Source organism: Macaca fascicularis, chromosome 16 (genome assembly GCF_037993035.2).
Source record: "Macaca fascicularis isolate 582-1 chromosome 16, T2T-MFA8v1.1".
Lineage (NCBI taxonomy): Eukaryota > Metazoa > Chordata > Mammalia > Primates > Cercopithecidae > Macaca > Macaca fascicularis.
In genome coordinates this window covers 15,095,179-15,239,357 of record NC_088390.1, presented here as the reverse complement: position 1 = coordinate 15,239,357, position 144,179 = coordinate 15,095,179, and the positions used below count along the sequence as shown (strand labels likewise).

The following is a 144,179-nucleotide window of genomic DNA, read 5'->3' as shown; positions in this document are numbered from 1 at the left end:
ATAAAAGTCCCCAAGACCCTAGCAGACATGCACATAAGCAGCTGGATGTCAAGAGGAATGCACCAATAGGCACCAGCCCACTGGCAGGCCACCGACTGGCAGAAGCAGAATGATGCGGAGTTTGGCTGGGGCAGTTGGAGGAGAGCCCAGGCCACTGAGCAGTCCAACTCCAGGGGAAAACCTTCCCACTCTATCCTTCTCCTGCCTTCCCCCATCTGCTGAGAGCTACTTCCACTCAATAAAACTCTGTACTCATTCTCCAAGCCCGGGTGTGATCCAGTTCTCCCAGTACACCAAGGCAAGAACCCAGGATACAGAAAGTTCTCTGTCCTTGCAACAAGGTAGAGGGTCTAATTGAGCTGGTTAACACAAGCCACCTACAGATGGCAAAACTAAAAGAGCACATGGTAGTACATGCCCACTGAGGCTTCAGGAGCTGTAAACATCCACTCTTCGACACTGCCATGGGGTCAAAACCCCACAACTTTCCCATATGTATGCTCCCCTAGAGGTTTGAGCAGCGGGGCACTGAAGAAGCAAGCCACTCCTGCTGTCACACACCCTGCGAGGGGGATAAGGGAACTTTTCCCATTTCAGAGGCAGGTGGATTCCCTGAACCCAGGAGTTCGAGACCAGCCTGGTCTCGAACATGTCTCTACAAAAAATAAAAATAAATAAAGAAATAAAAATAACGAAAAATGTGTATCCACATTAGTACGTGACCTCACACTAGACACTCTGAGTTGCATGTGTTCAATATACAACATTAGGAGAACGTTTAAACTAATATATATTTCCTGTGTGAAAAAGAATAGCTCATTTAAGAAATAGTTGCCTTTCTGATCTAAAGCATCCTTTGATATCTTTTAATTTAGATCAGAAAGGGATAATAGAGAGGGTGGGTATTGGGCCCTGTGGCCATGGAGGGATGGGCTGGGGTGCACATGCTACCTACACCTCTAGGAAAAGCATCTCATGTTGGAGGTCACACAGTGGGAAGTGCTCTGTGATGCATACTCCCAGGGTGGTCCTGGCTGGCATAAAGCAGGAGAGCTGCCACAGATGTGCCCCAATAAAGAGGCATGGCAGTGAGCCATCAGCTCACTGGCTACATATCTTCCAATTGCTACAACAAATATGAAAGAGGAGTTCTGTGAAGAAAGGACTAAGCTCCCTTATTCTTCCTGCTGCTGGGTCTTGAATCTGACAAAGTGATGCTAGAGTAAATTTAAGCCTTTATGTTCTCAGAATGATAAAATATTAAGATGGCAACTATGCAATGTCTGAGAAAAATCTCTCTCTACTCCAAATACTAGATCAACCCCCTTTGAAAGTTGGGAAAAAAACATGTAAATCATAGCCATTGGAAAAGCTATAGCTTCAAGAAAATAACCAATATGAGGATAAAACAGTGCTCTGTCTTTCAATTGGTATTTTTATGAGACTCAAGGTGACATTGCAGCTATAAAATGTGCATTATGAAGAGAAAACAATGTGAGATTGCATGAGGATGAAACCACCATCAAATTTCAAAAACGGAGGCAGTAAACAATGTTTTGATTTGTGCTGAACGTCATCAAAATTAGAACACATAAAAATGATGAGAAAATAGATAAATGTTACGATGAACTGATCTAGGAAAGTTTATCTATATATTTTTTCCAAAGTAAGGAATTATCCAATTCAGAAGGCTTGGTACAATACAAATTTTATATGTAGGCTTCTTGAGCAGATAAGCGGGCCTGGCTGATAATGGAAAACTAGGAGCTGTCTCGGGCTTGGATGGAATATTAAATAATTCTATGAATGACATAGAGGAAACTTTGAAGCACTCTTGGACCAGAAGTGGCTGGACTCTAATTCATCAGTATCAGCCAACCCTGATGGCCAGACTGAATTCTGAGATGCAGGCTTGGATTTCAGATACCCCACTGACCAAGTGAGAACCTAGTTGTCATATTTCCTCAGGGCACTAGATCAATGGGTACTAGCTAATTTCCCAGAGCTGATCCATAGCAAAAGTTTCACCCACGCAATAAACTCCTTTGGCTTCACATTAGCGTCCAGGGCCCTGGGCTACACTGGGTCATAGGTGTGATGCAACCAACTGGGACATATCGTTAGCCCCATTTCTGCGGCCTTTACCATCAGAACCATTCCTGCAGTCATCTGATTTCTTCCCAGCCCATAGGTAAAAAGATTCAAAAAGAAGTTACGTTTTTCTTCCTGAGATATCTCTGTTAACTCAGAATATTCTAAATTAAGTAAAATGATACTACGAATTTTGTTTTTTTCTTAATGTGAAATCGGATTTTCACATTTTAACTGGATTAAAACAAAAATGAAGTATCAAAATACATTGCAATGTGACATATAGACTCTAAATGGAAAGATTTGTATCAGGAAAACAATTGTGTATGGTACAGTACCATTAAATAACATTAAGTAACATTTTGAGTTGTGTTAGTAATTTTCAAATAGATCTTCCTCTTCCTCCTTCCTCCCTTTTTAGATGTCAATGCAAAGTTGTTGTCTGTCCTTTTTGGGAGGCTGTCATATATTCTGAAATTATATTCTTGTTACTCGTAAGTTTCTCTTTTTAACAAAGTAATAGTGATGGTAGAAGATCATCTTCAAAAAGTTCTATCTTGGCAAAATAAGGCAACTGTGGCAACAATTGTTTCTAGTAGATTCAGTACCACTTCTCTGCCTCTTCTGTTTACCTTCTTATTAAGTATCTGGCAGTCTTTGAAGGACCATGGCCAAGGTGCTTTTCCGTAGGTTCTGGATAACCAGGATTTTTTTTTTTTTTTGGGATGGAGTCTTGCTCTGCAGCCCAGGCTGGAATGCAGTGGCGTGATCTTGGATCACTGCAACTTCCACCTCCTGGATTCGAGTGATTCTTCTGCCTCAGCCTCCCAAGTAGCTGGGACTACAGGCACATGCCACCACACCTGGCTAATTTTTGTATTTTTAGTAGAGAGGGGTTTCACCATCTTGGCCAGGCTGGTCTCGAACTTCTGACCTTGTGATCTGCCTGCCTCAGCCTCCCAAAGTGCTGGGATTACAGGCATGAGCCACCGTGCCCAGCTAATCAGGGCTTTTAATCTGGATGAAAGAAAACATTTTCCTTGTGGGAGCTGCTGTTCTTTTTCCTTTCTTATTTCAGACTCCCATGTATGCGTCTGAATTCTTGTATATGTATTTATATAATTATTTCTAATATCATATTTTTTAAATTCTAGAACCTTCATGTTGACCTTTTATTATTGTCGTTTCTTTTTTTACTGAAATGATGATTGCTTCGTTCATCGTGAGTATATTTTTATTTATTTCCTATAGCATAATTATAATGATGGTTTAATATCTTAATTCAAACTCTCCATTATTTTATTTCTTGAGAATGGGTCACATTTTCATTTTTACGAATTTGTCATGTAATTTTGAAATGTAGCCTGGACATTATAAACGTATTCTGGAAACTCTGGACTCGGACTCCTTTATATGCTTCTTAAGAGGATTGATTTCTGTTTGTTTTAGTGGGCAATTGATTTGATTAGACTAAAACTGAAAATTATGTTTCTTGGGCAGCAGCTTGAATTTCAGTTCAGTTATTTTACTCTTCTCTAAGCTGCTTGGGGTCTGTCCCACACATGTATAGGGAGGGGATTAGCCAGAAATTTGATCTAAGTATATATATAGGATTTGGGACTCCTTCTATGGCTCTGTCCTTTCTAAGTCTCCCTCCTCACTGTCCAGGGCTTGTGGTCACCTCAAACTCTTTCTAATAGTTCTTTGTACCAGAAAAATCGGCAAGTTTTTCATTAAAGCTTCAGCCAACCCCATATGGTAAAGATTAGGGCCTGCCCTCAGCCTAAAAGTTGTGAAAATGTGAAACACCCAGTGCTGTTCCCATTTATCAAGTGTCAGGGCCCTTCTGGTACATGCCTACTTTTGGTTTCTCTCCAATGCCTTTAAGCAGTTGGACGAATTTAAAAAAAAAGTTTTAAATATCAAATTTTAAAAATTTGTTCAGAGTTTTTAGTTGTCATTTGCAGGAGGGCTAGTCCAATAGGAACTAACTCAGCCATATCAGAAATGGAAACCATTCCTACAATTACATCATGTGCAGAATCAGTGTTTTCAGTTTCAAACAACAAAGCTCGTTTTAGCAAATTCAAGCAGGATATAAATATATTGAACAATATCAATGTATGAGCTTGCTAGAGCTGCCATAATAAAATACCACAGAATGAGTGACTCAAACACGACGTTTATTTTCTCACAATGACGGAGGTCAGAAGTACAGGATCAAGGTGTCAGCAGATTCAGTGTTTTCTCTGGCATCTCTTCTTGGCTTGCAGAAGGCTACCTTCTTGCTTTATTCTCACATCGCCTTTTCTCTGTGTGGGCATCCCTGGTGTTTCTTTCCCTTTTTACAAGGACAACAGTTAGGTTGGAGTAGGTCCCTACCCTAACAGCCTCATTTTACCTTAATAGCTTCTTTAAAGGCCTTGTCACCAAATACAATCACATTCTGAGATACTGGGGGTTAGGGCTTCAACATGAATTTTGGGAGGTACACAATTAGCCCATAACAATCAGGTACCCCACCCATTCTCCAAGAGGGCAAGAAAATAAGGCTATGGAGACAGTTACAATGACCAGTTTAAGCCATCTGAGAGTTTCCATGGAGACGGGGTTACTACCACAACTAAGCATAGAGACCTCAACGTGATACTTAAATCTGGGCATTGGATACAACCTTTAAAACCAATGTAGCCTCTGAAAGTTAGATGTTGTGTTCACTACCTGCACCAGAAATTGCTCTCAATTGGTGCCTGTGACTTTGCATCATGAAGTCTCAAAGTCTCTTGGAAATAAATCTTACTGGTGATGCTTAAGTCACATATCTATGCCCTACCCATGTGGGAATCTGGGAGAGTGAATTTCTGACTTTTACCTAGGGGAGTGAGACTAAAACAACACAGTTGTCCCCAGATTTAAGAAAGTAGCACCTAGTTTCTGGGTGGCCAAGTATAACAAAAAAATATTATGCCTCATGGATCAATTGCATAAGAACAAAACCAGTTTTCATTTTTATTTACTCACAAAGTTTTTGGGTGTTATGAAAGTTTTATTATTCGGATAGTTCTTCTGAATGGATAAAAACAGTAAAAGAGAATTCTGCAAATAGTTTCATGCTAAAAAATAAAAAGCTTTTAAGGAAATGGGTGATTTTTAAAGGAACTATTAGTTACTATACTTGACTGAGGAAGAAGAAACCTAAAAAAAAAAAAAAAAAAAAAAAACCGTGAGAAAAATTTTAAACATTTGTCAAAGAACCATCTTATTCCTAAAATACTAGGCTAAGAGGGCATTAGAGATCAGTTCTTTGACCTTCAAGGAATAGAAAATTCTTGCAATATTTAATGTGCTCCAGAGCATAGATAAAAATAGCAAGCTTTCCAGCTCATTTTGTTAAGTCAGCTTAACCACGTGTGTCAGTCAGCTTCCCAGCAGGCAACAAATGTCACGCTCACGTTAGGCAATAAAGGCATGGGAAGGGTGTGGAAATGTCAGCTGGGTAGTGCAGTCGTATTGCCAACCCAAGGCTTGAAGGAGTAGGGGAAAGTTTCCTTCAGAACCTGGAAGGAAGGCCTGACAGCAGCTGTGATATTTGCTCTTGGAACTCAGGCAGCTTTTGTTGACCTTGCAGAGAAGGGGCTGGGAGAATAAATGCTCCAGTTTCATTCTCCTTCCACCCTGAAATTTTCTTCCCGAGTTTCTCATTGGTCAAACCCAACCAGAAGCCATAGGTCAATGGAATCACTGACGAGGTTACCAAGCAAAAGAGCTCACTGCCTTGTGCACTAGAAGCCAGCGCTATGACACTGGGGTTTAGAGACAAGAAAACCTTTTTATTGTAGGAAGACCAACAAGGAGACAGCAGTCCAGCTCAAATCTGTCTCCCAGTTCTGGCTTTATGGCAGTACTTTTATTAGCCAAGGTTTAATAGGTGGATTCTGGGGTTAGCAGGTGATTGGTGGAAGGGAAGGGGAGGTCTGGAATGTCCTCAGGTATACACTGTTATCCCTTCATGCCTCCTCATGGATCACATGTGCAAATTTAGGGGGCATTAATATGAAACATGCAGTAGAAATTTAGGCTGTGAGGTCAGCAAGCTTGTTCTGCACAGAATCCAGTCAGCCATATTGGTTCCAGCCAATTTCAGCCAGTTTTGTCATCTCATAAGCAAGGAAGTTTCAGCATTTCAGCAAGTTTTGTTTTTGTTCTTGTTTTTTCTTATCTGCTGTCCTGCAACTGAAGAATTTCTGTTCGTCTTTTGTGTCTTTAACTCTTTGGGACACTAGTTTCAATGTAGTTCATGGCAGTCAGCCTCCTAGGGCAGAAAGGGGATTAAGAAAGGTAGGGGATAGAGCTCTGCAGGAGTAAACCAAAGTCATATGGCATTCCATGAAACCACAACACCTGAATAAAACTGGAAAAGAATACCACAAAGTACATACATGGAGAGCAATCAAAGCTGTGAATATAGATCCAAAATTATTGAAACAAAATATTAGCAAACAGAATTCAGAATTTTATTATAATACTATTAGTAAGTAATTTTGTATTAAATGGGATGTGTTTCCAATTCCATTTAATTGTTTTTAAAAACTAATTATTACAGGTACATAATAGTTATGTATATTTATGGGGTACGTATGATACAGGCATACAATAAGTAACGATCACATCAAGGAAATTGGGGTATCCATCACCTCAAGCCTTTATCTTGGGTTAGGATCATTCCAATTCCACTCTTTATTTTAAAATATACAATAAATCATTGATAACTATAGTAATCCTGTTGTGCTACCAAATACTAGATTTTATTCATTGCGTCTGTGTTGTTGTACCCATTAACCATCCCCACTTTATCCCCTGCTCCCTGCTACCCTTCCCAACCTCTGCTAACAATCTCTGTTTGGTTTTTCTTAGGACCCTTGTTTTACGTTCTTCATGTTTTAAGTAACATTCCCACTCTTTCCTGTCCTCCTCACTCTCTGCTCCCTGGTGACATGCTTAATTGGTAAGTGTCAAAGAGGATGCTAGGCCTGCTGGATCTCTTTTGGAACCGGCCTCTCCTCAGGGTGTAAGTTTCCTTTGCTTCTCCATGGAGCATTGCACCTGGGAAGGCCCATAGGCTTCAGGCTGGACCTGTGACCAGACGAGAAAATGCTTGATTCCCAGGGCACAGAATTAGCAAGTCCATGTGGCTGTACATCTAGGCTGTGTCATTCAATCCCCCTTTTATCAATAATCAAGCTAATATTGATTTGGCACTTATGTCTTTTTTTTTTTTTTCATTTTGAATTTGGGAGGAGAAGAATGAACAGTGTTAATTTCTTGGCTTTCACCAATAGATACCAATTCCGCTTACCTCTAATCCCTCTTTCTCTAATATATAAGAAAAACAAATTACTCAACAATACCTGTTAAAGCACAGCAAGGAAGGCTTTATTCAGGAACATTGCAATAGAAATAGGGACCACTACAGTGGAATTTTGCAGTGGCAGAGAGAGAGTGGGCTCAACTCCAAATACAGCATGGGCAAGGGGGATTTATAACCAGGAAGCAGAGTCAGTAGGTGGAAAGTTACTAAGAGGAACATTACAGGGAAGAGGGATTCTGGATAAACTGACGTAAGAGCATTTTTCCTCGACACAAACCAAGGTGACCAGATATCACCTGGGTGTTAGTGGAGGAGGAGGAATCTGATAAGATATTGAGGGTGATCAGGTATTGAGGATGAGCGCTTCTTGTTAAACTGACTTAGCAGAGTTCTTTGCCATGACTGAATTTTACGTGGAAGTACACAGATGGCCCTAGAAAAAGGTTCAGGAGCCTGACTAAAGTTTGGCCAAGCCAAAAATCTTGGTCACCAGCTACTGCCACTATCGTTACCCCTAAACAGCCACATAGCCATTGGGAGGCTCTAGAAATATTGCCCCGGCTAGAGAAAAATCAGCGAGAACAAAAACTTGCTTCATTGATTTTTGAGCTCTGAAGCAGAGCTTTATAAATCTATAACCAAAATATTAAAAGGCATGGCTGTTCTGCAAGAGATAAAAAAGCTTGGATAGTTCAGAAACTTGGCTTTAAGTGGAGGAATCAGATATGAAGTTTATACCATCTACCAGAGCACAGGAAGAATTTGGGATGAAAGAAGAATCTTTGATGAAGTAAGAAGGATATAAAATTTCTGTTATAAGATAAATATGTTCTGGAAATCTGACTAACAGCATGACAACAATAGCCAAGAATTTCAAGTATTATAGACTTCAAATTTACAAAGAGAGTTATCTTAAGTTTTTTGTTTTTTTTTTAGGCGGAGTCTCACTCTGTCACCCAGGCTGTAGTGCAATGGCATGTTCTCGGCTCACTGCAAGCTCCGCCTCCCGGGTTCACGACATTCTCCTGCCTCAGCCTCCCGAGTAGCTGGGACTACAGGTGCCCACCATCACACCTGGCTAATATTTTTGTATTTTTAGTAGAGAAAGGGTTTCACCGTGTTAGCCAGGATGGTCTCGATCTTCTGACCTCGTGATCCACCTGCCTCAGCCTCCCAAAGTGCTGGGATTACAGGCATGAACCACCTCGCTTGGCCTATTTTAAGTGTTTTTAACACACATGCACACACACAGAGTAACTATGTGAGGCTATGGTTGTGTAAATTACCTTGATTGTGGTAGTCATTTTACAATGTTTATGTATTTCATCATGTACCACACCATAAATATATACAATTTCTATTTGTCAGTTATATGTCAATAATATTGGGAGGAAAAGATTCTTTCCCTTGTCCAGAACAAGGGAAGATATCAACTCTAGGTAAAAAAGGAAGAATGAGAGTCTACTTGAGGTTGGAGGTGATGTTAGGAGAATGGAAATTCTTACAGAATCTTCAGAGAATCTGCAGGAGGGTCTGGAGCAGATAGAGTCATTTTCTGGCTTCCTAGGGTATGGCCTTGGAAAGTACAAGCCTCAAGGAGAAGGTGAAAGCCCCAAAGCCAAACCAAACCAAAACAAAACTTGCGGATGTTCAGTTCTGTTACTGAACTGAACTGGGGTCCACTCACCTGGCACAGTGAAGCAGAACATTCACACCAAGGTTCTCTGTAGCAGGAGGAAGACTCTGATTTGTGACTGGTTGAGGAAGTGAAGCTTTGTCTAAAAACCTGGGATTAGCAGGGAGGAATGTTAAGGTCTGGCCTGGGAATGTGACTTGCTCCAGGACCCTGAGGAAGGAATTTAGAACAAAGAATGGTCATCAGAGTTCAGTCCTCAGTTCTTTCTCTCAGGTCCACGTGCCAGCGGAACCTTTGGTAGGGGTAAGGGCTTCTGGAAAACAATTCACGGGTATATGTTTAGATGTTATATTTAGTTTCTGTAGGGAATCAAACATACCCTAATTCATGGCTCTCACTTACTTGGCTATTGTTTTAGGCCACTGTCACCTTCTTGCTTATCAAGTTGTTCATTTACTTCTTAGGGCTAGTTAGTTACCTACAATTTCTTTTGAGGGAACTCAAGAATTTCCTTTATCATTATGCTTAGGGGACCCTGTAGTCCCCTCGGAGGGGTCCCTGCTCCATCTTGGAAACTCCAAGCCTCAAACAGAAGGTCTGAATCCAAAAACCAAACAAAAACAAAACTCGTGGCTGTTCAGTGGCTCTGGCTGTGTCTGGTGAGTAGTACGTGGGTGTGAGGGTGGCCTTTCAGATTCTTGGGCTTGTTGGAGGAAAGCTGCCCAGAATTTTCAGCTCCACCCTCCCTCAATGGTAGAATGCCAACAGTCTGGAAGAATGAGTGTTCTGTGGAAGACTTTAGGATTTGCTGCTGTGCTTGGTTCCTGGATCTCATGGAAGGAGCTTGAGTTTGTGCAAAGGGGCACACCTGGCTATCTGTATGCCTATGAATGTCAGCCGGGCAGGGTCTGATCAACAGTCTAGACATATTCTCCTCTTCTTGCACTGCTTCCTTTGTGGGGTTTGGGTGGGTTGCATGGACATCTGCTACCCGCTAGAGCTTCTTGTTTTCCGTTATAACCTGTCTATATTTCTCAGAGGGCTGTGCAGTCTCAGGGTGCTTCACAGTGCTGTGATGCAAGAAATACACGTCCTCGGCAGATCCTAAAGAGCCTGAAACAACCAGATGAAGATAGCAAAGGGATGGAAAACAAGAATAGGGACACACAAAATACTAAGGCTTTCAAAGCGTGTTCTCACAGTGGCACAGAATTGGACTTATTTAGAGATGAGAAAAGTGGCATTACCGAGAGATTAAAAACGTACCAGGAAGAAAACCAAGCTGTGAAGTGGCAGAAAGAGTATTTAAACCCAGGTTTTATGCTTCTAAGCTGGCCCCATCCTCCCTCCATCTCTCTGGGCTGCAGTGATGGCTCCAGTCATGATGAATGTCAATGAACTTTTAATGAGGTCTTAATCAAGTGCTTCATTACTTGGACTCTCGGGGAGCAGAGCAATGGCCCTCGGGAGACAAAAGCCAGCATTCAAGCCAAAAGGGCTTGGGAGAGCTTACAGGTTCTGCTCCCTTTCAAGGACGTGGCTGTCCGCCTTTTCACCCCTTTACTCTCACTGCCCTGAAGACCTCGATGCAAACAAAGGGAAACCGTCAGATCTACTTTGCATTAGCTCTGGACTGCCCTTGGCTTCAGTGCTAATGAAGTAACTTAACAAATTCCCTCTGAAAAGTTGCATTTCATTTGCATATGTTTAGTTGCTTGCAATAGCAATATCCCTACTTCCTAAGGCTGATGTGACCCTCATAAAACCACAGGAAGCCACGTTTTTCTTCTCTTTCTTCCTTCCCTCTCCTTCCCATACCAGCTAGCTTGTCTTGCTTGCTTAGGCCAATCTAACAACAAAGTTTAGCCCCTGGCAGATTTTCCACACAACTGAAAGGCAAAGATTCATATGCCTTCATTTAGAGCCGATCACTGAGCTTGAAAATCCCAGCTTGACCTCATTTTTTTTTTTTTTTTTTTTTTTTTACTGTATTTTCTCCCTCAAAGACCAAAATGTGGATATGCTCACAAATTGATAATGCAGCTGCTAGATTAAGAGACGTTCTCAATCAGCTCTTGGTTTTCAATTGGTTTACTCAAATAATGTGGACCTGTCATAAGCATTAAGTCTGTATACGGAGATCATACTCGAGGAAAATTATTATAGAAGTTAGGAGAATTATGCAGTCATTCTTATCAGATGCCTGGAACACAGGACTCTGAAAACAGCAAGCTCTAAAAATTCAAATATTGATTCTGAGTTCATAATGCTCAAACTGAATGAACTAGGCATCCTGCTATTACACTCCTTGAGGATTTTGCTAGGAATAATGTGCTAAAAACATGATGTCTGTAAGAGAACGGCCATTGTAGGTAGCATGAGTGGAATTAAGAATATTATCCTTACCCAGAGGGTAGTGAGAAACAGTTTGTAGTTTTAAAAAAGGGCTCCGATGCATTCCCTTTCCTGTTTCATCTCTAGTCACATGAGACACACAGTTCAGCGTCAGCAAGGAAATGACAGAGAGAGATTACAGCCTTATAAGCCCACTCTAGGTGTATAGATTACAGCCTTGTGAGCCCACTCTAGGTGTATAGATTACAGCCTTATGAGCCTACTCTAGGTGTATAGATTACAACTTTACAAGCCCACTCCAGGTGTATAGATTATAGCCTTGCGAGCCCACTCCAGGTGTATAGATTACAGCTTTGCGAGCCCACTCTAGGTGCATAGATTACAGCCTTGTGAGCCCACTCTAGGTGTATAGATTTACAGCCTTGCGAGCCCACTCCAGGTGTATAGATTACAGCCTTGCGAGCCCACTCCAGGTGTATAGATTACAGCCTTGCGAGCCCACTCCAGGTGTATAGATTTACAGCCTTGCGAGCCCACTCCAGGTGTATAGATTATAGCCTTGCGAGCCCACTCCAGGTGTATAGATTACAGCCTTGCGAGCCCACTCCAGGTGTATAGATTACAACCTCGTGAGCCGACTCCAGGTGTATAGATTACAACCTTACAAGCCCACTCTAGGTGTATAGATTACAGCCTTTGCAATACCACTCTAGGCATATAGATTACAATCTTGTGAGCTCATTCCAGGTGTATAGATTACAACCTTACAAGCCCACTCTAGGTATACAGATTACAGCCTTGTGAGCCCACTCTAGGTGTATAGATTACAGTCCTACAAGCCCACTCTAGGTGTATAGATTACAGTTTTACATGCCCATTCTAGGTGTATAGATTACAGCCTTGCGAGCCCACTCCAGGTGCATAGATTACAGCCTTGTGAGCCCACTCTAGGTGTATTTGTCTCCTCTGTACATCCTCTCTTCTGCCTTCTTCTCCAGCTTGCTTAGCTTCTGCCTCAAACCCAGGAGGAGAGGAAGCAAAGGAAAAGTAGAGTGCAGTACATAGCTGCATGGAACTATATGTTAATAAACACTAAGTAGTTGTTTTTTTGGTTTATTTGTTTGGAGATAGGGTCTCACTCTGTCACCCAGGCTTGATCCTCTCAGCTTAGCCTCCAAAATGACTGGGACTACAGGCTCATGCCACCACACCTGGCTAATTTTTTGTATTTTTGATAGAGACAGAGTTTTGCCATGTTTCCCAGGCTGGTTTCGAACTCCTGAACTCAACCGATTGACCCATCTCAGCTTCCCGAAGTGCTGGGATTACAGGCGAGAGCCACCACACCTGGCCACACTAGGTGTTTTGTTTCTGTCTCGCCTTTCTGTCTCTTGGTTCTTCTCAGCCACAGGATTGTGAATGGAAGAGTTTCAGAGCAGTTCTAGAAATGGGAAGAAGTTAGACACTGAGTGAAGAGAAAGATCTGACAAAAATACATTGTTTAAATTATATGGCGTAGGGGAGGAAAATCTCTTTTCTTTCTACCATGCTAAGCTCATTAGCTCAGGCCCTTATAACAAAAGAGTTTGCTAAGAGAAAAGCATACACATTATTTAATATAAATTTTATATCACTCAGGTGCCTTCAGAAGTAACTGAAAACTCGAAGAAACAGTTGAACCTGAGTATTTTTTATAGTAGGTTTGGTGAAGAGTGGAAAGTTGTGGACAAAGGGGAGTGAGCTAAGTGTAATAAACTGGCAGGAACTTACCAAGACCAGCTTGTGTAGATTCTTCTCTCTGTTTTCGTGTCTTCAGAGAGAAGGACACTCCTGTCCTCTAGTTAGAGGGAGGGCACCTCTCACATGAGGGTCTTTTGACCTGCTTCTGGGGAAAGTCAGAAGATCCTTTGGAGGTTTTATGACCTGCTTCAGGGGAGAAAGACAGCGTGAGGGTGACAGTGACCTTCCTACTTGTGCGGTTTTCTCGAGTTTCTTTATCTGAAAATATTCAAGATGTCAAGGTGCCATATTTTGCGGGTAGTGTGTCCTGAATTCCCCAAATTAAGAAGATGTAAAATGTATATCAATAAACTTACCTTGTTTTTTGATTGAAAGTTAAGATTCATTGGTATGAACATGTGTTGCACTATGCAAATAACTGTTGTAACTTTCAACCCGGGCACCAGAACACTGCTGCACTGGATCCACTTGGTTCAAGAGAGCCAATTGCATGCATCTCTTCCCAACTCTGACTTCTGTGTCTACATGTTGGTAATCTGAAATCTGCCATGACGTGGGGAGTATTTACACCAAGGACATCAGTAAATACAAGGCTTCCCCCACTCCCGCAAAAGGGCTGAGTTGCTGTTTTTGACAGGCATTATTATCCTTGCTTCTGCCACCAAACCAGTTGTACCAGTCTCCCCATTTTTATTTCTTTTACTCCTTTTCTGTGTTCGGGGAGAAGCACAGTGATTTTTCATTTACTGAGTGTCCACTCTGTGCAGAACTGTGCCGGATCCTACGGAGAATTCCAGAAGACATGGACAGTGCTATCAACCACTGCCAGTCAGTTAACTGTAGTCTGAGGCAGAATTAAATGAGTCTCATAGAGAACTGCCTGTCAAATACTGTGAAGGGTTGATCCCCAAGAAAGAGGTGGCATATGAGTTGTTCTTTGAAGAACAAAGTTGGATTTCAATTAGCAGACGAACTGGAGGATGATAGGCAGAGGGAGGAAGGGTATCTGAACAGGGGAGCAGCAAGAACAAATGGGTGAGTTTATGAAATGAAAGTGCTGGAGTGTTCGTGGAAGGATGCAGAGTCATCTGTGGCTAAAATAAACAGCTTGTAATTCATAAAGGGCAGTGGTGAGGGTAGATTTTTCAGAATTTTAGTAGTTTTCACTTTTTATGGTGATTACCACTTTCTCATCTATATAGCTGTTTCTTTTTTCTTTTTCTTCTTCTGTGTTTTTTTTTTTTTTTTTTTTTTTGACATGGAGTCTTGCTCTTGTCATCCAGGCTGGAGTGCAATGGCACAATCTTGGCTCACTGCAACCTCTGCCTCCTGGGTTCAAGAGATTCTCCTGCCTCAGCCTCCTGAGAAGCTGAGACTACAGGCACATGCCACCATGCCGGGCTAATTTTTTTTTTTTTTTTTGGTATTTTTAGTAGAGACGGGGTTTCACCATGTTGATTAGGCTGGTCTTGAACTCCTGACCTCAGGTGATCTACACACCTCGGACTCCCAATATATAGCTATCTCTTAAGTAAGAAAGTGTTAATTTTATGATGAACCATTGTGCCAGTTACCAAGTTTTCCAGCACAGAACACTCCCACAATTTGGTTTAATTTTATGAAACTCATTAGCTCAACATAAGCTACAAAAAAGCAAATCATTAAGCCTTTTATTGCTTACAACAAGAAGAATCTTTTGTATATTTTATATTTGATGGTATTCAAAAACCATATCCATAAGGACTATTTCTACCAGTAAGATTCTGGACCAAAGGGAATGTGCATTTTAAACACAGATTGAAACAACTGCATTTCCCTCTGGAACTTGTGCAGGTATACGTGTAAGAGTACTTCTTTTATCACAATCTAATTCACATGGGGTATTAGCAAAATTTTAAAACGCCAATGTGAATGCTGAAAATTGTATGTAGTTGTATTTTCAACTCACTAATTAGGAATGAGTTAGATCAATTTAAGATCATTATTGGCCACTGTATTTCTTCTTTTCTGTAAGCTCCTGCGTCCCATGCTCATTATTCCATTTGCTTGTTCACCTTGTTATATTGATTTGTATAAATGCTTTGCAAATGAAGGGAATTGCCATCTGGCTCTCCTGTGTATTGCTCTTGTTTTTGTTCAGTGTGTTGTGTGCCTTCGATTTTGTTTAGAATGTCATTTTTCTGATAAGAGGAATATTTAAAGACTTTTCTGTCCTCAGTTTTATTCATCTTTTTCTTCCTGGGTCTGCACTTTGTGATCTGCTAGAAATAACTTGAAAATTATAATTTCTTTCCTGATTTGTTATAGAAAACTGATGGCTTCATTACCTTAAAAACTATTTGAATGTCCTTTTAAAAAATTTATAATAGATATTCGTTTCCACAGCAAGTTTGTGACAGGTTCCTTCATTTAATTTGCATGTATTTTAAAACTTAGCTATAGAAACAGAGAGATGGAGAAAACATATCCTAGTCCTCAAAGAGCTCTCATTCTTGTGAGGAGGCATATAGCTAATTGTAACTACATATATTGTATAATTATACATTTTCCAGTTATATATAACTACATTATATAATTCATTTATGAGAAAACTAGGGAGATCCCTCTATGTTAATACATTATACATTACACACACACACACACACACACACACACACACGATAGAATTCATTCATTAAAAACACACACACACGATAGAATTCATTCATCATAAAAAAAAGAAACAATCAAAACTAGGGAGCCCTTTCATGCGGGAGTGTGGCGGAGAAATGGATGAAAATCTGTTTTAAAAGAAACATTCTGTCTAAGGCGTTTTTAAGTAGTTTAGGGCCCGGGAAGAAGTCCAGGGGCTGAAGTCGCTTCAGGAGCAGATGGGCTGCAGGCCTGTGGGGACTTGGGGGTAGGGGCTGAGCTGCCAATTAGGCGATTCCCTGGGGGTCTGGGCTGCCCCTTTTCATGTTCAGGTGAATTTGAAAACCTCATTTCTTTTTCACAGAAGAAACTGCTCATTGAGGTAGCGAGGATGCTGACAAGTGTGAGGCAAGCAACCTCCTAGAATTATAAAGAGTCCCAGGAGAGTTATCCTTAAGAGGAGACAAAGCTAAGAGATTTTTGAACCCAGAAGCACTAGCCAAAAGCTCCAGAGCTGTAGACAAACAGATAAGCTTTTCCTCGGTCTGGAAAACTGTAGTATTTCTCAAAGCAGGGGCTACAACGTCCAACAACCCCGCAACCTGCATACCCGTAACGGCTTCATTCACTGTGTACGCATAACCGAGTAGGGGCTGAGGGATCTCACTAGGTGAATGTCCATGGCCCCATTTTAAAGAAGAAACTGAGAGTCAGAGAAATTAAATAACCTACGCAACGTAAAATCTCAGTGAAACCAAGACAACAATCGGCAATTTATGAGCTTAGTGATTCCCAGCATCTGGATTTCTGGTATTTTGCTGTGGATGAGTATCCAGTTTAAATATGAAATTCACATACTCTCAGCTCTGTTTCCTTCCCTTGGTTCCGGGCTGACGTTTTTGGCTTCAGCGCTGTGGGCTTAGAACTGAACTCTTCTTTCTATGAAACCTTCCCTGTTGATGGTGGAGTTGGTTCTGCCGATGGCTAAGATTTTAACATTTCTGTTTTGGAAAGCTCCTTCTCAGATCTCCCTGTCTCCAGCTATGCACTCTTCTGGTCTGATGGCTCCAGGCTGCTCCTTCCCATCCCTCTCTGGTCCAGTCCCCCAGGTGCAAAATTATCTGGAGGTCATCTTAAAAGGATCTTGTTCAGACCCCAGAATCTTGAATTCTTTTATTTCTCTTTAAGTAATGAAAAGCTATGGCTTGATCTGAACAATTTCAGTGGGCTGCAAGCTTAAGCGAAGGTATGCTTTGGGCAAAAGGCCTTCTTACTCTTGCTGCTAAAATCATTCCTTGTCAGTGCTTACAGCCATTCTTGAAGCTCAACCTCATGTGTTCCTTGTATGCTATCTGTGGTTGAAGGGGCGTTGGGTACAACAAGTGAGCGCTTGTTCCCTCAGATCCCAAGGGAAAAGAGGTGTTGGCTGCTGCTAGGAGGTTGCCTGTTTGGGGGAACTATTGGAACAGAAGACAGCGTGCCCTGTCTCAGGCCAAGGAGGGGCGATGGGAAGAGACAGAGGGACTCCTGGCTGCCCACCTGGCCTTTTAGTACTCTACATGAGGCCACTCCCCATCCATCTTACTCCTCATCGCTCCATCACAACCTGTCATTACCTATGCCCTGGGTATCTCTCCTTCCCGGACATAAGTTCTGTGAGGGTAGAAACCATGCCTACCTGATTTACTGTTGTATCCTCAGCATCTAGCAATGTGTCTGGCTCCTAGTAGACATAATATATATTTGCTGGCTGAATGAATGCAGTGAAGCCATGTGTGTGTGTATATGTGCATGTATATGCATATATGTGTATATGTATACCTATATGTGTGTACTGTGTATGTCTGTGCATATGTGTATATGTATGTGTGTGTGTATGTATGTATATGTATGTGTGTGTCTGGGTATGTATGTGTATGGGTGTATATGTATATGTATGTACATGTATGTGCATATGTGGGTATATGTATGTGTGTATGCATGTGTGTATGTGTGTAAGTGTATATGTATGTGTATATATGTTCATATATGCACTGTGTATGTGTATGTGTGTATACGTATGTGTGTGTGTAGAGAGAGAAAAGTATTCCATGCAATAGGGAGTAAGATGATACTTACAGGGAAAGGGTTCAAATTGCAATACTGATCACTTGAGAATAAAAAGAAAAGAGACAATCTGTAACTATTTGGTTGGGCTACATAAAGGTAACACTTATTGCTAGTGTAATTAGTGGTCTACCAAACAGTCATTTAACAACCCACCCCCCCATTCATAGGCAGGACCCACCTCCTACAACAGGGATACCTGTGGAGTACTTTTCCAACTTCCCTTGCAGCTAAGACGGAGCATGTGACCAATTCTGGCCAATGGGAACTCAGGATGAGTCTGCTGGAGGCTTTTGGGAAAGGTATTCTCTTCTAATAAGAGAGACACAGAGGTGCAAATGTCCCTCTTTTCAGCAGGGCCTTGCTGTGTCTACAAGTGACCGTGAGTGTCAAGTTAATATGCTGAGTATGGGGGCTGGAGTAGAAAAAGAAAAAGAGCTTGGGTTCTTAATGACAGTGTTGAGCTAACTTTGAAAACATCCTGCTTCTGGAGCTCTTGTTGTTTGAAATAACAAATGGTCTTACTTTTTAAGCCACTCTTGATTCTTTTGGAAGAAGCCGTCCTCACTGATGAGTTCTTGTACCCATTCACATGAACCATAGACCATTCCTAATGAGCATTGTGTATGTTAGTAAATGTAGATGAACTGGTGTGATTTGGGGGAGACTTTAAAATCTATTCATAGATGCTCTATGACATATACTCATATATTGTAATAATCAGTTCACAACTTGAAAGGGGGTGACATTCATGTAAGGTATGTTTTCATCTATCTTTCTACAATATCTATAAATTAAATTTCGTGAAATTCTGAATGATACCAGAGCCACTAAAAACAATCATATAGGCCTGTGTATATCACTGTGTTACCTCTGAGACTATAAACCAATATGGGTTTTTTTTTTTTTTAAAGCCTTTTTGTTCTGTTTTTAATCCAACTGAGAATCAGGATTCTGGTTGTATGATAAAAATCTGGCTCTGGGAAATGGGGAAATGTGTATGAAGGTCATGGGGTCTGGGGAGATTCCACATGTGGAGCTTAGAGACAGGGGTAGGGATGTAGAGATTCCAAAGCAGTTTCTAAAGAGCATGATTTATAATGAGCAGGTTCTTAGGATGGTTCTCAATGGCCTTTTATGATCCTCATGAAATAAGAGTCATGAATTTTAGGGGGATTTCCCTCTTCCACTTCCTCTGCAATCTCCTTATAATGATAATACTCAAGTTAGGCCGATATGGCTCCATTCATGGACATAGAAAAAAACGTGGGTCAAAATCCACTTGCATAAATATCTTCAAGCCAGTCACAGCCTGCTGCTTGCTGGGGGCTGTTTCATGCCATGCATGCAGTACCAAGCTGCCGCCACAGGGTGGTGGAAATGGCCACAAAATGTGAGCTACTGGCTTGGCCTGGTCCGGACTGAGTGGAAACAGATTTATAGGAAATGTAATTGCTTTGCTTTGCACAGCTCACAATCAATCTGATGTCTTATAAATGTGCAATTTCCTACATTCTTGAGCAAGCTTAGTTCTGCTTATTAACATAGAAAAGAGACAGACTATGAAGTGGCCTTAAGAGATGAGAGATTGAGCCTCGAAATGAAAGGCAGGGTGTGGAAACAGGAGACACGCCAAGGAGGCCAGGAGCCTGGGTTCTACTTGTCCCTCTGGTGTCATCATCTAAGTCACTTTACAGCTCTGGGCTTTGTGGTTTTCTCAGAAGAGGTGAGGAGAAGGGGTGTGATATTGATCGGCTATCAAATTCCCCTCCTATCTGAAGTCCTCTGATTTATGGTAAGGTTATTTACACAGCCTTAATGTGAGGCAAAGATCTGAACCAATATCGTGGTGGTAGGAAAGGAAAAGAAAATTGTAAAAGGTTATTGCTTCAGGATACTTGAAGATAAATAAGTGTCAAAAGTCAAAAAGTCAAATCAAACCAGACCTCCAGGACTCAAGGCCCTTGAGGAGGACAAAGCTTGCAGGAGGCTTACTCTTTTGTGGAATTTACTGTTTTACTCCTGAGAAAACCAGTCAGAGTTAATTTCTCAATTGTGGCATCTAACCAGAGCACATGTTCGTTTAATTGTCCTGTAGTAGTGAGAAGCAAGGAAAAAAAAAACCACACAGATCATGTTTAGTGAGTGAATGTTGTTGAGTCACAGAACACTGGGGAGAGCTTTTGGCATTATTCATTTCAAAAATACTGTAATGAGAGGTGAGCAGGAGCTGCATTTCATTCACGCCTTCATTCATTCACTTAGTTTTTGAGACAAAGTTTCGTTCTTATTGCCCAGGCTGGAGCGCGATGGCGCGATCTCAGCTGGGTTCAATTGCTTGAATCTCTGCCTCCCGTGTTCAAGCAATTCTCCTGTCTCAGCCTCTTGAATAGGTGGGATTACAGGCACCTGTCATGACGCCTGGCTGATTTTTGGCATTTTTAGAAGAGACGGGGGTTTCACCATGTTGGCCAGGCTGGTCTCGAACTCCTGACCTCAGGTGATCTACCCACCTCGGCCTCCCAGAGTGTTGGGACTACAGGTGTGAGCCACCGCGCCCAGCCTCATTTAGCTTTTATTGAGTGAGAGAAAAGCATCCCTTGTGGTTACAAATCTCCTTATGGACTTTATGGTCAAGTAGGGGAGGCAGAGAGTTGAACTAATGAGCAGGCAGATAAATAAATACGGGATTGCATAGGATGTGGTGAGTGTTCTTCGGGCTGCTACAGAAGCCAGTAAGAGGGTGGTCACTTACCATTGTATCATTGAAATATTACATTGTATCATTTCAATGTATCATTGAAACTGAAGTTTCCTGAAGCTTTTCTGCTTCCTCATCCACATGGTCTTTGTCTTGTTTTGTTAAATGAGTCATGTATGGTTTCCATAAATATATCTTAGATCGCTTCTATGTCTTAGGCAGACTGCTAGGTCCTGGGGCTATAAAGATGATTAAGACTGTGAAGTCGACTACCAGCATTGAGTTGTAGTCAGTGCTTATGCTCTGAAGCCTACTGCTTACCACCCACTAGCCAGCGACTTTGGGCAAATGAATGTATTTCTTTAAAGCTCAGCGTATGCATCTATATAATGGGAATAACGATAGAATCTAAATATAGACTACTGTAAGAATTTATATATAAATATTTTAAGTTGAATGCATGCAGAGTTACATCAAGAATGCAAATATTAGCAATCATCAATATTGTAATAAGTGTAAGAAACATCAAGGGCTTAGCATAGTGGTTAGTGCAATAGAAAGCACTGAATGTGGCCCCTGGTTGCCACTGTTAGTCTTTCAAGAGCTCATGGTCTATTGTGGGGGACAAATGTGCTGGTACAAATAGATAAATAGTAACAAAAGGATAGAACACCTAGGGATAGATTCCGGACTGCCTTGGACAGGAAATGACTCTTGAATCGAGTTTAGGAATTTACCAGACTTCCCAGTGGAAAAAGAGAGAGAGAGAGAAAGAAAAAAAGGAAGTAGTGAGTCAGGGGGAGGAACATTCATTCTTTAGAGAGAAAAAAGCCAGGGCAAGGCCAGGGGTGCTATGGGAAGACCAGCGAGTCTCATCTGCATTTTCAGGCATTAAGATAACTCAGCACCAGGGCAGCAAATTGAACAAATGCTTTCCATTGACATAGAAGCCAGAGGTGGACACAGCTGGAGTGTGTGTGTGTAAGTGGACAAACACGGCCCCCTCTGGCTCTAAGGAAAATGAGTTTACTTCTGTGTCAACATGAAGCCACGCAGCTGGTTTGACTGAATTTTTCACTGCGTTAATGATGTTTGGATATCAGAAAGAAACAACCTAAACGAGATGAATGGGCAGTCCCTTTCTCCTGCGTTATCTCAGGAGCTATCTCTGCAGCAGGCGGCTTGGATGGAAGTGGTGTCTCGGAGAGTTCCTGGGTTGAGACTGGGAAGCTCCGTACATTATGCGTAAAGAGAAGCAAGAGGGACACAGTGGCTAAACTGTAAATAAAGCCAACCGTGGGTATCTGGGTCAGATTAAATCACAAGGTGAGGAAATCTGCTCTCACTACCTCTTTGAAAAATCTGTTATTTCACTTCGGCATTGAGTGACGGATACCATTTGATCAACATCACAGTACAGCTGTAGTAAAATAATGAGTCAGCACCTTTCCAAAATTGTTGACTTTTTCTTCCAAATTTCTGCAAAATGAGTTAATTAGAGGTGCTGGAGCACCTTGCTGGCTGGTGACCACGCTCAATGGAGCTGGGGAGACCCTTCTTCTCCAGAGGACTGCGCGCAATGCTTGTAAAACATTCAACCCTTGCCTCCCATCCCTTTTTAATTTCCTGTTGGATACCATCAGTGGATAGGAGAGAAAAGGCACGGTTGAACCTTTCTAGACAAACCTTCAACACCCTGCTATAGATGCGAGTTTCTGAGACAATGAACACAATCCATGTCCTCATTTAATGTGCATGTTCTTTGGCCTTCAGTTGCATTGAAGCTTTTTTAAGTATCACTGACATTCACGAACCTCAGCTCTTACTTTGAAGAGCTCAGCATCGTTAACAAGTCATTAATTAATTAACTTCTAATTGCAAAAATATCACATGTGAAGGATGGAAAGAGTGTAATGTAGGAAAACTCAAAAGAGGAAATAAAAATCCCAGCTCTTCTGTCTTCCAGAAGTAACCTCTGTTAACCTTTTATTATATTTCTTTCCAGCTCATTTGAGTACATGTGTTTATGGCTATTGGAGATTATTCCATACAGATGACTTCCAAAACTCACTGTTCATTTAATTTATCACTACGTTTCATCTTGTCATTAGGTATTTTAGTCCAACAGTGTTTTGTATTTTAAAGCACTCGTTCAGTTAGATTATAAAACTAATCTACAATATTCATTGTAATATGCTGGAACAATACTGAGACTCAAAGGCTATTAGTTCTTTTAGAAACCGTTTTTATACCATTTAGGCATTGAAAAGCATGGAAAATATGGAAAACTTTGCAATTTATTCTACGAGGTTAGCAGGGCATAGCTAAGAAAGCTTGACAAATGTATCCCATAAAAACAGAAAGCCACAGACAAAAGTCATTTTTAAATATATACCAAGGCCGAACCCTAAGACAAACGTTGGCAATAGAATCAGCATGATAAAAGAATACTCTTGAAGAGGTAGGGTTTTTGTTTTTTGGTTTTTTTCAGAAACCAAGAAATGGTTCAGTCTTAAAAATAGATTAATAGTAATGAATGCATTAACAGTTTGGAAAAAAAAAGACCATAAAGGTATTCCTCACATACACTGAAATATTTTTGAATGGTTGCTAGAAAAAAATTGATAATTAGCAACCACAATATACTTCCTGACCAAGAAAACGACATCTTTCTGAAATAAACCACAAACATCAAGGCCGGACGTAGTGGCTCACCCTTGTAATCCCAGCACTTTGGAAGGCTGAGGCGGGTGGATCACGAAGTCGGGAGATCAAGACCATCCTGGCCAATGTGGTGAAACTTCATCTCTACTAAAATACAAAAAACAAACAAATAAACAAAAAAATTAGCCAGGCATGGTGGCACACGCCTGTAGTCCCAGCTATTTGGGAGGTTGAGGCAGGGGAATTGCTTGAACCTGGGAAGCAGAGGTTGCAGTGAACCAAGATCATGCCATTGTACTCCAGCCTGGTGACAGAGTGACACTCCATCTAAATAAATAAATAACCACAAACATCATATTCAAAGGCAAGACACTAAAGGCATCAATGCCAATTACAAAACTGGTATGTCAGGTTCCCTCTAGAGAGCTAGTCTTCTAGAAATGCATTGAATTCAATCCTTTTACTGTATACCAGCAACAACCAGTTGGAAGTTAAAATGAAAAAGTTATAATGAACAACATCAACCAAATATATTAAATATCTATAACTACGTGAAGAAAACTACAAAAGGTATCCGAGATACACTAAATAGGGCTTTACATAGATAAGTTTAATTCCTGCTCATTATCCTATACAGGAAGACTTAATATTGTAAAGATGTCAACTTTTCCCTAAGTTGATCTATTAATATAAAATCCCATTTTTTAATCATGAAAATAGCTTTTGTTTTTTATCATAAAAGAACATGTTTATTGTTCAGAGCTTCAAACAATATGTACAATGATAAAGAAGAAATTGTAATTAATAAAAAAATGCATGAAACTAAAGGCTACTTCTGAAAATATTTGTGAAAAATTCTTTTGAAATTTATGTATACATAATTTGGCAGGATAATGAGGTAAGAAAATTTGCACTTAATTCTTGCTCCATGGCCTTTAGCTCAGTTCCAAGAGCTGGGAGGTTCCTTTGAAAACTTAGTAATCCCAGGGATCAAAGGGATCCTTCCAGTCTCGTTTTCCAAAGGCTAGACTCTGGGAGGGGAGAAAGCTCTGTGCTCTGGGGTAGGGCAAGGGACGTTGCGCTACAGAGGGGAGCCCCCCACTTTGGGATGGAGACAGAGATCCAGATTTACTGCCATTGGAGGGACTCGACTTTTGCCCATCTCCATAAAACTCAATGAGGTGAGTTCTCTCTTTTCTGCACTCTGGAATTGTTTGCATATGCACATCATCTATTTCCTAAAGATATAGTGAACTGAGCTGTAAAATCATTTGAAGCTGGTTCTTTTTTTTTTCAGCAGTTGCTCAATGATGACCTCTCCATTGTATTCTCTGGTACAAGTTCTGTTCCAGTTTTTTCACTCTTCTTGGGTTCATCTCGCAATATTTTATTTTAGTAGGAAAATGTATTTTCTGTAGCTCTTCAGTGTTGTTGCAGATTGTCCGCTGTCATCTATTTCTTAATAAATTCTTCAAAGTGGAATTATCGTGTCAGTTTCAGTGTTAAATGTGGTCACATGGCACAGCAGAAATTCTGTGCCCATTTTTAATCCCACCAACAAAGGAAGCATCTTTTTTTTTTTTTTTTGAGATAAGATCTCACTAAGTTGTCCAGGCTTAAACTTCTGGGTTCAAGAGATCCTCTCACCTCAGCCTCCCCAGTCTCTGCGACTGCAGGGGCAGGTTTGTGCCACTGCACCCCACTGGGACCATCCTTTTGACCACAATATTTGTATCTTTCCTGACATAATAAGCAAAGAAACTAGAATACCTTGCTTTTCTTTGTATTTCTTTGATTACCAACGAATTAAATTAGAATTCTGGGTTGAATAGAATCTTTTTCCAAACAGCAAATCATGTTTTAAAATAGCATTTCTGAAACATGTGTTCTTTCTATGCAGAGCTGAAAATTTTCATGTATCACTTACTCAATTTTTTGATCTTGTGCCATTCTGGATTTTCTATTCTCATTCTTTTTTTTTTTTTTGAGACAGAGTCTGCTCTGTCGCCCAGGCTGGAGTTCAGTGGCCGGATCTCAGCTCACTGCAAGCTCTGCCTCCCGGGTTCACGCCATTCTCCTGCCTCAGCCTCCCGAGTAGCTGGGACTACAGGCGCCCACCACCACGCCCGGCTAGCTTTTTTGTATTTTTTAGTAGAGACGGGGTTTCTCCGTGTTAGCCAGGATGGTCTCATTCTTTACCTGTCTGTGCAATCCTGTACTGAGGTTACATTGATTTTAATTATTTTAAGTACATGTGGCTTTCTGGTGGAATATGTTCCTTTTGCTATTATTCTTTATATATTTTTTAAAGTTCTCATCTATTTCTCCTATGTATTTCTTCTTCTGGTGAATTTAAGAATTTTAGTGATGACCCTTGCCTTCTCCCACTCTCTTGAAAAAACTCTCTGACGATAACAACAAAAAACCTCTTGGATTTTAATCAGTAGTGGATTAACTTTTGCAAGTTATTTAAAAATGGAAATATTTGCATAATTACCTTCATATAGATAGTTACGGTATGCTTATGCATATTTTGATTTTTTTTTTTTTTTTTTTTGAGATGGAGTCTCGCTTCTTCACCCAAGGTGGAGTACAATGGCACAGTCTTGGCTCACTGCCACCTTTGCTTCTTGGGTTCAAGCGATTCTTTTGCCTCAGCCTCCCAAGTAGCTGGGATTACAGGCTTGTGCCAGCATGCCCGGATAATTTTTGTAGTTTTAGTAGAGACAGAGTTTCACCATGTTGGCCAGGCTGGTCTCGAACTCCTGACCTCAAGGGATCCACCCACCTCGGCCTCCCAAAATGCTGTGATTATAGGTGTGAGCCACCATGCCCAGCCGCATATTTTGATTTTATGTTACTTAACCAAATGTTGTGCTACAAGCTTTTATAATCCTGCCATATTGGAAACCAGGCAGGTTACCTAGTTTTCATATTTTATGCTTTTTACTAGATTTTTGTCTCAGAGTCATGCTAACTTCCTAAAATGGGATTTCCCCCACCCTCCTCCACCACAATTTATATAGTAGAGATGTAATCTGTTTTTCAAAGTTTGTTAAAATTCCACCACAATCTATCTGATCCAGGATATTTTAAGAGTTGTATTGAACAATTTTTTTCAGATACTTGCAAATATATTTGTTTATTCAGGTTTTCTACCACTGAAAAGAATGAAGCTGTATGTTTCAACTTTTATAGTAATCAGGTTTTCAAGTAGTGTATATGTGTACTTAATATTTTGTGTATGTGTACACATACATGCATATACTATACTCATAAACTTATTCTTCTTCCTATATTGTTATATCTCCTTTATTTTTCTAAATGTTATCTGTTTGTCTTTTCTTCCTTTCCTTATTTTTTTTAGCTTTTATTTTAGGTTCAGGGGTACATGTGAATGTTTATTATATAGGTAAATTTGTGTCATGGGAGTTTGTTGTACAGACTATTTCATCACCCAGGTACAAAGCGTAGCAGCCAATAGTTATTTTTTCTGCTCCTCTCCCTCTTCCCACCTTCGACCCTCAAGTAGACCCTAGTGTCTGTTGTTCCCTTCTATGCATTCATGAATTCTCATCATTTAGCTCCCACTTATAAGTGAGAACATGTGGTATTTATTTCTCTATAACATGTGGTGTTAGTTTGCTAAGGATAATTGTCTCCAGCTCCATCCATCTTCCTGCAAAAGACATGATCTCATTCTTTTTAATGGCTACATAATATTCCACGGTGTATGTACCAAATTTTCCTTATCCAGTCTGTCACTGATGGGTGTTCAGGTTGATTTTATGTCTTTGCTATTGTGAATAGTGCTTCAGTGAACATTTACGTGCATGTGTCTTTATGGTAGAACGATTTCTATTCCTCTGGGCATATACGCAATAATGGGATTGTTGGGTTGAATGGTAGTTCTGTTTTTAGCTCTTTGAGGGATTGCCATACTGCTGTCCACAATGCTTGAGCTAATTTACACACCTACCAATAGTATATAAGTGTTCCCTTCTCTCCACAACCTCACCAGCATCTGTTATGTTTTTATTTTTGAATAGTAGCCATTTTGACTGATGTGGGATGGTGTCTCACTGTGGTTTTGATTTGTGTTTCTTTAATGATCAGTGATATTGAGCCTTTTTTCATACGTTTGTTGGCTGCATGCATGTCTTCATTTGAAAGGTGTCTGTTCATGCCCTTTGTCCACTTTTCAATGTTTTTTTTCTTGTAAATTTGTTTAAATTCCTTATATATGCTGGTTATTAGACCTTTGTTATATATTTATCTTTTCTTTCTCTATTTTATTCTATTTGGTAATTTTTTTCTACTTAGTATTATTAAAGAACTATTGTTGGAAAATCATGTGGGCCAATAGATATAGATCTGGCTCTTTCTTTTTAATGCCTGAATAGTATTCCCCAATACAATTGAATCATGCTTGATTTAAGCAGTCCCCTAATTAATGACACTCAGGTTGTTTCCAAGATGTATGTTAAAAAATGATGCTGTAAGTAATGACACTGTAACTCTAATCTCACTGGTGCTTTTATTTTTATAGATTAGATCTCTCAGTGTGAGATTGTGGGGACAAACATCTATATATTCTGATGTTCAGTGGATATTGCCAGAACATTTTGCAAGGATGTTGTACTAATTTATACTCATACCAACAATGTACAAGAGTGCCCATTCAAACTTTCTGCAGCACTGGATCTCATAGCTTATTTAATTTGTGCCAGTTTTGAGGGGGAAAAATGGGAACATCTTGTTGCTTTATTTGTGTTTTCTTGATCACTAGTAAGGTGAGAATCTTTTAATATACCTATTGGTCATTTGTAGTTTTCTGTTCTGTAGCTTGCTTGTTATAGACTTGGCACATTTTTCTGTTACCTTGTCCTTTCCTTTCTGATCTATAGGCCCTTTTTTGATTTTGGGAGATTCACCATTTGTCTGTCATTTGAATTGTCAGGGTTTTACTAGTTCTGTTAGTTTGATTGAAGATGCACTGTCTATTTCCAATGTCTAAGAACAGATTCTATTTTTTCCTGTGAGTGACTTTTATATGTAGAAACTAGACTCACGAGTCTGAGTACAAAAAACAGCAGGCTTCAATGCCATCTTTCTTATTCCTAGTCATACGGGGCGGAAAGGAGAGGATCCCTAACTCTACGCGGAGTAAAGTGTTACAACTTCTCACCATGCTGACGCCGTATTGGAAACTAGGCAGGTTACTAGTTTCATATTTTGTGCTTTTTACCAGATTTTTGTCTCAGAGTCATGCTAGCTTCCTAAAATGGGATTTCCCCCACCCTCCTCCACCACAATTTATATAGCAGAGATGTAATCTGTTTTTCAAAGTTTGTTAAAATTCCACCACAATCTATCTGATCCAGCATATTTTAAGAGTTGTATTGAGCAACTTTTAAGGGCCTTGATTGTGTTTCTCAGAGTCTGTATGTTCCAAGGAATGGATATTTTCCTCCCTCTTATCAATTACTCCCGCAGTTCTCAGCTAGTACAAAAGTCATCAGCAGGAACTTGGTGTGTGTTGGTCATCCCTCTCAGCTCTTGAGATGGGCTGAAGGACCCTGACTTTTGTTAGCTTTTCTAATTTGAAGCTGCATGGAATTCTTCAGAAACTGCTGGGCCTTCAGAGGCAGGACTGCCCAGGCCCAGGTCACCCACTGGGTCTTTGAAATGATCTGGTAAAGGGTAACCGCTGTCTTAAGTTTCAAACACAACATGTATAGATAAATACAGACTGTTGCTAATCAAGGTACAACAGGGATCCCCAACCCCCAGGCTGTGGACTGGTACTGGTCCGTGGACTGTTAGGTACTGAGTTGCACGGTGGGAGGTGAGTGGTGGACAAGTGGGCATTACTACCTGAGCTCCGCTTCCTGTCACATCAGTGGTGCCATTAGATTCTCATAGGAGGCGAACCCCATTGTGAACTGCACATGCGAAGGATCTAGGTCGTGTGCCCCTTATGAGAATCTAATGCCTGATGATCTGTCACTGTCTCCCATCACTCCCAGATGGGACCATCTAGCTGTAGGAAAACAAGCTCAGGCCTCCCACTGATTCTACATTTATGATGAGTTGTATAATTATGTTATCATATATTACAATGTAATAATAATAGAAATAAAGTGCACAATAAATGTAATGCGCTTGAATTATCCCCAAACTATCCCCCCACCGGCCCCCAGTTCATGGAAAAAATAACTTCCACGAAACCAGTCCCTGGTGCCAAGAAGGCTGGGGACTGCTGGTATACAAGCCTGCTGTATATTTAAGTCTTACAGGTTTCAACTAATTTAAGAAACAATTCAAATTGTTTCTTAACAATTTAATGTGATGAAAGAGAGAAAGTCTCATTGCAATATGGGCTATAAAGGAAGGGCCCAGGCTCACAAGGGGATTTTTCTGGAAACCTTTGCCATTATACCCATTGACATTTGCCTTTTGACTTTGCAACTTTTTGCCATATAAATAGTTAAAAATTTTATGTGGCAAAAAGTGTCTTTATGGATTCTTGATTTCTATAGGCTTGCTTGGAAAGATCCCTAGAGCTACATTCTCCTGAAACTTCTTCTAGTGCTTTTATTTTACATATACATATTTAATCCATGTGCAATTAATTGCTGCATATGTGCTGAGCCTGGCTTTGCTTTTGTCTAGAATGGACAGCAAATCATGCTAGCACCATTTATTAAATATTAGAATGTCTGAAGAACTACTAAAAAGGCAAAGAGAGATTTATTTAAATATGCAATTATTTCTTCTTATAATTGCATTTTGGAAACTGTAAATTTCAAAATGAAAAACGGAAATTCCAATTTCCAAAATGGAAATTTGGAAATTTGCAAATGGAAATTTTAATGTACTCCTTTCAAATTGGACAAATTAAATAGCAAAATATAAGTAGGTTTATCTAGTGTTTGAACAACACAAGCTATAAAGTAATATACAATTAAAATTCGGCTATTCAGTGCACTCACGCTTGCAGAAACACACTGATAGAGACAACATGTCTTTCTATGACAAGAAAAGGTTATTTTTTTCTTATGCTTATGGAACACTTACAAAAGTTCAATGATGTACTTGACCAAAAGAAAACTTTAATAATTTACCCAAAGTGCAAAGTTGATAGACCACATTCTTTTATCATAATTCAGTACAACTAGAAATGAACAATGAAACCAAAATGGACCAAAAGCGATTTTTGCATAAATTAAAAAAACACTCTCACAAATAACCCATTAACCAGATCATATCTAAAAAAACAAATTTTCTTTTTTTTTGTTTTTTGTTTTTGGAGATGGAGTCTCACTCTGTCACCCAGGCTGGAGTACAGTGGCGCGATCTCTGCTCATGGCAAGCTCCGCCTCCTGGGTTCACGCCATTCTCCTGCCTCAGCCTCCCAAGTAGCTGGGACTACAGGTGCCCTCCACCACGCCCAGCTAATTTTTTTGGATTTTTAGTAGAGGGGGGTTTTATCGTGTTAGCCAGGATGGTCTGGATCTCCTGAACTTGTGATCCGCCCGCCTTGGCCTCCCAAAGTGCTGGGATTATAGGTGTGAGCCACCATGCCCAGCCAACAAGTTTTCTCAAAAATAATAAAAATAAAATATTTCATTAGCAAAATCTGTGGGTCATGACTAAAATACCTAGAAAATTGTATAGTTGTACACGACATTATCTTTAACAAAAATAAAGACACCAAGCTAATGAACAAAGCATATATCTCACAAATTTTTAAAAAATCCAAAATAAACCAAAGGAAAGCAAGAGGTGGGTATTAGGGAAGATAAGTTTATATTGATTCACTAGAAAATGACGGAAGGGTTTGAAGAGATAAATAAAACCAAAAGTTGTTACTTCAAAGGGCTAATAAAATAGTTTTTTCTCTGCTGATTCTGGTGAAATAAAAAGCAAGCAAGCAACATCATGCCATGTTAGTAACAAGAAAGGAGATATAAATATGGAAGAGATTTAAAGAAATATTAGACTATTATGTGCAACAATGTGGCAATATATTTTAAGATCTTGAGGGCACAAAAGGGCTCCTATTAAAACATTAACTTCTGAAAAGGATCCAGGAAGAGTTAAAAAACCAGGACAGACACAGAAAGGACTAAAATGATAATTACAGAGCTAGTATTTAAAAAAAGGAAATAGGCTCAAATGGTTTTACAGCTGAGTTCAATATATTACAATGGATAATGCCTATGTTTATTTGAATGATTCCAGACTGTACAAAAGACAGAAGCCTCCTCATTGATGTGTGTATGTATGTGTGTGCATTTATACATATTATACATTACATATATATAACGTAATGAAGGGTAAGAGTGAATACCTATTCTATTTTATGATTGCCTGTGTTTTTTTTTTTTAAATGAAGTAACATTTTCTTAAACATCTTTGAGAATATAAAGTTCTTCAAAAAGTTTTCTCAGTACGAGTTAGTTACACTGATGCTGCTTTGAAGAAAGTAATTTGCTTCGATTCCTCATATTGGTCTTCTTTTACACCATTCACTCTTAGAGAAGTAGGTCTTTGTCTACACGACACTGAGATTTTGTTCGTAGATTCCCTAAGCGTCTATGTGAATCTTTTTGAAATCTTTCAGGACCGGCCAACAGGAAGGGAAATTTTATACTGAAATCTCCTTTGCTAGGTTAGATCCTGTGGTCCCCCGTGGGCTAAGAGAGACCTTCAGGTTGAAGGAGGCTGCCCCGGGTGGGGAGTTTCACCTTCCTGCTGACTGGCCTTCCACAATACCGGCTTTGGAAGCCTGAGCTGGCTTCTTTCTCCGACACATCCTGATGGGGTCTCCTCTGCAGTCAACTCTTGCTCTTCCCAGGTACATAAAATATTGCTTGCTCTTCCCAGGTACATAAAAATATTTGCTGCAAATGACATTACATTTGTTTTTATCAAAATATGTAAAATCTCAATTCTAGGTGATGACATATGTCAAAGAAGTGAACAGTCTACCAGGAAGTCCTGTCAGTCAAAGCTCTTAAATGTATCTTTGGAAGAGACCTCCTTACACGCGCTCTGTTGCCTCCACAATAGCCCCAGCCCCATCGTCTCTGTCCTGGACCCATGATGCGCCCCAATTTCTTACCGTGATTCTACTTCTTTTCCCTTACAATCCCCTTCCCACCCAGCATCTAAAATTGTCTTGGCTAGGTGCGGTGGCTCACACCTGTAATCCCAGCACTTTGGGAGGCTGAGGTGGGTGGATCACGAGGTCAGGAGTTCAATATCAGCCTGGCCAAGATGGTGAAATCCCCCATCTCTACTAAAAATACAAAAATTAGCCAGATATGCTGGTGGACGCCTGTAATCCCAGCTACTTGGGAGGCTGAGGCAGAGAATTCCTTGAACCTGGGAGACAGGGGTTGCAGTGAGCCAAGATCGCGCCACTGTACCCCAGCCTGGGCAACAGAGCGAGACTGTGTCCCAAAAAAAAAAAAAACTGTGTTTTAAAAATACAAATCAGATCATACTCTTCCTGAGTTTTAAATGCTTCATTGACTTTTAAGTGTATTAAAAATTAAATCCCAGCTCCTTACCAAGGTCTGCAAATCTCCACACTAACTTGTTTGGACACAACTCTCCAACCTTACTTTGCACCACTCTCTCCCTTGCTGAACTCTCTCCATTGCCAGAATATCCCAAACTTTATTTCATCTCAGGATCTTCTCTTGGTCCGGAACACTCTTCCTGCTGTGCAACTAGCTCATTCTCATATTTTCAGCTCTCTCTATTATAGCACCCTGTTTATTTCCTTTCTTAAGGCTTCAGAACCAAAAATTATGCTTTTGTTTTCATGACTGTCTTGCCCATTTTGAGAGGCAGATTTCTAAGAATGACCGTCAGTGACCTTCACCATTATATGCTCCCTCTCCCTTTGAGTGTGGGTGAAAGCTGGGAATATGATGAGATATCATTCCCATGATTATGTTATATTATAGGGCAAAAAAGAGATGATCCGGGTGGGCCTTACAGAATCACAGGAGCCCTTTAAAAGCAGAGGATTTTCTCTAACTGGTCGAGAAGAGGAAGTTAGAGGAAGTCAAAGCATGAGAAGAACGGATGGATCATTGCTGGTTTGAAGATGGAGGAACTATGGGATGAGGAATGCGTGTAGCCTGAAGGAGCTGAGAAAGGCCCTGACAGATAAACAGCATGCGACTGGGGACCTGAGTCCTATAACCATTAGGAGCTAAATTCTGTCAACCACCTGAATGAACTTGAAAGTAGATTCTTCCCCCCAGAGCCTCCTGGTAGGAGCAGTGCTTGGCAGACACCTTAATTTTGGTCTTACGAGGGACCCCAGCTCACCTTTTGACCTAGGGAACTGCATGCTATAAATGAGTTTTGTTTTAGAACTCGAATAATTTGTACAATGACAGAAAGCCAGTATACCCAGGTTGAATGTAAACTCCGTGAGGCCAGGGATCTTGTCTGTCTTGGTGACTACTATATCATTAGTTCCTAGGACAGCCTAGCAGACATCAGACACTGAAAACATATTGATGAATTGGTTTCACAAGTGATTGACTGATGGACAGCAAGTATTGGGTGGAAAGCCAAATAACATGAAGGTCCTCCCGTGCCTGGGTAACTGACCCTTCCCCTACTTACAGCAGTTAACTGTTCACCATTGATACAATCTGTTACACATGCATCTGTTACAAGATTGCATTCACCTTTATGCAGTCTTAGTTTTTCAACCTTAACTCTCCTAATTATCTCTCATAACTTTTGAGGATCAATTGGATCCATTTTATTACGGTATGTTTGTTGTAACAGAGAGGACATTGGATGTCTTTGTTTTACTTCACTGTTATACTCCTTAGGGGGCTTGCCTTGGCCATAACTTGCAAAAGTTATGCAAGCTTTTGGGACCTCAGTTTTTTCATTTGAAAATTAGAGATTATGGGGGTCCATAAGACAGACAAAATTAATATTTTTTAAAAATGATCTTGACATTACAGCATAAAGGCGTTATAAGTTTCATTGTTTCCTTTCAAGTACTCATTATTCTTCAAACTACCATCTCGTGAGCTCTATGATCATCTGGAAATAAAATATGCCATTTTACCACAAGGGGGTGTATTTGACCTTTGTAGGCAACAAAGCTTAATACTTAAAGCTTCACTTCATAGAGATGGACTTTTCAGAGGGTTTAATATGCATGAGATCAATTCCAAATGTCATCATCAAATTATTTAGGAAAGTTATTCGTGTGTCTGTGTTGTGTGTGTGTCTGTGTGTGTGTGTGTGTGTGTCCAGGAAGTGTATATATCCCTCCCATGTGTTTTCTGATGACTATGAAATGGGAACCATATTTTGACAACATTTTCTCCATCAAACAGTAAATCTTTGGCATTAAAACAAGAGATTGTCCCACAAAGAGGACAAGGGTTTTCATTTGGAATTCATTAAAAAAATCTCAACTCAAAAGTATTGCTAAAAAAAAAAAAACATGTCTTGCCTTTGGAGCAAGTTGAATGACTCACAGGTGGAAAGTCCAAGTCAGAGCCTCGAGTCCAAGGACATCTTCCTTTCTAAATTTCTTCTTTTGATAATTCAGATTTTTACTTTCTACTTCTCAAATAAAGTTCTTCCTATTGTCCTTTTCTCTACACCAGGGAAATCCCATTTTACATTCTGTATTCCAAGCGATTAAGCCTGTTTTTTTTGTTTTTGTTTTTTTTTTCATCTATTAACAGGCTTCCTGGCTCATGCCATCAAGTCATGACAGATGTCAAGCCTTATACAGTTACTGTCTTCCTCTCCATTTCCCCAAAGCCAGAACAGAAGCTCAAGGGAAGTCAGAGTTTGAACTTAAATCTTTCTTGGTCACTTACTGGTTGAGTTACCTTGGAAAAGTTATTCAAAGCTTCTTTGTTTCAGTATTTTTTTCTCATCTAAAAGTTGGAGGCTGTGTTAATTAACTGCTCACAAGCTTGCTGTGAAGTTTAATGAAATGATATTAGTGTGGCAATATACTTTTTGAGAAATACAGTTATGTTTTGTTTTCCTTTGGTTTTTCTCCTCCCCCACATCCATTCTACCAAAGTAAACAGCTCTTCTATGTTTCTTTGCTTTGAAAAAGAATTTCAATTATAGCAGGAGTTGCCTGCAAACCACTTCCCTTCCCAGCTTCTGCTTTACTAAATCCTGAGCTTATTGATGAAAGTCCACTAAGAAATCCTTTTTGAGGGATACCAGGAGAGAGGGAACGTGGGAGGGAGAGAGAGATTATCAGTTTGTTTTTATAATAAAAGGAGAGCACCGAAGCCAGAGTGGGGTAAGAGCACATACCCACAGAGTTCCTCCTAAAGTCTCAAAACACAGGGGTAAGTAAGGGGAGTTCTTTTCAGAATGTGCAGGGAAACTGGACTCTGGGTTCTGAGGCTTTCAGCCCAGACGCAGATTCCTGCACTTAACCCACAGGTAGTATGGCAGCAGCGACCCTCTAATCTCAGCACATCACTATAGACTCATTATGATTTCAGCAGGGTTACGACTAACTGTAGACTAGAAGCCCTTCCTATAATCGCTAGATAGTGAACCTTCTAGCGATTGCAACAAACCTTCTTGATTCTGTTGCAATTCTTAGAGAAGGGAGGGATTCTGAAATAACTGAATTTTCTTGCAGCCTACTTAGCAGGGTTCAATTTTATTGAACTTTTATTGAACTTAAAGAAAATACAGAAATAGGTATTTCCTGTATGTCTGAGTTGGTGCACTGAGAGTTACTCCCGATAAATTTGTAAAACTCTTAGGATCAAACACTTGGTTAATAGTAAATCTACCATTTAAAAAATAATAATTTACTTTGATTTCTTGGACAAGTTGCTTAACTTTCTCTACTGATGGTATGATTTCTGCTCTCCCCTCATGATAGAATGTGACTGTGTGATCTATATATCCCCACAAGCTCTAACATGTTCTCAGATAACAAATATTATTCAGTGCCCACTCCATGCCAAGGACTGTGGCAAGAGACTGGAGAAATCATGGTGAACAAAAATAATCATAGTCTCTGCCAAGATGAATTTTATAGGTCAGAGGGAAGGCAAGATGCTAGTAAAGTAATCCTATATGCAACATAACTTACAATTGTAATGCGAGCTATGAACGAGAGGTACACATAAATCTGAAGCAGGTTGTGTCAAAATAGTTTAAGCCAGATTATTCTGAGAAGTTCTGTTAGGACATTCGATGGCATGGGTCTGCAGGATAAGAGAGAAGAAATGTCGAGAAAATTCTAGGTTTCTGATTTGATTGACTGGATGATGGTGATACCATTCCCCAAGTAGGGAATGATGCAAGAAAACTTGTTTTGATTGGAAGATCATTGATATGGTTTGGCTGTTTGTCCCCTCTAAATCTCATGTAGAAATGTAAGTCCCAATGTTGGAAGTGGGTAGTAGCAGGTGTTTGGGTCATGGGATCAGAACCCCCATGAATAGCTTAGTGCCTTCCCCATGGTAATGAGTGCATTTTTGCTCTATTAATTCATGCAAGAGCTGATTGAGCTGATTGTTTTAAAAGAGCATGGCCTCTCTCTTGCACCCTCTCTCACCATGTGACCCTCTCTCACCATGTGCCACACTGGCTTCCCTTTGTCTTCTGCCGTGAGTAAAAGCTTTCTGAGGCTTCACCAGAAGCAGATGTTGGTGCCATGCTTACACTCTGCAGAATCGTGAGCAAAATAAACCTCTCTTTATAAATTATCCATCAGGTATTCCTTTATAGCAATGCAAACTGGACTAACACAATCATTATGCTGAATATTGTTCATTTGTCCCTTTAGTTCCATTCCCTTTCCACCCTGATCTGAGCCCTAGAAGGTTGACCTCTATGCTTCAACAAGCTTCCATATTTTATAGTGTCTGCTTTAGTTTTGCCAATGGTCAGGAGGTCACAGGGGCAGAGAGGGTGATATCAGAGTATTTATTTCACCAGCTCTCTGTTCCTTGTTGGTTTATTTTAACCACGTCTCCACCTTGGCAAACAGACCTTTTATTAACATATTTTTTTTTTTTTGTAAAATTCTTCTTATTTTCAATAGGAGGTGCAATTTCTTCCTGCCAAGATGTCTGACACAGCAGTGAGTTCACTTTTGCTTACGTTGAGCCTCAGGGGATTTTGAGATGTCCATGAGGGTAGATCCAGCAGGTAAATGGAAATAATGGACTGGAACTCAGAGGACAGGTCTGAGCTAGAGATGTAAATGTGTTAGCCATTTACTAACAGGTGATAATTGAAGCCAGAGGCGTGGCTGATGGTGCTTTGCAATAGAGAATAGGGTAAGCAAAGAAGACCTAGAACCAGTCTTGAAGAAATCCAACAAATACTGGTTGAATAAAGGAGCAAGATCCTGCAATGGAGCCAGAGAAGAACCAGGAAACCAGAAGGATATACAGGAAGTGAAAACAGCATTTCAAGACAAAAGAAGAAAGAAGTAATTAGATTAACATCATCAAATACCAATGAGAAATTAAGTAAAATTGAGGATTAAAAAGAGTTTATTGCTTACAGTGACAAACAGTTTTTTGATGACCTTAGGAAGGGCTGCTTTAGGAAGTGGCGGGGACAGAAGCCATTGAGAATGGCTTGAAAAATCAGGAACTGGAGATAGTAAGTAGGTAACATTATGAGAAGTTGGAATAGAAAGAAGAGAACAAAAGGGTGATGGCTGGAGAGAAGGTAAGAGAGTGAATGATTTTTTTTTTAAATGGGGGAGTTGAGTTGATAATAAATACAGTACTCCAATTTGAGAGATAAATTCAATAAAACTCACCTTTATAATTTCCTCCAAAATCTCTATGTTATGTGATGGCAACATAGCAGAGCAAATAAGATTGGTTTCTCCTTAAAGGTTGATCAGTCTTTGGAGACAAACAGCTCACAGAGTTTAAATAAGTGCTTTACGTACTATTAGCAGTCTATTATAAAGGATACAACTCAGGAATAACCAAATAGATTGGAAGCAAGGAGATGTAAGATATGAGGGGAGGGGTGCAGAGTTTCCCTGCCCTCTCTGTGCACACCATCCTCTCAGAACCTTGATGTGTTCACCAACTTGGAAGCTCTCCAAACCCCACCATTTAGGAGTTTTATGAAAGTTTTATTATGTAGATATAATTAAATAATTGGCCATTGATGATTAACTCAATTTCCAGCACCTCTTCCCTCCCTGATGGTCAAGGGGTAGGACTCAAAGTTTCAACATTCTAGTAATGTCTTGGCCTTCCTGGTGACCAGCCCTGTCTTGGAGCTAGTAGGGACTCCAAGCGAACAATCATCTAATTAGCTTACAAAGGAACAAAATTACATTCATCACTCTGGAGAGTCTGTGGGTCTGGGGAGCTGAGTGTCAGGAACTGGGGACAGAAACCAAATATTTATTTTGTATTATCACCAGCTGTCATTCACAAGAGGGCCTGAGAAGGGTAGGAGGCCTTGACCCACAGGGTAGCAGTCTTGAAGGTGGGCTTTTACTTTTTGGGGGATATACAAGTCTTAAAAATGTATAGAGAAGAGAGATGATCATGTTGATGAAAGGGAATCTACTTACGAATGTTGCCCATGCCACAGGCCACTTGCTTCTCAGAGACCGGAAAGATAAAGATGATTTAAGGAAGGAAGAGTGATGAAGCTATGAAAAAACTCTGAAACGGAGAGAGAAGAGGGAAGTTGAAAACTTAAGTGTGATGACTTCAGCCTTTTAGAGAGGGAGGTGACGTCCCCAGGAAGAGTGAGACCCCAGCAGGGACCCCCAGCTTCTTTGTGTTCCATCCATTCTTCTTGGAATCAGGGGGAAATATGTTCCTTATTCTTGCCAACCAACCGGTATGGCTGCTTTCATTGCTGTTTCTGCATCTTTGAGACTCAATTCCTTGAGTCTAGGTGAAAAAGGATATTCACTCTCTGCAATCCCAGCCTAAGAGGCTTGCTTGGCTGGAAAGCTTGATTTTCCTGAGCCAGACTATCCCAGTTTCACAGCAATGAGCTCTCAGACAAATACTCCCAAGTGAAAACCAATAGAAGCATCCATCTGTGGATAAAAATTCTCAGCATAAACTAGCGGCCAAAAAACACACTTGTGAGGACAATCCACAAAGTCAAACCCTTCCTGTCTCTGCCTAAGGGCTGCTGCTAAAGAGAAACACTCTCATTCTCACTCCTGGCCAAGAGTGGAAAACATGCATCTCAACTCCAAGCGGAAGTAGCATTCTTGTCTTGCAGAGAGAGGTTCACAGGCAGGTTGGGAGGCAGTGGCATTGATGGTTGGCCAAGGTCCCCTAGGTTAGTGCACAGGCTGGATGGGCTACTTCTGTAGAGAAAGTCTGGGATTTTTTGTTCTACAATTTCCTGTGAAAAGTACTTACTGTATTTTTTATTTTGTATTTTTAAATAATAGCTTTATTACAACATAATTTGATGTTTTGATATACATAGTGATAAAAGAAAACCTTCAGCTGAATTAAATTTAAAGGAATTTAATTAAGCAATGAACTGTTCACCAATGGGGCAGCCTTCTGAGGCAAAGTATACTCAGAGAGTCCATAGCAGCCACATGGTGGAAGATTTATGGGCAGAGAATGGAAAGTAATGTACAGGAAATGGAAGTGAGGTACAGAAACAGCCAGATTGGTTACAGCTTGGCGTTTGCCTTATTTGAACATGGTTTGAACAGTTGGCTACATTTGATTGGCCAAAACTCGATGATTGGCAAAAGTGTAGGCTACAGTCTTTTTACACCTCCAATGGTTATAGTTCATTAGGTACAGAGAAACCTTTAGGCTGAAATTAAAATATGTAAGGGGGCAGCTTTAGGCTAAACTTGATTAAACTATTCCCCACTTTTGGTCATCTTGTTAATTTTGAGAGACTGACCAAAACTTTAGTCATTGATGTCATTATCACTATTGTAAATATACTTATTTGGTCTGGAAACCCACTGGGAAATAGCAGAACAGTGGGTTTATAAGGTGGGGACAAGGACTTCAGTTTATTTATTTTATTTCATTTTTTTGTAAGAGTTAGTGTAGAGGGTACCTCTTTATGCTGGAATGTCCTGTTTACAGGAGGAAAAAAAAAAAACCTGGTCTGTTCTAGGATCTATGTTTTCTTAAAGTCTTAGTTTGATGTGACGTTTAGCACCAGCAACGCCATATTGGTTTGGTGTGATCTGTTGGGGCCTAGTGCATGTGCTCAGTCCTAAACAATGGCCTCCCATAATTTTGTTTAAAATGTCCTCCTTTTTGGTCAGGTTCTCACTTAGGTGACAGTGTGACCAAAACTTAGGGCCTCAGCACCATTCTCAGTTACCATCATTTTGGGTTTCTGGTGTCAGTGTGTCATTCATAGGTTATGGTGCCCGCATGGCCACACATTTCTTTCAGTTCTTGTCATTCTGGCTGAAGAGAGACCATTTGACATGATAGAGGTGGCTGCATGCAAACATTTAAAACTTTTGAGAGAATACAGTGCACCAGGGAGACTGCTATTGTGACTATTGGGAGGATAACACCAAGAGTTTGGAGTATGCTCCTTACCCAGGGTCTCTATAAATGAAACCACCTAAAATTAAATAGATCAAATAAGGAGCTAAAGAGTTTACTCACTCAACTAACCAGTCTCTTTGTTAATCCCCTACAACTGAATCTCTATAATACCCGATGAGATATATTTCTCCACAGGCCACAAGTGCCAGCTGCTGTACAAATACTTCTGTGTAGCCAGTAAGTAATCTAGAGCAATTCTATTATTTAACATAACTTTCACAAGATAATTTAAAGTCTGTTGTGTAACCATAGGCTTTACAGTAGAATCTGCTATAGAGCCTATCATGAGGGATACATTTCTAATCACTGTCTCTTTTACTCCAAGCCATGGAAAAAAGTCCTAATAAATGATGCCCTTCTAGAAGAGTGAATGCCTCCTGGCAATGTTCTGTTCAACCTATGACGTGGATTAAGAGGAGTGACTAATGCTGTTTCTGACTGATTATGAGGCAATGTATATACCATTACAATTTCTCACCTACCTTGGGTCTTCATCTTTCATCTATCGAGATAGAAGGCTATCCATGTATAAGGCTGTCTGCAAAATCCCTCACAAATAAAAAGTATAACCCGTAAGTGCACACAAAAGACCCCCCCTCCCTTTCACTTCTATTGTTCACAGAGGCATAAGCAAGGGAAAACTATTCAAAGATAAGCGTCTCATGATAGTAAAGAAGTCTTGATCTGTGATCTTGGGAAAAGTTGTTCACATCAAGGATGCTATCTCCTTCTGGGGAGAAACTTCTTTGGTTCGCTTTACCTTAAGGATTCTAATGGGTGTACAGTTCCAAGAGTGTGGAGGAACCTTCTCAGGTGTGAGATTATGAACCCAAGGTTCAACGTCCTACAATTTTGTTGCAGTGTGTATGGCAAGGGCATTCTTTCTCTGACATTCTCAGAAGATCCAGTCTTCACATTCTAGATTGTGAAGGGGTTGATTGTCCTGTCAGTGAAGCATAAAAAAGCTTTCTTTACCTGGTGAAAATATACTGTGCCATATATAATAATCTACTGTTATAACATCATCCCTCTTGCATGGGAAAGCTTTTATACGAGCAGAAAACATGCATTGAAAATGACAATGGAATGAAATCCCTCTATAAATATTTAAACAGTTCATCAGGTAGCCAAATGTGCTTGAAGCTTTAACTGTCTTCCCAGGAATATGGGATTGACTAAACCAAACGTTGGCCATAAACTATTTTTGCAATTTAGAAGTCACTACATCAATATATATTTAATTTGGATCATTTTATCCTTTCCATGATGAGTCACGGAGCACAGAACTTTTAAAAAGAAAAGCTTTAAGGACTCAAGAAGGGCAAGGCTGTCATCTTGGTTCTCCATGAGTACCTGCTTAACATTGGACTTACATCCTCTTGAACACCAGTGATTTCTCCAGTTCAGGTGCATAGAACTGATAACTGATAGGTTTTCATAGGTAATTTGACATAGACCATGGAGTTGATTCAAATTGCATATCTAAACAATTTCAGTATTGGCTGATTTAGCATGAAAATCTGGCAAAGTGTTTTCTTGGTATTCAGTTAATTTTTATTCTACCCGGGTTAACAGTTTTATAAACCAGTCAGTCTTTTCATTGAAGTTCCAGGAATTCTTAGTCCAAATGATATGATTCTAAAGTTACTAGAAATCTGTATTCAAGAATGCTTTTCAAGGTCTTTTCCATCCTTTCAGGAACCTCCTAAAAGACACCATATGCTAGGATTTTGCTTGTAAAGTTTTCAGAAACTGCATCAGCATTAAGCAATGAACTGTGGAAATGACTTTAAATAGTTATAAAGACACAATTGACAAGGAAATTTGGTTATTTCTGTGGTCTACAATAACTTAGCATAATAACCATAATTATGATTGATAACATGTACTCAGACATATTAGAATTTTAGAAATCCCATACAATTTTGGAACATATATTAATATCATTCACTAAAATATAACCTGGAGAAGGTTAAACATTATTTTTTATCTTGACAATGTTTCCCATGTAACTTCACATGTCAAATAATCTGTTGACCTCTCTTGTGGATGTTTCAGGGGACCTCTGCAGCATCCCAAAGTTAGAGGTCAGACAAGACAATTTTGAAGCTGAAATTTGATTTGGGGAAGCTTATCAAGTATGTTAAAGGTTTAGAGTACTTGATATTATGAAACAGAATACAAGTCACCGTAAGTCATTTACTTAGCCAAAATGATGACTCAAAAAACTTTAAAAAGGCAAAAACATTCACTCATTGATAGGAGGAAGACTTCGCTTTCCAAACAATCTGTCTCTTGTCTTTCCCTTCTTTTGTCTGTATTTTATTCAAAAGGCAAACAAAGTTCTTCTATTATCCTTTAATATCCACAAAAATCTGCTCAATAGAGAAAGTCAGGTCACTCCACTTTAGCGAGGCCAGACAGCCAACATACCTGGTTTTTAAACTTTACCAAATGTAACCTTACAGTTGAAACCAACAAGCCTTAACTAATGTTATGACTTAACCAGAAGTGTACAAGGTATTTTCAAAGAGGTGGTTAGCAGTTTTTATAAGATCTAAAATCTTCAAAGGTAGCTCAGAGAAAGGAAGATTCAAGAAGAGAAGCTGGAAGTTGTTCATGGAGGGCCAAGAATCAATAAACAGTAAAGGTCACAGAGATATCAACCAGAAAGTACTTATTTCCTAAGACAGGATTGAACCCCAGTTGCTGCTGTGAAAAAGCAAAGCCTTAGCCACCAAGCTACAGCACTGGGCAGCCTCCACTGCTCTTCCCGGCAGAAGTCCAGAGCAGCTAATGTTGAGCTTGCAAAGGCTATGACATGAACCCAAAATTCCCGTTCCCTGGATGGGATTGAGAATGGTGGAGAGCAAGAGAAAGTACCGCCACTTGATTACAAGGTCAAGCTCCCAAGGACATAAAACAAGACAAGATGGAAACCTCATCCAGTTGTTGTTTGTTGTTTCAGGGACCTGCAGCAAGGTTTCTTACTGACCAGCTTGCTGGGATGTCTTGAACAGTGAACTAATGGGGTCCCAAGCCCACGTTCTATCCTAAGGTACTCCTCTTCCTGACAGAAGGATACAAAAAGACAAATTCGTAGCACAAAGTACGCTAGATTTGCTACGGCTTAAGACTAGCTCTATGAATCCTTTTTCTCATTAATTAAAACTTTGCAAGAGGTGATGATTTTTTACCAGTCCCACAACCGGTTTTCACAGAGAGAGACATAGAGAAAAGCATTGCCTGTGGCAGGGTGGGGAAGGTGAAGAGCTCAGGGAGGCCAGAGAAAGACTCACTCATTGCAGCAATACTGAATCGAAAGTTCAGGCAGCCACTTGTCAGTCACAAAGGGATCTTTTCCAGCAGTCCCATCAGCTCTCAAGTTTTCCCCCTTGGGGAAAGAAAGTTCCGTATGTTCCATGGTTCTGTACATGCCTAATCCTGTCACCTATAGCTGTCAGCAAAGACTGCAAGGCAAATTTAAATTTTTTTAAATCAATTAATCACTTAAGCTTTTTATTTGCCTTTTGTAAAGTCTTCAAATAAAAATATTGAAATCTTTTTAGAAGCCTCTGCATATTAATAGGCATCCCTAGATGAGGCTAATTTGGAAGCTTCATTTTCAAATGCACTTCAGTGCAACGTTGTTCATTTGGAATGTTCCACTATGAATTATCTTTAGTAAGATTTCGCTATTTCTATAAGATTTTGCTGCTTCCGGAGCCTAATACTTATGGATATATAAGGCATAAGGAACTCAGTTCTTCAGAAATTAAGGATCCCATTTTTATCTAAAATATTGGTTTTCCTTTCAGGTTTCCTTGATTAACTTAGCCAATGATTTAAAAAAAAAAAAATATTTGAGTGCACAACAAAAATGAAACAAAGGGGTAGAACACGAAAATTCCTGTGAATTTCCAGCAGCCAAGTTTTATACCCTCTGCAACATTGCCATTTACTACTGGTTTCTTTCTGACCCAGATATAAGAGGCCTCTAACTGGATGCAAGCCAGTTAATTACCAGATCAAATCCAATCCTGAACCCAGTCCAGTTTCTGTCATGACTTCCAAACCCAGTTTGGATCAGAAATTTGCTCAAAGGAACTCCGAGAGCTCAAAACACAAATCTGTGCAGCTTTGGAAATTGAGAGAACTTAACCACGATCCCCGGCTGCTCCAAAAGATCAATGGACACAGTTGAGTTCAGGGGGTACCTTGCTTGGTCACTCAGCACTCCTGGGGGGTCCTTAGAAGCTCTTCTTTGGATCCCATCCTCATCCCCATCTGATAAAAGAAAAACATCAGCTGAATTAAATTTAAAGGCGTTTAACTGAGCAATGAACCATTCACACACAGGGCAGCCTTCAGAGTCAGAGTATGCTCCAGCACAGCCACGTGGTGGAAGAAGATTTATGGACAGAAAAAGGAAAATGACGGACAGAAAATGGAAGTGAGGTACAGAAACAGTTGGATTGGTTATAGCCCAGTGTTTGCCATATTCGAACATGGTTATAACAATTGGCTACAACTGATTGGCCAAAACTTGGTGACTGGCACAAGTGCAGGCTACGGTCTGTTTATACCTCCACTTGTTATAGTTCACCATGTACAGAAAATCCTTTAGGCCGAACTTAAAATACGTAAGGAGGCAGTTGGCCAGGCACGGTGGCTCACGCCTGTAATCCCAGCACTTTGGGAGGCCAAGGCAGGCAGATCACGAGGTCAGGAGATCGAGACCATCCTGGCTAACACGGTGAAACCCAGTTTCTACTGAAAATACAAAAACAATTGGCTGGGCATGGTGGCAGACGCCTGTGGTCCCAGTTACTTGGGAGGCTGAGGCAGGAGAATGGCATGAACCTGGGAGGCGGAGCTTGCAGTGAGCAGAGATCACACAACTGCACTCCAGCCTGGGCGACAGAGTGAGACTCCATCTCAAAAAACAAAACCAAAACCCAAACAAAACAAAAAAGTAAGGAGGCAGTTTTAGGCTAAACTTGATTTAAGCATAATGAGGTGATTACTGCAGTCAAGCTAATTCATACTCATCACCTCACTTGATTACTCTGTGTGTGTGTGTGTGTGTGTGTGTGTGTGTGTGGTGAGAACACTTAAGATCTACTCTTTCAGCATATTTCTAGTATACAATGCAGTAGTATTAACTATTGTCACAATGCTGCACATAAGATCTCTAAGAACTTATTCATTTTCTGTGACTGAAACTCTACCGATTCCATTCCCTACTCCCCACCTCTGCCCAGAGACTGACCATCCTACTCTCTGAAAAAGATATACTGTACTGTAGAAAATAGTTATTCATCCAGGTACAATTTGCAGTAAGACTAGGGCTATCAAAATGTCCCTCTTTGTGGTTCTTTTCTAGAATTGTTATTTTACCTTAATTCTAATTACCAGGTTTGTCAAGGGTCTACTTTTCTTTACTTATAGGATAGATAAGATTTAAGAGCACCTTCCCCAACTGCCCACCCCCCACCATGAGGCTCAAGAAACAGGTTCCATTTTGTACTATATTATCGAATGTAAAGAAAGATTTTGGCCAGGCACAGTGGCTCACGCCTGTAATTCCAGCACTTTGGGAGGCCGAGACAGGCAGATCATGAGGTCAGGAGATTGAGACCATCCTGGCTAACACGGTGAAACCCCCATCTCTACTAAAAGCACAAAAAATTAGCTGGGTGTGGTGGTGGGCGCCTGTAGTCCCAGCTATTCGGGAGGCTGAGGTGGGAGAATCGCTGGAACCCCGGAGGCAGAGGTTGCAGTGAGCTGAGATCACACCACTACACTCCAGCCTGGGTGACAGAGCGAGACTCCATCTCAAAAAAAAAAACAAAAAAACAAAACAAAACAGAAAAAAAGATTTAAAAATACAGGTGGAGATTTCTAATCATTTGTCGTAGATCTTACTGAAGAAGTTGGTTCAGTATTTACAGTTACAAAGTAACAATAGATGTGAATTTTGTTAACTTCCTTTTCTACCTTCTACCATAATCCCACCTCCACCCACATTTGAATGATTGTTCTAAAACTTTGGCCACAGAGGGTTTTGATCTCCTTTACCCCACAAACCTCTGTCTCCAGGTCAGCCCTCTTTGGACAGTCTTTCTTCAGGGTCCTTGTGTCTACCACCTGGGAGCGTTGTTCATGTCCTAGCCTGCGTGTTGCAGGCAGGCTCCTTCCCCAAGGTAGATTTTATCAGCACTTGGAACTCTGAAGATCTCAAGTCTTTAGCTCTGAACTTTCTTTCTTTGCTTATAATCTCTTTATCTTCAATGTCTTCCTTGTTCTTGCCCTATTAAATCTTTTCCTTGGCCGGGCGCAGTGGCTCACGCCTGTAATCCCAACACTTTGGGAGGCCGAGGTGGGCAGATCACAAGGTCAGGAGATTGAGACCATCCTGGCTAACGCGGTGCAACCCCATCTCTACTACAAATACAAAAATTAGCTGGGCGTGGTGGTGGACGCCTATAGTCCCAGCTACTCGGGAGGCTGAGGCAGGAGTGAGCTGAGTTCCCCCAACTGCACTCCAGCCTGGGCAACAGCGAGACTCCATCTCAACAACAACAACAACAAAAATCTTTTCCTTTCCCCCTCTGGTTCTTTGGCCTCCTCCTTCATCCTTTGAAGTCACCTTCCTTCATTTTCCACTTCCTTTCTCTACTTGTAGTTAGCCATTTCAATAATGCCTTACATCACACCCAATGGAATAGAATGGAATCTTCCACCATTTCTGCCTCACTAATCTCCATTCCAGACCTGCTCTTGTTCTTTGGTCTTAGACATTATTGAATAAAATTTAACCACATGTGTGTGCACACATGTGTGCTAATCTACCACATTACAGATCTTCTGTTTAATTCAACAAGCATTTATAGAAGACTACTGCAGGCAAGGCACCATAATGGGCTTCCAAGGGATACCTTCAAGTTCCAGTAAGGGCAAAACGTTGTAATGAAAGTAAAAGAAGGGTTTCAAAAGAAGTAAAACTCTGGAAACTCAAAGGAAGAAAAATTTACACCTGCCTTTTGAGTTTTGCCCTTGATTGTCTGTGTTGCTGTGACTTTGTTTTCCTTTTGCTTTGTTATTATCGACCTCAACTATAAATCCTTGAGGATGGTGATTTCTGCTCTAAGAAACCCACGAGCAACATATACGCAATTCCCGAACATCTCTAGCAAGTCCTTGATTGAGTGTGACCTTGATCATGAATTCTTTATGCATTAATCCATTGCTTATTGGAGTTAGTTTGCATCTTGCAGAGAACATTGCACTTGGTGAGCTACATATTGGACCATAAAGTGTAAATATGACTTTTTATTTTTTCCTAGTTTCCACAGCCCAAGGATAGGTGGTTGAGGAGCATCCTACCATCTCCTGGTTCTGGGGGAATAAAGAAGTGTGAGTGCTATAGGCATCTTAAATATGGGTAACATATGAACCTAATAAATGTTAATTTTCCAAGTAGAGGTGTTGAGAGGAGGAGGATAATGGGGCACAGACCAAATCTCCATAACTGGTTGCATGTTCTAATTTTAGTTTGCTTACATTGGATATTTACGGGTGTGTCTTTAGCGACTGAAAAGTACTCTTTTTCCAGCTATGGAATTTATACCTTGTTGGGAAAAAGTACAAACTTGCTCCCACGGTGAGCTAAATCCTCAGAGTGAACTGGATATTATTTGTAGCTGGAGAGAAAGATGAGGTAGTTTACAAAATGTTCAGAGAGCTGAGGGAGGAAATTTACTATCAACTGTTTAAAATTTCTCTGTTAACTTTGGCATGATGGCTTTGGGGGTGAGAGTTTAGAAATTTACGGCATTAACACAAACTATGTGCTCGGTCACTGTGTTTTGCCACTGAACTGGCTTAAAATGGCGTCTCACTAGTAGCTTTTTATGGATCTCTTTTAGTTTCCCATTAAAGCAGTTTTGAACACAGAGTAAGACTAAAGCTCTTCCTGATGAACAACCCAAAGCTGGAACATGGAGCAAGGCAGATGGGGCCGGTGGGAGAACAACCAGGTTTTCCCTCCTGGTGAATTCAGACTCTATGTCACGATGAATAATATTCCCACTGAAATACAGGTAGGGAGATATTTCCTATCTCACCCCAGGCTCTGAGTCTGGGGAGGAATCTATTTACCATATAGTTTTTGCTTTTGTAATTCTTAAAGAAATAACTTTCAGAAAATTAAAAAACAGAAAGAAAGGGAGGAAAGGCTGGAGGGCTTGGCCATGGTGGGTGAAGGGCTCTGGGGCAGTGCGTGCTGGATTGTGGATTCTAAGCACTTGAACACTTTGAGACATCAGAGCATCCGGCAGGAGAGATGAGAGACAAATACCACCTGACTGCATCAGAATGGTATTAGGTGGGTACCTGCTGTACTGGGCCAGGAGCTGAGCATATGAGCCTGCACTCCAGATATGGATTGGAGAAAGGATTCAGATGACTCTGAAGTAGGCAGTGAATAGGGCCAAGACCAGTAGAAAATATTTGCATCTTTTGTAAACCTAGTCTCTTAAAAACCAAAACCAAACCAAAACACAACTCTACTCTTACTCAAATATGCATAAAGAAAAAATAGGAATTCAACGTAGGGAGCAAAAAAAAAAAAATTACTGAGTCTACTTAGGCTCATGATTTGAAATACCATCTGGATGCTGATGAATCCCAAATGTGTATCTCCAATCCGGCCCTTTCTTCAAAACTCCAGGTTTATATATGTAAATGCTTATTTAGCATCTCCATGTAGCTATTTAATTGGTGCAAAAGTAATTGCGCTTTTTGCCATTAAAAGTAATGACAAAAACTGCAATTACTTTCGTGCCAACCTAATAATGGATGTCTCAAACTCATCACATCTAAAACTGAACTCCTGGTGTCCCCCTTCCCTGAAACCTACTCTACCCATAGCCTTCCACATGTCAGTTGATGGAAGGTTCATTCTTTCAGTTATTCAGAACCCAAGTCTCAGGGTCAAGCCATCTCCTCTCTCATATGTGACATTAAATCCATTAGGAAAATCCTGTTGTCTCCACCCTCAAAGCATATTCAGAAACTCTACTGCTCTCACCCTGACACCAACATCTCCATCTCTTGTTTTGATGATTACAATGGTCTCTTGCCCATTAATTACAATGGCCAGAATTATTTAAAAATGAAAGTTAGAACACCATTCCTCAGCTCAAAACCATTCAATGGCTCTCCTGGGTATTTACAGTAAAAAAGCCCAAATCTTTCAAAAGCTTAAGGAGATCTACCTTATTGGCAACCTATTGGCAACCATTCCTTCTCTAGCATTATCTCTCTGACCTTATCTTCTACTTTTCACTTCCCTTTGGAGATCCCAGAATTTCCTTCTGTAATTTTTTTCATATAAAGGCAATAGGAAGACATTCTCTAAAAGACAAGTTATCACTGACGTGTCCTAATGTGTCTTTCTTGAAGATGATTATTTAAAATAGACTCCAACCACCTGAGAGAAGCAAAAAGAAGCCGTAAGATGGTATACAGTCTGATAAAAAAAGAATGAGTGGATGTGATAAACATATAGCAAATAAACATGAAATCAAGTTTGAATAAGTTGCTTAATATGGTTTCCAAACTAAATACAAATGTCAAAGACTGGCTTTGATATATTTAAGAAAAATTAAATTTAATAATTTAAATAATATTTAATATTTAATAATTTAAACAACATTTAAGATTTAATAAATTAAATAAGATAAATAATATATTTAAGATAAAACAAAATTTAATTATAACAATGTTGGTCTGAAATCCCAGACTTTGCTAACTAAATATAGCAAGGAAGAAGAGGAAGTGAGCAATAAGTAAGTGTGGAATTTGAAAAAATGTTAAACTGCATATTTGGAATAGGAAAGGCTTTAAAATGCCATTTTTATACTTGATTTTGCAGTTAAGGAAAAAGAGGTCAAACATAATTTTTCCAAGTATAAAGCTAACTGCCATTAGAATTAAAAACAGAATATAATGAAAATATGTAGCCAAAGACAGAAAACAAAGAAAATAAAACCAATTAATGTGTTTATAGTTAGAAATCATGTAACAATAGAAAGAAAAATGAGTAATAATAATAGTTATCATACATTTTATATTTAGTATGTGCCAGGACCTGGGCTTAGAAATTTACAGGCATTATCTTTCAACCTTATAAGTACTTTTATTATTATCCTTTTATTAATGAGAAATTTGAGGCTTAATGATATTCTATTATAGATAAGAATTTAACATATGATAAAGGTGACATTTTGAAATGTTAAATAAAATATGAATCCTTAAATAAATGTTCAGAGGAAAATTCATTAAGCATTTACAAAAAAACAAACTTCACAACAGATAACAAAACAAATCCTAAATGAATTTGGATTAAATGACACACACAAACTAAAAGAAAATATGAGTGAGAGTATCAGTGAGATTTTTTTTAATCTACAAGTCATCAGATACCTGAGTCACAGTGTCTTAACACATGAAGGCTTTGCATATATCATATCATAAGCATTCTGGAGGAAGGGGATTGCAGGTTGATTCAGAGGTCTAACAATGTCACCAAGGCTCTTATATTCTTTGATTGTGCTGTCCTCTCATCTGTTTTGACTTTTTGTCTTCAGGCACACCCTCTCATGGAAGCAATAGGACTACCACAGCTCCAAGCATTCTGTTTATATGGGACTTACTCTTCCAAACAAGAAGGAGGGAGCTAACAAGGACAGTAGGAGGCCACTCTTTGGTAGATCTCTCTTTTTATGACCAAAGAAAAATCTTTCCTGGAAGCCCCCCAGAATAGTCTGCTTTCTCTCATTGGCCAGGGCTGAGTCACATGACCACTTTAGCTGCAAAGAAAACTGGGGAAGTGAAAATCTAGCATTTTTACCTTCTGAATTGAGAGACAATTTATAGGGACTGAGTGACAGAGAAATAATTAGAAAATTCCCTACCATAGTGATTTTTTTTAATGGAAAGGGAAAATCCTGTTAAGCATACAATAAGAAACTTAAACATAGCCCTGACTCCAAAAATATTAAACACTCTACTGTTTTAAGTAAAAACATATATAAAGAGGGAAAATTTTTATCAAAAAAGAAATAACAAAAACTCACAAGCAAACATACAAATTAAATGATAAATTGGTAAAATGTATTAGAAGCATCTAACATCAAATGAGTCTGAATATATCAAGATACCCTTAAGATTTTAATCTCTTTGCATTTCTTTCCCTCATTTACTTGTAAGTGACTTGTCCTTTAACCAATCATATATATCAATATGACCTTCAGTGGCATTGGAGTTGTTACAGTGGGAATGCCAAAGAGAAATACCAAATGCTCATTCTTAACTTTCAAATTGGCATCAAAGGGGAAAACCCAAGAGAAGCAAAGTGTAAGTCGTAACAATAGACCAGAAGAATACTCTGGAAGGAACCAGGCCACCTGTCATGCCAGAAGAAAGGGATCCGATGTGGGGAGGGGGTAGGACAAGAGATATGGGACTTGGGCTTCATGGAAATTGGAGTGGCTGGTCCAGAGTGCCCAGCTGGGGTTAGCATGGCTGGAAGGGCATACTCTCCAGTATCTCCGGGCAGTGCCTTGGAGCCCTGTGGAAGGTGAGCCGTCTCTCACAGACCATTCCTCACCCTTCCAATGAGCATGATGTTCCTGTTGAGGAGTCAAGATGCTGTTAGTCTTGCTGCCACGCAGTGAGGTCTTCCTTCAACAGACGCCTGAACATCTACTGTGCATTGTTCAGCACAGATGCCAGCCTGGGCTTCTCAGCTTTGTCACGCCCATCCAAATTGCCCTGCATGCCCAATTTCCCTCTTACTGCCCCTTTTCAACCATCCAGGATGTTTGTTAAATCCCCTAAAACAGAGAGTAGAAGTCCTTAGCACACAGCTGAACAATGAAGGTTTACAAAGCAAAACCACAGCACCTGAATTTGGGTGGAAATGGACAGTGGTGAAAGTAGTGAAATATTCCCCAAACAGCTGAAATATTATGTGAAACCTTGTCCATGTCATAAGAAAAGTCAATTTCCTGAAAATGTTTGGTTATCCAGTTTCAAATGATGTAGTTATTTCTTAACCTTTTGAAACCCATGTCCATATTTGATAAGTATATGATATTTTCCATCCACGCTTCCCAGGTTCTGATTAATCCCTACATCTTAAAATCAATTAGAGGCAGATGATAGTCTTCATAGTTGTACCAAATAATATTTGGCTGAGTTTGTAAGAGAAAGTCAATATGCATTTTTTGACTGTAAATCATTTTCAGATTATAAATTCACACCTACACTCAGGAGTAAATCAACTCCAGGGTACACGCACACACATACACATTTGCACACACACATTCAAGATAGAAGCTGAGACCAGAACATTCTTATTTTCACACCGTATTAAGTAGAATTCATTGTTAATTACATTTTATGTAGGACCAGTGATGGGACAAGACTAAATGACCAGTTACTTGTACATTATTCCTCAAAACTAAAACTCCTAGACAAGTAGGAGTTTCAGTTTGAATAGGAAAGTAAAATCTTGCTGTGTGGAAACTCAGTGGATAGTGGAAAAGGAAAGTCCATTTAACGAATACTCCTGAAAACACAGGTCTGAGCCCACTGAGCCTGGTACCCTGACCTTCGGTGGGCACCATAGACTCACATTGTCAGAAGAGGCAATGCCAGGGAGCCAGAAGAAACAAGCATGTCATTCCATATCCTCTCATTATCTCATATCCTGCAGACGTAGCAGGATGGGCTCAAAACTTCCAGAGGAAAAGGGTAATGAGAAAACTTGGTTAGCAGAATGGGTTGAGCAATTGTCCTCCTTAGAGCAAAGCCCTGGGTGGGCTAAGGCACCCCTGGCATTGTTTAGGGAAAGCAGTAAGGTAAAATTCATGGTTTCCCACACAGGCTGTTCTTTCTGGGCTAAGTGAATTCCTATATGGCTCAAAGGTGAGAAAATCTCATGTCATTTGCAGACTGTTAGAGTTGAAAAGTGCTTGGTTGCCATCTAGCCCAAATCCATCATTGTGTGGCTGCAGGTGATGAAAGCAGTGCCCAGAGAGGTTATGTGAGCTGCCCAAGTCCACAAGACAAGAAAAGAGGAGGGATTCTGACAAGAAGCGCCCAGTTTCACTCCTTTTTGTTACTTTTACCAGTGCTGAAGCATCTGCCTCTCCACTGAAATCTGTCTAGTAGGGTTAGTTCAGTTTTCTCAAAATTGATTGTCTTCTCAGTTGAAGACAATAAGGTGGCTTACCAAGACTTACCAGACAGGGCAAGTCTGGTAGAAAATGTTGCTTCCTCTTTTCCTTGCAGGGAACGGAATTTTTCACAGGGCAAGTGGATTCTGTTGACCTTTTTGTTCCTTTGCCTTTGAAGACATGAAGTGACTTTAAATAACCTGCAAGCTTGAAAATGGTATTAGAGCATTCGTCTGCAGAGAGCTAAAGTTCTTTAGGCCTAAGACTTCTCTGAGGCATACAGCACGGGCCCTTACCATCTTGCAAAGTAGGAGAGTGAAGGGAAGTGTGCATGGTCCACTGCTAGGTGGGTAAGACCGCTTAATTCTGGGATGTGGTTAGTAGACCCACTGAGCTCTCCAACCAAAAAATGTGCTCCAATGTGGCATTTATCAATAATAACTGTGATATTTTTGGTACTTGTGTTTACTCTTCGTTCTACCCAACTTGTTTAGTGCTAAGCTGGGAAGAGTGGATCTATATTTTGAGGACACCGAGACTAGGACAACCCACTGTTTTAGTGACACCGTTTTGCTTGCACGTTGAATTTTACTAATGGAAATGTGTATTCTCATTGGGACATTTTACTGCAAAGGGGTCATTAAAGGTCTTTAAAGAATCAGTAGGTCATTAAAGAATGTGGAAAACAGTGATGTAATACAGAGCAATGGAGACCATGTCTCCTGACTTCCCTCAGCCAGGGCAGCTGGTGTCTAAAGGCCATCAGCGTCGTCCACGTACTTTCTGTCATTCCACAGAAAGAAGGGGTGGAAGTGTAGCCACTGTTTCTCTCAAATGACTGTTTTCTGTTGCTGTGGTTTGCTCTGTCCAGAAATCCTGGCCTCCCTATAACAAAACATTCATTTGGGTTGAGCCAGGGACTGGGACTCAGGTGCTGTTGGTGGGTGGAGACAGCCCTCACCTCTTCCTTTATCTTCTTCATTTTTCTTTAGACCTTAGATGGCAGTGAGACCTGGGTAAGCCCCTGCTCATTCATTATTTGGCTCCATCAGTTTAAGTGTAGGCAGCAGAATATCTTCCCATAAACGGAACTAAAACCAGGATTATGATCCCTACCATACTTAGGTTATAAAAATATACCAGATGGATCTAGGGTAGTGCTGTCCTAGGCCAGACTGTGCAGGAACAACAGTCCTCGTGAACAATTTATAGAGACAGGACAGGAAGTCAGGCTTAGCAACACAGACCATGCTTCTGGGGGCAGGGCTTGTCCTCAATATGGGGACCATGTCGTTCCCAGCCGGTTAGTGAAAATCCCAGAATCCTGGATTCACTTCTGGCTACACTACAGGAAGATTTGATGCAAAACGAGCAACAGTGCTTGGGGTGTATGTAGGGGCTACAGAGGTAGAAGCCTCAGGCAGCAGCTTGTAAGTGATCATTCATTCATTCATTCTTTTACTTATTCATTCATTCAACTACTCATTTCACAAATACTTATTGAGGTCTAGTACTGTCTTCATAGGTTCAGGAGGTGTGGACAAGCATAAGAGATGCATTTATTCATAGAATTTACAGTCTAATGGGAGAACTTGGACAACAGACAAGGAAACATGTACGAAATACCTAATTGCAGGGTGATAGAGGGATTTTTAATGCCATCACCCCTAGGGGACATTTATACTGTTCGGAGAGGGAAATTCCTGATGGTATGAGGGTGGGACCTCAGAGCGTTTAATTTGGTCTAAATATAGAGCCTCTAGCACCCAGGCGCTTGGGGAGTTTCCCACCTGTGGTTCCTTTAGCATTACACTTGCGTGTTTCTTCATTCTGATCATTTTCTGAAAAGCCATTTATTTATTTACATATTATTTATTTATTTATTTTTAAACACTCCCCCCCCTCACTTTTTCCTTTTGCTTTAACTCCCCCACCCCAGCCCTGCTCTATTTATACTTTCTGGGTGTTTAGTTTTGCACTTAAGTCTTTGAAAATTCAAGGTTGAGCCTCAGTTCTGACATCTAGGTGATAGGAAGTGCCCAACTTTGCTCCTTTTTGTTATTTTTTATCAGTGCTGAAACATCTGCTTCTCTGCTTAAGTCTGTCTAGTAGGGTTGGTCCAGTTTTCTCAAAAGTGGGCTCCCCCCAGGGGTCTTCAGGCTTGCTGCATGCTATAGTCTCATGTCTGCTCTCTTCCATTTCCTTCCTGGAAGTTCTCTGGGATGCTCGCAGTGAGAAGAATGTCTGAGGGCAGAGGGACACCACATCCCCCATTCTGTCCAAAGACTCACCAACCAAACTTCCTTTTCTCCTGTAACAACCACAGTGCCTTATGAGAGACAGAACGTACTGGCGTTCCATTGCAGGTCATGAAAGTGTTTTGTATGGACATATTATGCCTCCCGGTGTTTGAAAAGGCAAGGGCAGATAATGTTAAAACGAAAACTTTAGACATATTAAACTTAACAAAGTTTAATTGAGCAAAGAACAATTTGTGAACTAAGCAGCTCTCAGAACCAGAAGAGGTTCACAGAGCTCCCTCCAGCAGGCAGAATTTATCGACAGAAAAGGAAGTGAGGTGTATAAACAGCTGGATTGGTTACTGCTGGGTTTGCCTTGTTTGGGTGGGGTGTGATCAGTGCAGCCTGTGATTGGTGAAGCTCAGCTGCTGTGATTGGCTGAGACTCAGCTGGTTGTTACAAAAAAATATACTCCTACTTACACTTTCAGTTTGTTTAACTACTAAGTTAGGCTGCATTTTGTTAAGTAGGAACATGGGTATAGATGCTGCCTGAGGTCAATTAGTTTAATTTAATACTAAGCAAGTGCTCAGCATGGCAGCTTTCTAAGCAGCCTCCTGAGGCCTGTTGTCTAGCACCAGCCAGCTGCTTGGCCCTGTGGGTCTTGAGTTTGCTGGAAGGGTGCGGGGGGCAGGGAGGGTGGGGAGGCAGGGTGGGGTTGGGTGTGCTTGTTTCCAAGCAGGCAAGTGTCTGATTGCTCATCCATTATGAGGCAAGAGAATAGAGTCTGGAGTCAGGGAACCTAAGGCCGATTCGATTTGCAGTGACTTCCTAGAACTGAATCAAAAGGAAAACCCCACCTCTTCACACCCAAGTAACAAAAGGATCAGAGGCTACTTCCTCTCCAACGCCTTCCCTGACTTCTACTGCATTGCAAATGAAAAATGGAAAGTACTTCTGATGGATCCCCTCCCACAACCAGTCTTTGTTGGCATAGGATGTAACTTTGTAGCTTTGCTTCGGCCTCTGATTGGTCCCCTCCTGCAACCAATCAGACTGGTTCAGGCCTTCATTTACCTATAATGTAACCAAGTAACCAATGGGAAACTCTAGAGGGTGTTTAAACCCCAGAAAATTCTGTAACCAGTGCTCTTGAGCCACCTGCTGAAGCTCGCTCCTACTCTGTGGAGTGTACTTTCATTTCATTAATTCTGTGCTTTCGTTGCTTCATCTTTCATTGCTTTGTTTGTGCGTTTTGTCCAATTCTTTGTTCAAAACAGCAAAAACCTGGATACTCATAGTCAGGATCCTCCACTGGTAAAATTGTGTCGTGCAGCCCATTCACTTTGCTGAGAGCTGTGAGACATGCCTCAAGTCCCATGGTAGACAGCAATCAAGTAGAATGGGAAGTGAGTCCTCTTACTTTCCCTCTACCTCTTTTCTATAATCCCCACTGATTCTTGACACTGATCATAAGGAATACATCACGCAAGGCATAGGTGAGATAGGAACACTGGGTGGTCACAGGGGAAATAGAGAATTCCAGGCAGCAGTTTTCACTGACTAACAGAGAAGCCAGCTGTAGGAACAAGGGATGGGAAAAGGACCATAACACCCTGACAAACAGGACGGGGGTGAAACTGGTTTGACTCAAGTTTACCCCAGACTCAACTGTATGCTCTTTATTATACTAAACCACACACCCACCAGCGCCATGACCATTCCAGGTATACCCATGCTTGGTGTAAAACTGTGTAGCACCCCAATTCCAAGAAATTCCCATCTCTTCCCAGAAATCCTTATGATTATTTTGCACCTTAATTAGAGAAAATGATGCAGGACAGGCAAGCCCCAAAGTTGGGGCTTAGTCCATAAGGGTTCTTGGCTTTCCCCAGAAAAGAATTCAAGTTGATTTTAAACAGCAATCATTTATTGAACCAGAGCTGCTCCACATGAAGCAGGGCTAACTCACAGGCAGTGCACCTGGAGTTAGCACCTATGCACTGTGGGCAACTGCATTTATATTCACCTAAACCCACTTTCAATTATATGCAAATTAAGGGATGGGTCAATTCAAATTGAGGAACAGGTTATTAAGAACTTTATGGGATAGGGGCAGTAACTTCTGGGTTGTTGCCATGGAAAGGGGTGGTGACTGCCAGATGGCTGCCATGGCATTTGTAAACTGTCATAGTACTTGTGTGTGCCTTATGCCAATGAGCAATAAGGGCAGCCAGGAATCGGTTTTGTAGCCACCTACTGGTTCTTGTTGGTTTTCTCACTTTATCTTATCCAGACCAGGTCCTGTTTTGGTCAGCAGGGTTGTGACCAATGAACAAGTCCTGCTGGACCTTAAAACCAAGAGTCAAAGACCCCAAACTCTGTTGAGTGTAACTCACTCTTTGGAGTACATCACACTCCCACCATTGAGTGTGTACTTTCGAGAGGTGTCAGCGTGCTAGCAGCCCTTGCTCTTGGCACCTCCTTGGCCTTGGTGTCCACTCTGGTGGCGCTTGAGGAGTCCTTCTGCCCACCACGGCACTGTGGGAGCCCCTCTCTGGGCTGGCCGAGGCCAGAGCCGCCTCCCTCTGCTTCCTGGGAGGTGTGGAGGGAGAGGCGCGGGTGGGAGTCAGGGCTGCGTGTGGCGCTTGGGCTCCGCAGGCCCCACACACGGAGTGGCTGGCTGGCCCAGGGCAGTGAGGGGCCTAGCACCTGGGCCAGCAGCTGCGGAGAGTGCGCCAGGTCCCCCAGCAGTGCCGGCCCATTGGGAGTGTACTGGAGTTCTCACCAGGCCTTAGCTGCCTACCTGTGGGACAGGAGGGCTCAGGACCTGCAGCTCACCATGTCTGAACTCTGCCCCTGTGGGGTGGGCTCCCGTGCGGCCCAAACCTCCCCAACAGGTGCGATCCCCTGCTTTGCCGTGCCTGGTCCCAACAACCGCCCATAGGCTGAGGAGTGCAGGTGCACGGTTCAGGACTGGCAGGTAGTTCCCTGTGCATCCTCTGTGCGAGATCCACTAGGTGAAGCCACCTGGGCTCCTGAGTCTAGTGGGGACTTGGAGAACTTTTATGTCTAGCTGGGGGATTGTAAATGCCCCAATCAGCCTCTGTGTCTAGTTCAGGAATTGTAAACGCACCAATCAGCACCCTGTGAATATGGTCCAATCAGCTCTCTGTAAAGTGGACCAATCAGCTCTCTGTAAAATGGACCAGTCAGCAGGATGTGGGTGGGGCCAGATAAGGGAATAAAAGCAGGCTGCTGGCGCTAGCAAACAGCAATTTCTGTTAGGTCGTTTTGCGGATTGTGGAAGGTTTGATCTTTCAGTATTTGCAGTAAATCTTGCTGCTGCAGAGTTTTTGGGTACACGCCGGTGTTACGGATTGTAACACCGTGAAGGTCTGCAGTTTCAGTCCTGAAACCAGCGAGACCACGAACCCACCGGGAAGACCGAACAACTTCAGAGGCGCTGCGTTTGAGAGTTGTAACACTTACCATAAAGGTCTGCAGTTTCGTTATTGTCAGCGAGACCACGAACCCATCAGAAGGAAGAAGCTCCAGACACCTCTGAACGTCTGAAGGAACAAATTACGAACACATCATTTTTAAGAATTGTAACACTCATCGCGAGGGTATGTGGCTTCATTCTTGAAGTCAGCGAGACCAAAAACCCACCAGTTCCAGCCACACGTTAACTTTGCAATAAAAGCTGTTTATTTTTCTTTGATTTCATTCCTGAATTTCTTTCTGTGACAGTGCTGAGAACGTGGACAAGAAGCTGAGGTGAAGTCTCACCAGCGTTCGGAGACCCCCCAAGTCCACCAGCATCACGGGGACATCTGTTGAGCTTTGTGTGCAGTACACTGGAGCTTTGGTGGTTGTCCCTTTCTATGGCTGATGCATCGTGTGGCCTTGGTTAAGTTCACTGTTAAAAGACTCCTCTTGTGCAGCTCAGTGACTCTCGTTTCATGGCCTTCTTCCCATTACAGTTGCCATCATGGTTCAGGGCTGGTCCACCGACTGTGAAGGCTCGGTCACCATAATGATCTTCTAAGCCAAATCCGTCATTCTATGGCTGCAGATAGAGAAGCAGATGCCAAGAATATGCAGCTCACACTCACAGAGCAAGTCAGTAACAGAAGATGGGCTAGGCACTGTTTTAAACCCAGAAAAGACATAGGAGCGCGCTCAGTCTTTTTTTTTTTTTTCTTTTTTAGCAATTCCGGTGTTGGACCATTGGTGGTCACTGGGAATGGGAGAAAACGGGGTTACCTGGACGTGGTAATTCTCAAAACAACTCATTCAGAAAGCCTTGTTCAGTACACTGCTGGCACTGACTTTCATTACCTGGTTGCTGTCTTTAGGAAGATGTACGGCAGGAAGAAACGTGCTGAGCACCCAAATTGATCTTAAAATGCGTGCTTTATTGTCTCATCTTTCCAGGTAACCCCCAAATGAATGCAATGAAATGAATGCTGCCCCTTCCTCTTTCCTATGTGGTCGGGTGATGTTGGAACATTGAGGGAGGAGAACCCTGTGAGCTGCTGGGGGTGCGGCCTCTCAATCTGGCCTTTACACCCTACCTTTCTAGCTCGCTCTGTTTAACCCCTCCGGTCACGATTTCCTAATCCATAAAATGTGTGGGGTCGGGCTCCTCCCACTGCTACAACTTTCTAAGTGGTGGAATCGCACTGTGCCAAATAAATGGAATAAATCAACATTCGCTCTTCAGACACGAGACCTCTCCTCTCTGTGGTGCCTTAGAGGAGAAGTTTAAATATTCATGTTAAGAACAAAGTCCAAAGAGGAGCTAAACGCTAGCTGCTTATAAATGGCCCTGGAACACCGGGAGCAGAGTTTTAAGGCAAGAGTGTGGAGCCATGTTTACTTCCCCACAGCCAGTTGTTTTAACAAGGTGCAGGTCTGAGTAGAGAAAAGGCAAAGCCCAAATTTGGCTACATTTTTTTGGCAGACATTATGAGGTAAACAGTCTTCTAATTGATAGCAGCCCATTACTCAACACCTTGGATTCATTGTAACAAAGTGCTGGGCTGGAAATACAATGCTCTGCCCTGTCTCCCTGTAGCCCCTCTCACTTCCTCCATCTGCTTATGATATTCACTTCTAAGCACATAAAACCCATTAATGTCTCCAGGAGTTGGCTTGTTTTTTAATCAAGATAAATATGGACAACTTCAGAACAATTAAAAAGGTACTGGGTAAAAATGACTTCAACATATAAAATTCATTAATAGTGTATTATAGGCAGAGCCAATCTGTACAGCTATCATATTCTTCAATGACCCACTCCATAAATGCTGGCTTTAGTGTTTTTCTAATGTTGTTAATTTATCTATGGCTGTCACTCCGGGGCTGTTAACTTTGAACAAATGACTGGTATTAATCACGAAGGGCCATTAGATGCCAAGGCCTGGTGTTAAATCAGCCCAGGAGTGGCACGTGTAAGCATCTTCAAAGTAAATTTTAAAAACTGCTCTAGCAATTGAAGTTTGTCATTGCAACTGGGATTTGATCCTTTGGGTGTTATAAACATGAGGGAACCAGGAACAGGCTGGAGAGGTCAATGTTGATGTGAGCCAGGACTGGAGAAGGGGCAGAGCTGGGAACATCATCTCATGCCTGGTACTTGCTGTCTGTGGGATACTCACTATTGAGTGTAGACTCAATACAATGTGATGATGGATTATGCAGTGACAATTCCCATGAAGAATGGAGGAAGCTCAGAGGTGTGGCAGGCCAGGCAGGTGATAGGAATAGGTGTATTGGAGTAGGTGTGCCTCTGAGTGCCAGGGAGGCTGGTGGGTTGTGGAGTTCTGACTAGCTTGTAGCCTGTGGAAGGGGCACAGCCAAACCCACACCCAGCGGGCTGTCACCACGGAGGGTGAGCTCGACGGTGCAAGTGGGAGCCTGAAGTCCATTATTTCTGTATGAAAGTTCTCAATTTTAGAAATGCTGGCTGGCTTCAATGTGGGCTTTATGAAACTTGTTTGGGGACAATAACTGGTCCAACGTGTGACCTCCAACATCTCTTGCTTAGGGTCCCGGAAGAGTAGATGCTGACTCAGGAGCACATTTTTTTCTGACTGCTTGACTGAGAGATGTTGCAAAGAGGGGGATAACAGGCTGTTTTACGTAGGATACGTATTTTCTAAGAGCAGTTCAGATGAATGAATGAGTGCAAAATTTGATTCTCTAATTCCCAGGTTTAGAAACTCAATTATTACCAGTTTACTCAAGAGCTAGTGTGACCAAACTCCACCCACACACATACATACACACTTTCCCCACACACACCAGTATGATATTTACTGCTGTAGTTCTAGGATCCTTTTCCCTGTGCTGTGATTGCAATTTGTGTAACTACAACTGAGTGAACATCAGTGTTTATTAATAACTACACTTGGGTGAACCAAATTCAGGTAAGCATGTGAACAAATATAACTCATTGTCCAGTTCGATACAAAGAATTATAAGGAAACAATATAAGGCTGGAAATACACATAATTATGTATTCAAAATATTATATCTTTCTTTTTTTTTTGAGACGGAGTCTCGCTCTGTCACCCAGGCTGGAGTACAGTGGCATGATTTCAGCTCACTGAAACCTCTGCTTCCCAGGTTCAAGCAATTCTTCTGCCTCAGCCTCCCGAGTAGCTGGGACTACAGGCACGTGCCACCACGCCTGGCTAATTTTTGTATTTTTAGTAGACATGGGGTTTCACCATATTGGCCAGGCTGGTCTCAAACTCCTGACCTCGTGATCCACCTGCCTCGGCCTCCCAAAGTGCTGGGATTACAGGCATGAGCCACCACGCCCAACTGTCAAAATATTATATATATCTATATATATCTGTAGCTTTGTATTGTCTCCTTGGAATTGATTTATGCAAATATGAATATATTATATACATATGTATATTATCTAGAACTGTATTTGTAGATTTAAAATATATATGCATTTATAGCCTTACTGGAATTTATGAAAATAGGAATATAATGCACATATATTTACACTTTGAATTTGCACAGAGAATTTCAGAAAGAAAATACCTGTTTAAGTGTGTAGGTGTATGTGAGAGCAGAAATAGGGTAGATGATCAGGGAGAAAGCAGGACTTTTGTTATATTTTAAAAATCACTTTTATGAAATTTTTTAATAGTATTACCTATTTGAAAAGAATAAAATTATCATTTTAAATGATCAAAAGGTAACAGTGAGCCAAATTCAGTAAGAAGTAGGCAGTGCTTCTCAGCACTGGCTGTTTGGCTGTACATTAGAATCACCTGTGGAGGTTTAAATCCTTATGCCTGATGCCTTCACTACATCCTACACTAATGAAATCAGAATCTTCAGAGCGAGGACCAGGCATCGATATTTTTTTACAGTCCCTCACGTGATTCCAATGTGCACTCAAAGTTGGGAACCATTGAGTAAGACCAAATGTTAAAAAATGTTAGATACTTAAAAAAAAAAATTCTTACTCATAACAGTTTAATCAAACCCTGGTTTTTCTTAGCAATACTAAGTACAAAACATATTGAAACCCTTGTTGGAGGCAGAAGCCATTTGTGGAAAATAGCAGTGCTCATACTTGGGAGTTCAGAGGAGCTTAGCTTCAACAACCCACAAAGTCACCGGCCTTTGATTCCCTCATTTCACTAGTTGGTGACAAAATCTTATGCCAAATTCTAAGTCATCTTCTACTCCTTTGAACACAGGGGAAGCTGGCTTGGTAGTCTGCCCACTGCTTCATGCTTCTCATAGCTAGGTCATTGGAGAGCTATGTGCACCATTTATTCCCCTTATTGGTAATGTTCAACTTCTAATGAACCTAAAGATAATCTGAAGAAACTGTTATAAATGCCATTCCCTGTTCAACCTTCGGGATTCTGACTCAGTAGTTCTGGCTTACAGATCCGGAATATGATTTTTTTTTTTTTTTTTTTTTGAGATGGAGTCTCGCTCTGTTGTCCAGGCTGGAGTGCAGTGGTGCAATCTTGGCTCACTGCAACTCTGCCTCCCGGGTCCAGGCAATTCTCCTGCCTCAGCCTCCTAAGTAGCTGGGATTACAGGTACGCACCACCACGCCCGGTTAATTTTAGTATTTTTAGCAGAGACGGGGTTTCACCATGTTGACCAGGCTTGTGATCTTCCCGCCTTGGCCTCCCAAAGTTCTGGGATTACAGATGTGGGCCACCGTGCCTGGCCAGGAATATGAATTTTTAAGTTCCTTCAGGTGAGTCTGATACAGGTGGTCCAAGGATCAAATCCAGCTATCAGAAGGCAGTGGTGTGCTGGGATTGTTCGTACTGGCTCCTGAGAGTCAATTCTTACATATGCAGGAATTTTGTGAGCCAGTGGTTATCCTGTGGATAGCTTTAAATTAGCCACCCACCAGTTGGAGGAAGTATTTACACCACGGAAATTGGTAAAGGCTAAGACTCAGGGTGTGTGTGTGTGTTTGTTTCTGAAGAGCAGTATTACCAACACATTAGTAGCATTAAATCATATTATTTTGGTTTTTGGCTTAATTGCTTTTAGATTTAGCTTTCTGGGGTAGCTTTTTATTTTGAAATAATTATGAGTCCACAGGAAGTTACAAAAATATTAGAGTTCTATAACTTCTTCACCCAGCTTTCCTCAATGGTGGCATCTCTTATGGCTGTTAATACAGTATCAAAACCAGGAAATTACCATTGGTACAGTATTGTCAATTAGATTAAAAATCTTATTCAGTTTTCACTAGTTTTTGCCTGGGCTCATGTGTGTGTGTAGAACCGTTTCATCACTACAAAGGGATTGACTTATGCTACCTTCCCCTCTACCTCTGTCCCTTGGTAAAGGAACACACACATCTGTTCTCTACAATTTTGTCCTTTTGATAAGGTTATATAAATGGAATCATATAGAATATAATTTTGGATACATTTTCCCCTAAGCATGATGCCCTTGAGATCCAAACCAGTAGTGTATATAAATAGTTCCTTTTTTGACTGGGTAGTATTCTCTTATACAAATATACTGGAGTTGGTATCGTCATTCATCTAGTAAGGGACATTTGAGGTTGTTTCTAGTTTTTGTCTACTATGAAGAAAGCTATGGTGAACATCTGTGTACAAGTTCTTGTGTGAACATAACTTTCCATATCTCTGAGATAAATGCCTAGAAGTATGAGTGCTGGGTTGTCCGTTAAGTGCATATTTACTTTGATCAGAAACTGTCAAACTGTCTTCCATAATGGCTGCACCATTTTTGCATTCTCACCATCAGTGTGTGAGAGAGAGTTTCTCCATGTCCTCACCAGCACTGGGTGTAATCATGCTTTTTTTTTTTTTTACTTTAGCTGTTCTAACAGATGTGTGCTGGTATGGTGTGTTAGGCCATTCTTGTGTTCCTATAAAGAAATACCTGAGACTTAGTAATTTATAGAGAAAAGAGGTTTACTTGGCTTGTGGTTCTGCAGGCTGTGCAAGAAGCATAGCGCCAGCATTTTCTTGGCTTCAGGAGAGTCCTCAGGGAGCTTTGATTCATGGTGGAAGGTAAAGGGGAGAAGGTGCGTCATGTTGCCAGAGCAGGAGCAAGAGACAGAGTGGGACACTTTTACACTGTTGGTGGGACTGTAAACTAGTTCAACCATTGTGGAAAACAGTGTGGCGATTCCTCAAGGATCTAGAACTAGAAATACCATTTGACCCAGCCATTCCATTACTGGGGATATACCCAAAGGATTATAAGTCATGCTGCTATAAAGACGCATGCACACGTATGTTTATTGTGACACTATTCACAATAGCAAAGACTTGGAATCAACCCAAATGTCCATCAGTGACAGACTGGATTAAGAAAATGTGGCACATATACACCATGGAATACTATGCAGCCATAAAAAAGGATGAGTTCATATCCTTTGTAGGGACATGGATGCAGCTGGAAACCATGATTCTCAGCAAACTGTTGCAAGAACAGAAAACCAAATACCGCATGTTCTCACTCATAGGTGGGAATTGGACAATGAGATCACTTAGACACAGGAAGGGGAACATCACACACTGGGTCCTATTGTGGGGAGGGGGGAGGAGGGAGGGTTAGCATTAGGAGATATACCTAATGTAAATGATGAGTTAATGGGTGCAGCACACCAACATGGCACATGTATACATATGTAACAAACCTGCACGTTGTGCACATGTACCCTAGAACTTAAAGTATAATAATTTAAAAAAAAAAAAAGAGAGAGACAGAGTGGGGTTGGGAGGTGCCACATACTTAAACCACAAGATCTCTTGAGAATTCACTCAGCATCAAGCCGTGAGAGATCTGCCCCCATGACCCAGACACCTCCCACCAGGCCTCGCCTCCAACACTGGGGATTATATTTCCACGTGAGATTTGGCAGGGACATATTGAAGCTACATCATAAGGTATTATGGTTTTAATTTGTATTTCCTTACTGGTTTTTGTGGTTGAACATCGTTTTATGTGCTTATTTGCTTTATATATCTCCCCTTTGGTGAATATCTATTCATATTTTTTGCCTGGTTTTTTTTTTTTTTTTTTTTTTTTTTGACATAGAGTCTCGCTCTGTTGCCCAGGTTGGAGTGCAGTGGCGCAATCTCGGCTCACTGCAAACTCCGCCTCCCGGGTTCACGCCATTCTCCTGCCTCAGCCTCCCGAGTTGCTGGGACTACAGGTGCCCGCCACCATGCCCGGCTAATTTTTTTGTATTTTTACTAGAGACGGGGTTTCACCATGTTAGCCAGGATGGTCTCCATCTCCTGACCTTGTGATCCACCTGCCTCGGCCTCCCAGAGTGCTGGGATTACAGGCATGAGCCACCATGCCCAGCCTTGCCTATTTTCTAATTGGATTTTTTTTTTTTTTTTTTACCATTGAGTTTTAAGGATTCTTTATATATTCTAGGTACTATTTTTTTTTTTATGTTGGATACACCGTTTCAGGTATTTTCGCCTACACTGCATCCTCTTAACAGGGTCTTTCACAGAGTAAAACTTTTAAATTTTGATGAAGTCCAATTCACCCAATTTTTCTTGTATGAATTGTGCTTCTGGTGTCATGTCTAAGAACTCTTTGCCTTAGGTTTAGTTTTATTATACCTTTTGTCATTTAGAAAATTGCTGTAAAAATCGGACATATTCAGTTACCTCATTTGTTGTAAAAAGCTCTGTGGATAGATGGCCTGTTTTATTACTCAAGATCTCCTGTATGACATTCCGGGTGAAGGATGACTTTTAGAACAGTGTTTCTGAAACTTCAGTGTGCACGTGAATCATGTTCTTACAATGCATATTCATATTCAGTAGGTCTGGAGTTGGCTTCAGATTTTTCATATCTGACTACCTTTCCCTGGATGCTAAGGCTGACAGTCCAAGAACCACATTTTGAGCAACCAAGTTTTAGAGTTCAGTACTCCTCTGTCTGATATATCTGATCATGGGAACTAAAAAACAAATCGTTATCTTTACTTCCCCCCAGGAAAAAGAAGACCTAGATTCGAAGCCATCACTGTAACACATGGATTGACTTCTGCTTGGCATTTTCGTGTTCTTATTTACGTTGGTTCTAGTTATGTACATTTATTTCTAGATTTTATTTCCATAAATGTATTCTTGTAAATTTCCTCAAGCCTTTTCTAGAACAAGGTAAACTCTAAAAAAAATAAACCATCAAGTTTGAAAGGGAGGTTTTCTTTGTCCCGTGGACTCGGCTTACACGCTGGGATGGTATGTTTCCATTCAGGAAGTGGTTTCTTCCACTTACGCTTTTTATTATGTTTCTGTCAATGTCTTTTTAAGCCATTTTGTACATCTGTGAATGTTCTGCTTCACCAAACTAGGTGATAAGTTTTCTGGGACAGGGACTGTGTGTTTAATTTCTTTTACAATCTCTTACTGATCCTAGAACACGAGTCTGCACATGGGCAGTGCTGGTGGTGGTGGGCAGTGGGGAAACAGGGTTGAATATGGCTCTCTAGAAAACACATGACGTTGACAAGGCAGCACACGTTCCCACCAGCTTGCAGGACTTGACTCTGACCAGCTGTGTTCTACAGTTGCCTCAAAGCTGCTTGCTTGCAATGATTAGGATTGCTGGCTCAGAAGACCAGTCCTCAAGGCTCTGTGGGCACAGGAGCAGGCGATTACATTATAAGCCCTTTGAGGGGAAATCTTGAACACCCAGGAGGTTTTCATGACAGACATTCCTCTTTGAGGCTCTTCCACCCGTAGAGGCAGGAATTGCGGGGTTAGTGTAGCCAGAAGGAACTGAGTGGTTGGTGTGTTTCTGGATTGCAGGGAACTTGACACCGCAGCCAACACCATGGCCAGATGCCTCAAGGAGACAGGGATATGGCATCCTATAGGCACGGATTCCTAGGGGATGAAGTCAATCTGTGTTGGAGCTGCCATCCCAGAGGCCAGTGTACTGGCTTTCAACTCTACTGAGCCTGTGTCCCGGTGTGCGTGAGCTGGCCAGGAAGAGGCTTGTCCCACCATTAAACTAAGTGAAAAACTTTCTTGGGATTTACACTCCTTATCTCCTCTTCCCCTCTCTCCATTCCCATTGCCCTGCCTTCTGGACCAATGCAGTTGTTCTCTTACTGGTCCATTCATCTTTAATGTCACATCATCCCAATGCATTCTCCAAACTGCTGGCGAGCGATGGACCCAAAGGGCAAGTCTGGCCCTGTCAAATGCTTTAAGTTCTTTGGAAACCCTATGATGAGATCCATACTCCTTAGCTTGACTTACAAGGCCCTTTGGCATTAGGCTCAGCCCTTATGCCTACTTTCCTCTCTTTCCCTCTCATCTTTCTAATACATCCTTTTCTCCAGACCCACTGAGCTGATCATCTGCAGATGTATTAAGCTTTTTCCTCTTTGTTCTCCTATAGGTTCTGTCCTTGGTCTAGAATGTCCTTTCCTCCTTGATTTCCTAGGTGACTCATTATTTTTAACCTGAAACCTGAAACAGAGGTCACCGGTTAGCCCAGATGAGGGGCGCACTGTGCTTCCTCAGCATCCTACGTCAACCTGGATCTTGGCACCCCCACTGTTTTATAGTCTGAGAACTTCTTGGTCTGCATGAGTGACCAGAGTCTATTATCATGCCTTATACGTGCAATCTAACTTTGCACAGGGTTTGTATCCCGGGATATCTCAAACAATAGTAAAATAAACCATTGCCACCTGAGTTGCTGGCTGAGTATGCAATGTCTGAGTTTGCAATGATTCAAGTGAGCCACTACAAAGAAGGGACACTACAAAGAAGTTAAGGACAAGGCTTAAGGATCGTCATCTTTACTTCTGTGGATGTGAACAGGGATTATATAGGAAACAAAACAAAACAGAACACAGTCAGCCTCTCCAGCAAGGTCTTCTCTAAAAGTACTTGTCACTCAGTTTATCAAGGAAAAAGTGCTGCTTTTGTATCGCAGACATCTGACGTCCGAGTTGGCTGGGTCTCTGGGATTCCTAGAGGGCGGCTACACTGAGGGACAGGGATATTACTGCAAAATTCTTCTTTCTAGAACAACCATGGTGATGGTACCATAGGTCCTCTACAGCCTTACTCCTTACAATAATACTCATTCCATCACTTTAGGGATGACAGCTGAGGGTGTTGTGAACCTCAAGGACTGGCTGAGGCTAATAGGAAAGGTGAGACCAGTGGTGAGCTGAGGATCTGTTTTGTTTGGATGGTTTGTTTTCCGGATTGATCAAACTCAGGCTTCAAAACAGCTGTGGTCAAGAGGCTGCATCAAAATGTCAACCATGGCTCTTGTCATCCATTCTCTCCAGATGATCCAGTTGCATGCTGACATAAAGAACCAGCACTGCAGTGAAGGGCAGAGCTCCCAAACTGTAGCACCATAGTGATGGGAGAAGCTGGGGCTTTCAAGCAGGAAGGAAAGGATGAGTTTCTGATGTGTTCTGCCTTCAGTGCTCTCCTTCCTCAAGAGAAATGAGGAGTCCTACTCATTGCATGGGTGTTTCTCTAAGCACGTCACTGGAGTTTTAGGCAGGAAATGTTTCAAGTCTATTATGAATAATGATAAGATTTGCATGTGTAGCTCCTTGGCAAAGTGACAGATATAGACCAGGACTTTGAATTACCTACAGAGGTTTGAGACTGTGCCAATCAGTTAGGCTTCTGGAAAAAATGGCTTTGAAAACCTACAGGGTCATGCTTCAAATGAAATGTGAAGTTTGGTAATGTCTTACATGTTTGCTCCTATCCCCTTTCACGATACTCTAATCATCCAGTTCCAATGGCCAAGACAAAATGTGGACTTTGGTTTCTGTCAGTCAAGTAGTGCATTCCTTTTTTTTTTTTTTCAAAAGGGGGAAAACTTCTAATTATTTAGCCATATATGTACTCTCTGTCCTCCATAGTCATCTGTTTCCCTCTAGCTCCTTAGACAGGCTCCTTACAGCCCAATGTTAATGGGATCAAGGTTGCTGGCTCACTCCCCAGTTAGCTCACATGGATGAAAACTGTTTCGTGACCGCTGCCTGAGCTCTTAATCCTGGTCAAGAGCTTTGTGACCTAATCCCAGAAACAAACTAAGTCCTGCACCCTTTATTGTGCAGTGCACATATGCTTCAAGTTCACTATGGCAGAAAAAGTGCATGATTTCCTCATCATCTATTTCTTCTACTGCAAAGCTCAAAGAACAATTTTTGTTAGCTATGTGCATGAAGTTTAGTGTCGCAGGAATTTCTGATTCAGTTGATTTGGGAGACTGAGGGTAACAGACACTGCATAAGAACAGTCACACCAAAATGTAAAAACTGGATGTTTTAAAAAGTCTTACCCAGTAATACTGTGCAATAATACCCATTCCATCACTTTAGGGATAACAGCTGAGGGGTGTTTTGAACTTCAAGGACAGGCTGAGGCTAATAGGAAAGGTGAGACCAGTGGTGAGTTGAGGATCTGTTTTGATGGCTTGTTTTCCAGATTGATCAAACTCAGGCTTCAAAACAGCTGTGGTCAAGAAGCTGCATCAAAATATCAACCATGGCCCTTGTCATCCCTTCTCTCCAGATGACCCAGTTGCATGCTGACATAGAGAACCAGCATTGCAGTGCAGAGCAGAGTTTCCCAAACTGTAGCACCATGGACATGACCTGTAATCTCAACCAAATGCAGATTCTGATTCAGGAGTTCTGGGTGGTGGGGGTGAGAGGCCGCATTTCTGGTAAGTTCCCAAAGATCCCCATCCTTCCGGTTCAGGGATCACACTTTAAGGAGTAAGGCTGTAGAGGACCTGATGGTAATAATCAAAAGCCTTATAACAGAAAGGAAGGGCCAAACTTTAGACATTACAAAGTATACTGGCTTAACTTGCCCACTAGTTACTATAACTCCAAGTAGCTAACTGCAATTGTCCTCAATGTCTGGGGACTCAGCGTTTGAGCATTATACATGGCCTTAGGACATATATGTCCCCAAGAAATATACGCAATGATCTAAGTCATTGTTTTCTAAACAATATATGTGTAATGATAACCACAGAGGATCTTTGGTTGAGAAAGGCTTGAGCAATGCTGAATTCTATGAGTGCTTCCAGAGACCCACTATGCATGTTGGCAGTAATAAAGGTTTTGGGTAGTCCTGCAGTGAGAACAAAATCTGCTTAACTTGGATTAGGCCATTGTTTCTTAAACTTATTTGACTACACAAATTTTTTTTTTTTTTTCTGAAAATAATATTATCTTCCAAAGCAACAGATTTCAGTGGACTGTGAAAATGGTGGACTTGCCTGGCTTTGGTTAAGGAGACAGTTTATCTGGGTCCAGGCAGAGTTCCTACTCCTCACAGACCCTGCCTTGGTCCTCCCTGCCTTCGTCTATTAGGCGCTTTCTTCCCCGTGAATAAATCTGTTAAATTTCTTGATGTTGCATGTTGGATTAACTTTGTTGTAACATATGTTGGCTGTGCATAAAGATTAGCTAGGCCCTTTGAAAGGTTGCTGAATCATTCATCCAGCAGCATCCTGGTAGGGGATTAATTGTGTGTAGCTGAGGTACTGCCGGCTTCACACGCCTTTATTACAACAAGGAAGCTGCTGAGAGTCACTTAAAAGTTCTTAGAACCAGGAAGAGCCCCTAAGTAGGAGGCTTTAGGCAGCATATTATAACTAAAAGGAGGAATCAGTCTAGGGCAATTAGAAAGGCTATTCTTAATCTATTTTTCATTAGAAAGGCAATATTAATACAGAATTAATGGGCTTCTGCTTAAAATAGTTGTAATTAGTGGAATGAGAGAATGGATTATCAGAAAACGATCAGAAGTCAATTAAGTGTATTAAAATATACTCCTTAAACCTCGGCTGCTGCTTTTTTTTGTTTCTTTGCTTTATATTGATATTTATGTTAAAGGAAATGGGATGTTTTACTTTGTTTTGAAAGCATAATGCATATTTCTATTCCTTCCATGAATCTGTGTTTCCAAGAGTTTTTATTTTTAACTTTTTAATTTTTATTTTTAGAGACAAGGTCTCACTAGGTTGCCCAGCTTGGAACTCCTGGCCTCAAGTGATCCTCCTGCCTCAGCCTCCTGAGTAGCTGGGATTACAGGTGCGTACCACCATGCCCAGCCCGGAGTTTTTATTAACTGCTGGAGTAAAAACCTCTGTAATGACTTTACCACTGTGAGAAAATGCATAGGAGCCCCTTGTGGCCATGATGAAGAAGGAGGGTAACGTGTGTTTTTGCTCCACTCTTCCAATACTGACAGCAACATAAGACATTGTCTTATAGTCTTCCTCCTTTTTCTCCATCTTTCCAAGCCTTACCCATTCCTCAAAGCCCCCATCCAGTCTTGACCTTTGCAGGAAGGTCTCCAGGACAAGTCCTGGCTCTCCTGCAGTGATCTCTAGTCAAATGGCTCGCAACACACAGGAGAACAATTTCAAAATATGTCAGATTTGTTCACCTTTCCTTCCTTCATTGACTGGAAGTTTTTCAAGGGAGAGAGCTTATCTTTGTTTCTTGTTTTTAAATTGCACAAATAAAACCGTGGAAACTTTCTTTCACTTCCCCTGCCAATAGTTTTGGATGTTTATTTTAACATATGTGGGATCATGGTATATATATCATTCTTTAATTTGCATCCCTACTTTGCAAGATATCATAAAGATACGTCCATGTAATAGAGATGGATTCTTTCTTTTAAACCACTACATAAATTCCATTGTATGGGTACCTCAGTTATTTATGTAAAAAATACCTTTTCTATTGAATAGCATTTAAGCTGTTATGAATTCCATCTTTGGCTTCTTTTGTGCTCCCCACAGAGGTAGTTCTGTTCATGGTACTGCCACATGTTAGCTGGCTGCTCCCCGTAAAGTTTTGGTCCATGTCCGTGTTCTACTAAAACAAACCATGAAGCTGGTTAATAACAGTAACTAGTTAACACTGAGTTAACCCATCGAGTGGCCTTTGGAGGACTAGACTGCTTAAATCATGATGACCTTGATGATGATGATGATGATGATGATTCCTTGAGCAATATCTCCTCCTCTATGTCTTTGGCATTAGGAAGAGTGGATAAAAAGGACACATCTCCACCTGGACAGGAAGTGAGAAGCAAGGTGAGTGACTGCAGTTTTTTGGGTCCTCCTGTGGTCTCATATGCTGAGTTACAGAATATCTCCCTGGGTTACATCTTAGAAGAGTAGAAGGTGGTCACTTCTTTCTGGCAAAACCAGGCATGGGCATAACGCATGAGAACAGGGGCAAAGAGTTCACAAATTCAAAGGAGAAGAGGCAACCTAGCCCTAGAATTCTGGTTCTGCCAGAGCGAGGGCTACCAGTGGGTATGAGTGGCCTGGGTGGTCCCGCCACTGCAGGGTGCACAGCCTGGTCCTCGCTGCTGTCTCCGTGCTATTGTGTGGCAGCTGCCAAGCTCATCCAAAAGATGACTGGAACCGGATGAAACCTTTTCTGTAAAATAGTACATGCCATGTGTGGGTTAGAGAGGCACTCACACTACCTCTCTAATGAACCAGGGAAGAGAAGGCAGAGGAAGTAGGGAGGGGCACGATGGGTGAACAGCCAACAACAGAGTGCAGACATGGCTGCTCTATCATCCCTGAGGTATGACAGAGGCAGACTGTGCCTGGTGGGACCAACATCAGCAAAAATGTAACACATGTCACTTTGTGTGCTAGGGTGTTAAGCAGGGCTGGACTAGAAGGGAATTATGCCAAGGTGTCTTTTAAATAGTTTGCCTTGTTGATAGTTTATATCTTCTTCCAGCAAAGTATGAATGTGCAGTGAGGTGTCTTACTGTGCAGATTTCAAGAGTTCAGTGGTGTCCTAAACAATAGATTTCTCAAATAGGAAACTTCAGCATTTTAAAGTGGCCAGTGGCAATAACTTTGTGGGCTGGCACTGCCCAAAGAACCAATTCTCATAAGTCACCCAGATCACACACACACACACACACACACACACACACACACACACACCAGCCCATGACTTGTTGCTGTGGGTGATTTTTAAACAACTCTTACAATAACCTCCAAGTGCTGCCAAGCTGGTGTCCTTCCTGTTGGCGTTAAATACCCCCAAAGTTACTTCCTATCATCCTCAACTTTCTTCCTATTTACTGTTAACTTCTCGATGAACAGCCTAGGGTTAAACAGAAATACAATGAATATACTTTAAATAATGGGATTTTCATGTATACGCTTCTGGGATAATGGCCCCCAATATGCCCCTGGGAACAAATTAAACTGCAAAGGTTTGCATCAGTGATTTGGATTTCCTGCTGAATTTGCTTTGAAAGAGCAAATACGTGTGGAATGAAACTGCTTTGTAGATTTTTCTCTTTGTACAAGTCCTCCCTCTGCCTTAATCACCTGGATTGACTCCGTGAAAACACAAATGGATGTAGTTCACTGAAGAGCATTTCCGAAACATGCGCCTTTTCCTGTGATGATGTATAATTAATCACCTCTGGGCAAGGCAAACAAGTCAAGGTGGCTTTTAAAGACTCCACCAGTCTTTCTTCTTCTTTTCCTGTCTTGTTCTTGTCAGAAGAATCAGCTGCTCACCTCTGATTTTCTCTGTTTCAGGTCTATTGGGACCATGTACGCTCATGAGAGGCTCCTTCAAAACGCTGTTCTCTCCCCTGAGTGCCAAAGCCAAGTCCACAGGACCGAAGACACATGGATGAAAAAACTACAATGATCTGAATCAGCACACACAAAAATCTCTGCAACTCCCAACCTCTTTCAATTTCCTTCCAGCTTCTTCCAGCTTTTCCTAGTCACCAAGCCTTTCATGCCACAACCCTTTGGTTGTCCTGCACCTACCTGGCCACGACACCTTCTGCCAGGAAACAGCCACTCTTGCACATGTGCATTGCAGTGTGGATTCTCAGGGTGCACCTGCAGGTGAAATCCTCTTTCTTACTGAGCCAAGAAAAGTTTTATTCTTCAATAAAGGAACTATAAACATTAATGAGTAGATTGGGAAGTATTAGAGGAAGGAATGATCACGGCTTCACTATGTTTACTCATAAATAACTGCCTGGCATTGGCATTCTAGACATAAGTATATTTCTATAAGTGGTGGCTGTGGATTGAATTGTGTACTCCAGGAAGATGTTGAATTTTTCTCGGCCCCTTTGCTGGGCCCGCAGCAAGAGCCACCCCACCTCTCTGGGCCCACAGCAAGAGCCACCCCACCTCTTGGGCATGATGGGATGCGTCTGGCTTGTGCTCTGGCCTGCAGCTCCCATGGCTGCCACATCTGTGTGCTCAGCCCCCATGTTCGGTGGGTCCCAAATTCTTGTCCCGTATCCAAGAAGAATGAGGTCACACTGAATATTGAAGGGTTGTGAGAGCAGAGAATTTTATTGAGTGAGGAAACAGCTCTCAGCAGAGAGGGAATGGGAAGGTTGATTTGTCTCTCAGTGTGGCTGAGTCCGGGGTTTTTATGGGCTCAGAATAGGGGAGTGCATGCTGATTGGTACGCGAGTATGCAAAGAAAGGCCAAAGCAAAAACACCACTCAAAGGTGAGCACAGCAGTGTAGAAAAACCGATTAGGAAAGGTTAGGTATATATAATATAGGTAAAGGGGAATCAGAGGAAAGTGCACCAAATAGGAAGACAAGTTCGCAATCCAGTCCATGGATTTGACTTGCAGCTTGGCTTTCAGGCTTTAAACTGTCTTTGGCTTGGAGGTGGGGTTTCACCAGGGGCACTCCCCTATCTGCCTAGCCGTTTGTCTACCTTGCGCCACTATCAAAGTGTTAACCCAAGTATCTGTGTATGTGACTGACCTTTTTTGGAAATAGGGTTTTTGCAGATGATCAAATTAAGATGAGGTCATTAGAATTTAGCCATCACAATGTATACATAAAACACTGTGTTGTAGGTTGAGCACGGTGGCTCATGACTGTCATCCCAGCACTTTGGGAGGCCAAGGTGGGCAGATCACCTGAGGTTTGGAGTTCAAGACCAGCCTGACCAATATAGAGAAACCCTAACTCTACTAAAAATACTAAATTAGCCAGGTGTGGTGGTACATGCCTGTAATCCCAGCTACTCGGGAGGCTAAGGCAGGAGAATCACCGGAGGTTGCGGTGAGCCGAGATTGTGCCATTGCACTCTAGCCTGGGCAATAAGAGCGAAACTCTGTCTCAAAAAAACAAACAAAAAAGAAAGAAAAAAAAATGTGTCGTACACTGTAAATATACATTTTTTTGTTCGTCAGTTATACCTCAATAAAAAGAAAGGAGGTCATAATTCAGTATGACAGGTGTTCTGATGAAAGGTGAAATTTGGACTCAGAGACAGACAAGTACACAAGAAGAACACCATGTGAAGACAGAAGTGGAGGCTGGGGGGATGTGTGTGCAATCCAAGGAGCACCAAAATCACTAGTGAACCACCAGGAGCTGGGAGAGAGGCATGGGCCAGTTTCCCCCTCAGAGCCTCAGAAGGAACCAACCACGCTGGCCCCTTGATCTTGGACTTTCAGCCTCCAGAACTGTGAGGCATTAAATTTCTGTTGTTCTAAGTTGCCCAGGCTGTAGCTTATAACATCCCTAATAATACAATAAATTTTTCAGAAAGGGGCAAAATATTGACCTTTGTAGAGTGGATTCGTTTTGTTAGGCCATACCAAAATATCATAGACTCGGTGGCTGAAACAACAGAAACTTATTTTCTCATAGTTCTGGCAAAGTGCAAGATCAAGATGTGGCCATATTTGGTTTCTCCTGAGACTATGAGCCTCTCTCCTTGGCTTGGGGATGGCCATCCTCTTGCTCTCTGCCCACACAGTTGAGCCCGCATGTCTGTTCCCCTAAGGACACCAGTCATATTGGATCAGGGCCTCACTACAACAGCCTCACTTAAACTTAATCACCTCTTTAAGTTTAAGTGGACCTTCTCTCCAAATACAACTACATTCTGAGGAAGTGGGTTGGTATTTCATCATATAAATTTTGGGGGGACACAAGTCAGCCCGTAGCAGAGAGGAAAGGATTGGGGCTATGGCACGTGAAGCCCCTACGTATGGAGGGTCAGGGCATTTGAGAAGAGAGGACACGGAACATCTATCTGAACAAGCGATCAGGTAATTCCCAAGGCCCAATGCTTCAGGCCTCAAACATAATGTGCACTAAGATAACATCAGGAACCCAGGTTGCCTCTCCGATTGCCGCCTCACATTACCGAGCAGCCACACACCTGGATTCTGTCAGACTTCAGGTTGTCTCCGGATCTGGCACTGCAGAGGTGGACTGGCCATGCCTGAGGCCCCAGGACAACCTGCTGTCATGGCACCAGGCTGAGAAAAGTGCTCCAAGCCCTGGACTTCCTGCTAAACAATGTTACTATGCTCGCTCCGACTGGTCAAGATTGTTACCCGGTGCACAGCGTGTCCTGTTGGGTCTGGTGCAGCTCTGTTTAATTCTCCTCGTGTAAGGGAGGCTAAAGACTCAAATGAGGGGAAAGAAGCAAGATGGGGAAAGGGAGGGAGAGCCAGAAAGTGGGGAGGGCGAGGGAAGAAGGTATTGCTCAACAAGAACCAGTCTTGCGCACACCAAGTCAGATGCTGAGGCATAGAAAGGGGTTATCTGTGCATACCTCTTCTTGACAACTTCAGAGAACAAAATTGAGCACATTATTTAAAAATTGCTAGGCTTCCTGCAATTGAGATGGATGTTCAAGGCGTGGGGGGCAGGCGGCGATCAGAGAACTGTCTGAGAATTGCTGTCCTAGGCGAACAAAATTAAACATTGGCTGGTAGGCCAGATGTGAAGGAAGCTGTGCAAACAGACCAACCTCTACCTCCCCTGCCTCCCCATCTCTCCCCTGTGTCTCTGTTTGATTTGGGGCTTATAATAGGATAATGGAATCTAAAAGCATTTTTTTTTTTCCTGGTAAGATCTAAACAGTAGCCACCATAATATATTAGGCCAGAGTACAAATGCTGTGTTAAGATAAAGGGGAAATGATGTATTTTTAAAGAGCTCTTATTTAGTTCTAACTTAAAAGCAACCGTGTAAATTTCTTTCAAGTAATGTTTCCTTAATTATTCATTTTCCTTGGCACAAGTTAAAGAGTCCAGTAATGACTTCTGTCTCTTTATATTTAGTCTATTATTGTTTGAAAAAGGCCAGAGGAAGGCCAGAGCAGTGCAAAAATGATATTTGCCTTTTTTTTTTTTTTTTTTTTTTTATTACCAACAGCCAATGTAAAGGGTAATATAATCACCGGCAGCTGAGAGACAATGACATTTTTATAGACCTTCTGGCAACGTTGCAGTGTGAAGGAGCCTGACAGGTATTTGGCTTTCCAGCTTGTTCTTTCAACTGTATTTCTCATCAGACTGACTGCTGGGTGAGCAGGCTCAAGGCAGCCCCACATTTCCCTCCACATAGCATTTTAAGAGCTTGAACAGCAGCTGTCTGTTTCAATCTGGCGATTTTATAGATGGGAACCCAGAACACATACCTGCAGGGCCCCCGTTCGTGCAGTCCCCTGGGGCCCTCGCCGTGGCCCCGTGGAACCTCCAGTTGGATTCTCATATTCCTTGCAAACTTCAAAGGCTGGAGAACATTACTGTTACATGGAGACATGCACGGTTCATTATAATTTGGAATTTTCTCTTTGATTGTGGTCTTCCTGCGAGATCATCGGAACGCTGGTTCATGCATGGGAATCCATTGTTGTTCTCTCTTTCCTAAGGAGGACTTAGCATGAGGCTGCTTTCTCTGCACCCCATGATCTGGGTAAGCTCCTGAGTATCTTCCCAGGATCTTCCTAGGCTGTGCAATTTGAGACCCAGGTGAACAGCCTTGGTGCTTAGACCTCTTCAGCCAGGATGGAAAAACAAGCATCAGATTTCTACCTTGATTGAAATGATGCAGGACGACTGAGAGAGGCATGCGTTTCCTTTTTGCTCCTTTTAGCTGTGCAAAGTAGAAGTATGTTCCCTCAAACTTCTAAGGGGATCTAACTTCTTTCTGTGGCACCTGGAGGGGGTATAGATAAAGTCTTGGCCAGATGATCATGGATGTCTTGCTTTGAACTTGTGATCACGGAACATGAAGGACTAAAAGCTAATGGGTGCAATCAGGAGGTGAAAAAATACATTAATAAACAAATAAGTTAAAATCAAGAATACAGGTTTTCATAAGGACTGCCAGTGTACTATAGATTTTTTTTTTCCCCATTTCATTCCCTATGTTTTTTTTTTTTTCTTTTTGAGACAGTCTTGCTCTCTCGCCCAGGCTGGAGTGCAGTGGCGTGATCTCGGCTCACTGCAACCTCTGCCTCCCGGGTTCAAGCAATTCTCCTGCCTCAGCCTCCCAAGTAGCTGGGATTACAGGCACCCGCCACCACGCCTGGCTAATTTTTGTATTTTTAGTGGAGACAGGGTTTCAACATACTGGCCAGGCTGGTCTCGAACTCCTGACCCCATGATCTGCCCACCTCAGCCTCCCAAAGTGCTGGTATTCCAGGCATGAGCCACCACGCCTGGCCTCCTCTGTCTTTCTTTAACTATTGGCTGGATCCTGTGGGCATTGAGGCTGTTGTGCCTTTGGTGAACGAAATCCCCTTTTGACTTTAGGTGAGGAGTGAGAAAACCGTCCTCTTTATCTTGTCCTAAGCATTCGGGAAGGATTTCCTTCCCATTCCCCTCCTACTGCAGTGATGGCTCCTCTTGAAGCTGGACGGTAAAATCAGCTGAATGGAAGCTGAGCTCCAGTGGGCGTGGCCAGTCTCTAGGTTAATCTTGGGTAGTGAAGACACCTCTGTTAGCATAGTCAGATAAGATTTCTATTTACTCTTGTCCAGGAGATTATTGAGAATTGAGTCTCCAAAGCACATACAGGACCCAGAGACTCTCAGATCAGGAAAAAGCCTACATGGCTCAAAACTAATCCCCTTAGTACAGAGATAAAAACAAACAAAAACAAAACAAAACAAAAAAACAGGCCTGGAGAGGTTAAGTGCCTTGCACAAGGAGCTGGGGGCAATTAGGAGGCAGAACCAGGAAGAACTAAGAGTCTGGTCCCTTCTCAGACCTTTCTAGATGCTTCCCAACGTCCCACCCCACCTCCTTCCTTAAGCTAAAGGGTCTGTACAGGACTTCAGTGTTATCCCCTCCCGCTCCTTGGCACTGTCTTTAATGTTTAACTTGATCTTGGAGGGGGCAAAATTTAATTATACTTTTTTTTTTTTTTTGGAGACGGAGTCTTGCTCTGTCACCCAGGCTGGAGCGCAGTGGCAGGATCTCGGCTCACTGCAAGCTCCACCTCCCGGGTTCACGCCATTCTCCTGCCTTAGCCTCCCGAGTAGCTGGGACTACAGGCGTCCGCCACCACGCCCGGCTAACTTTTTTGTATCTTCAGTAGAGATGGGGGTTTCACCGTGTTAGCCAGGATGGTCTCGAACTCCTGAACTTGTGATCTGCCCGCCTCAGCCTCCCTAAGTGCTGGGATTACAGGCGTGAGCCACGGCACCCAGCTCAAAACTAGGAGGTTCCAAAGATGCTTAATTCTTTCAACTCCAATAGCAAGTGAAACCTGGCCCAGTTTTGCTTTTAAGCTGTCAGCAAAAATATGACCAATGGAATTACTTGTTTCTGTCTTGAGACAGTTCCCAGGTGCAAAATAAGAAGTTTTTACCTGTCCAAGAGGCAGTTTGCAGTATCATCTTTGCCGATTAAAACATTTTCCCCAGCTTCCTGTGTACATGTTTAGAAAGAGGTATCTTCCTGTGTGTGAGTAAATACATCCATATAAAATTCAAGCTGTATTGTTACTGTGCAATTGGAGACACCCCAAATATTTGCTTTCTATGAATTCAGCTTTATTGATGGTATTAAGCAAAAATAAAAATAACTTCCATATGCTTCTAGAAGGAATACAGAACATGTTTATGCTGGTTAGTCTGTTTGTCTCAACCTCCATATCCATTTTCTGCCTTCCCTGCTGGCCTCTTTGCTCCGGGAGACCAACCCCTAAGGGTTATACAGTGAGGCTGTCTTATAGACTGATTTCTAGGTGCCTTCTGCCATTGGGAAATGCCCTTAGGAGATTAGAGGGCAAGAGGAGAGAGAGGTACCATCTTTCTTCTTCTTCTTTGCTGCAGTGGGCTCTGTTTCTGGTCTGTACGCCTCTGTGAACAGTGTTCCTGCTGGGCCTCCCTGACTTCCTCCTCAGCTCCAACTCTCAATGGGCTCCAGTAACACCCAGTTGCCTCAGGCTTGGGTATGGCTACCCGATAAAATATAGGACATCCAGTTAAATTTAATTTCAGTTAAGCAACTAGTAATTTTTTTAGTCTAAGTAAATATAAGTGCAATATTTGGGACATACTTGTACTAAAAAATTATTTGTTGTTTATCTGAAATTCAAATTTAACTGGTATCTGGCATTTTTATTTGCATCTGGTGACCCTAGGCCAGGGGGTTGCAATGGCCTCCCATGTTGCTAGTGTCTGGGTGCCTCACCATCCTTCACTGTTTCCCTTAAATGTGCCCACAGCCCTGTGTGTCATCCCTCACCTTAAGAGAATTACAATCTGAGTTACATGCTGTTTCCTTCTGGGGTGATGACTGACATGCTGCCAGTACATAACAGGCCAAGGGAAGCACTGGGGAAGGTGTTACATTGGGGCTACAGTTTCCAAGATACAGAAACTTCCAGGCATCCTCTGATTGAGCCTGTAAACTTTTTGGAATCAGGATGAGATTGAGGAGATGGGATTAGGCTGAGGGGGCGGGGATTAGGTTTAGTGGGGACAACTTTGGGCAGAGGGGGTGGGGATTAGGCCGAGGAGGTGAGATTAGGCTGAGGGATACTAGGTTGGGCAGAGGGGGTGGGGATTAAGCTAAGGGGCTGGGGATTAGGCTGAGGGGTGGGCATTGGGCAGAGAGATAGCGCAAGGTACAGATGTAACAGCACTCAGCTAAATTTAGAGATTGAATTGCTTCACCTCCTCCTTTGTGCCAGTCTTAGCCTTACAGCACCGCTGTACTATAAAGCAGTCATAAGAACAAAAGCTTGGTATTTTCTTTAGTCTTTCAACAAATATGTATACAACCTTGCTGCAAGCCTGGTTTTGGCTAAGACACTCTTCAGCCATCCAATCTGTTTCTACTTTTGTGTTAGTAACCTTTGATAGGTTTTCACGGACAGTCCCAGATGACTGAGTGTTGCGACCCTTTGTCCTGGGTCAGGGGGATTGCAGCCTAATGTTTCAGTGCTGTCTCCCCTCCCCCACCCAATAGGTAGTTTTAAAGCTACTAGATTCTGACAGCTTGTGTCAAGTCCCGTTTATTGCTCAGCAATCAAGAGGAAAATCCACTCTGCCAACCCCCTTGGGATTGTTCTCAGTCGGGGGTGGTAATGATTCCTCTTTAAAATGATGCTGGAAAAAGTGGGCTTTATTCCAAATGCAGAAAATTGTGTAGGTCAGCAAAACCTGAGAGAAGAGGCAAGGAACGATATACCCATGTCAGAGGGGCTCTCTGGGCCCTAACTTTTTCAACACCTTATTCTAATGTGTGTTGAGGTTTTAAGAAAATTAGTGCATCTTTTAGCCAGTAAATTCATCAAACTATGGGCCTTTCCAAGGGAGAGACTCTATTTCCAAGATGTTTGTATTCTCAGGACTCGGCACAGCGCAGGCACAATGTGTGCTCCTGAGTGAATCTAACGGCCTTATCACCAAGGAACGAGGCCATTGTGTGTATTAGTGGAGTCTCAGCTAGCTGACTCCTGCCTTGTAAGTACCAAATTTTCACTTGAACCTTATTTTTACTTTTAAATCAATTTCATTGAGGTAATTGGCATGCAATAAGACACACCTCCATTAGTATAGAGTTTGGTGAATTGACAAATATATACATCTGTGCAACCTCTTCCCAATCAATGTATAAATCATCTCTATCAACCCCAAAATTCCTTTGTGGCCCTTTGGAGTTAACTCTCTCCACTTGACCATTTTTGATGGGAATTTGTCTAAAACACAGTCCCTCCACTTCATTCCATGAGAATACCCAATGCAAGTGCCTTTACTATTGACCCTCTGAAGCCTTCACTGTGAATATTGGTTTCGGTGGTATCTTTAGAAGTGGGTGAGGGAATTAGACTATTTTGCCTCTATTAAACCTGCCCTGTTTTGCTTGGGAGCTTCTTGTTGGTTGTTGTAAAATTGTTAATCTTTTCTCTAACTCATACCTGTCACTTTTATTGTGCGTGTAGTCTTTTTAAAAATCAGTGTTCCTGCTTCTAACCCAACAGCATCCCTGACCCATTTTCTTTCTTTCTTTGTTTTTCTTTCTTTCTTTCCTTTTTTTTTGTGTGAGACAGTTTCACTCTTGTTGCCCAGGCTGGAGTGCAGTAGTGCAATCTTGGCTCACTGCAACCTCTGCCTCCCAGGTTCAAGCAATTCTCTTGCCTCAGCCTCCCGAGTATCTGGGATTACAGGTGTGCACCACCATGCCCAGCTAATTTTTTTTGTGTTTTTAGTAGAGATAGATTTTCACCATATTTGTCAGGCTGGTCTTGAACTTCTGACCTCATGATCCACCCACCTTGGCCTCCCAGAGTGCTGGGATTAGAGGTGTGAACTGCCGTACCTGGCCCCCTGACCCATTTTCTTTTTTATTTTTTTTGAGATGGAGCCTCGCTCTGTCGCCCAGGCTGGAGTGGAGTGGCGCAATCTCAGCTCACTGCAAACTCCGCCTCCTGGGTTCACGCCATTCTCCTGCCTCAGCCTCCCCAGCAGCTGGGACTACAGGCGCCCGCCACCATGCCAGGCCAATTTTTTTTTTTTTAAATTATTTTTTAGTAGAGACGGGGTTTCACCTTGTTAGCCAGGATGGTCTCGATCTCCTGACCTCGTGATCCACCCGCCTCGGCCTCCCAAAGTGCTGGGATTACAGGTGTGAGCCACTGTGCCCGGCCCCCTGACCCATTTTCTTATTTGCCTCTTCTAATCTACTATATGGGTCAAAACACCAGATAATCAATCTTATTAAGAATTTAAAAATTAAGTAGGGCACTCTTAAGAATAAATGGGTCCAGATTTAGTGCATGGACTTGGTGGCATGTCTTTGCTCAAAGGTCTTTTATCTTCATGGCTCTGGGCTTTGGTTATCTGAAGGCTGGCCATCCTTAGTGCTCAGCTTCTCTTCGGCAGAGGAAGCACAAGGCTGTCTATCTGATTGCCTCGGGATGCCATTTTCCACAGCCACCTCTCAAAGCCAAATTAGATCAATTTCACCCATGCCACAGTTAGAGTTTCCAACTGCAGAATGCAGAAGCTTTCTGTTAAATTCTAGCGGTGTTTTCTTTGAGAGTTTTAGAACAACTGTTTTATAGCAACCATTCTAGTTCAACCACCTGAGCTCTTTTATATACAGTAATTTTTGAAGTCTCCTACGGTGTCTCTTTAAGAGCCTCTCCACTTGGCAGCCTTTCTCCTTGGCTTCTTACCTAGCTCTGTCCTTCTTTGTCCTGCTCTGCAGCATCACTGAGAGCTGTTCATGTACGTGTGGACTGTGGGGTTCTTGGCCGCATTGTAATGCAGGACATCCTGCATTACATTTGGAAATGGCCAAGAGGACTTGGAAAGAAGAAAATTGATCCCTCCATTCCCAAAGGATGGGGATAAATGTGGTTGTGAATTCTTGTTCCTCGGTGAGTTTTGGATGTTCTTCTTTCATGAAGTAACATTCAACAGTGGTGTGCAGGCTGCAAAAGGCAGCTGAACTTCAGCAACTCTTCCTCAACATGTTGTAAAGGGGTTACTCTGGATCCTAACCTCTGAAGCCTGTGGGGGCCTACCTGGCCGAGGCATTCATGATGAAGGGTGACTCATTACTTCCTTGACACTGAGGCTGTGAAGAGTGAAGGTGGACGGCTGGGGAAGTCACTGTGATCATGGCATCTTGTATTGATTGTGGAGCCTGTTGCTCTACAGTGGAGGGGGATTTGTAGGTGGGTTTGAAAAGTAGAAGTCCAGAGAGTGAGGAAACGGAAAAATCAACAGAACTGGGTAAGGTGACACATATAAAATGTGAATTTAGTTTAAAAAAAATTTTTTTTTTCTCTCTGAGGCGGAGTCTTGCTCTGTCGCCCAGGCTGGAGGGCAGTGGCTTGATCTCAGCTCACTGCAAGCTCCGCCTCCTGGGTTCACGCCATTCTCCTGCCTCAGCCTCCTGAGTGGCTGGGACTACAGGTGCCCGCCACCATGCCCGGCTAATTTTTTGTATTTTTAGTAGAGACGGGGTTTCACTGTGTTAGCCAGGATGGTCTCGATCTCCTGACCTCGTGATCCACCTGCCTTGGCCTCCCAAAGTGCTGGGATTCCAGGCGTGAGCCACCGCGCCTGGCCTAAAAAAATGTTTTTTAAGTTACTTCTAACAGATAAATCGATCTTGTTTTAGATCATTTTATTTAGAAGGTAAATAATACAATTTTAGTCTGAAATGCAGGCTGAAGATGAATTGTTTCCCAACAGTTTGTGCAATTTTCATGCAAAAAATGAAAGACACAGTAACTCCTTTGTAATAGATAATTTCTAGATGGTTTCCCATTTATGGACTGAAGGTATACCCTTCCTCCTGCTCCCATGCAAACTCGTATGTTGAAATCCCAGCCCTCAATGTAATGGTATTGTGATGTGGGGCCTCTAGGAGGTGATTAGGTCATGAGAGTGGAGGCCTCATAAATGGGATTAGCGCCCTCATAAAAGAGATCTTGGAGAGATCCCTCTCTCATCCTCTTTCCACTGTACTAGGATATAAGAAGTCAGCCATCTGGAAGCAGGGAGAGAACCTTCATAGAACCTGACCATGCCTATACCTTAGACTGACCTTAGACTTCCAGCCTCCAGAACTGTAAGACTGTTTATAATCCACCCATCTGTTGTACTTTGTAACAGCAGCTTGAACTGAGACAGGTTCCATTTGCACACGGTCTGCCTGGGTCATCTATGGCTCATCCTGCTTTGCTGTTCCTCCAACATTCACCGAGACCTGACTTTATATTCTGTACGTATTTGCTGACTTATGTAGCACCTGTTTCCCTCACTAGTGTGTAACACCCATGAAAGGAGGTGTTTTATCTCTTCATTTATGCATTCTTAGTGCCTAGGATGTGCCTGGCACATAAAAAAGCACTCAATAGATATTTGTTAAATGACAGAGTGAACACCAGTGGCAATTTCTTTTAAAAAAATTGATAGCATTGAAAAAACATGGTGGCAAAAGTAATACATTTTCACAGAAGATATTCAGAAAATATAGAAACAGAAAGGAAAAATAAAAATTAACCCCAATTTCACAATGCAGAGACAACAACATAAACATTTCGATGTTTGTCCTTCCAGGAGGTGTTCAAGACATTCATTGGCCTATCTAGCAGGGACTGACTGAGACGGTACGTTGTATATTTATCAAAAGATGCTTCCAGTTTCACCTTGGCCTGGGCAACTGCAGACAGTCTCCTTGGATGATGCTTGTGACTCTTCCCCCAACACCTGAGTGGCCCCTTGTGGTTGGGTACATGGATCCCAAAGCTGAGTGTGAAGTCGGTGCTGGGAACTGAGTCACCAAGGGCATGGATGCTTCCACCAAGGCAGACAAGATTTAAAAAACTAGTTTCAGGCTGGGCGCAGTGGCTCAAGCCTGTAATCCCAGCACTTTGGGAGGCCGAGATGGGCAGATCACGAAGTCAGGAGATCGAGACCGTCCTGGCTAACCCGGTGAAACCCCGTCTCTACTAAAAAATACAAAAAAACTAGCCAGGCGAGGTGACGGGCGCCTGTAGTCCCAGCTACTCGGGAGGCTGAGGCAGGAGAATGGCGTAAACCCGGGAGGTGGAGTTGGAAGTGAGCTGAGATCCGGCCACTGCACTCCAGCCTGGGCGACAGAGCGAGACTCCGTCTCAAAAACAAAAAAGCAAAAAAACAAAAGACTAGTTTCCGTGGCACTAATGAGACCAATAGCAAACCCAGCCTGGAACGCCTTAGGAGACTGGTCACGATTTCCATTTCTTTCTCTGCTTGGCGTTTTTGCACGATCATGAGGAGTTTAGAGAGTAGGAGGAGGCCTCAAAAAGGACATCCTGAGCTTCTTAATAATGTGTCCAATGATGGCCTCGTCACTTAATTATAAAGAAAACTTATATTATTAATTTGTCTCCTAAGATTAAACGGATCATATTTATCATTAGATGCTTTTAAAAAAATAAAATTTACTTCTACTTATTTCGATTCATTTTTTTATCATTTCTAAACACTTCTGAAAACGATAGACTTCCCTGGATTAATACTTACTTCTCTGACTTGTATAAATTTGCAAAAGGATGAAAAGCAAATAGGAGGAAAGACTTCAAGGCCTGGTGTCTTAGGTTTGTTCCCCCCACGAGGAGATAAGGATTCAGATGCAAGGGGTTCATTTTCGAGGGGGATCTCGGAAGCACCAGGAAGGGTCGAGGAAGTGAGAATGGGCAGGAAAGGGAAAAAAAAAAATTTCGGTGTGCCCAGAGCAGGCTATGTCAGTGGGCACTGGTGTTCCATCTTACCGGACTTCTGCCAGGGCATGTAGATGCGCCTCATGCCTGATGGATGCAAAGCTGAAGCATCTGGCACTAATGATCATTCACGATTGGTTGCAGGCTACTTCTGTAGGGGGTCACTCCCTGGTCCTTCTAGCCTGCCCTGTGCACAGGTTGAGGACAGTCCTGTGGCTGGAGAAAGCTGGATCTGAAGGTTGTAGAAACTTGCGGAAAGAAGCCATCAAAGTGACTTGGAAAGGTGAGTGCCTGCAGAGGGGCTATGGGTGGGGCAGCAAGAGCATTTGCTGCATCCAAGGTGCTCCAACCCCACTTCCACCAGGCAGCTCTGCATGGGAGATTATTGAGCCTGGCCTCACTGCTAATAAAGTGCTGTTTTAATTTCCACTTGGGGCCGGGCATGGTGGCTCACGCCTGTGATCCCAGCACTTTGGGAAGACGAGGCAGGTGGATCAACTTGGGGCCAGGAGTTCAAGACCAGCCTAGCTAACATGGTGAAACCTTGTCTCTACTATAAATACAAAAAATTAGCCGGGTGTGGTGGCGCACACTTGTAATCCCAGCTACTTGGAGGCTGGGGCATGAGAATTGCTTAAGCTTGGGAGGCAGAGGTAGCAGTGAGCCGAGATTTTGCCACTGCACTCCAGCCTGGGCGACGGAGAAAGACTCTGTCTCAAAAACAAAAACAAACAAAAATTCCACTTGGCTGTGTTTCCTTGCTAATCATAGGCCATTTGAATGGAAGGGCTGATGGCCAGCTCTGTACTTGGGTCAGTCTTGCTAAAAGACAGAATTCCCTTGAGGGGTGTGGGTGTGGGGCAAAGTATTGCCAGATAATTGTCATAATGAGGATACCTCCTTTCTGGAGGTAGGAGTCTTTAATTCATTCCTAGGCAGCATTGTCTATCTTCCCCCTTCAACCCTAAACATCTCCCTTAACATCTCCATGTCTGTTGTGGAGGTCTAAAAGGACCTCAGGCTGCTGTGAGCATCTCACTGGGTGACCCTCCCCTAACCCTATCAAACCTCCCTTCTGGGGACCCCTTTTCTGCATTTGTCTTGGTAGCCAGAGTCTAACTGCTAATGCTGGACTCCTTGTTTATGGTGAGAGAAGAAGAGGAAGAGAAGCGTTCTGACAGCCACAGATTTAAAAAATGTATTTTGTAAGCGAAATATTTCACACTGCCTGGAGATCTTTTTTTTTTTTTTTTTTTTTTTTTTTTAAATTGAGACAGAGTCTCGCTTTGTTTCCCAGGCTGGAGTGCAGTGGTGCGATCTCAGCTCACTGTAAGCTCCGCCTCCCGGGTTCCAGCGATTCTCCTGCCTCAGCTTCCTGAGTAGCTGGGATTATCAGTGCCCGCCATGACACCCAGCTAATTTTTGTATTTTTAGTAGAGATGGGGTTTCGCCATGTCGGCCGGGCTGGTCTTGAACTCGTGACCTCAGGTGATCGAGCTGCTTCAGCCTCCCAGAGTGCTGGGATTAGGCATGAGCCAATGCACTCGGCCAGATCATTTTTATGGTTACATTTGTTGCATTGAAAAAACCGGGCTCTTTGGATTTCTCCATTAATTTTTATACCTTTCCATTGTTTATGCCTGCAAAGAATTTTTCAAAATGTCTGCTATTATGATATTGAGATACAAGAAAGTTTTTTAGGGCTTTAGGGCTATAATGATTTAAAATCTATCTGTCTATCTAGCTATAGATAGATAGAGTTTTATGTTCACACACATGTATAAATATAATCCAAATATATATAATTCAAGTATATTATAATTGAAATATGCATATGCATATAATTTCAATAAGAAAAATCTCTATGCATTGACATGGAAAGATAGATCTGTAAACAATAGTTAGAGAATAGTAGGTTTGTGAACAAGAGCAACAATCCCTCCTCCCCTTCTGCCCTCACGACCCTCCCTCTGTTTAGAGAAAGGTCTGGAAGAAAGCACACCAGACATTTAACAATGTTTTTGTGTGAAAAAGAGAAGGCTAGGTAAGGAGATTTTCGCATTTCATTTTACACATTTCCCTCTTGTCTGATTCTACTTTCAAGAAGCATGAACTTTTACAATTAAAAATTAAAAAAAATCCCAAATCCACAGCCCTTCCCCTCTTCAAGAGGTGCCATAGGAAGCCGCTCCCCTCTTACTAGAGGCATCATAAAAAGAGGCATCCCCAGCAAAGGCTTCCCAAGGTGGGCAGTGCCGCTTTGAGTGGTGGCCAGGGCTAGAAGAGGTGGCTTCTCTGTGCCTTGAAGATATTGAGCTGGATTCTGATGCAGCAGAAGCTGGAGACGGAAGTGCGCCGAAACCAGCTCTCTCTACCTGATGGGAAATAGAGCATTGCTACAGGAAGGCAGCCCCAGGGTCAGATGACTAAGGGACACAGGGTAAAATGCCAACAGACAAGCACCCCTAGGTGGTTGGATAGTGACCGATCCCACAGAATGGTGGGCAAAGGGCTGCCATGGGCACATTCGCTCCTATCACACTGCCCTCAGCTGTGCCCTGGCTGCCCCACCCCATCCCAGGAAAGGGAGTGATCATTTGATTGGTCCGAATCTGAGGCAGTCATGGAGACAAACTTGCTAAAGATAAAAGGACCTTGAGAATTCTTTTTTTTTTGAGACGGAGTCTCGCTCTGTCGCCCAGGCTGGAGTGCAGTGGCCGGATCTCAGCTCACTGCATGCTCCGCCTCCCGGGTTCACGCCATTCTCCTGCCTCAGCCTCCCGAGTAGCTGGGACTACAGGCGCCCGCCACCACGCCCGGCTAGTTTTTTGTATTTTTTAGTAGAGACGGGGTTTCACCGTGTTAGCCAGGATAGTCTCGATCTCCTGACCTCGTGATCCACCCGTCTCGGCCTCCCAAAGTGCTGGGATTACAGGCTTGAGCCACCGCGCCCGGCGAGAATTCTTACACTTACAGGTTGTGGACAAGGAACAGCCAAGGAAGGAGACAGAGCAGGAAGCCTCAGAATTTAGGTGGAGAGTGTAGAGCCTTATCTCAGAAGCAGAGTATTATATTGAATGTCTCTGTTCGATTCAATTAGACAAACATTTATCAAACTACTAATAGAGAAACACACTGTCAGGCTCCAGTAGCACCAAAGTGTTTCTTGATTTTAAGGAACTTAGAAGATAAATGGAGAGATGAATAGTTATCAGGTTGAACCATGCGAAATGCCAAGATTCCACCATTTTGATCCACAAAAACTGCAGTTTCATATGAAACAACCTAATGTAATATGAGAAAAATGCAATTATTATCTTCACAGAGGTTTTAGCAATGGTATTTTTATACACAGAGGAAGTACTCAAGATGGAAAGACACATCTCAAAAGGCCTGACATCTACATCGATTTTCCTGAATGACTTTTATTTTCATTGCTCAGGACGTTAGCATCTTCTGAAATGTCACGTTTAAAAGGCTGACTGGCCTTATTGTTACAAGATAGCACCAAAACTTACTTTTCATTTATGTCCAGAGATAAGAGAAGGTTTAAGTCTTTCTCTTAATGATCCAACAAACATCCTGAGATCACCCTGCCATCCTGATTAAACCAACTGGGTTCCATGCTAACTGTAAATCATGGATAGGGAATTGCATATGTTGATAGGCTCAGGTCTGGAATCTCGTCCATCAGGAGCAAGAGGAGGGGTCAACCCCGCATAAACCCATAGCTGCTCCCGTAGGGAATGGATGAGACGGAGATTGGGAACGCAAGCAGGCATGTCACTTCAGAGTTTAAGCGGCAGGGTGGCACTTGAGATTTAGAAAGATGGCTTTGCAGCATTGTGGATTTAACTGCTGAAGGTGAGTGACATTGGAGACAGAGAGGCCAGTCAGGAGGTAATTTAAGGGATCCTGGCAAGAAAAGATAAGTGTGCATGAAAATGGGGGGCAATGTGAGTCAAGAGGACTCACTTCATGGTGTGACGGAGCTAATAGAAATTGGGGACCACCTTGATGCGGAGAATGAGGGAGGTGGGATGGGGTAAGAATGCCTTGCCCATTTCTGATGTCGTGGTGAAAGTGGAGGTGCGGTTCATTAGGAGAAGTGGAGGGAGAAGACATTTAAGTTTTGGAGGAAAGATGACTAGGTCTGTGATCTTTTCTTTTTATGTGTTTTTCTTTCTTTCTTTCTTTCTTTCTTTCTTTCTTTCTTTCTTTCTTTCTCTTTCTTTCTTTCTTTCTTTCTCTTTCTTTCTTTCTTTTTTCTTTTCTTTTTTTTTTTTTTTGAGACGGAGTCTCGCTCTGTCGCCCAGGCTGGAGTGCGGTGGCATGATCTCAACTCAGTGCAGCCTCCACCCCCGGGGTTCAAGTGATTCTCCTGCCTCAGCCTCCAGAGTAGCTGGTACTACAGGTGCGCACCACCACGCCTGGCTAATGTTTGTGTTTTTAGTGGAGATGAGGGTTCACCATATTGGCCAGGCTGGTCTTGAACTCCTGACCTTGTGATCTGCCCACCTCAGCCTCCCAATGTGCTGGGATTACAGGCATGAGCCACCGTGCCCGGCCCTTTTTGTATGTTTTTCTTTTGGTTGAGATGACCTTGGAATAAGATGGATAACTGGTTTTGCACCTAGAAGAGGCTAAAATGCAGGGTTGAGGTCAACAGTGTAGGGTTAAAACCATGTGTATGGTTGAGCTCTTCCTAGCTAGAGTGCAGGAAGGAGAGGGAGGAGGGGGCTGATGGGATGGAGGGGGCTATGAAGGCAGACAAGGAACGAGCCCTGTGATTTGGGACAACCTCTTTCAATCATTGTTTCCTTAAATGTAAAAAAGGGATAAAAGCAACTGTCTCATAGGCTTGTTTTGCTGAGGAAAAGTCTATGCAAAGCTGGTATGGTACCTGACACAAGGGAAGTGTTTGCAGGATTTCTATGCCCTGCTTAAATGAAAATGTTTCATGTAAAATGGAAAGATTCCGAATAGAGAAAATAATCAGCCAATAAGGTAAGTCGAGGCTGGTTCTTTTTATCATCATGATTATAGTGGCAAAGAGGGTCTCCTTGGGAACCAGCACAGCCACATTCCTGCCTTGTGACCTTGGACAAGGTTCTCCAAGGCTGTTTTCTCTTCTGTAAAAGTGCATATAACATACCCTTTATACAGATATTGTTATGTTGAAATAAGGACATAAGTAAAACTCTTAGCAGAGTTCTTGATGCGATAAACAGTTATGTCATGGTTTTAAAGGAGTAAGACCTGGAGGGATTAGCGTCCCGGAAGCCCAAGAAAGAGAGAACAGTGTCAAGGCAAGGAACTTCTATAGAATGAGGACAAGGAGCCTCTACTGGTTTTGGCCACAAGGTGACTGTTGACCTGAGAAGACACGGGTTTGGATGAGTGGTTGAGGTGCAGTCTGGCTGCAGGTGGGCTGAGCTACAATAAGGAGGTGAGAAAAATGGAGACATCACAGTGCTTGAGTCTCCAGGCAAGGAAAGAAGATAACAGGCAGAAGGTGTGTAGGGTCGTGAGTGTTGTTTCCCAGGTGGTTAGTTTTGGTTTTGTTTTAACACAGAAAATAGGCCCATTTCTAAGTCTCCTTGTGTGTTTCTAAGACATCCTTTCCACTCAGATTTTATAGAGGATTATTAAAAATACTGACCACTCAGGAAACAACAGGTGCTGGAGAGGATGTGGAGAAATAGGAACACTTTTACACTGTTGGTGGGATTGTAAACTAGTTCAACCATTATGGAAAAGAGTATGGCGATTCCTCAAGGATCTAGAACTAGAAGTACCATATGACCCAGCCATCCCATTACTGGGTATATACCCAAAGGATTATAAATCATGCTGCTATAAAGACACATGCACACGTATGTTTATTGTGGCACTATTCACAATAGCAAAGACTTGGAATCAACCCAAATGTCCATCAGTGACAGACTGGATTAAGAAAATGTGGCACATATACACCATGGAATACTACGCAGCCATAAAAAAGGATGAGTTTATGTCCTTTGTAGGGACATGGATGCAGCTGGAAACCATCATTCTCAGCAAGAACAGAAAACCAAACACCGCATATTCTCACTCATAGGTGGGAACTGAACAATGAGATCACCTGGACTCGGGAAGGGGAACATCACACACCGGGGCATATCACGGGGAGGGGGGATGGGGGAGGGATTGCATTGGGAGTTATACCTGATGTAAATGACGAGTTGATGGGTGCTGACGAGTTGATGGGTGCAGCACACCAACATGGCACAAGTATACATATGTAACAAACCTGCACGTTATGCACATGTACCCTAGAACTTAAAGTATAATAAAAAAAAAAATACTGACCACCCATTACTTAGGATGAAGATCTTTTTCTTCATTCAGATTCAAATAAGACAGGCTTGTTTGGATATAAAGACTGTCTTTTAATCAAAATAAATGGTTTGACCCTGCTAGAAATACTTGACTTTCTTTTCTTTTTCTAAATCACAATCTGTTTAAAATCAGCATAATCAGACAAGACAGGGAAATTGCAATGTATTTGGAAACATGGACAATAAGATAAAGAGAGCCTGGGAATGTTTCCTTCTCTCAGCAGTCTTTCAGTGCTGTTCTGGGTGCAAAGATTTTCTGCTTAGCAGATGCATTGTTAGTTAAAATTCACACACACACGCACAAATACGAAAGCCATAGAAATCTACAAGACATACCTCAATTTTCCAGTGAGGAAACTGAGGCCAGTTTCTGCAACATCATGCGATTAGTCAGTAACAGATGGGACTATAACACTGTAAGTTCTCCTGGGTCCAAGATCAGTCTTTGTTCCATCACACTAAATTCAGGTAACTGGCATTTATCCCTGTTTCTCACCAGATCTGTGAACCCAAGTGTTCAACTTTTCCTTCCCTCACCACAGTTCCTTAGCATTTGGGTATAACTTTATTAATAAGACATATTTACTCTATGTTATGATATTATCTCTCTCATTAGTGCCTGAAAGGCAGAAATCTCTCTCTCTCTCTCTAAACATATATATATACACACACACACTCTACATATATACATATGTATATATGTGCACACATATGTGTGTGTGTGTGTATATATGTATGTATGTATTTGAATATGTGTATCTCCAGTGCTCTGCACTGTCCCTGAAGAATCTATTGAGTACCGGAATGGGTGGATAAGCAAATGATCTATCTGATTTATCTTGACTTTTCCTTATATAATTTCCTAGAGTGACATACAGGCTTTGATACTTTGATATTTCTGTACACACATGATCCAAATAGTTGCACCTATTCCAGAACCCTTCCTTCCAAAGGACAATTTCTGTCACTGCAGCCTGCCCCACATCCCTTCTTACAGGCATCATGGGAGCACATGCACTTCTAGCACAGATGGTCAATTTCTCTTGGAAGTGAAATTATTTTCATGAATCTCAAAGGATATGGGATATCTCCATTGTGTATTTTTCATAGGATGTAATTTGTGGTTTTATTTTTTTTTGCCACCCTAAATTAGAAGGAGAACATCCAAATTTTGTCCATATTTTAGCAGATATATTATATGGTAGTACACACTCTCTCCAGCTAATCAACCCTACCACCTGCCTCGATGAATTTCTGGATGTCTTTGGACCTACTGAGTATATCATCTCAGACTGGCTACTCCAGAATGGAGGATAGTGATGACTTAGAGTCCAGGAATTCAGTCCTACAGCCCTCAGCCCTCCTTATTGTTCAAATTAGAGGAAACTGGGCCTTTTTCCAAATGAGTAGAATGTAATTTTAAAGTATTTGTCACCCTTCTATTGATTTCTTGTCTCCCCTTTCTAGGCATATATCACTGATATCCCCATTTTTCTCAACCACTTGTCACTCCTCAAACCTGCAGTTAGAGTCCAACCCCACCATTGCTTAACTCCATCAATGTTCACCAAATCCCTTTACTAAAATCTGTGTTCTTTCCCAGGTTGAATAAGTAGATATGCGTTGCCACTGAAATGCTAGAAATTAATGAAGACGATAAAAAATTCGTAAGCCAAAAACCAATGGCAAGCAACTCGGGTACATACTTGTAAGTTTTCCCAAACTTGAGAAGATAATCAAAGTCATGGCTGAGAAGAAGGAAAAGAGAGGGAAGCAGAGGCTGTGGGGCAGGGAAAGGTCCGGTTGACCTACAGAAGTTGGGTTACCCTCCCTGCCTCCACTGAGGATCACCAAGAAGAAAGTAGAAAGACAATAAAAGACTTGTGAAGATTTTAGCAGTATCCCTGCCTTTGGAGTGTAATCTCACCTCTCTTCTGTTTTTCTTCATTCTGGAATGAGTGTTTTCTCTATAGCTATATTCTTTCTCTTTCTCTCTCTCTCAAAGAGATTTTGGATGCCTCTGCACTGATATTACATGCCAAAGAAAGGGATTGCACAAGAACAAGAGCTCCTACATGGATCCTCTACAGTCTTTTGTGCTCCTACAGGCCCCCGTGATTTGGTCTCCTAGATTTTGTTCACACCCACCCTCAGGTCTTCTACCTGGCTACCTCTCTTTAAATCTCATCATGGATAGAATGCCGTTTCCTAAGTTCGCCCTGACATTGCTGTATTAATGAGGACTCTAACATTGTACCTGATAAAAACGCAAATTACTCTAAGCCAAGCTTGTCCAATCCACAGCCTGCAGACCACATGTAGCCCAGGACAGCTTTGAATGAAGTCCAACACAAATTTGTGAACTGTCTTAAAACTTTATGAGTTGTTTTGCAATTTTTTTTAGCTCATCAGCTGTCATTAGTGTTAGTGTATTTTGTGTGTGGCCCAAGATCATCCTTCTTCCAATGTGACCCAGGGAAGCCAAAAGATTGGACACCACTGGTCTAAGCCAAAAGAAATTGATTGGCTCACATAATTGAAAACTGTGTGAGTTAGTTCGGTTTCAGTCACAGATAGATTTGGGACTTAAATAAACCATATTATCATGTTCCCTCTCTGCCTCCTTCCTCATTTCTTGGGTCTGCTTTCATCTGCGTTGGCTTCATTCTCTTCCAAATGATCTCCATGTGATAGGGTTCCTCCAGGCTTATAAAATTCTTAGATTTTATGCTCTCAAATTGGAAACCTTTCAGACTTCCAGAATCCATACAAGCCTCTGCAAAAGGATTCTGCTTGGCCACGGTTGGGCCACGTGCCCATCTTGGAGCAGTCTGTGTATCTTGAGGAGTGGTATTTGCTGTTATCCTCAGCAATATGCCCACCACTGGGACAGTGGAAACTGGCCCCAATTGATAGTTCTACTAGAATTACATGGTGTGGGACTGATGGTTCCTAAGAGAAAGTGTTGTGGATCACACAAACGTAACAGAGGGCTGCTATAACTGCTATCTTTGAAATAATCACACTATTTATTTATTAACTCTGAGGAAATTAAACAAAAATGACAAATCAGGGATATGATATTAAAAATATCTTACGTCACTGGTAGGTGCCCTTGCTCTTCCAGACTTCTAAAGTGAATCTCTAACGGGGTAGGGAGAATCTCTGTTTTCCTCATTATTGTCTTCTTAGTACCTGGAACATAATAGGTGTTTAATACAGTTTCTTTATAATAGGGTATCAAGTGAGGTGAAATTGAAAACAGTAAGCCAGTGACTACTAAGTTATGGAGGCCAATAGCAAGAAGAGATGGAATAATTTTCCTTATCGCAGGAAGAATCATGTCAGTGAGCAGCCCTCTCAATTAAGAAGCTGTAAGGTAGCAGGCACCTATAGATGAGGATGCTGGATGTACTCAGTGGTGTGCTGGTAAATGTTCAACAAGGGATTCTCCAAGGACAAAAAACAACTCTGATTTGTAGCAATTGCCTATTCCTGTTGTGCAGACACTCCCACTGTGGTCAAAACCAGCTTAGGTTGGATGAGATGGCTCATGCCTGCAATCCCAGCACTTTGGGAGGCTGAGAAGAGAGGATTTGTTGAGCCCAGGAGTTTGAGATCAGCACGGGCAACACAGTGAGATCCCATCTTTACAAAAAATTAAAAAAAAAAATTAGCTAGGTGTGGTGGTGCGCACCTGTAGTCCCAACTACTAGAGAGGCTGAAGTAAGAGAATTGCTTGCGCCAAGATGTTCAGGGCTACAGTGAGCTGTGATTGTACTATTGCACTCCTGGGTGATAGAGTGAGACCCTGTCTCAAAAACAAAATAAAATAATGTAATCTGAGTCACTGAAGGCGGAGTTGGGAAGAGCTGCACACCACCAGTCACAATTGGTTCTCAGGAGTCTGTATGCTCTATGAGCTGGCTCTAGCCCAACATACGACGTAACCAAGCCTTTTGTGGATTGATGAAGGCTGCTCCTCCCTGAGATTCTTCAGTAGGAACCCTCAGAAGAGAGTCACCAATTGCATATGGAACTTGGGGTTTTCTGGGGACAAGAGATCAACATCTAAAATCCTTATCCAAATATTTGAAATTAGTTAAACATAATGAAGTGGCCCGAGGTGGCATTGAGCAGGACTCTTGGTCAGATAAGGACCCAGGGATCCCAAAGAGAAACTCACCATGAGGTACATAGTTGGTCTGGTGACCTGGGAACAACATTGGTATTAAGGTCACTGAGAATTTCGAATGTAGCCTATGACTGAGCCTAGAAGTTACTCTGGACTCAGCCACCCAGGCAAAGATAATGTGCTTCAGAGGACAATGATTAAGAATTTGAGTGTAGCTAAAAAGATAAAGTACTGAATCCCATTAAGTGCACCACTTGAATTCTGCCAGGTTTCCAGACAGCAAAGACCTCAATGCAACAGTGCATAAATGTTCTTTCAATTGTAAGGCCCAGTATGAACAGTTATGTAAACCAGCAGTTTCCAACTAAGCCCTAAGTGCTCACAGAGTGTTATCAGTCAGGATAGGTTTAGGTTATGCCATAGTAACAAGCAATACACAAGTTTTAGTGGCTTAATACAACATGAAGTTATTCCGAGATTATTCTGAATGCCATCATAGATATTGAAGGTCCAGGCTGATACATATTCTTGACGCCTGCTGCTACCATTGCTGAGGCAGAAAATGATGTAACACATTTATGCAATGGATTTTAAATGACACCTCAATTCTGCTCTCGTTTCATTGGACAAAGTGAGTCCTGTAACTGCATCTAACCCCTCTGTGGGCAGGGTTGTGCAATCCTAGCCTGTGCCCAGAAGATGGAGCTGGCAAACAGCACTAACAACCTCAGAGGTTGACTGAAAATTCATATTATGTTTTTCCTCTTAGCCTTTGTAAGAAGAAATCAACCTTATTTGATGCTTGAACTGAATAAGCCCCCAGGAATCTTGAACAACTCAGTTGGAGGAAGGCCTAAAGGGGACACTAAAAGCCCTGGTTTGTAGGTAGGGGAAACCTCTATCAATTTACTTGGAAAATGTAAAGAGCAGTTTTGGTATGTCAAACAGGTAAAATAAATCAAATCAGGTGCATGTTGAATGAATGAATGAAAGAAACTTCATTCAATGGAATTATACCTCTCTCCTGTAAACATTATTTTTTGTGATTCTTTTCAGACATTTTCCACAGAGTTCCTGTCCCTTCATTCAATTGCATTATTAACGTAGGTGAGAACAATCATTTATCCTTCTCCTTTGAGAAGAAGACCCCATAATTAGGTTTATCCCTCTCCCAGTAGGTTTTGTAGATAGAATTGAAAGATTTATTTTTTTAATAAATGGGAGCCAAATGTTGAATGAGGGCCATTTAAGCATGAGATGCAATAAAGTTTGGAAAGCTTAGGTTTCAATCCCAGAGCACAGAAGTTTAGAGATCACAAAATTCTTTTGTTCTAGTTTGTTGAATTGTTCTTAAAAACTCTAAAAGCAGAGCATTCTTTCTGCAGCATGACACACAAAACAGAGATATACAAGCAAAAGATGTCTCATTACCCCCAATCTCTCCGGGTAATCAATATCAATAGATGTGGCTCTTTCCACATCTTTTTCTGCACTCGTAAGCACACATACACATCTCTAGAAAGGACATACACATATGATGCATCCCTCTTCATTTCTTCTTCCTTACTTCTTTTCTCCTTCTCCTTCTTTTCTTAGACAGTCTCGCTCTGTTGCCCAGGCTGGAGTGCAGTGGCGCAATCTTGGCTCACTGCAAGCTCCGCCTCCCGGTTTCAGGCCATTCTCTTGCCTCAGCCTGCCGAGTAGCTGGGACTACAGGTGCCCGCCACCACGCCCGGCTATTTTTTTTTTTTTTTGTATTTTTTCGTAGAGACGGAGTTTCACCGTGTTAGCCAGGATGCTCTGGATCTCCTGACCTCGTGATCTGCCTGCCTCAGTCTCCCAAAGTAGAAACTCAATTGTTTTAGTAATCTGTGAACACCTCTATAGGTCAGGCATTTTCACCTTGTGGGTTTACCCCTTTGTGTATCATAAAATCAGTTTACCCAACCAGTAATTTTTAAGTGAAGCAGCATAGAAAAGAATAGTAAAGATCAGAGAACTTTGCATGTGGTAAGGATAAGTATTGTTTTCTGAAAATTTTATTTCATATGTGTATATAAATTTCCTCACCTACAAAATGAGGGTAATAATAGTGTCTCTTCATGGGCTATTGATAGGATTAAATGAACAATTGCACATACAATTCTTAGAATTTTATGCCAATTTTATGACTGGTACCTTGTAAGCACAGTGTAGGTATCATCTTTGTCACCATCATTAGCATCATCCTCATCATAATCACCATTGTTCCCACTAGACCTGACGTTTTGTCTAATCCAAGGGTGGAGGAAAGCATATTATTTGTTTTCATTTGTATTTGCCTTTCCACTAGCCAGACGGAGTATCTCTTCATATGTTTGTTAGCCCTTTGTGTTTTCCCTTGAACAAATTTCCTGTTCATTATGCCATACTCATTTGTCTGTTTTTATTTGATCTTGAAACAATTAATTGTACAACAGGGATATTAATTCTTTGACCTTACTGGCAAATATTCTTATTGCTGATATTGGAAAATATTATATTGGCAAATATTCTTACCAATCTATCACAGTCCTCTGAATTTTATCTATAGTGCCTTTATCCATTTATCCATTTCTAATTTTTGAAATAGCACTTAGTTGCTTTCTTTCTTATGGCTTTGGGGAATCTCTTCTTGCTTAATAAGGACTTCTCTACCCAATAGCTACATAAATATTCTCCTACATTTTTCTCCCCCAAATCTTGAATGCTTTATTTTTTACATTAGATCTTGAATTCATCTAAGTTTATTTTTGTATGTGGACTGAAGTAAGAGAGTAGCATTGCTTTATTCCAGATGAATGACCAATTATTCCAGTCTCACTTATAAAATAAACCATTCTCTCATGACTGAATTTAAATACCATCTTTATCATATATTAAATTTCTACGTATACTTGGATCTACTTCTGGATGCTTGTCCACTGATTTATTTGACCATTCTCATGCCAATACCATACTATTTTGATTGCACCATTTCATGTATAATCTCTCCCTTACTCTTTTTCTTCATTGTCTTAGAGATCCTTACACATTGGTCTTTCAGTATGACATTTAAAATCATACTAACAATTTTTGTTAAAGAACCTTTTATGATTTTTATTAAAAGTTATCTATATTGAGAAGAACTGACATTTTTGTAATTTGTTTCCTCATCCATTTCTTTAGATTTTATTTTATATTTTTCATTGTATTTTTCACATAGAACATTTTCGTTGATTCCTCGGCAGTTTAATATCTAATGTGATTGATCATTAATGGAATTTTTAAAATTGCCTCTTCATTCTAAATGACTTCAGCTAATACAAAGATGACTTTTGTGCAGTTATTAATAAATTTTTCAAACCAAATTTACTCTTTAATTCCAATAGTTTTAAAAAATTATTACTGTATTCTCTTGGCTGTTCTAGGCATATGGTTATTATACAATCTATAAATAAAGGTAATTTGCTGTCTTTATTTCCAAATTAATTCCACTCATTTCATTTCCTTTTACTATTACGTTAGCTAGACTTTCTAAAACCATGTTGAATATAAATGATGCTCGAAGATATCACTGTTTTCTTACTTTCTGGTTTTAATGAAATTGATTACTATTTCACATTTAAATAGGATGTTTGATTTTGGGCTTTGATAATAGTCTTCATCATACTTAGGGCATTCTATGTATTTCTGTTTATTTCAGCAATAGTTATGTTTGCTGAAATCTATCACATGCCTTTTCACTGCCTGTTTATTTAATTTGTTGTTGTAATCAACTTAATGGATAAATGTTTTAACATTGATCCATCTAACATTCCTGGAACAAATGACTACTTTGGATGCAAAGAGGAAAAAAATAGTAAAAGAAATAAAAGGAAAAGAAAAAGCTGTTTGTGCATGAATATGCATGGAGAGAGAACAAATTGATACCACAATGCAAACAGCAAATGTGAGATAAGTTTTGGCTTATCAGGAGAAAAAAGAAAAGAAGATATGAAACCTCCAAAAATGGGAAACAAACAAAACTAAACAAAATCTTGTTTCCAGGCCAGGCATGGTGACTCACGCCTATAATCCTAGCACTTTGGGAGGCTGAGACTGGTGAATCATCTGAGGTCAGGAGTTCGAGACCAGCCTGCCCAACATGGTAAAACTCCGTCCCTACTAAAAATACAAAAATTAGTCGGGCATGGTGGCACACGCCTGTAATCTCTGAGGCAGGAGGATCACTTGAACCTGGGAGGTGGAGGTTGCAGTGATCTTTAAGATCACTTTTAAGATCACGCCACTGCACACCAGCCTGGGCAACAGAGTGAGACTCTGTCTCAAAAGAAAAGGAAAAAAAAAACTTGTTTCCAAATAGGCTTTTTTCTTTCTTTCTTTCTTTCTTTCTTTCTTTCTTTCTTTCTTTCTTTCTTTCTTTCTTTCTTTGTTTCTTTTCTGACACTATTCACAATAGTAAAGACTTGGAATCAACCCAAATGTCCATCAGTGGCAGACTGGATTAAGAAAATGTGGCACATATACACCATGGAATACTATGCAGCCATAAAAAAGGATGAGTTCGTGTCCTTTGTAGGGACATGGATGCAGCTGGAAACCATCATTCTCAGCAAACTATCGCAAGAACAGAAAACCAAATACCACATGTTCTCACTCATAGGTGGGAACTGAACAATGTTCCCACTTGGACATGGGAAGGGGAACATCACACACCGGGGCCTACTGTGGGGAGGGGGAAGAGGGGAGAGATAGCATTAGGAGATATACCTAATGTAAATGACGAGTTAATGGGTGCAGCACACCAACATGGCACATGTATACATATGTAACAAACCTACACGTTGTGCACATGTACCCTAGAACTTAAAGTATAATAATAAAAAAAACTTGTTTCCAAATAGGCTTTTTTTTTTTTTTTCTTTTTTTGACAAGGTAACAGGGAGGTTATGCCTTCTGATCCCTGAGTAGATGAATAAACTATTTTTTAGCTGGTGGACACAGGTCTTGGCATGATATTTGTGAAGACTGTTGAGTGGATGTTGATTGTGGTCTCCCCAGTATTTGAGAAAAGAGCAAATATTATTTCTGTAACTACTACTAAACAAGTGAATTATTTTTCTCTTTCAGTGCTCTTATTTGGTCACTACGTAGAGTTACTTCTGGATTCCAAATATCTTTTAAAGCTGACCTTGTCTCTTTTTCCATAGCCACTATGTTAGGTCAGGTCTTCTAATATCCCACCGGGAGGGAGAGAATACCAAACTTGAAGGGCAAAGATAAGAGGGACTGAGCCTGACGCCAGCCACTATAGAAGTTTTCATGACCAAGTGGAACTAAGGAAGGAGCCAAATGCAGACTGTCAACACTGACTTCATGTCAGAACCACAGGGACAGCCCAGACCCCGTCCCAGAGATTCTCACTTAATTGGTCTGTACTGGGGCCAGGCATATTTTAAAATATGGCTCAGCCCCAGGCAACTTTAATGCACTCCCTATACTGACAACTATTTGAGCAGTGGTGCTTGAAGAGTGGTCCCTGGACCAGATACAACAACATCTCTTGAACATTTGTTTGATTTGCAATTTCTGAGCCGATCCACCCAGATCTAATGACTCAAAACTGTAGGGTTGGGGCCTAGCAATCTGCCTTATAACAAGCCCCGAGGGTATTCTGATGTGGATACCAGGTGACAGTCATTACCAATGACTTGGAGAGTTGCTAAGTAGTTAGAGAACGACACCCCCAGTGGATCACTGATGCCAAAAAACTTGGTTCTGAGGGCTGGGGATCATAGATAACACTTTTGATTGCTACAGGATGGTGAAGAAGAATATGGACCCAGGGAAAGACATTGACTGCAGTTAATAAGGGGATCAGAGGCATCTCGAAACAGTTTCAGTAAAGAGGTGAGGGTGGGAGTCATGATCCCCAGGGTAAAGGAGAAAGAGATGGTGAGAAAGAGGTGGGAGCGGGTATGACCTGCTCACTGCAGACATATGGCCATAAAAGGAGGCAGAAACCAGAGATGAACGAAGTTGGAGGTGGCAATTCCATTCATACGAAGAGCGTTTTCATTCATTTGTTTATTTGACCTTCAGAAACAGATTATACCTTAACGGTTGTGAGACACAAGGAGAAGCTGAAAGAAGAAAGAAGAAAGAAAGAAAGAAGGGTTGATTTCGGAAATTAAAAGAAAAGTGACTCCTCATTTCTGGGTCAGGAGATGTCTTGTCAGCTATAGGTTAATTCGGGTAAACCAGTAGTCCCATTTCCTCCCTGTTTTGCCTCCATTTTATGTAGCGAAAGATCACACGGCAGAGAAAAAATAAAATAGAACAGTTTCTTCCCTTGGCCTGAAGGAGTCTGGAGAAATGCTTCAGCTGGCTGTATTCCTTGGTTTAACAGAGCCCTCCTAGGTGTCTTGTGTGGGCCATTTGAGGGGTGCCACTGAGAGAGGGAGAGAGTGCCATCTTCATTTTTCAGGGACCCCAGCTTTTTCTGGGGGCAGTATCTGCTGAAATCTGGAGGTCTGTCCCCTGCCTGGACACACAGCGCACAGGCCTCACCAACACCCGCCCAGTGCCGCCCGCCTTGACTTGTGTTGACTTGCTTTCTGATCAGCAACTGCACAGCCTTTATTTTCTTCGCCGTCTAAAATTAGTTTCTGGCTGGACTGTTTTTTTTCACACATGAATTTCCAGAGATGATGCTTTGTGCAGAGCTTTTTGCCTTCTTGCCTCCCCTCCCTCAACCCCCTCCTCCTTATTCATGAGGTTCACAGTCTTGGACCTTATGTTGTAGCTTGTTAATGCTTTTGGTTCCAGCACACTTTCTTTGTTCCCAGATTAACCTCTCAGCTACCTCTGTCTTCGCCCCCCGGGGCACACCTGGGGGTCTTATTTTTAGGACTTCTACTGTAAATCTCTGACACAAGCTGCTTCTTGCTCTGGAAATCCCACAACAAAGAGGTCTCCTCAATTAACATAATTACTATCGCTCCCGCATGCATAATTTCCCTGCCCCCATACATCAGAATATCAATTCAGCATCCCAGCTCCACAGGATAATAAGCCCTGGACCAAATGTAACCAGGACTGAAGTTTCTTTACCAGTGGCCTATCTTGGTCTCTCCTGTAGTGTCCATATCAATCTTAGGGGAGCTGCGGTAAGGGGAAACCCTGGGGGTATAGATGGCAGGTTAGAAAGGAAGAGGAGTTTAGGGGAGAGACTCTGACATCATAGTTAGTGCACAATTCAGAGCAAGACCAGGACTGTTAAAAATTCTGGACAATAGCTTAAAATGAATAGATCTGCATCCCATTGTCTGGTTTTATTATGAATCATTTTGTTTTCATTTTCTCCTGTGTACATACCCCGGTGCCCCACGCAGAGATCCCACATCATCTTGAAGTGAGAGTCCTTTTGTCATAGCAATCACGTCCAGTCTCCTGCATTTCTGTATGAACATTAGCATTGCATGGTTCTTTCAAGGAGATGATCTCTCTTTAGAAACATCATATTCTAACAAGGAATGCTGCTCTTTGCTCTGATTTACTAGCATGAAGGAATCACACTGCCTTACATATCCGGTTGCTGAACGTCCTTTACCAAAATATAAAAGCATCCCTGAGATACGGGGAATGAAGCTTCAATGATAACTTGTACATACCGGTTGATTATGCTGTTTCTAATATTTTTGTTCTTTTAAAAATATTTTAGTTGCAGCATGCATTAAATAATGTTACAAAAAGCCATCAAGATCACATTATACAGGTTAACCATCCAGAGCCATGTAATATTGGTTCCTGCTATATATTTGGCATGGAATTTCTAAAGTGCTATTCTGAAATATTTGTATTTCTTAACTGTATTCTTTTTTCTCTCACAAATAATAGATAGCTTAAACTTGCAGAAGCAAACAATTGATTGCCTTAGATGTTTTAGTCCAGAGATGGTTTTAGCTTCATGCGTAATAAGTCTTATACATAGTTTCATGTGTGCATGGTTTAGTTTCATGAATGGTTTTAGCTTCATGCAGAGGTAGTTTTAGCTTCATGCATGGTTTGATCTGTGAGTTCAAATGAAATGGTCAGGACTTGATTTCTCTCCTCTCTTGCTTGTTGGCTTTGGCTTGATTGATTTTGTTCTTAGGCAAGCTGTCTTCTAGTGACAAAACAGCTGCCGATGCACCAGCCTAGAGGCAGTATAGAAAGCAGGATGGTAGGTAGGAGCAAGAGCTCTGAGGTAGAATCAGTTGGATTCTATAGGGGCCAATGGAAAACTCTCCTTCGCCTTCCGAAAGATCACAGAAAATCAGCCTACAAGGGGCAGGTTAATAGGAGCAAAGGCATATCCACTTATTAACAAGCATAAGAAGGAAATCACAGAGTGATTACCCCATATTCCAAAGTGGTACAGATGCTTATTGTGAAAGGAAAGTAAATCTCGGGATCAAAATCATTAATCCAAGGGAAAAATCAAGCTGGAAGCTATGTCAGGCAAATCTGTCTCCTATTTTATTCCTAAATAAGATAGCTACAAAGATAAGAAGCTACAGACATTCCTCACAGTTTGCCTAAAGGGAAATTCCTTTCGGACAACAGACAGAACTCAAAACCATCCCTCTAAGTCTCGCCTGAGGCAAATGCATATTTGATTGCTTCCTCTGCTATATTGTTTATGTAAAAAGGCAGATTCACCAAGCCAGGTTAAATTGTGTATTCAGTGGAAGACTGGTCAAGAACTCAAAAGAATGCAACCTTTTGGCTGGGCACGGTGGCTCACTACTGTAATCCCAGCACTTTGGGAGGCTAAGGCAGGCAGATCAGGAGGTCAGGAGATCCAGACCAGCCTGGCCAACATAGAGGCAGGTGGATCACAAGGTCGGGAGATAGAAACCTGCCTGGCCAACATGGTGAAACCCCGTCTCTACTAAAATACAAAAAAAAAAAAAAAAAAAAAAATTAGCCACGTGTGGTGGTGGGCGCCGGTAGTCCCAGCTACTTGAGAGGCTGAGGCAGAGGAATCGCTTGAACCCATGAGGCGGAGATTGGAGTGAGCTGAGATCGCACCACTGCACTGCAGCCTGGTGACAGAGCGAGACTCTGTCTCAAAACAAAACAAACAAAAAAAGAATGCAACCTTTTGTCTTTTATCTACTTCTAACCTGGAAGTCCCTGCTTTGAGTTGTCCTGCCTTACGGGAGCAAACCAGTGTACATTTTACACATATTGATTGATGTCTCGTGTCTCCCTAAAATGTATAAAAGCAAGCTGTACCCCAGCCATCTTAGGCATGTGTCGTCAGGATCTCCTGAGGCTGTGTCACGGGCGTGTCCTTAACCTTGGCAAAACAAGCATTCTAAATGGACTGGGACCTGTCTCAGACATTTTGGGTTCACATTGTATACATTACTTCCTAGGGAAAGAGTAATGGGGAAATATGGATGATTTTAAGGGGGTAGTAAGTGATTTTTAGGGGAATTAAATGAACTTGAAGAACATACAGTGGCCTGGAACAGAGTCTTTGGGCCTCTAGCCCAGACAATGGTTTGCAACACAAGTCCATCCACGTGTGTTGACAGACTTTAGTCTTTCTTCCTGCATATGAGGTCAGTTAGTGAAAACTCGGGGAAGCGACCAGAGGTAATTGTTTTATTCTTTGCCAGGTCTGGGCTTTAGGCAGATAGGGGAACTTCAGAGAACTTCAGTGCTTTGGGAGAGATGGAGGATTGAGAGACAGGAATGGGGGAAGTCAGAGATGTTTGGGTGAGGGAGAAAGGACAAGATGGAGGAAGGTGAACCAGAAGGCACAATCCATGTTGCTTCCGGGTTCTTCCTCACCAACTTTCCCGCACATGGGAAAATGCAGCCCGCACCTGGGAAGATGCAGATCAACTGAGCATGCGCCAGGTGACGTCAATCCGAAGAGATCAAAACTTACCCAGCCACGCCTATGGAGACGCCCCTATCACGCCCTTATCCCGCCCACTGTCCTCCCCCTTCCAGTACCAATGCATAAAAGTCTGTGGCTGGCAGGAGCCAGCGTGACTTCTTCAGCCCCTCCTACTTGTGGACCGGAGAACCTCACCCGAGAGTGCCTGCGTGACTTCCCTGGCCCCATACCTGAGGACCGGAGAACCTTGCCTGAGAGTGTGTGCATATTTGCAATAAAAGACTGCCGCTTTCTTATGTACTTTGGCCTCATGTTTAATTATTTAGCTCTCCCAAATTAAATTAAATTAAATTAAGACAAGAGAGACATTCCTTAGCTCAGCATGTCAAAGCACCATAATTTATGGTATTGGTTTCTGAACCCTGACAATTCTAGTCTTCCTAACCCTATGATTTTACCCAAGTTACCTTTCATCCGCAAGCCTCAGTGTCCTCCTCTGGGAAATGGGTTCCTAATAAAAGCTCCCTCTTCTAGTGTCTGTGAGGATTAAATTAGATCATCTATGTAAAGCACTCCAAAGACTCCCGGCACCTCCGACTTTCTGTTAGCTGTTGTTGATGTTGTCATTTACCTTCCTGCTTCAACTGGAAAGAATGTCTGCCTCTTTCCCATGTTCTTCCCAGGGGAGGACATTCCATCCTGCAGAGCTCCCATGGCCACGGTGATTTGTTTTTGTGTGGACAGGGGACCCAGCTGGTGTCATCAAAGTAAACCTTGGGACTTTTGCTTGGTACGCAGCAACAAAAGCCCTTTCACCTTCTCTGAGCAGGGTAGCAGACTTATTTGAGGCTTGGATTGATGGCAGCTTTTGTACTACAATGAGAATCCAGCCTGGGGATAAAGTTGTCACAAAACAGATGGGCAAATAAGTGGAGAAAATATCCTCAAAAAGGTGCTAGAGCTCCAGGAGCATCATGAACTTCAAGATCTAATTCTGCTTGAAGGTCCCCTACCTGAATTCAGTTCTGTGTGCCAGTTTGTCGGGTTCTCTATTACTTGCAATCAAAGGGTTCTTACTAACACTGGAAACCCACATGAGATTGCCTTTATTTTACCAACTAAGAACATAAAAAAGAAAACCAAACATCCCAGATTAAATCTGTCACTCTTATGTAATAAAGAGGCATTATGTTATTAATAAAAGTAGAAATGACATAATTGTGGAACATGAAACAGTTTTTTAAGATGGATATATTTGACTTTTTGCAACATTTATTTCTAATAGTTGCAGACCAGAAAAAAAGACCATATCCTAAAATGTACTGGCTCACGGATCAGCTTTTAGGGACCAATCAGATAATACACATAAAATGTGTATTACAGGCCTTGGCACACACAGTAGGTGCTTCACAGGCATCTGCTACATATACTTCAAAGAGGCATGAAGAATTTGGACTATGGTCTTTGCATGAGAGAGAAGAAAAGGTAAATCACCCTTATTTTTTTATTCCTCACAAAGCCTAGCACAAAAAGACAATATTTGTTGGATGAATGATTGAGGATGATCAAAAGTCTACAGAAATATGAAAAGAATATAGTCTATTGGATATAAAATACAAAAAGATAGCAACTGTAAAGGAGGGAGCAATGTTATATCCTCAGGGTGGTGGCAGAGGGGTGATGGGTGTTCTCTGTAATCCTAGGGCAGAGCCCCTCAGACTTGCCCAGCATATTAAGTCCTGCCCTGTATGCATATTAAAGAAGTGGGCAGAGTTAGGACAGACAGCAAAGTGGAAAGGCTTCTGTGTGTTAAGAGGGGGCTACGGTATCCGTGTGATGACAAGCAAAAGTAGAAAAGGTGAAGTTGGGGCTTAGGTCAGTGAGATCCTTCTTCCCCTGCAAAATAAGGGAAGCTGTGGCATTTAAAAAAAAATTATTTTTAAAGGGATTTCTCTACCACTAAGCTAGAATGCAAAGTATGTAGGGTACAGGTTACCACTCAAGAGTGAATTTGGAATGCTGAGGAAGCTCTTTTAAGAAATCCCAAATTGGAGTTAAGTGCAATTTTTATGTTTATTTTCACCATGGAGATTATATTATTGAAGTCTAATAATGAGTGCTTAGGGAGTGGTGAGTTTATAAAATATGTCAGTTTCATCCCAGAAAAAGATCTTAATCCCAAATTTCAAGGTCAGTCAATGCGTAAGAATTTCTTGATCCTAATCATGTGTAGAATACAGTGTGAGGTGACGCAAAGAATACAAATGAGAATATCAGACAGTCTCTGCCCTCAAGTAGCTTAGAGTTTCATTATGAAAATGGTACCATACTTGTAAAATAAAAATCCAATTCAATGTCCCACCATTTGTAATAAAGATTTCAAAAGTTTTCTATTAAGCTTAAATTTCTGAGCCCCTGCCTTTCTTAGCTGATGATCTTGACTCTTAGAAAAAGGACAGATGGGAATTCTGTCAACATTTACACTTGCACCTGTTTCCTTTCATCTCCTATTAGAATGGAGGAATGTTTCTACTGTCTCCTGTCCTCTGAATCCCTTCCACTCTATCCTTTGCAAGGATTTTGTTCCTTTGATTTTAATCTCTATGCCCTGCATTGCACATCCCTTGCTCTCCACCAGAGGATGCCCCCCAAAATGCAAACATCAACAGCAGAGCTGTGCTGGAGCCAGGCGGCACTGGCTTGCAGGAGCCAATTCTGAGCATCTCCTCCCAAGTCCACATCCAGTGATTTCACATGTATACCTTGAAATTAACCCCCGTGAGAGTATTTACACTGCAGAGACTGGCTAATGCTACACAACAGAGCTTTCCCTCTGAAAGCCTGTTGTTAAGCACTTACCAACACACCACTAATTAAGACAAACAGTACGTATATCTCATTAAAAAAAAGAGAGAGACTTTCCTTGAACCTAACTCCTCCTTTTTACCTTTAGTAGCCAAATGTCACCCAAAAGGTTATCTCATACATGCTGTGTCTGCTTGGTCACTCCCTGCCATATTTGTTCTTTTTTAAAAATTTATTTTATTTATGTATTTTTTTTGAGATGGAGTCTTGCTCTGTCACCCAGGCTGGAGTGCAGTGGCACGATCTCAGCTTACTGCAACCCCTGCCTCCCAGGTTCAAGCGATCCTCCCGCCTCAGCCTCCCGAGTAGCTGGGACTACAGGCATGTGCCTCCATGCCCCATATTTGTTCTTCTACCCTCTACATCACAGCTCTGCCTCTCACATATGATTGAAACTGCCTTGCCAAGGGCCCCAGGGACCTCCATGTTTCCTGATCCAGTGGACGCCTCTTTGTCTTTATCAAACATGTATTATTATTATAGGCATTTGGCATTGATGGCCACGTAGTTCTTGAAATATTTTGCTTCTTGGCTGCTATGATTGAAAGATCGTTGATTTTTCTCTTTTATGAGCTGGCTCCTGTTTCTTTGTCCCTTATGCTTGTTTTTCTCTCTTCACCAAATTTCTAAATGTTGGGGTTCCCTGGGGCTTAGAATGAACTTTTTTTTCTCTCTGAAATCTCTGCTGGATGAGCTTTTCAGTTTCTCCTTATTTAAATACCATCTTGATATTGTTAGTTCCCAAATGTCTACCTAAAGACCAAGACCTTTCTTCTGACTCTAAATGCACTTATCCTTCTTGACCTATCCATTAGAACATCACAGAAAAAACTGGAAGTTAACATGATAAAAGTGAAATTACTGATTTTATCTCGCCTCTAAAACCCCTCCCAGCCTCAACACAACACAAAACCTCCCAACACACAGCCACAAGGCTTCCTGAATCAGAATATGTTACCTCTCAATTATTCAACTTGAAAATATAGTATAGGAGTGATTATTGATTTTTCTTTTCCCTCTCACCTGAGGTACTGCCATGGTTGATGTAATGTCTCAACCTGACTGGGATTAGGGATGCCCAGATAGCCAGTAAAACATTAACTTTGGGTGTGTCTATGAGAGAGTTTCCAGAAGAGGTCAGCATTTGCATCAGTAGATGGAGCAGCTATCTACCCTCACCAATGTGGTGGCATCATCCAATCTGTTGAAGGCCCGAATAGAACAGAGAGGTAGAGGAAGGGCAACTTTGCAATCTCTTCTTGAGCTGGGCCATCCGTCTTCTCCTGTCCTTGGACATTGGAGTTCCTGGTTCTCAGGCCTTTGGACTTGGAGTGAATTACACTACTGGCTTTCCTGGTTCTCCAGCTTTACAGATAGCATATCATTGGACTTCTTGCTCTCTATAATCTGATATGCCAATTCCTGTAATAAACTTTATCTTATTTATCTCTCTATATATCCTATTGGTACAGTCTCTCTGGAGAACCCTCACTAATATATGTTCCTGCTAATCTATCATCAGATCCCCTCCATTCTTTCTCCAATCCCTGTCGTGTTTCCTCCAAATCTACTACCACATTGGTCTAGGTCACTATTGTTTTGCCCAGATTTCCAGAATTCCTGCCTTCCCTCCTAGTCACACTTCATTCTTTTGCTTCTTGCCATTTAGCATGCTTCGTCCTATCTGAGTCCTTGCACATCCTGTTTCCTCTACCTGAAATCTTCATTTCTCTGCTCTTCACCTAGTTCACCTTATTCACCTTCCAGACCATTCCACTGCATTACAACTTGGAGAAGTCTTTCCTGATACCTCTGACTAAGGCATGTCCTTCTTTTAGGCTCTCTTATAGCACCAACTCTTTACTTGTAAACTTTTGTCACAGTTACATTTTATATTTTAATTAATTAATTAATGTCTGCCTTCTCTATTAAGGAGATCAGGAGGAAAGAAGGAGTTCTTTGTTTTAGTCCCTGGTGCCTTGTAGAGTACACAGGACAGAGAGTTGATAAATAGTTATTTAATGAATGCATAGAAATATAAATAACGCAAGTGTCAAGTTCACAGGAAGAAGAAAGCTTCTGTGCCAATTGTAGTCATGCTGGAACACCTGCAAATTTCAAGACCTCTCTTCTAAGGGCTTCCAAGAACAGATGAGGGATCCAGGAAGCCAGTGACTACAGTGAGTAATCTGCTCTGCAAATCCCGCTCTCCAGGAACAGAGGGATGACTGCAGAGAGGAGTATTTTCCATGCGAGCTTTGCATCCAGGGATACCATCTGCTTCTACTAGTGCATTTACGGACTGTGACTACTTAGACAAACAGCAACAAAAACATTAGCTTTTCAGCATGTTTAACATATGGCTATAACGCACATCTGCTTTTTTTTTTTTTTTTTTTAATTTGAGACAGGATCTCCCTATGTTGCCTGGGTTGGACTTGAACTCCTGGGCTTAAAGGATTCTCCAGCCTAAGTCTCCTAAATACCTAAGTAGGACTATAGGTGCACAGCACCGTGCCCGGTTCACATCTGCTTTCAATGTTAATCTTATTTGAGACCCAGTTTTCATACCCTTGGTTTATCTGTTTAAACTTCATTCAGGTATAAGTGGATCTTATTACAGGACAGCTTCTTCTACCTTCAATGCCACTTAAATTGTATCTGATTATAAGTCAATCACATTCCCCTCCATGCTACCTCTTCCCGAATATCCCTATTTACATCACAGCCAGTTAAGAGAAGTTAATCCCCAAACTTCTCTCAGATACCTTCTCAGCACCACTTTTTCTAAATTTCTCTCTTTAAATTAATCATAGTAGTGTCTTATGAAGCATATTTCAACCTCTTTACCTCCTGATCAACTTAATGACAAGTTAGACCACAAGGACAAAGCCATTCACTGCGGGGGGTCTAGGACTAACAGTGCCCTGGTAAAGTCAGTTGCCAATTACTCAGTTTCCTTTCCCTGAAAATATTGAATACATGGCGAAACTGTATTTCTTTGGCTCCTCAATCAGTCGCTTTTTAAATTGAATTATGTTTGTCCATGCAATTAAATGACATTTCTTTTGGCACCAGATTAGCCATTCATTGATTACATTAGTACAAATGGGTTGTTATGATAGCCCTAAGTGTTGAATTACCAGTGTTTTGACCCTTGTGTTGGCATTGTCTAGTCACACTTGGTATTGGATTTACACAGCCCCGTACAATCTCCTCTGGTGCATCTGTGTCCCTCCCATTGGAACACTGGGCTGCCCCTGTCTGCGCATCCACAGTGGGTAAGATGAGAACAAAACAATGTGTTTCAGTCCTTCCTTACTCTGGCTGTGATTACTGGGCTCCAGGGATTTTCTTTGTTTTTGTCTTCCTTCTCTTCCCAAAGGGGTATTTGAGGAGTCATTTTCTGGTTCTGAATTAGGAAATAGTGACCCTTACTGGTAATGGCTAAGAAACTCATTCTTTACATGCTCTACACATTTATTAAGTGCTTCGATAAAATAGGCCCATACTTCTGATATGAGTGCTCGTCACTGACGGTTCTTACATGTAACACAGACCTGCAATTACATCTGATTCTTCAAGTTGAGATGTCCATGGATAATCTGCATTGAGTTATCCTAACAAATGGTAGCTGATTCCTTTTGTACACTGAAAAAAAAAGTGTGTCTTTTTTTTTTTTTTTAATTAGAGTGAGAAAAAGGCCTTTTATTCTTTCATCAGCTCTGTTAATGAAGGCTGTAAACCTCGGAACATGAATTGGACCTTCTGGAGAATCCAATCTTCAAACAATTATTCTGTACCAGTGTTACGTTTTATTATATTGACAGTTATTTGTGTTTGTTTGTTTGTTTCAGCTGTTAAGTCCAGTAATACTGATAGCAGATTAGAAATACAATCTTCAGTGTGATAGCCCTTGGCCACCTCTTGCTACTGAGCCCTGGAGATGTGGCTGGTCTGAACTGTGATATGCTGGGAATGTAAAATACACACTGGATTTGAACTTACTAGAAGGAAAGCTAAATTTCATAATAATTATTTTTATTTATTTATTTTTTTGAGATGGAATTTCACTCTGTCGCCCAGGCTGGAGTACAGTGGCACTATCTCAGCTCACTGCAACCTCTGCCTCCCTGGTTCAAGTGACTCTTCTGAGTCTCCTGAGTAGCTGGGAGTACAGGCACCTGCCACCACACCTGGCTAATTTTTTTGTGTATGTGTATTTTTTTGTGGAGATGGGGTTTCACCATGTTGGCCAGGCTGGTCTCGAACTCCTGACCTTAGGTGATCCACCCACCTCGGCCTCCCCAGAGTTCTGGGATTACAGGTGTGAGCCACTGTGCTTGGCCCATAATTATTTTTATATTGTTGACATGTTGAAATGACAATATTTTGAATACATTGTGTTAAATAAAAGATACTTTTAAAATTAATTTCACCTGTTTCTCTTTACTATTTTTAATGTAGCTACTAGAAAATTAAAAATCAATCAGTAGCATACATTGGTGGCTCACATTTTGCTTCTGTTGGACAGAACTGCCTTAAACATTGTCCCAAATGTGTCCTTATTAACCATTCTTAGGACATCTTTGGTCCTAATTTGGAAACAGTCCTGCAAAAACAGAAACTGTAACTTATCTCTCAAATTTGAATCAAGTTAGCGGATTGGTTAAGGTCACATTCCAGTGTTTCCACATGATGCTTGTCAGATTTATTCCTCTAACAGCCCATGTATGCTGGTGTTTAAATGCTGAAATTTATGGGGAGGGTTGTCGGGTGCTTCTGCCTTTTAGTCTTTCCACGGTACAGGTCTGGTCCACACGTACTGCGCCTGCAGGCCCATTAAAAGAATGAGAAAGGACTCGTGCTTCTGTAAAGGCGGGTTCCTTACCTGTTTCTCAGCCAATAGTCACACAGCTGTAGAGTTACAGTGTTGTGCCTCTAGTTCTAGTTTCCCAGTGTCCTGCTTTCCTCAAAAAGCCTCCAGTCAAACCTCTGTGCTACGTTCTCTTCAACAAATAACCAGCTGAGTACTGTGTCCCGGCCATTGCAGGAGACACATTTTGTAAGCACTTCTGGCTTGGCTGTTTGGCCAAGCCTTATATTTACCCAGTAACCTGTCAAAGTCATACTCTAATTCTTTATTGTTATTATTATTATTATTATTATTATTATTTTGAGATGGAGTTTTGCTCTTGTTGCCCAGCCTGGAGTGCAATGGCACGGTCTCAGCTCACTGCAACCTCCACCTCCCGGGTTCAAGCGATTCTCCTGTCTCAGCCTCCCAAGTAGGTGGGATTACAGGCGCCCACCACCACACCCGGCTAATTTTTGTACTTTGTTTTTTAGTGGAGACAGGGTTTCACCATGTTGGCTGGGTTGGTCTCGAACTCCTGACCTCAGGCAATCTGCCTGCCGTGGCCTCCCAAAGTACTGAGATTATACGCATAAACCACTGTGCCCAGCCTTCTTTATTATTATTATTGTTATTATTATTGTTTTTTTGAGATAGGGTCTTGCTCTGTCACTCTGGTTGGAGTGCAGTGGCAGGATCATGGCTGACTGCAGCCTGGACCTCCTGGTCTCATGCCATCCTCCATCTCAACCTCCCAGGTAGTTGGGATTATAGGTACGTACCACCACCCACCCCCCAGCTAATTAATTTTTTTTTTTTTTTTTGTAGAGACAGTGTCTCACCATGTTGCTGAGGTTGGTCTTGAACTCCCGGGCTAAGTGATCCTCCCGCTCTGGTCTCCCCAAGTGCAGGGCTTATAGGTGTGAGTCACTGAGCCTGGCCTCTCTAATCCTTTAAACCGCAAAGTGGTCCAACTACTTTTGCAAAATACAGGTCAGCAAAAGTTGGTGGATCAGTAACCTCTGCAGCTCAGAAGTACTTGAGTGGAACAGAAGATGAGCTGAATGTAGGGACTTGCATCTTGCAAGTTTGGGGGCTGCAAAGCCCTTCAGTCATTCCTTGCAAGATGAGATGAGGGGGCTCTCATGGTAGAGGTGAAAGAGGTTGGCCAGAGGTGGGCCAGAAGATATGCTGTGTAAGGAATTTCATTGTCTCTAGTTTTTATTTTGATAATACAAAACAAATCTTAACTAAGCAACTCTTCATAGAATAAATAGAACGGTGATTTAGGCGTCACCATTAATAGGACAGATTTTGGAAAGGGTAATGCTTCATTTGCTAGTATGTTTTGGACAGTGTGAACATTAACATATTTCTTCTTTCTGCGCCTCAGGATAATATGGGAAATGGGTAATCGGCAATGCTGGAGGGAGATATAGTCACCTATCAACCCATGGGTGTGGCTATGGAAAGGCTGATGTTCCGAGTCGTTCAGAAACTTTACCAAACAAATGAAGTAGATCAATTGCCATCAAAAACCATTTTAAGCTTCCCTGAGATTCTTTGAAGACGAGGCTGCAGAAGAGCCTCACTTGGGCTGGGGTGGCGTCTTGGTTCTCTTGGTGTTCTAAGGGGAGCCCAGCCCACCGGCAAAGTGACCATTCTCCCTCCTTTCCTGTGGGCCTCTCTTTGTATCAGAGAACCACTCTTCAGAGAGGCAGACTTTTGTAACTTCTTTTTCTAAGCCTTGCTTCCCACAGACATGTTTGATCCGAAGACGGAGCAAATTTGATATGAAAGCCTTTCAGAGAAAATAAATAGGGGAAATCAATGGTATCATTTTCACAGAGTCTCTTTTCCAAACATAACACTGTAAGAAGAACGGCAGTTAGAAAGCCCTTGCTCTCCAGGACCTCCCAGATGCTGGGTTTCATTCTCTGCTTTGAGCTCAAGAAGCTCAGCCAGGATTGGACAAAGGCGATTGTAGGACAGGACAGAACTGGGGCGGGGCTTGGTGGCCATCTGTTCTGATGTTCTCTTTGTGTGCGGGTCTTCTGAGGAAAATGGAGATCAAGAAGCTCTCCTGAGGTCTCTTACCTCAGAATTTCAGAAGTCTTTTCTCTTGGCCAAGGTTTATTAAGATGGGAAATCAGATTGTACACTCATAGGATGATCGCTGTGCAATTGATGAGATGGTGAACAGTTTCACGCTCAGCCAGCCCACTTTTCCTCTTTGTACTGGAATCTTTGTGTTTAGGGAGACTTAAACTAAAATATGCACCTCCTCAAAATGACAGTAAGTTCTCTGAGTCACTCTGTGAAAGAAACCTTGACTTGGGGGCTTATAAGTCCCTTTCTCTGGGCAGGTCATCTTCCTCCCCTCTTCCCTTTCTTCTCTTGATGCTTACGGTAGTCTACGTTTGTGTCGTCTCCGAAGCCATTACCTTTACGTGGAATGCATTCTTCCTTTCATGCTACCTATCTCTAGGGGATACAAAGTAATTTCTTCTTCTTACCATCACCAGGAGTCTCATGGCTGAGACCACTGTGACAAAATATAGATTAATAAGAGAAAGGCATAACACATTTATTTAACATAAGTTGTACATGACACAGGAACCTTCAGAAATGAAGACCCAACACATGGACGTAAAGATGAGAACAACAGACATGGGGGAACACAAGACAGGGGAGAGAGGGAGACGAGGGTTGAAAAACTGCCTATTTGGTACTATGCTCATTACCTGGGGGACAGGTTCAATTGTACTTCAAACCCCAGCATCATACAACATACTTACGTAACAAAACTACACATATAACCCAAGAGTTTCACATGAAAGTTGAAAAAGGAAAAAAAAAAGAAAAAGAAATGAATACTCAGAGATCCAGGGAAAATCGTGTATTTTTATGGGCAGCCCTGCAGAAGTATTACTGGGGGACAAAAGGTATGATGGAAAGGTAATAAACTGAGGGCAACTTAGCAAGGCCTTTTTGTTCAGATTCTTCTTGCCCTCTCTGTGTGACCTTCCCTCCTTCTGGATATGGAGCAGGATACCTGCTACATCCGGGTCTTCAGGGAAGGAGAGAGGGAGAAGGTCAGAGAGAGGGACCTTCCTAGGTTTTTGGCCTACTTCAGGGAAGAAGGGGCATGAGGAATGCCAGTTTATAAGGCCTGCTTCAGAAAAGAGGAGGTGGTAGAAGGTAAGAGAGAGCTTTCTGCTTCTGCAATTTCCTTCAGCTTAAAATACTCAGTATGCCAAGGTTTTTTTGGGGGTAGCATTTTCTGTACCCCATCTTATCCAAGTACAGTGTCCCCTTCATGAGTCAACTCTTAATTCCTTCCTTTCCAAAAGTCATCTCGCTGTTCACCCCCTTTGCTCAGTTACCCTTGGATTGTATGCATCCAATTCATGTTTATGGGGCACTGTCCTGTGCTGGGCACCGTTCTCCATGTTGGTGATGCATAGTGATAGACCCAGGTCCCTGCCCTCATGGAGCTTACCTTCTAGTGGAGAACATGCATGGGGGCATTTGTTTTCATGCTACGCTGTGATTCCTCAGCTTTCCGGGTCTGTGTTTCTGTTTACCAGACAGGGCCCTCTGTGATGGTCAAGACTGTCTGCATGCATGTGGTGTCTGTCATTTAACACGTAGTGAAGGCCGAGCGTGGTGGCTCACATCTGTAATCTCAGCACTTTGGGAGACCGAGGCAGGCGGATCACCTGAGGTCAGGAGTTTGAAACCAGTCTGGCCAACATGGCAAAGCCCCGTCTCTACTAAAAATACAAAAATTAGCCCGGCCTGCTGGGATGCACCTATAATCCCAGCTACTCAGGAGGCTGAGGCAGCAGAATCACTTGAATCTGGGAGGCGGGGGTTGCAGTGAGCTGAGATCATGCCACTGCACTCCAGCCTGGAAGACAGAGCAAGACTCCGTCTCAAAAAACAACAAACAAACAAACAAAAATGCAGTAAATACTCTGCCCTGATGGTCTCTGACCTCACAGTATGTCGTCTTCACCCTGCAGAGCGTCCTTGTCCCCTTCTGTACCTGTCTTTGATCTTGTAGCTGGTGTGTCCCTTATTTTAGATGCTCCTCAGCAGTTTCTCTGCTACTCTGCATTTTCCTACTTCCTGCCTAGGTGTCACCACTTTAATCATACAGGTTTGATATTTCAATGTTCTCTGTGATCCCTGGCTTCTTTCCTATGTTTTCATGTAGGAATCTTAACACATCTTAAACTGCTAGCAAATAAGATCACTCCTCCAGTCATGTTTTGGATGTTTCCCTTCCCAATCCAGCCCACCCCTCTCTAATTAAGACCCTTGTCCACTTTCAGCCTAGATTGTCTGGTGCCAGAACTCCATGTCTTCAGACTTGTCCCTCTCAAACAGAAAACTCAACTCGACACACATCACCCTCTCTGATGAAAAAACCTTCAGTGGTTTCCGTTTGTGCACAGAGTAAAATGGAAGCATGTCGCTCTGACATTCAAAGCCCTCTATAGCCTGGCCTGCACCACATCTCCAATCCCAGCTCTCACACCTTATCCCTCTGACGCTTTGATTTCTACTACACCACTCTTCCTTAAGATGTATCTCCCTGGTCCCGCTGAGCCTCAACTTCATCACCAGCCTTCTTCTTGACTCCATCCCAGCCTGTCTCCAGGCCCCTGTACATGCTCTCCTCCTCCATGAGGCCAACACTGATGGCTGTTCCTTGTCTGATCCTGTGACTCTTGGCAACCTTATGTTATTCATCCCTTTATGTACTTTTCCTGTGTCCCTATTACACAGTGACCTTTGAGAAGGTAGAGGACTTATCTCTTTGCCTTGAGCACAAAGCATAGCCCTTATGGATCTAAGCATACTTGATAAATATTTGTGAATGCTCATGCTGTTGTCCCCCTGTGCTCAAAAGAGGGCACCAGCTACAGCTGCCTCTTCCCTGACCCCATTTCCTAAGGAACAAGGGATGCTATACTGCTCTGTGTTGTCTAGAGTATGGGTGATTCTCACCTGAGAGATACTCCTAGGTTGAGCCACCACCCTCTGTGGGTCCCAGGAACCTGCCTGTCATTTTATCACCTGAAGATTATAACTCGCCCTAGGAGACAGGCAGGAATGGGTGATTTTTCTTTTGTCTGATAGCCGACAAATTCAGTACTCCAAGTATTGTAGTGACCTGCATACACTCACACAGGATGTTAGTGACAGAAAGCCTTATCAAGCCTGCAAGGCTGTTGAATGATGAAGCAAAGTCTATGACTCTTTCTGGCTTATTCAGCAGAGCTGACTTGGCCTTTTGCATTTTACAGTCAACTTCAGTGAGAGAATGGGCCATTTTCTTTATCTTCGAGTTGCACTTATCAACATGGGTGGTTGCAGCTTCTAGCTGGTTCCACTGCCCTCAAATGGGTTAGAGGTTTCCCTCATGTGAAAGGAAAACTTTCCCATCCTGCTTGTCTTGCACCATCCAGGGTTCATCTGAGGAGCTGCTGTAGGGTCTGAATTCACTTCTGCCTCACTTGGGAGAGGTGCCATGAAGCAGAAACTTTCAATTTTATGCTTGTTCCAGCCTTTGGGTAGAATGGGGAATAGAGTCAGGTCAAGCCAGAGCCTTTCCCCTCTGGTCAGTCCCTACAATCTCTTCAAATGGAACTGGCATTTGGCTTCCCTGCTAAGAGTCTATGAGTCTTTCTGGCTTATTTAGAAGAGCTGACTTGTAGTCAGCTCAGTGAATGGATGAATAGGAAAATGATCCTGACACTTAAAGGCTCCAAGGACATTCATGCAGGAGGGTTATCATCAGTTTGAACCCCTGATGTTCAGGAAGTCTTCACAAAAGTAGATGAAGGAACTCACCTTCCAATTGAGGCCTGCATCATCGTGGGCTCTTCACGTCACTAAACAGGTTAGAAAATATCATGGTCATTCTCATTTAGCTTGGGCAACATTTATGGAGCCTGTCCTGTGATGAAGAACAGCAGTGGTTACTGGGCACGCCTGGAGGGCCAAACCAATCCCCTGCCCTGGAGGAATCTACATCTGCATCACCCACTGAAGGCCGCTCCTTGAGGTCCAGAATATGAATGGAGGCCCTGCCCTCTCCAGCTCTGTGGTCTGTACCACCCCCACGCTGAGACCCCTCCCAAGGAATAGGGGTGCCAATACAAATGCTTCAGGTCCAAGGTCATACCTGGACCTTTTTCTTCAAAGGCCTCTTTTGAAGGATATATGTGTTATCTGAATAAAATTCAAACTGTTCATACATCCCAGAAGGTTGTGTTAGGGCCGCTCCCAACCCACCAACCCACCTCCCAACCTCGTGTCAGTCTCTCTCCCCTTTCCTTCTAATCTCTGGGACACTGGCTTCCTGCAGCTCCTCACACACTCCACCAATTTTCACTTCTAGGCACTGCATTTGCTCTTCCTTCTCTGTTGATTATTCCTCTCCCTGGAATGATGATGTCTCCTCACTGAACAAAATGAGCTTAAATGTTATCTCCTGTGAGATAGCAGAGATGTTGTTGATCAATTCTTTCCAAAGCAGGTCCCTGTGAAACATTTATTTTTCTCATGGTACTGTTTCCAGTGTGTATTTATCAAATGTGCTTACTTGTTTATGTGTCTACTCCTTTAATTTCCCACGAGAAGGTAGTTCACTGAGAGCAGAGGCCTTTGTCTTTCTTGTGGATGTTCACACCTGCTCACAGCAAGGGCTCAGTAAACAGCATCTTAATGAATAAATTGTGACAATGGTACAAAAATTGTATGAAAAGTCAAATTTCTTCTCTTCTCACATCACTCTCAGTTCCACTCCTCAAAGTCAACTGTTGTTAATAGTTTGATTTATACCTTATCTGCTATGGTCTGAATGTGCTGCCCCTAAAATTCAGATGTTGAAACTTAATATCCAATGTGAAGATATTAAGAGGTGGATCCTTTAAGAAGTAGGCTGGGCATGGTGGCTCACGCCTGTAATCCCAGTACTTTGGGAGGCCGAGGCAGGCGGATCACGAGGTCAAGAGATCGAGACCATCCTGGCCAACATGGTGAAAACCCGCCTCCACTAAAAACACAAAAATTACCTGGGTGTGGTGGTGTGCCGCTGTGGTCCCAGCGATGCAGAAGGCTGAGGCAGGAAGATCGCTTGATCCCGGGAGGCGGAGGTTGCAGTGAGCTGAGATCGTGCCACTGCACTCCACCCTGGTGACAGATTGAGACTCCATCCACACCCTGCCCCCCACCCAAAAAAAAGGAGGTGATTAGGTCAGAGGGCTTCTTCCCTGACTAGGATTAGAGCCCTGGTAAAAGAGGCTTCATGCAGCCTTGGGCCAGCTTGCCCTTCACCTTCTGCCATGTGAGGACATTGCATTTCTCCCCTCTGGGGGATGGAGCAACAGGATGCCATCGTGGACACAGCAGCTGTCACCAGACCCTGAACCTACTGGTGCCTTGAACTTGGACTTCCCAGCCTTCAGAACTGAGAAATAAAATTATATTCTTTATAATTACCCAGTCTTAGGTATTCTGTTGTAGCAGCACAATACAGATTAGGACACCGCCCCTCCAAATGTTTTTACTTTGCATTTGCAAAACCTCCTCCACACTACACATGCACACCTTTTTCTCCCCACTGCGGAGAGCATGACTTTTGCATTGGGTGAGACCTCTTAGTGTAAAACCCTGAAATTCAAGTAACGGAAACTGGAAATTCACTATGATCAGGGCTGAGAGATTATTTTCTGAACCCTGGACAGACATATCTCAAACTGTAAATGTAGCTATCCATATTAAGGGTAAGAAAAGCAAGACTCCATCTGAAAAGAAACTTGGAATCCAGATTTGGTAGTAGAAAGAATTCTTTCATGTGGCTAAAGAAAACTCAAAATGCTTTTATGATCCATCATTGACTTTTGAGTGGTTGATTTATTTTTGTGAATCGGCAATAGAATGCAGTCCAACAATGAGAGCCAGAGATGCACATGGAACAAAAATCAATAATAACATGCAAGTGAAATGCTATTGCCCCTGGAATGTTAGCTAGGAGGAGCTGACCTGTGCAGTGTGCAGCCTTTACAACAATAATAATCATTGGAAACATAAAAGGATTTGGAAGAAATCTTAATCTGATAGTTATTATTTGTGACCCAATATGGGTCTGTGACCAGATAGTATAATTTATTTATTTTTAACTGGAACATCTGAATGATCTGAGGACTGCTGGATAAATTAAACTGCCTTGACTTGACACCAAGTCTAGAAGTTTATGATTGGCATGTGTTTCTGAAGATAGCAAGGGTTTGGAGATCAAAGCCCTGGCAAGTGATAAATGCATTTGTCTTTGTCTGGCAGTGAGGTTTTTTCCATCATCGTCAAATACCATGTCAGCATGACTAACTACAGATTTACTGATTACCCATAAGTCTAATTTACTGATGAGGCATGCTTCACTACTCTGGTTTATTACAAGGATCAGTGGTACTAAGTTAATTACCACAAGGACCGCATTCTTCTTTTTCATCCAATATGAAATTATGTTTTCAATTTGATGTGATGCATGGTACAAAGTGTAGCAATGTTAACATAGGTGAATCCAGGAAGCTCTAGGCACACAGGTGAAACCATATTAATTTTGGAACTGGCAAGCCTGTGAATTAATATGACGGAGTTCCTACCGATCACTAACTTTTAGCATTCATTTTCACAGCCGTAGACATAATAAAAAATGAATATTTTATTCTCAAGGCTTCAGAACATAGACCCAGTCCCATGGTCCATGGTGAATTATTACTTTGTCTCAGGGGTTGCCCTATAAATAATTCCTGAGGATGAAAACTCATAAAAATAAATCTCCAAGTGTTTCTAACTGGAACTTTGGGTGTTCTCAATGTCATCTCCAAAATAAAGCAATCACTGTTCAGACTTTTTCCAGTAGTGTGTATATTCTCTCGCACCCTCCTCTAACCCCTCTCTCCTGTATGAATGATTTAATGTTTGTAGAAAAAGGCATGCACTTGGCTGTCATCCACAGAGATCAGGGATGCTTTAACAACTCCACTAATAGATTCCATTTCTCATTCTGATTGGTTGCTGGAGGGCCCGTCACTAAACACACTTAGCAAATCGATGAAGATCTTGTTGCAACACTTCGCCCTCAGAGATCCAGTTGCATCTATCTGTCCCTTTTGTTATCATTTCATCCAGAAACCAACTGTCTGAAGACTCTTGCATTTTCAAAAATGGATAAAATGGTTATCCACTAAAAACAAAATCAATGAGTGATGGTAAGTTTCTTCCCCTGGTGTATACAAACCTCAGCTGGAGATTCCTGGCTGGATGGACATGGGGGCTGAGGCTGCTGTAGCCCTCTTTTATCACTAGTCTGCCTCCCCACTGTGGCTCAGAGTTGTACACCTGTTCCAAGCAGCAGAGGATTCATGGGCTGATTGCAGCAGCTGAACACTCCTCGCAAATGCTGTGGAAGGAATGCACAGGTCTCAAGAAGTTATTGCATCTTTTTTTTTTTTTTTTTCATTTTCTCAGGAATTCTTCTAAAAAGCTCTGGTCCTCTGGCAAGGAATGCAGGTGATATTTTACTCTTACAAGATCATTGTTAATTTAAGGCCAGGTTCAATCTGGCTGGAGACAGGAATGACAACATAATTACATTGCAGCTGTTTTATTTTTTAAGCTAATATTAACAGGGAAAGAATCGCACCCCATTCCCAGGTGGAGGGTATGAGTTAAGTGGAGATTTTAAGAAAGAATTTATAATTTTTCTGATTGTAATAATAACAAAGGAGTATGATAGAAAATCTGAAAAGTGATAATAATAGTACTGCAAAAATCACAATCCAGAGATAAATGTTTGAGTTTTGCTTTTCTTTCCATTTAAAAATGTGTCTCCTTTTGGCTTTATATATAAACAATTGTGTTCATGTTCTACATAAGCTGAGTTTTTACATAAGATAGCCTGCACATTTTTCATTCTTTAAAAATTCCCAAAAATTATTTCAAAATTTGGTTTTAAATTTCTATATATATTTGATCATGTTGACCAACATTCTAATGTATGTATAGATTATTTCCTATTTTTTCTATCATATATCATACCAAGAACATCTCTCCATGTAAATGTTGGTGTGCAGCACTGAGTATTTATTCATTACAAATTCACAAAGTTTTTACTGATATGAAGTAATCAGTAATATGTTTTAGGCTTTCTTTTTTTTTTTTTTTTCTTTTTGAGACAGAGTCTCACTCTGTTGCCAGGCTGGAGTGCAGTGACGCGATCTCAGCTCACTGCAACCTCCTCCTCCTGGGCTCAAGCGATTCTCCTGCCTCAGCCTCCCGAGTAGCTGGGACTACAGGGATGTGCCACCACACCCAGCTAATTTTTGTACTTTTTAGTAGATATGGGGTTTCACCATGTTGGCCAGGATGGTCTCGATCTCTTGACTTTGTGATCCACCTGCCTTGGCCTCCCAAAGTGCTGGGATTACAGGCATGAGCCACCGCGCCTGGTCTTTAGGCTTTCAAAATACGTATTGACAATGTAAACACCAGAAAAATTATATTATTGACAAGCCTGTAAACAGTATATGAGTAAGGCCATACTTTTTCTTCCATTGCATAAAAGAATTATTTGAACACAACAGCAAAAGCAAAAGGACTTATTCAAAACAAATACAGAATTATCTTTGCCGTACAAACATGGACAAAAGGATATTTGCTTTAAATTTACATTTCTGTCTTTACTGGAATTTCTTCTTTTTGTCCGCATTGTGTGTAGTGGCCTCTTGTAACTCTTCTGTCATTTTGTGTGTTTATATTCATGGCCTGTTTTTATATTAGAATAAGTAAGTGAGTGTGCTTTTTGATTGTTCTATAAGACCTATTTATATATTATAGCTATTAATCTTTTAACCAAAAAACATCTTTTCATTTTCTTTGTTTCAAAAGTTTAAATTTTAGCGTTATTTGTACAGTTGAACCTCCAAATTTATGGGTTCCTCATCTGTTGGTTCAACCAATCACAAACTGAAAATATTCAGGTGGGAAAAAAAGGATGGTCACATCTGTACTGAACATGTACAGGCTTTTCTCTTGTCATTATGCCCTAAACAATTCATCATGGCAACTATCTACACAGCATTCATTAATACTATAATTAGGTATTATAAGTAGTTTAGAGATGATTTAAAGTATGTAAGGGGTTGTGTGTAGGTTATTTGCAAATATGACATCATTTTATACCAGAGACTTGAGAATCTGGATTTTGGTATCTGTGGGTATACTATAACCAATCCCTCAGGAATACTGAAGGACTGTGTATTGATTTTTAAATAATATTCATGCATAGGCCTCCTTTCTTCTGTCAGATAGTCACATATATTTGACACTTTAAATTCATATTTTAATTCATATCTCTAATATTTTAAATTTACATGTAATTTTTTTCTGACACATAAATTATAAATTTATTTGGACAAATTTAATGTGACACTAGTTTCATTAAAAACACAATTTGTCTCTCACGCTTCCTCCTCCTCACCACATGCACATACAAGTTGAAGGCAATACAGTATTCTGGTTAAGGATGCAAACTCTGGAACCAGACTGCTTGGGTTCAAGTCACGATTCTACCTTAACTAACTGTCTATGCAAGTTACTTATCTTCTCTGCACCTCAGCCCCCTCATTTATAAGATGACGATAGATATAGTACCATCCGCATTGAGTTGTATTAAGTAATAAATGAATCGATACAGGCAAAGCGCTGTTTAATAAGGCACTATGCAAAAAATGCATTAGTATATTAATTGCCTAATAAGTGTTAGCTACTACTACTACCAATTAAGTTCTGATATATCTTGGGTTCTAGGAGCAATTATATATTAGTGACTAGTTATATAGGATAGCATGTTGGGCTTCGGAACCACCACAGCTTGAATGTGAATTCCAGCTCTGGCAAACTCTAGTCATGTGGCTTTGAACAGAACACTTAAGGTCTCAGAACTGGTTTTTTTCACCTGTAAAATAGGAATAACTATCTCAGTTTCACAAAAGTTTCAAATACATTATACTTTTCTTTTTGGTATCTTATTTGACACATGAATTATATAGAAGTGTGCTATTTTGTTTTCATATATTTTGAGATTTTCCAGTTATCTTCCTATTATTTATTTTTAATTTAATTCTATTGTAGTCAGAGAACACTTTATGAGTCAAACGACTGCAAATTGATTGAGATTTGTTGGATAGCCTAGGATATGGTCTGCCTTCATAAATGTTCTATGTTTACTCGAAAAGAAAGTATATTCTGTTGTTATTGAGTGGAGTATTCTATAAAAATCAATTACATCAAGTTGGTTGATAGTCATATTCAAGTCTTTTAAACTGTTATTGATTTTCTATCCTTCAACTTTGTTCTCAATATTTAAAATTATTTTGACTATTCTTGGTCTTTTGGAACTCCATACAATTTTATAATCAGCTTACCAATTTCTTTAGAAAATACTGCTGGCACATTGACTGGGATTATGTTGAATATGTAGAACAATTTGAGAAAAATGGACATCTTAACAATTGAATCTTCTCATCCATGAACATGGTATACTGTATCTCTACATTTATTTAAATGATTTTAAATTTCTCTCAGCAATATTTTAAGGTTTTCAAAAACGTAGGTCTTGTAGAATTTTGTTAAATTTATCCCTAAGTATTTTTATGCTTATTGATACATTTATAAGTAGTAATTTTGTATATTTCAGCTTTTCATACTGTGTAGCTAATATATAGAAATGTAACAGATTTTGTTGTACATTGAACTTGTGTCCTTGGACCTTAACAGTTATAATAGGGTGTTTTTTGTAGATTTCTTTGGATTTCATATGCAATAAATCATGTCTTTTGAGAAAAAAATACTATTACTTCTTCATTTCTGATCTATATATTTTTTAAGCCTTTTGGCACCAGCTTAGGCCTCCAGTACATTGTTTAACAGAGGTAATTGCCTTGCCTTGATATAGTGAAGAGTGTGTACAATTTGACTTGTTGCTAATCTTGAGAGATACCATTCAGTTTCTTTTGTCATAAAATATGATGTTAGCTATAGATTTTGCATAGATGTTTTTAATCATTTTGAGGAAGTTTCTATTTCTAGTTTGCTGGAATTTCTGTTTATCATTGAATTATGTCATTTACTTTATCTGCTTCTACTGAGATTATCAATTTTTATTCCTTTATTCTGTTAATATGTTGAAATACAATGATCATGTTTTCTTACTATATCACAAATTTGATTATTAATATTTTGATGGCTACATTTTATTATAACTCGTTTCTTTTGTAATGCTATATATTTTGCTCTTTTTAATGCTTTTTATTTTGGAATACTTTAAGACACAAGAAAATAATAGATAGAAAGGAGTTCCTGTGTGCACTTCACCCAGATTTCTTTCATGATAATATCCAGAGTGCAGTGCTAAAATAAAAAAAATGACTTTGGTACAATAACACTGATTTGACTATAGACCTTATTTGAATTCGACCATTTTCTATTGACTCTCTCTCTCTCTCTTTTTCTGTGTTTTGTGTGTGTGTGTGTGTGTTGGTCTATCAAATTTATCACATATATAGATTTGTTGTAACTATCACTACAACCAGGATACATAACCGTTTCATCACCACAAAGAAACTCTCTCGTGTTACCACCTAATAGTCGTACCTTCTCTGAACTCTAACCCTTGGAAACCACTAGTCTATTATCCATCATTATAATTTTGTTGCTTCAATAATGTTGTATAAATGAAATCATACAGTATGTGACTTTCTGAGATTTTTTTCACTCAGCATAATTTTCTTAAGACTCATATACATTGTTGTCTGCATCAATAGTTTGTTCTTTTCATAGCTGAGTAATATTCCATTGTATGGATGCATTAAATTTATTTATCCATTAACCCATTGAAAATAATTTGGGTTGTTTCCAATCTGACTGATGTTTAAATGTTAAACCAACATACAATTCTTGGATAAAATTCCCACTTGATCATGGTCTATTATCTTATTTATATATTGTTGTATTGAATTTGTTAATATTTTGTTGAGGATTTTAAAAATCTATGTTAATGAGGTATATTGGTACCTAATTTTACCAGGTAATATCTTTTTTTTTTTCCCCCCTGAGAGGGTCTCACTCTGTTGTCCAGGCTGGAGTGGAGTAGCACTGTCATCGCTCACTACAGCCTCAACCTTCCCAGGCTCAGGTGATACTCCCACCTCAGCCTCCTGAATAGCTGGGACCACAGGTGTGTGCCACCACACCTGGCTAATTTTTGTGTATTTTGTGGAGACAGGGTTTTGCTATGTTGCCCACGCTGGTCTCAAACTCCTGGGTTCAAGTGATCTGCCCACCTTGGCCTTCCAAAGTGTTGGGATTACAGACATGGAACACTGCACGTGACCTGCCTTGGTTTTGGTATCAGGATAAAACTGACCTTGTGAACTTAGTTATGATGTATTCCCTCCTCCTCTATTTTCTGAAGGAGTTAGTGTAAGACTGATCTTGTTTTTTCTGCAAGTGTTTGGTAGAATTCAGCAGTGAAGCCAACGAAGCTTGGAATTTTTTCGTGTGTATAGAAAGATTTTAATTATGAATTTAATTCATTTAGTAAATATCAGAATATTCAGACATTTTATTTCTCCTTGACTAAGTTTTGATAATTTTTGTCTTTCAATAAATTTGACCATTTCATCTAGGTTGTTGAATATATCATCATGAAGTTTCAAAAAATACTTTATTATTATTCTTTTAATGTTTGTAAAGTTTGCAGTGATGGTCTCTCTTTCATTCCTGGTATTGAAAATTCATGTTGTATCTCTTTGTTTCCTTATTGATCCTGCTAGAAATTTATCAATTTCATTGATTTCTTCAAAAAACCAATTTTGATTTGCTCTTTATAAAATTTCATATTGTACGGATAGCTACTCTAACTTTATTATTTTCTTCTTCCTACTAAATTTGTGTTAAATTTATCTTTTGTGGCTTTTAAAGGAGAAGTTTAGTGTATCGATTTTAGAGCTTTCTATTTTACTAACATATACAATTAAAGACATAAGTTTCCCTCTCATCTTTTCTTTACCTGTTTCCTACAAATTTTGATATGCTATGTTTTTATTTTCATTCAGTTCAATAATTTTTCTAATTTTATTTTTAATATCTTTCAAAATAGGTGGATTATTTAGATGTGTGTTGTATAATTTCTGAATATTTGTGGATTTTCCAGATATGTTTTCAGTTATTAATATCTAAGTTAATTTTGCCATGATCAGAGAATATACTATATTATTTAAATACTTTTAATTCTGTTGAGATCCATTTTAAGGCCAAAAAATGGCTTATCTTAGTGAATATTTCATGTGTACTTGAAACAAATATGTATTCTGCAGTTATTTGGTGGAGTGTTCTACAAATGTCAATTCTATCTGATCGGTTAATCTTTTTATTCAAGTATCCTATATCCTTACCGATTTTTGATTTGTTCTTACTTGGCTATTAAATGAAGAATGTTAAATCTCCAACAGAAATTATGAATTTATTTTATTTTCAGTTATTAAAGTTTTTAAAAGCATTTTAAAGCTATCATTGAATGTACGCTAATTTAGGATTGTTGTATCTCTTTGATGAACTGATTGATTTATCATTATGAAATGTCTCTTTTACCCACGGTGATAATTTTTGTTCTCATGTCTATTTTCTCTAGTGATGTAGTCACTCTGGTTTTCTACTCATCAGTGTCATATGTAACTAATATTACATAATATTATAATATAGTTACGTGACATATACTATTTTATATATAGTTGGGTGTTGTCTTTTTCTCCCTACTCTTGTAGAGGATGCTAAATGTTAATTGAAATGTTAAATTATTGGTTTGGATTTACATTTACCTTCCTATTTTATGCAATTAACATCAGGAAAGACTACCATATAGAGGTGTGGTTTTTTTTTTCTTTTAAATGAAGAAAAACTTTGCTTTTATTGGAGTAAATCTAAATGATCCTACTCCTTTGGAGTAAAAATAGTGCTTACCAATTCTCAATTGTATTTAGCTCTGGTTAGAATTTGAAAAAATTAAAATCTAAATAAGTGAAAGTTCACCTGACTATTCAGGTGAATAAAAAAAATTATCTTCTCACTCTGTTTTCTATTATTTTGCTTATTGTTATTTTCTTTTTTAAATTATTGTTTTCTTCTTTCTTTTGGATTATTTTTTTACTGTTGGTTTATTAGCTATACTTCTTTTTTTGGTGTTTACAATAAGGTTTGCAATATATATCTTTAACTTATTACAGTGATATTGATATTAGTCGTTAAGTATGGTATTTTGCTTTTCTCTGCATTTATCCTTCCTGATTTTGGTACTCTGTTGCTTTTTTCTTGTTTTCTTTGAGGTAATTTAAACTTTTTTTACTCTCCTATTTTAGTTTTTGCATTGTCTTCTAAAATATGTCTTCAAAAAAATTTAGTGATTTTTTTTAGATCTACAAATTGGTATCATTAACATATCAGTCTTTTTACAGTCAATATGGCACCATTTCACATTTCATAGTGACCCTTCATACTTCTTCTAATTTTCACTTCACACCTGAAACTTTGCGGTTTCCTTTCCTACTTCCCACCTCTCATTCAAACTTAACACTTTCTACTTCTTATTTTCTACTTCACAAATACAGTACTCGAACACAGTATAATCCTACTTAGCTACTCACCACCTTTTGCCACATTTTTACAACTACATATGTTATAAACTTTACAATATTATTATTTTTTCTTTAAATAGTCTGCTGTCTGGTAAGGAAATTATGATAAGAACAGAAGCCATAAGTTTTCATAAATTTTACCTTAAGTTCTGGGATACAAGTACGGAATGTGTAGGTTTGCTACATAGGTATACATGTGCCGTGGTGTTTGCTGCACCTATCAACCCGTCATCTAGGTTTTAAGCCCTGCATGCACTAGCTATTTGTCCTAATGCTCTCCCTCCCCTGGTGCACCACCCCCTGACCAGACCCGGTATGTGTAGTTCCCCTCCCTGTGTCCATGTGTTCTCATTGTTCAACTCCCATTCATGAGTGAGAACTCGTGGTGTTTGGTGTTCTGTTCCTGTGCTAGTTTGCTGAGGATGATGGCTTCCAGTTTCATTCATGTCTGTGAAAAAGACACGATCTCATTCCTTTTTGTGGGTGCACAGTATTCCATGGTGTATATGCACCACATTTTCTTTATCCAGTCTATCATTGATGGGCATTTTGGTTGGTCCCATGTCTTTGCTATTGTAAATCGTGCTGCAATAAACATATGTGTGCGTGTGTCTTTATAGTAGAATGATTTATATTCCTTTGGTATATCACATTTTTTACTGTATTTTTTCTATGTTTAGCTGTATTTAGATGCACATATGCTTATTGTTGTGTTATAATTGCCGACAGTATTCAGGTCACATGCTGTTCAGGTTTGTAGTTTAGGAGCAATAGGCTCTACCATATAGTCTAGGTGTGTAATAGGCTCTACCATCTAGGTTTGTTTAAGTACACCATATAATGTTCACACAATGATGAAACTGCCTAATGAAAACGTTTCTCAAAACATTTCCTTATCATTAAGTGCGTAACTGGATAAGCTTAACGTATATGCAAAACTGTATACACATTTGTTTTGAGGGCTAAGTAGTAACTTTCAGAATTATTTGCGTTTTCTTTGTCTCTCCAACTTTTAAGAGTACTGGCTATTCCTGAATTTAAACATTATATTAGAAATAAACAATAGCAGCATAATGATTGTGAAGAGGAAGAAACTGAACTTGAGATATTTATATTCTGCCATTTGATGTGCAAGTCATTTTTTAAGCCTTGCAAAATGCAGTCTTTTTTAAAACTATCTCTTCACGTGTTTTAATACAGTTTTAATTTTAAAATAGTTTAGCTTTACTTAAACCTATGAAGACAGTACAAAGAGTTGCCACATACTCCACACCCAATATTATTAACATTTTCTATTCATATGATCTATTTGTTACAATTAATGAACCAATATTGGTACATTGTTATTAAGTAAAGCACATACTTTATTCAGATTTCCTCCATTTTTCCCTAATGTCTTTTTTTCTGTTCCATGATCCCATTCAGGATGCCACATAATATTTAGTGATCACGGCCGGGTGCAGTGGCTTACACCTGTAATCCCAGCACTTTGGGAGGCTGAGGTGGGCGGATCACCTGAGGTCGGGAGTTCGAGGCCAGCCAGACCAACATGGAGAAACCCCGTTCCTACTAAAAATACAAAATTAGCCAGGCATGGTGGTGCATGCCTGTAATCCCAGCTACTCAGGAAGCTGAGGCAGGATAATCTCTTGAATCTGGGAGGTGGAGGTTGTGGTGAGCCGAGATCGCACCATTGCACTCCAGCGTGGGCAACAAAGTGAAACTCCATCTCAAAAAAACAAAACAAAAAAAGTTTAGTTATCATGTCTCCTTAGGTTCTTAGCTGTTCCAGTTTCTCAGCCTTCTCTTGTTTTTGACAGTCCTGATTGTTTTAAGGGTTACTGATCAAGTATTTTGTAGAATGTTTTCCAATTGGGATATTTCTGATGCTTTTCTCATGATTAACTAGGCTTATGTGTTTTGAGTAGAAAAATTACAGAGGTAAAGTGCCATTTTCATCACATCATATCCAGCCTCACTCATCACTGCTGATACTGTCAACCTTACTTACCACTATTGATGTTGACTTTGATCACGTGGCTGAGGTTGTTTCTGCCAAGTTCATCTTTTTTTTTTTTTTTTTTGAGACGGAGTCTCGCTCTGTTGCCCAGGCTGGAGTGCAGTGGTCGGATCTCAGCTCACTGCAAGCTCCGCCTCCCAGGTTCACGCCATTCTCCCCCCTCAGCCTCCCGAGTAACTGGGACTACAGGTGCCCGCCACCTCGCCCGGCTAGTTTTTTGTATTTTTTAGTAGAGACGAGGTTTCACCATGTTAGCCAGGATGGTCTCGATCTCCTGACCTCGTGATCCACCTGTCTCGGCCTCCCAAAGTGCTGGGATTACAGGCTTGAGCCACCGCGCCCGGCCTTCTGCCAAGTTCATCTATGGTAAATTTACTCTTTTTCTCCTCTTCCATTCTGCACTTCCATTCTGCCATTTGATGTGCCTTTGAAAGGAAGATGCTACACACAGTCTCTATTTCAGGAGTGGGGAGTTATGCTCCATCTTGTTGAGGGTGGAGTATCTCCCTGAATTACTTGGAATTCTTATGCATGGGAGACTTGTCTATTCTTTTCAAAGAATTTATCTATTTAATTGTTTATTTGTATTGGCATTGACTCATGAACATTTATTTTGTACTTGGAGTTATAATATTATACTACTTTATTTGTATTATTGCTCAAATTATTCCAGCTTTGACCACTGGAAGCTGTTTTCCAGTGGACTCCTATATCCCTTTGACATCCATCATTTATTTTTCTTTTGAGAATGGCTTCACTTTCTTGTACTACCAGACACTCTGGGCTCATTTTGTACATTTTATGCCTGAGTTCTAGAATCAGCCATTTCTCCCAAAAGCATTGGTTCCTTTTATTAGAAAATGGTATTAGAAACCAAGATCTGGGCACTAGGTGTGTTCATTGCTGCAGGGATGTCACTGCTTCTAGGCTCTCTCAGCTTACAGAATGAGGAAATATGAATATGCATAACCTATATATATATACACACATATATAAATGTTTCTGTCTGCAATGATCTGTATCTAAATAAATCTAAACATGAGTTCACACTGACGTCTCCTACTCTACTGAATAATTCAAGCCTCCTCCCCTTGTTTATTAGTAACCTCCACTCCAACAGCAAGAAACCCGATTCCCACTGCCCCACTATCCATTCATTTAATTGCTCAATTCCGGTTTACGTAATAGCAATGTAAGAATTGTTAATCATGTGTTTTATCCCGTGTTTAAAAATGCACTAATGTAATTTAAAAATGTGTAATTCATTTTCCCTTTCTTGTACTACAATATTTATTTTTAATGTATTTTTACTGGGATTCTATGATGTGAAATAAAAGAATAATTTCATTGTGACTTATGATTTATTTTCTAGTTATTATAATTGTTTTATTTCTTTTCTTTTTTTCTTTTTTTTTTTTTTGAAGACGGAGTCTTGCTCTGTTGCCCAGGCTGGAGCGCAATGGCACAATCTCGGCTCATTGTGACTTCTGCCTCCCAGGATCAAGTGATTTTCCTGCCTAAGCCTCCCGAGTAGAGGGGATTACAGGCGCCCACGACCATGACCAACTAACTTTTGTATTTTTAGTAGAGACAGGGTTTCACCAGGTTGGCTATGCTGGTTTCAAACTCCTGACCTCAAATGATCTGCCTGCCTCGGTCTCCCAAAGTGCTGGGATTATAGATGTGAGCCACCGCGCCTGGCTCATTATTTTATTTCATGAGTACTAATAAAAATAATTTTGTTATATTATGCAGCTGCTTAAAACATGATTTACTCCTAGTGTTAAACATGGTAGGTTTGCCACAGCCTAATCCATTAATCAGTGTTTTGTGTTATACCTGATGTGCTGATGACCATTGCCATTGTTTTTAAATTCGTTAATCTTCAGTCTTTCCTGATCTTAGGTGTTTTTCTTTTTTTGTATGTAGTACACTTGTGTTTCTTTGAGTGAGTGAAGTATAGAAGGAACATTGGCCCTTATTCCTTGGAACAATTCATTTAGTGTGAGTTATTCACTCTCAGCTGTTGCAGTTCCTCCTTTATTTGTTTGTTTTGGGTGTCTGTGTGATGGAGCACTACTGCTGTCTGCTTGTTCTTCAGATGGGTGTTTCTTGCGATGTACTGACATTTGTGTACCTGTCTGAGTTTGGTCCCATGTTTACCTGTAACTTACAGATGTTCTCCACATATATATCCTGCTTTGTCACCCACGTTAGAGTATAGTGGCATGATCATGGCTGACTGCAGCCTCAGACTCATAGGCACAAGTAATCCTCCCACGTCAGTCTCCTGAGTAGCTGGGATTACAGGTGTGTGCCACCACACCTGACTAATTTTTACTTTTTATCTTTTGCAGAGATAGGGTCTCACTATGTTACCCAGGCTGGTCTTAAACTCCTGGGCTCAAGTGAGCTTCCCACCTCGGTTCCCCAAAGTTCTGGGATCCCTTGATGACATATATCTTTTTTTCCCAATACACTCTCATTCACATTTTCCTGTTTTCATATTTTTTTGGAGATGTCAGTGGGAGTTCAGGATGGAGGAGAGGAGGGAATTAAACCAGGGACTCAATGTTACATCTTGAAATGGATTCCCAGGCTGAGGCTATAGGTCCAACTCTTAGTATGGATCCTGACACACAGCAGTAGCCCAGGAGATAAATGCACATTACGTTTCTGGTGAGATGGGGATACTGTTGGACACATTCTAGGCGTTTACTAGAAAAAGTACTCTGGCCAATAGACAAATGAAACAAATAAAGAATAGAAGTATGAGGAAGATGTGGCATCAGAAATGGTAGGAAGTGATAGAATCTGTATAACTTGGAGACTATGTCTAAGTGGCTACATTAGTACTCATTTTATTTTCTATCAATTTTTTCAGTCTGTCCTAATATTCCTAGTAGTATCTTATAGATCTGACTCCTCCACCTTTCTTACCTTTCCCAACTTTTACCTATTCCATTTTTTGCCTATGAGCATTGGATAAATGTCCGGGATTTGTCATCTATTTAATTCAATTTTCTATAGAATCTAATCTTCTGTTTGTAGCCAACATAGTGATTTTTAATCCAGTCATCTTATCTTTTAATGCCCATCTCTCTTGCTTGGAGATGATTTTCTCCTCAGGAATGCTTAATGAGGATTGATAAATTTAATAGGCACTTGAAAATTAAGCCCACAGATTAGCAGTTTTCTAAAACTTTCTGCTCTTTCTTATAGCAAATTTACTTAACAGAGAAGGATTTGCTTCCATTTTTCGGTGAGGTACCATTCTTTGAATGCGATATCTTTTCTAAGTCTTTAAATTTTTCTTTTTTGGTCCTCTTCTTGTAGAGGGAGTTCTTTGCTTTCTTAAGCAATAAGAATGATAATATGTTCTGTCAAAAATTGGTGTGTGTGTGGGGGTTCCTGCCCAAATTCTGTAGTCCCAGATGACAAGAAAAACAGAAAATTTACATTTTGCTATGCATTTATATTAGGCTTTCAGTAGCTTGGGGGTGTGAGTGGATGTTGAGAGGTGATGAGTAGGCAATCACAGCTAGAAAAGTCTCCATTGTGTAGAAGGGTGTCTCTCTATTTATTTTGGCTGAGGCAATGTGAACTCCCATGATGGATTAGGTCAGGTTGAAGTGGGGGGCAGTGGCCTGCACTTTGTGTATCATGGCTCTTTGCCCCACTACCTGCCCTCACTCCTCTGAATTAAGGAGTGTGAGTGAAGTTTTGACAGGATCTTCTCCACTTCGAAGTCCACTCTACTGTTTGATGAGAAAAAAAGTTGTGAAGCAACAAAATCAGACCTATTGTACACTCAATCTGGCAGCAATTTCTCCTAGTTTTATTCACTTCTCAGTGAAAGTGCTTGCATGGGTCATTTCAAATATTGAGGTCATCTAGGAGGGCTAGACTTCTTTATTCTGCTTTTTTCCCCCACCTCACAAAGATGAACCAAAACCTATATTTTTGATTTTTAAAAGAAAGTCTTCTCTTGTACAACCTAAACTAGTTTGTAATAGTGTTTATGAAAAGTTAGAGCCTTGAGACAGTTGCAGATATGAACCTCTCAGGCACAAAACCCTCTCAGACGTGGAATACCCAGATTTAGAGAGGTGGAGCTCATAGCCTTGATGACATTCTGATTTATACTTGGTTGATTTGAACACAACTGAAATTGCAAAACAATTTGTAGCACCATCTCTCTGAATGACAGGCTTTGTGCACGATGTAAGAATCAGTCATGATATTTACAGTCAGGAAACTTAGGCGAACTGATCAATGCTGTAGTCAACAGGCTTGCAGGAAGCTTGAGATCAATCACCACTCCAGCAGAACACCCTCGATCAGAACATTTACCATTCCTGAACTTCAGTTTCTTCATCTACAAAGAGAAAGGGGGGACCCTTAAAATCTCTGAATATTATACACACAGATGCACACACATATATACACACATACATTATATACCTATACATAGTCTTCTTATATATATTCTAAATCTGAAGCAAAATTTCTAAAGAGAGTAATAGTTCCACAATAATGGAAGCAGTAGAAACTGCATTCATTTGGTTGTATAAGTTCTGGAAAGTTTATTTAAAAAGTATTCACATCATCTTGCATAATTAGCCACCTACATATTCTTGGTACCCAGCCTAGTTCGTAAGACATTGTAGAAAGTCAAAATACATTTGATGAATAAATGAATGAACATATATCACCTAATTTTTAATGTTATTTATAGTATCACCCTTACAGCTGGACACCCAGGACCTTGCCCTGTACCTGGAGATTTAACAGGTTCACTCTTTCTCCTCTTGCCACAATCCTCATGGACTGAGGAGTCCCCAAGGCCAAAGGTTCATGTCCACCTACAGCAACCTCCCCACATCCCCACCCCACTAAGCTCCAGGTACCGGACATGGGAAATTATCTGTCAAGACAGCCTCAAACCTGCTTCCAGGGCCTACTAGAGTCTCTTTCTTGGATTTCTGTCACAAAGGTATGCTGTTCTATAGGTGTGCCCACCCCTAAGCACAAGAGGTAACCAAGGCGGCTCACAGGAGTGGAGGTAGAAAGAGTCCTCCTGGCCACAGGAGGCAAGATCTAGGAGTCTCCACTTTACTGTTGCCCCAAATTTGGTAAAAGGAACAGGCTGGGTTATTTCAATCATTAGCTCATTTTACCCTACTTCCCAACTACACTCACACATAATGTTTTAAATTTGAGTTAGAAAGACTCAGTGACCCTTACAACATACACACGAATGAACAGACTATTGCAAGGAAAAATATGTGGTCACTGCTGTAAGCCTTCTACTACACAGTTTCACTCTGGACCAATACATAAGGCAAAGTACAGATTCTGCAACCTAGGGTTGGGTTTGTTTGGGGATCCAATACGGATCTATTATAACAGTTTGTAGGTGTTGATAGAGTGATAGCATTTATTTCCTTTCTAACCCCCTCTCCAAATCTGAGTTAAAAAGAAGCTTTGTTTGCTTGGTTTTCCTGGTGTGGATTTAAAATATTTCCATTTTCCATGCCCATATTAACATTTGACCATCCGTGCGATATGTCAATTTCTATTTTGCCCTTCAAAGGTTAAAACAACACCCACCCTTAGAATTCCCCTCACAAAGCACAAGGAAATCCCTTCTAAGGCACAGCGAACCAGCTAGACTTCATAATTAGCTTCTGTAATAAAGTACTTAATCAGCATAGAAGCCTTTACTAATTACAGCAGGAAGCCAGGGCAGGCGGGTTACCCACAGCTGGGGTGAAGCACAGGCAGAGGTGTCTGTGAACAGGCATCCGCAAGGGTCCAGGTTCACACAAGAGCCCCAGGCCTTAATTAGCCCCAGCAATTAAAAATGAAAACAATCCTCCATTTTCTCATTAAAAGATGAAAGCCCCTCCCCAAGTGCCTTACTCTGAACGATAATTTTGCTTCTGCAAAGACCCCAGCCACTGTAGATTACCAAAGACGATGGTTAGTTCCTGGGCTGCAAGACCTCAGTCACCCTTTTGCTTGCTAGATTTCAGGCACCTCAGCATAATAGGAGATTGATTAGGGTTAATAGACTTATTTTTTACAGGTCAAGACACAAAACACTTTGGGTTGTGGGCGCTCTTGCACATAATATCCGAAGCTATAAATCAAACTGCTTAATGGAAGCCCAGAGCTTTCTGTCTCCGAACTATTGGTAACAACTGACTTTCATTTCTCCCCTGCTACTGTCTCTCTTTCCTCTGCTTCTTCTTGTAAATCCAGCCACAAAATCAGCCTGATAGATGGGAGTAAGAGTTGCGATTTATTTACTCTACGATGTTTTCAGAAACCTAGAGGTGAGGTATGGTTCCTTGGAATTCCTGTGTTTGTTTTACCTCCATTTCTAAGGTAACCAGTGGTTAGCAGCAGCTGTAACAACTGTCAGCACCTGTCAATCTCACCTAGACTTGATGATCAAAAGTAATACAGCTGGATGAAGAGATTTAAAAAATTGAAAATTAAAGAAAACTGATCCTCAGGGGAGAGTTTGAGTATTTACTCTGTGGGACCCAGGGCAGACTGGTAGGTCACTGAGTACATAAGGAATGCAATTGCCATTGGCAAATTATCCAAAGAAGGAAAGCCACCTGCAGAGGGACACTGTTGGAGACTGCCTCTTAAAGTTACTGCAGAAAGAATCACTGAAAGGAAACTGTCTCAACAGGAGGAAATGTCAGAAAATGCTTCCCTAGAAAATGTGAGAAAACATTTAGAAAAGTATCTGGCTATGAAAGTTAAGAACATTTGGGGGAATGTTCTTTGCATCTAATTATCAGTGCTTTCTGCTTCTTTTCTCTTGGTGAGGGATATTCTTAGTCCAAGGATTTTTTTTTTTTTTTTTTTTTTTACCCCTCAAATAGAAAAGAAGCAAAGCTGATTTGGAGATATAAATTGGTTTGGTTTTTCACCAATTTGACAGGATCATTCCAAAGATGAAGCCTTGTTTGATTCTGAAATGTTACTGAGAGATTTACTCTACTGAGGAGCTGAGGACTCACCAAAAATACATTTGATGATATCTGTAAGTTTCTTTGATGATTTGCTCTTTTCTATCCCCATTTTTGCCTGAATCTTTTTTTTTTTTTCTTTTTTCTACTCAAAGCCACAGGGCTCAACCACAAGGAATCAGTAAGTGGGCAGGTTTTCTCAAACTTCATAGAGCTGTTACTCTACCTGGCTTCTAAGGGGAGACCTGGGAGTTGAGAGAATGAGCATAAAATAGTTTAAGTGGAGGTCAGGAGTAGAAAGGGAGGAAAGATTAGGAGGAAACAGGAAAAGGAGAATAATGCACTCAGAATCTGATTTTTGTGTTATGGTACACTAATATGGATTTTCCTCCCTTGTTAAACAACATGGAAATGCTTAGTAGAATCTACACATATCGTTTAATAACAGAAGTAGATGGAAGTCCCTTGATGCCAATAATAATAGATATCTAGTCATAGTACCCCTCTCACCCTCAGCAGCCTCTAGCAGCCTTGCTGAAGGCTGGGGCCATCAGACCTGCGCATGCGGCTGTGAGCTGGGACTAAGGTTTTATTGCCCTAATGGAACTGGAGGAAAGGAGATGTATCTTTGGCATTGCTTGAAGTGGGTGGCTGTAATTGAGATCCCTTCTACATAGCCATGATCCTCAAAGAGCTTCCAAGTTTAGAATAATAATAATAATAATAAACTGTATCTTCTACTTTGCAGACATGGTAAGAAAGCACAGGGTCTGTCTCAGGCTCTAAGTGAATCTTTAAAAATCAGACAATGTCCTTTGAGAAATCTAAATGCCAAGTCTGCACTAAACATGGGTATAAATTCTGAGTTTATATGCATGGTGTGATAATCCCAAACTGAGAAATTAACATAAAGTGGTCCAGAACTCACTGTTCACCTGGGAGAAGCCAATAGGACACTATTCTTATAGAACACCACTCAGACTATTCAAGAAACCTTCAATAATGAGGGTTCATCAAGGAAGAACTCATAATAAGAAAATTACAATACAGGCAAAGAAGCCATGAAAGAGAATTATTAAGGCAGTAGATAGGCGAACTAAAACCCCGAGAATTAGAAACATAGCAAGAAAACCACGTGAAGAAGATTAAAAGGAAGACCTAAGATCATTTCATTGTTTGAAGAAGGCAGAGAGGTTGATAAAACTATGTTGAATAAGTTTGCTAAAAATATAAGGATAATGAACTGAGAAGTACAGAAAGAATGTACAACTTTTGAACAAATCAAAAGAAGAAAACAAAATTCCCACATAATTCAACAAAAAGCAAAAAAGAGGAAAATAAATAGAGAATGGTAATTAAAAAATTAGAAGGTAGTAAAGTGTTCAGATATGCCAGTAGTTCTAAGTGTAAATGTATTACACTGTTTTATTAAATGACAAAGATTCTCACACTGCAATAAAACAATCAAATAAAAAAACTCAATTATAAGTTTTTTTAAGAGATCCATCTAAAATATGATACAAAAATGTTTAAAGTAGTGGCATGAAAAAAGATACAGTGGGCAAAAAAGAAAAGAAGGCTGATATAGTGACTTGAATATCAGACAAAATCAACTGCATTAGAGATAAGGGGAGTCTTTTCTTACAGATAAACACAAGTCACTTGGAAGTTCTAACAATCTTGAATTAGATGGCCTAAAAATATGTAATGCAAAAATTGCCTGAATACAAAGTGAATCCAACATTATAGTGGAAGTTTTAACACATCTCTATGAGTTACTGAAAAATGGAGATAAACATTTTCTAAGGATGTAAATGTTTTA

At 41.1% G+C, this 144,179-nt stretch overlaps 2 long non-coding RNA genes across 2 annotated transcripts; both read left to right on the top strand.

The window, feature by feature from the left end:
- The first annotated feature begins 24,249 nt into the window (after positions 1–24,249).
- Positions 24,250–75,888, top strand: LOC123569435 (uncharacterized). The gene is made up of 4 exons (XR_006693119.3): positions 24,250–24,473; positions 72,913–73,000; positions 73,964–74,016; positions 75,505–75,888. It is a non-coding gene; the product is annotated as an uncharacterized lncRNA (long non-coding RNA).
- Positions 75,889–87,267: 11,379 nt separating this feature from the next.
- Positions 87,268–97,426, top strand: LOC102134257 (uncharacterized). Its single transcript, XR_285105.5, has 3 exons — positions 87,268–87,345; positions 88,585–88,723; positions 96,424–97,426. It is a non-coding gene; the product is annotated as an uncharacterized lncRNA (long non-coding RNA).
- The last annotated feature ends 46,753 nt before the right edge of the window (positions 97,427–144,179 follow it).